Source organism: Gambusia affinis, linkage group LG24 (genome assembly GCF_019740435.1).
Source record: "Gambusia affinis linkage group LG24, SWU_Gaff_1.0, whole genome shotgun sequence".
Classification (NCBI taxonomy): domain Eukaryota; kingdom Metazoa; phylum Chordata; class Actinopteri; order Cyprinodontiformes; family Poeciliidae; genus Gambusia; species Gambusia affinis.
Genome location: NC_057891.1, coordinates 7,598,104 through 7,726,213, shown reverse-complemented (window position 1 = coordinate 7,726,213; position 128,110 = coordinate 7,598,104). Strand labels below are relative to the sequence as shown.

The 128,110-nt window shown below is 41.7% G+C and overlaps 8 protein-coding genes and 3 long non-coding RNA genes across 20 annotated transcripts; 3 read left to right on the top strand and 8 right to left on the bottom strand.

Annotated features, from left to right (window-relative positions):
* The first annotated feature begins 9,801 nt into the window (after nucleotides 1–9,801).
* On the top strand, nucleotides 9,802–20,973 carry mrpl39 (mitochondrial ribosomal protein L39). The gene is made up of 10 exons (XM_044109849.1): nucleotides 9,802–9,992; nucleotides 12,406–12,612; nucleotides 12,692–12,831; nucleotides 12,919–13,018; nucleotides 13,523–13,590; nucleotides 13,725–13,837; nucleotides 13,921–13,986; nucleotides 14,059–14,212; nucleotides 18,511–18,558; nucleotides 20,772–20,973. Exons 1-10 carry the CDS (start codon nucleotides 9,956–9,958, stop codon nucleotides 20,844–20,846), a joined length of 1,008 nt encoding a protein of 335 aa, XP_043965784.1. The 5' UTR covers nucleotides 9,802–9,955; the 3' UTR covers nucleotides 20,847–20,973.
* A 20-nt stretch (nucleotides 20,974–20,993) lies between these two features.
* jam2a (junctional adhesion molecule 2a) lies at nucleotides 20,994–40,810 on the top strand. Of its 4 annotated transcripts, none has more exons than XM_044109846.1 (13): nucleotides 20,994–21,129; nucleotides 21,206–21,571; nucleotides 22,966–23,345; nucleotides 33,832–33,897; nucleotides 34,056–34,166; nucleotides 35,417–35,566; nucleotides 35,639–35,826; nucleotides 35,993–36,095; nucleotides 36,167–36,274; nucleotides 36,384–36,396; nucleotides 38,636–38,707; nucleotides 39,884–39,917; nucleotides 40,002–40,810. In XM_044109846.1, exons 2-13 carry the CDS (start codon nucleotides 21,453–21,455, stop codon nucleotides 40,038–40,040), a joined length of 1,383 nt encoding a protein of 460 aa, XP_043965781.1. In that variant the 5' UTR covers nucleotides 20,994–21,129; nucleotides 21,206–21,452; the 3' UTR covers nucleotides 40,041–40,810. The 4 variants fall into 4 exon arrangements, with proteins under 4 accessions (XP_043965781.1, XP_043965780.1, XP_043965783.1 ...); XM_044109845.1 differs by having other exon boundaries at nucleotides 36,381–36,396; XM_044109848.1 differs by lacking the exon at nucleotides 38,636–38,707.
* On the bottom strand, nucleotides 36,405–39,916 carry LOC122827200. Its single transcript, XR_006369988.1, has 3 exons — nucleotides 38,919–39,916; nucleotides 38,761–38,825; nucleotides 36,405–38,687 (listed from the first exon to the last, which is right to left on the bottom strand). It is a non-coding gene; the product is annotated as an uncharacterized LOC122827200 (long non-coding RNA).
* Nucleotides 40,811–42,110: 1,300 nt separating the features above from the next.
* Nucleotides 42,111–44,524, bottom strand: atp5pf (ATP synthase peripheral stalk subunit F6). 2 transcript variants are annotated; one of them, XM_044109843.1, is made up of 4 exons: nucleotides 44,422–44,524; nucleotides 43,067–43,236; nucleotides 42,828–42,952; nucleotides 42,111–42,213 (listed from the first exon to the last, which is right to left on the bottom strand). In XM_044109843.1, exons 2-4 carry the CDS (start codon nucleotides 43,234–43,236, stop codon nucleotides 42,185–42,187), a joined length of 324 nt encoding a protein of 107 aa, XP_043965778.1. In that variant the 5' UTR covers nucleotides 44,422–44,524; the 3' UTR covers nucleotides 42,111–42,184. The 2 variants fall into 2 exon arrangements, with proteins under 2 accessions (XP_043965778.1, XP_043965779.1); XM_044109844.1 differs by lacking the exon at nucleotides 44,422–44,524 and adding an exon at nucleotides 43,431–43,578.
* A 382-nt stretch (nucleotides 44,525–44,906) lies between these two features.
* Nucleotides 44,907–71,624, bottom strand: appa (amyloid beta (A4) precursor protein a). 2 transcript variants are annotated; one of them, XM_044109841.1, is made up of 16 exons: nucleotides 71,407–71,624; nucleotides 58,397–58,564; nucleotides 56,525–56,654; nucleotides 56,279–56,391; nucleotides 55,983–56,173; nucleotides 54,913–55,226; nucleotides 54,599–54,766; nucleotides 52,566–52,699; nucleotides 51,920–51,994; nucleotides 51,669–51,827; nucleotides 51,419–51,547; nucleotides 50,725–50,824; nucleotides 49,821–50,027; nucleotides 48,751–48,842; nucleotides 47,897–48,043; nucleotides 44,907–47,134 (listed from the first exon to the last, which is right to left on the bottom strand). In XM_044109841.1, the coding sequence occupies exons 1-16, from the start codon at nucleotides 71,464–71,466 to the stop codon at nucleotides 47,033–47,035; spliced, it is 2,289 nt and encodes a 762-aa protein (XP_043965776.1). In that variant the 5' UTR covers nucleotides 71,467–71,624; the 3' UTR covers nucleotides 44,907–47,032. The 2 variants fall into 2 exon arrangements, with proteins under 2 accessions (XP_043965776.1, XP_043965777.1); XM_044109842.1 differs by lacking the exon at nucleotides 54,599–54,766 and having other exon boundaries at nucleotides 71,407–71,605.
* A 770-nt stretch (nucleotides 71,625–72,394) lies between these two features.
* Nucleotides 72,395–77,786, bottom strand: cyyr1 (cysteine/tyrosine-rich 1). Its single transcript, XM_044109840.1, has 4 exons — nucleotides 77,353–77,786; nucleotides 75,529–75,628; nucleotides 74,724–74,884; nucleotides 72,395–73,259 (listed from the first exon to the last, which is right to left on the bottom strand). The coding sequence occupies exons 1-4, from the start codon at nucleotides 77,429–77,431 to the stop codon at nucleotides 73,126–73,128; spliced, it is 474 nt and encodes a 157-aa protein (XP_043965775.1). The 5' UTR covers nucleotides 77,432–77,786; the 3' UTR covers nucleotides 72,395–73,125.
* A 502-nt stretch (nucleotides 77,787–78,288) lies between these two features.
* On the bottom strand, nucleotides 78,289–82,004 carry LOC122827193. Of its 2 annotated transcripts, XR_006369987.1 has the most exons (5): nucleotides 81,711–82,004; nucleotides 81,513–81,617; nucleotides 79,221–79,423; nucleotides 79,023–79,060; nucleotides 78,289–78,750 (listed from the first exon to the last, which is right to left on the bottom strand). It is a non-coding gene; the product is annotated as an uncharacterized LOC122827193 (long non-coding RNA). The 2 variants fall into 2 exon arrangements; XR_006369986.1 differs by lacking the exon at nucleotides 79,221–79,423.
* Nucleotides 82,005–82,721: 717 nt separating this feature from the next.
* adamts1 (ADAM metallopeptidase with thrombospondin type 1 motif, 1) lies at nucleotides 82,722–89,836 on the bottom strand. Of its 3 annotated transcripts, XM_044109838.1 has the most exons (10): nucleotides 89,492–89,836; nucleotides 88,482–88,683; nucleotides 87,095–87,302; nucleotides 85,833–86,173; nucleotides 85,612–85,744; nucleotides 85,057–85,514; nucleotides 84,764–84,950; nucleotides 84,490–84,668; nucleotides 84,218–84,393; nucleotides 82,722–84,106 (listed from the first exon to the last, which is right to left on the bottom strand). In XM_044109838.1, the coding sequence occupies exons 2-10, from the start codon at nucleotides 88,485–88,487 to the stop codon at nucleotides 83,365–83,367; spliced, it is 2,430 nt and encodes an 809-aa protein (XP_043965773.1). In that variant the 5' UTR covers nucleotides 88,488–88,683; nucleotides 89,492–89,836; the 3' UTR covers nucleotides 82,722–83,364. The 3 variants fall into 3 exon arrangements, with proteins under 3 accessions (XP_043965773.1, XP_043965772.1, XP_043965771.1); XM_044109837.1 differs by lacking the exons at nucleotides 88,482–88,683; nucleotides 89,492–89,836 and having other exon boundaries at nucleotides 82,722–83,195; nucleotides 83,356–84,106; nucleotides 87,095–88,441; XM_044109836.1 differs by lacking the exons at nucleotides 88,482–88,683; nucleotides 89,492–89,836 and having other exon boundaries at nucleotides 87,095–88,440.
* A 630-nt stretch (nucleotides 89,837–90,466) lies between these two features.
* LOC122827190 (A disintegrin and metalloproteinase with thrombospondin motifs 5) lies at nucleotides 90,467–108,176 on the bottom strand. 2 transcript variants are annotated; one of them, XM_044109835.1, is made up of 9 exons: nucleotides 105,932–108,176; nucleotides 98,304–98,436; nucleotides 97,688–97,855; nucleotides 96,543–96,826; nucleotides 95,215–95,401; nucleotides 94,963–95,138; nucleotides 94,370–94,545; nucleotides 93,839–94,259; nucleotides 93,605–93,753 (listed from the first exon to the last, which is right to left on the bottom strand). In XM_044109835.1, the coding sequence occupies exons 1-9, from the start codon at nucleotides 107,000–107,002 to the stop codon at nucleotides 93,739–93,741; spliced, it is 2,631 nt and encodes an 876-aa protein (XP_043965770.1). In that variant the 5' UTR covers nucleotides 107,003–108,176; the 3' UTR covers nucleotides 93,605–93,738. The 2 variants fall into 2 exon arrangements, with proteins under 2 accessions (XP_043965769.1, XP_043965770.1); XM_044109834.1 differs by having other exon boundaries at nucleotides 90,467–94,259; nucleotides 105,932–108,175.
* LOC122827191 lies at nucleotides 95,500–97,825 on the top strand. The gene is made up of 3 exons (XR_006369985.1): nucleotides 95,500–96,486; nucleotides 96,588–96,836; nucleotides 97,705–97,825. It is a non-coding gene; the product is annotated as an uncharacterized LOC122827191 (long non-coding RNA).
* A 1,045-nt stretch (nucleotides 108,177–109,221) lies between the features above and the next one.
* On the bottom strand, nucleotides 109,222–124,405 carry LOC122827188 (sodium- and chloride-dependent GABA transporter 2-like). The gene is made up of 15 exons (XM_044109833.1): nucleotides 123,925–124,405; nucleotides 121,880–122,124; nucleotides 121,665–121,799; nucleotides 120,325–120,465; nucleotides 120,156–120,246; nucleotides 119,933–120,065; nucleotides 118,972–119,106; nucleotides 118,777–118,880; nucleotides 118,361–118,485; nucleotides 117,354–117,466; nucleotides 117,122–117,259; nucleotides 116,792–116,894; nucleotides 114,866–114,966; nucleotides 113,029–113,199; nucleotides 109,222–112,943 (listed from the first exon to the last, which is right to left on the bottom strand). Exons 1-15 carry the CDS (start codon nucleotides 123,996–123,998, stop codon nucleotides 112,794–112,796), a joined length of 1,959 nt encoding a protein of 652 aa, XP_043965768.1. The 5' UTR covers nucleotides 123,999–124,405; the 3' UTR covers nucleotides 109,222–112,793.
* Between the last annotated feature and the right edge of the window lie 3,705 nt (nucleotides 124,406–128,110).

Genomic DNA, 128,110 nt, shown 5'->3' with positions numbered 1-128,110 from the left:
ATGTTTTATTTATTTTAGATAAAATGTCTTCCAATTTTAGTTAAATGTTAGAAGTTATTGTTTATTGATTTTTGAGAATGTGTTTTTGCATCATTTTAGTGTTGCCATGGCTGATACTGGTTTATTGTGATTTATGCTGCCGTTTGTTATTTTCTGTTTTTTTTTCTGCATTATTAATTTGGTACAAACTTTTTAAAGTACTTTAATAATCAGCTGATCTTATGGAATACACGTGATTTAACTAAAATTACTTCAAGGTGCATTGAGATGACATTTGTTGTGAATTGGCAATATATAAAATTGAACTTTCAAACTAAAAATTAGCCCCACCAATAAACAATATATAAAAAACACAAACCCCAACAACAATACAAGAAAGTTCAAAACCCTCAAAATAGATACCAAACATTTAAAACCCTCAAAATAGATGCCAAACATTTAAAACCCTCAAAATAGATGCCAAACATTTAAAATAGATACCAAAGGGTTAAAAGCTTAGTTTTAACGCTAATTCACAACAATGTTGTTGTCAAGGCATTTTATGAAAAGTCGTTTCATTTTAGTCAGATTACGATTGATCCAAACTAGGTTCACTTAATTATAAAGTACTTTAAAAAGTTTTACCAAACTAAACCCAGCAAATTGTACGGAGTCGTTACTAACGGCGTTCACTCTCCTCGATCAGCAGGGGGCGACAACAAATCGCTTGTGTTGAGTCGTTGACTTTGCAGCAGTCCCCAATCCAGAGCATGCATGTAGCGGCAGTGCAGCAGAACTTCACTCTCGGGCTCGGATGTCTTCCTCAAGAAACGCTGCAGGTATTTTGCAGCAGAGAGGTATGTAGAGTGTTTGAAAAGTGATGACTTCAGAGTTTGGGTTTGACCTTAAACTTGCGCCTGTCTTTTTGTCCTTCAGGAATTCTCCTGGATCATCTAGTTTGTCGTCCCGGATTTCGTCCTTCATCGGATCCCCATCATTGGACAGAAAAGGACCTCATCTCCTCCTCCCACCCCCTGCTGACGGATGACCTCAGTGACCCTACCATCGGGTTCAGCAGTTTTCCTCAAAAAATTTTGCAGGTATTTTGCTGCTGTTAAAGTTTGCATGTTTTTGAAAAGTGACAATTTCATTCTGAGTTAAGGGTTTGACCTTAAACCTTCACCTGTCTTGTTGTCGTTCAGGAATCCACCTTGATTGGCTGTTTTTTGTTTGGTTTTTTTCTCTCAGATTTTGCCCTTCATCGCCAGACAGAAGAAATAGCCGAACTTGAAACGCTTATCAAAACATCAGTTTATTTTATTTTTTTTCTGCCAAAAACTGGATCAGTCTTCAATCTGGTACTTTATAATTAATTATGTTTTATTTATTTTAGATAAAATGTCTTCCAATTTTAGTTAAATGTTAGAAGTTATTGTTTATTGATTTTTGAGAATGTGTTTTTGCATCATTTTAGTGTTGCCATGGCTGATACTGGTTTATTGTGATTTATGCTGCCGTTTGTTATTTTCTGTTTTTTTTTCTGCATTATTAATTTGGTACAAACTTTTTAAAGTACTTTAATAATCAGCTGATCTTATGGAATACACGTGATTTAACTAAAATTACTTCAAGGTGCATTGAGATGACATTTGTTGTGAATTGGCAATATATAAAATTGAACTTTCAAACTAAAAATTAGCCCCACCAATAAACAATATATAAAAAACACAAACCCCAACAACAATACAAGAAAGTTCAAAACCCTCAAAATAGATACCAAACATTTAAAACCCTCAAAATAGATGCCAAACATTTAAAACCCTCAAAATAGATGCCAAACATTTAAAATAGATACCAAAGGGTTAAAAGCTTAGTTTTAACGCTAATTCACAACAATGTTGTTGTCAAGGCATTTTATGAAAAGTCGTTTCATTTTAGTCAGATTACGATTGATCCAAACTAGGTTCACTTAATTATAAAGTAGTTTAAAAAGTTTTACCAAACTAAACCCAGCAAATTGTACGGAGTCGTTACTAACGGCGTTCACTCTCCTCGATCAGCAGGGGGCGACAGCAAATCGCTTGTGTTGAGTCGTTGACTTTGCAGCAGTCCCCAATACAGAGCATGCATGTAGCGGCAGTACAGCAGAACTTCACTCTCGGGCTCGGATGTCTTCCTCAAGAAACGCTGCAGGTATTTTGCAGCAGAGAGGTATGTAGAGTGTTTGAAAAGTGATGACTTCAGAGTTTGGGTTTGACCTTAAACTTGCGCCTGTCTTGTTGTCCTTCAGGAATTCTCCTGGATCATCTAGTTTGTCGTCCCGGATTTCGTCCTTCATCGGATCCCCATCATCGGACAGAAAAGGCCCTCATCTCCTCCTCCCACCCCCTGCTGACGGATGACCTCAGTGACCCTACCATCGGGTTCAGTAGTTTTCCTCAAAAAATGTTGCAGGTATTTTGCTGCTGTTAGTTTGCATGTTTTTGAAAAGTGACAATTTCATTCTGAGTTAAGGGTTTGACCTTAAACCTTCACCTGTCTTGTTGTCGTTCAGGAATCCACCTTGATTGGCTGTTTTTTTTTTTTGTTGTTTTTTTTTCCTCTCAGATTTTGCCCCTCATCGCCAGACAGAAGAAATAGCCGAACTTGAAACACTTATCAAAACAACATCAGTTTATTTTTATTTTTTCTACCAAAAACTGGATCATTCTTCAATCTGGTACTTTATAATTAATTATGTTTTATTTATTTTAGATAAAATGTCTTCCAATTTTAGTGTTAAATGTTAGAATTTATTGTTTATTGATTTTTGAGAATGTGTTTTTGCCTCATTTTAGTGTTGCCATGGCTTATACTGGTTTATTGTGATTTATGCTGCTGTTTGTCATTTTCTGTGTTTTTTCTGCATTATTTATTTCAGCGGCTTTTGTTTTCTCAGTTATTTTTCTTTCCACAAGAGCTACACCTGGTCTCCTGTTCTGATTAGCTGTGGTTGCTTCCTGGAGGAGGGCATCGGCTGACATGATGCTGCCATCACCTAACATTTCTCTCTCTCCTTTTCATTTCCATGAACATGGAAAGTTCTCCTGATCAGTTGACCTGTTGTTGTCTCTCTGCTCTGTCTTTCTTCACCTCCAGTCGGTCGTGTCAGATGGCTGCTGGTGCTGAGCCCGGTTCTGGTTCTGTTGAAGATTTCTTCCTGGTAGAGTGGAGTTCTGCTGCACTGCCGCTACATGCATGCTCTGTATTGGGGACTGCTGCAACGTCAACGACTCAACACAAGCGATTTGCTGTCGCCCCCTGCTGATCATGGAGAGTGAACACTGTTAGTAACGACTCCGTACAATTTGCTGGGTTTAGTTTGGTACAAACTTTTTAAAATACTTTAATAATCAGCTGAGCTTATGGATTACACGTGATTGGACTAAAATTACTTCAAAGTGCATTGAGATGACATTTGTTGTGAATTGGCAATATATAAAATTGAACTTTCAAACTAAAAATTAGCCCCTACAATAAACAATATATAAAAAACAAAAACCCCAACAACAATACAAGAAAGTTCAAAACCCTCAAAATAGATACCAAACATTTAAAACCCTCAAAATAGATGCCAAACATTTAAAACCCTCAAAATAGATGCCAAACATTCAAAATAGATATCAAAGGGTTAAAAGCTTAGTTTTAACGCTAATTCACAACAATGTTGTTGTCAAGGCATTTTATGAAAAGTCATTTCATTTTAGTCAGATTACGATTGATCCAAATTAGGTTCACTTAATTATAAAGTGCTTTAAAGAGTTTGTACCAAACTAAACCCAGCAAATTGTACGGAGTCGTTACTAACAGCGTTCACTCTCCCTGATCAGCAGGGGGCGACAGCAAATCGCTTGTTGAGTCGTTGACTTTGCAGCAGTCTCCAATCCAGACCATGCATCTAGCGGCAGTGCAGCAGAACTCAAGAAACGCTGCAGGTATTTTGCAGCAGAGAGGTATGTAGAGTGTTTGAAAAGTGATGACTTCAGAGTTTGGCTTTGACCTTAAACTTGCTCCTGTCTTGTTGTCCTTCAGGAATTCTCCTGGATCATCTAGTTTGTCGTCCCGGATTTCGTCCTTCATCGGATCCCCATCATTGGACAGAAAAGGCCCTCATCTCCTCCTCCCACCCCCTGCTGATGGATGACCTCAGTGACCCTACCATCGGGTTCAGCAGTTTTCCTCAAAATGTTGCAGGTATTTTGCTGCTGTTAAAGTTTGCGTGTTTTTGAAAAGTGACAATTTCCTTCTGAGTTAAGGGTTTGACCTTAAACCTTCACCTGTCTTGTTGTCGTTCAGGAATCCACCATGATTGGCTGCTTTTTGTTTGTGTTTTTCTCTCAGATTTTGCCCTTCATCGCCAGACAGAAGAAATAGCCGAACTTGAAACACTTATCAAAACATCAGTTTATCTTTTTCCTTTTCTTTCTACCAAAAACTGGATCAGTCTTCAATCTGGTACTTTATAATTAATTATGTTTTATTTATTTTAGATAAAATGTCTTCCAATTTTAGTTAAATGTTAGAAGTTATTGTTTATTGATTTTTTTAGAATGTGTTTTTGCATCATTTTAGTGTTGCCATGGTTTATACTGGTTTATTGTGATTTATGCTGCCGTTTGTCATTTTCTGTTTTTTTTCTGCATTATTTATTTCAGCGGCTTTTGTTTTCTCAGTGTTTTTCTTTCCACAGGAGCTACACCTGGTCTCCTGTTCTGATTAGCTGTGGTTGCTTCCTGGAGGAGGGCATTGGCTGACATGATGCTGCCATCACCCAACATTTCTCTCTCTCCTTTTCATTTCCATGATCAGTTGACCTGTTGTTGTCTCTCTGCTCTGTCTTTCTTCACCTCCAGTCGGTCGTGTCAGATGGCTGCTGGTGCTGAGCCCGGTTCTGGTTCTGTTGAAGATTTCTTCCTGGTAGAGTGGAGTTCTGCTGCACTGCTGCTACATTCATGCTCTGTATTGGGGACTGCTGCAACGTCAACGACTCAACACAAGCGATTTGCTGTCGCCCCCTGCTGATCATGGAGAGTGAACGCTGTTAGTAACGACTCCGTACAATTTGCTGGGTTTAGTTTGGTACAAACTTTTTAAAGTACTTTAATAATCAGCTGATCTTATGGATTACACGTGATTGGACTAAAATTACTTCAAAGTGCATTGAGATGACATTTGTTGTGAATTGGCAATATATAAAATTGAACTTTCAAACTAAAAATTAGCCCCACCAATAAACAATATATAAAAAACAAAAACCCCAACAACAATACAAGAAAGTTCAAAACCCTCCAAATAGATGCCAAACATTTAAAACCCTCAAAATAGATGCCAAACATTTAAAACCCTCCAAATAGATGGCAAACATTTAAAACCCTCCAAATAGATGGCAAACATTTAAAACCCTCCAAATAGATGCCAAAGGGTTTAAAGCTTAGTTATAACGCTAATTCACAACAATGTTGTTGTCGATGCATTTTATGAGTCATTTCATTTTAGTCAGATTACGATTGATCCAAATTAGGTTCACTTAATTATAAAGTACTTTAAAAAGTTTGTACCAAACCAAACCCAGCAAATTGTACGGAGTCGTTACTAACAGCGTTCACTCTCCCTGATCAGCAGGGGGCGACAGATAATCACTTGTGTTGAGTCGTTGACTTTGCAGCAGTCCCCAATACAGAGCATGCATGTAGCGGCAGTGCAGCAGAACTTCACTCTACCAGGAACCCGGCCGACGGGTAAAAGGGTAAGTTGCCTTTTCGTCGGTTTTGTGCGAAAATGAACCCGACCGACGGGTAAATGTTTAAAATCTAATGCAGGGACTACAAAAACTCCAGCGGCTGATGAAGGAGAAAAGTCCTCAAGTGACCCACCCACTACCCGACTGCTCCCGATGGAAAAGGCCTTCATTGCCCCCACCGCTGATGGATGACCTCGGTGACCCTATGATCGGGTTCAGCAGTTTTCCTCAAATGTTGCAGGTATTTTGCTGCTGTTAAAGTTTGCGTGTTATTGAAAATGACAATTTCATTCTGAGTTAAGGGTTTGACCTTAAACCTTCACCTGTCTTGTTGTCGTTCAGGAATCCACCTTGATTGGCTGTTTTTTTTTCTTCTCAGATTTTGCCCTTCATCGCCAGACAGAAGAAATAGCCGAACTTGAAACACTTATCAAAACAATATCAGTTTATTTATTTTTTTTCTTTCTACCAAAAACTGGATCATTCTTCAGTCTGGTACTTTATAATTAATTATGTTTTATTTATTTTAGATAAAATGTCTTCCAATTTTGGTGTTAAATGTTAGAATTTATTGTTTATTGATTTTTGAGAATGTGTTTTTGCATCATTTTAGTGTTTTGTAATTACGTTGTAATTAAGTGAACCTAATGAATTTATCATTTGGATCAATCGTAATCTGACTAGGAGTAACAGCATGTGAAGCCAACGGGAAACTGATGGGACGGAACAATTGGTTCACAACTCTTCAGTCAGTTCAATGTCTTAACTATAAACCTTTACTTTAATCTGTCTGTACAATCACTGGTGTAAAAAAAATTCCCATTTAAAATAACCCATAGCATCCTGAGGTTTGATGCCTGATCCTGTACCTCCGACTTTCTGTAACTTGACATTTCATAACCGAAACAGGCAGCAGACTGCTGATGTAAGAGCAGCTCTTCCACTGGGCTTGGCAGGTTTTCTATAGGAAACCCTGAAAGTTTTCCCAGGTGACTCTTCCTGATGAACTTGAAACTTTCTTGGCAATCTTTCTTAAGGGATGCTGCTGGTATTCTGCTGTTTATTTAAGTAATATTTAAAAGTGAGTTTTCGAAAAGTGCTGATTTCATTGTGAGTCGTTAAAGGGTTTGACCTAGAACCTGCACCTGTCCTGTTGTCGCCTTCCTGTCCTCAATTTCCATTTGCTTGATTTGTTTCTCTGTTTCTACCAAAAACTGGATGAATAAAGTCTTCAATCTGATGTTTTGTAAACAAAACAATTTTTTAAAAATAGGCTTAATTGAGACCATGGACTTCATAATTCCTTTTATTTTGTAGATTTTGTTTATTTATTTAGGATATTGTAGATGTCTTCCAGTTCCAATGTTAAATGTTCATTAGAATTTAAAGTTTAAGAATGAAGAGGACTTCTTCCCTTCGGTCTTCCACTCAGCAGCTTCTTTCTTTGTTGGATTTTTATTTTCCATCACAACAACATAACAAATGTAAAGGAAAATAATTTGTCAGAGTTTCTGTTTCTCCTTTTTATTTGTGTCTGAGCAGGGAGAGTTTCAACAGGTGTCCCACGGCAGCTCCCACGTAGCGACACACCGCCGATGGACGCTGGAAGAGAGGAGATGCAGCGAGCTTCTCCTGCTGGGCAGATCTGAGAGAAGAAAATGAGGATTTAACTATACCGTCCTGATAAGAAGCTGCTTTCTGACCCAGATGAACTTGTCCATCCAAGCCTGGTTCCCTTCATTGTTCCATCCATCCTGGTTCCCTTTCATCCCTGGGAATTATGTGACGATTTTGATTTCTTTACTGAGATGTTCTCACAGTTTTAAATAAAAATAAATAAAGCAGAAAATCCTTGGAGTTTGTCTTTAAATGTGGAAATTGTACATGAATATCTAATATCATGGCAGGCACCTATTCTACACAGGCACGCGCAGAGGTGGGAGCGAAGGGGGCTTGAGCCCCTGCCCTTTTTATCCTTGATGCCCCTAGTGCCCTTTTTGAGTTTTTTTTTTTTTTTAATTGTTTATTTTTTATTTTTAATCTGTATGTCAGAAGGCCTGTTTGTGCCCCTCAGCAATAATATTTAGCTAAATATAATAATTTAGTAAAAATAAACTTGTCTGGCTGCCTTCAGTTTAATGACTCTCAGAGCCTCCATGTTGTTCAGACTTCGGGTCCATGGTGAGGAGGAGGGGCCGGATCTGTGCCCTCTAACTATCAAATTATGGGCAAGAAAAACATGTATATTTATTCTATTCTTTTTATTTATTTTATTCTACCTTATTTTGTGAATAAAAACTGTTTCTATTTATATTTTTATAATCGTCTTTACAATAGTGGGACAAAACCCGCCTCACCCCTAAACATAGAAATGCTTCAGCTGCAGAGAAAACTTCTGACTTTAACTTCATCATTCTGCTAAAAGCCCAGTTCACTACAGGCAGTCCGAATCGGACCCACCGACAGATATAAAGAATATCTGTCTTTATATCAGACATCCTGATATAAGACACGGTACCAACTGTCACCGCGAGTCGAAACGCAGCTCAAAGCCCCGGTACCAGCCGGTAACACTCGGTATCAGCCGGTAACACTCGGTACCACTCGGTCTCTGTTCGATCTGCTTCTCCTTAACGTTTCTACCAGGCGGGTTGAAGCCGCTGCTGACGGGATCTGGGCTGGAGGTTCGCGGCTGTAAATAGAAGTTATTGCAGAACCTCAAGTGTTAAAGGAAGATTCGGCCCAGAGCATTTAGAGTTCATAAAATAAACATCAGAGAAAATATTGTAGAACCACAGCAAAAAGCCAAACATGCCACAATGAAATGAATCAAAATGTCTCCAAAGCATCGGCGGACTGACAGGGGCCACCGGGGGATTCCAGGTAGATTCCAGGTAGATTCCAGGTAGATTCCAGAGATGCGCATCGCAGCGGCTGTTCATGCAGAGTCGGCCCAAGGTAATATGGGGCCTTAGACAGGACCCATATTACAGGAATGTTTAAATATTAATAAGGTATGAATCTGTGAGAGGGAGACCAGGTTTATTGACCGAGTTTAAAATCAATCACTGATTATTGGTTATTTGCTGCGATGTATTTAAGAACAAAACCAATTCAAACACAAAGATTACACCATATTGTAGCCATGGTAACATAATCAAACTATCAAGATGATTCTTTAAACTTTTACAAAGTAAACGTCCTAATTAAATCCTAAATATACTTTTTCTTTCCTCAGCTGAATGCATTAAATAAAATGCAATAACAATGTCATTCTCTATAAATGATGCTACAGGTTTAGATCTATGGTCTTTGTTATAATTAAACAATTTCTAGGGGCCCCTGAGTGTCTGGAGGCCCCTGAATGGCCCCTACCAGCAGCTACTGAGTTTTCTTTGCCTTGATATTCCAGTATTATAATTCTAGGTCTCAGAGCTGCTAACATCAAACTATTATATAGAGTTAACCCCTTTGAGCTTCTTGGATCTATAAATTAGTCTGCAGCCAGATTGTTCTAGAGGTTAAATAGATATTATCAGGGCTTAATTAGTGAAATGGCAGCAATTTTGCTTATTTCACAACTTTATAACCAGAGACCTTCTCTCCTCTGGTCTGTTTAACAGCTACAGTCTCAGATCAACTCAGCCCTCCAGGACTGTCAGCAGCAGAAACAGAAACTTTATATCTGTTGGGGAAAATATAGACTAGATTTGCTTTGCATTTCCCTGCATGATGGCAATGATGTAGTAGGATCCAATTAGATTCTTGATTAATATGGGTTGTTGCTATGTTGTTGTACAGAGTTTTTGTTCAACGTGCCCCTTTTTTAAAATTGAGCCCCTGCCCCTCCATAGGTCTCTGCACGGCCCTGCAACGCTGGGTCCAAACCGACGGGCACACTTTGGCAGGCTCCAGTTAAATTTCTTAAGGAATTTTCTAGTTATTCATTAAGATTTTATTGTTTTGGCTCTAACAGTGACACCTGGTGTCAGTAAGTAGAGTTGCAGTTTAGTTCCTCTTTCACACGGAACGTTCAGTTTCCGTAACACAGCGGACATCAATATGTGGTGCACACGACTTATGCATGGCGTCCTTCAGCTATAAGTGCCTCTAGCTAGAAATTTCTTTTTTTCTTCATTCTTCTACAGTGTGTATTTGTAGCTGTTTTCTCTGTTAATTGTATTAATACTCGGAACAATGGCGACAAGGACCGCGTGCCAAGTTTTCAGGAGACGTAAGTAGTTGTTAGCATGATAGCATGCTTTAAAGGCTTGACACCGATAATTAGTAAATATGAAAGAATTATAGAAATCTCCGTCTAATATAGAACACAAAAACTACTGTTGACAAACAATGGTTTCGTTATTGCAGCATTGCCTATGGAATAAGTGATGCTATCTCATTAAAGTCGTCAGTTCTGTGGAGGACAAAGTTGTTATTAAATATAGAAATAAAAAAGCCATAGTATCATTATCATCATCATCATCATCATCATCATCAATCACTTTATTTTGGTAAATATTCCATATTAAACACAAGAAACAACAAAAGAAAAAAAGAAAAGAACAACAATAGACAAACCCACAGTTTACCATAAAAGGAATAGGCCGAAGCAAAGCTTATTCTTGCCTACCCTATTTTTTTACCTTACAACCTACCAGAATTTCTTCACAGTACAAATTCAGATTCAAGTACATAGTACATATATAGATCTACATAACAGCGTAAGATTTTATCATTTTACATTTTAAAGCTCTTTTAAAGTTCACCAAGAAAGGACATAACTTAAATTCATCATTCAATTCATTCCACAGTTTCACACCAATAACTGAAACACATCTAGACTTTATCTGACTTTTCTCTTTTGCACATTCAAATATAAACAAACCTCGCAAATTATATTTATTTTCTCTTAACTTAAATAATTTCTGAATACCAGAAGGAAGACTTTTATTCAATGCTTTTTACATTATTTTCAGTATTTTTGTATAAACAATATCTTCAAATTTTAATATTTTACTTTGAATAAAGAGTTTATCAGTTGGTTCACGGTATCCCACCTTATTTATAACCCTTATAGCTTTTTTTTTTTTGCAACTTAACTAATATATCAATAGTTGTTTTACTTGCATTTCCCCAGATTTCTGAGCAATAAGACAAATAAGGCATAACCAAAGAGGAATATATAACATGCAAGCCTTTAACATTTATTAAGTATTTTATTTTAAACAGTATTCCAATAGTTTTTGCAACTTTATTTCTAATATATCCTATGTTTATTATCTATGAATATTCCTAAAAAGTTTCTCATAAACTCTTTCGATTTCAACTCCATTTATGCATAACTTTACATTATTATAGTTCCGATTACTAGAGAAAACCATGAATTTAGTTTTTCCTTCATTTAACAATAACTTATTGTAATCAAACCATGTTTTCAACTCAGCTAACTCTTTTTCTACTGTTTTTATTATTTCATACATATTTTTCCAGAAAAAAGAAATTTGTATCGTCTGCAAACATTATAAACTTTAACAGACTGGATACTGCAAAAATATCGTTTAAATAAAGTATAAATAATTTAGGTCCTAGGACTGAGCCTTGAGGAAGACCACATTTTACCATGTCTGTCTGTGACTTAGTGTTGTTAATTTGTACATATTGTAATCTATTACCCAAGTAACTCTTTAACCACTGATATGCAACTCCCCGTAAGCAATACAGTTCACATTTACCCAATAGTCTTGTGTGGTCAATAGTATCAAAAGCCTTGCATAGGTCAATAAACACACCTATGGTATTAAGCTTCTGATCAACTGCTGCTGCAATGTGCTCCACAAACTCCATCACAGCGAAGGTTGTGGAGCAGTTGTACCTGAAGCCGTACTGGTGCTCGTTCAATATATTATGTTTATTGAGAAAGGAGTCCAGTCTTTTCATAAATAATTTTTCCAAAATTTTTGAAAATTGTGGTAGCAATGATATCGGCCTGTAATTTGTTAAATTGTTTGTTATAATTTGTAAAATAATTAATGTGCTAAATATTATATCCAAAAAATTCAAAATAAGAATGATCCCAATTTACCGGATTATACAGCGCGACAAAATATAATTAATCATTTTAAACAGTATTAAGTTATCACGATTATGTAATTTTTTTATGTCCCTTACAATCTCATTGTATTAATAATTAGGTTCCTATATTAAATTTTTTAAGTCTTGTAATTACTGTATTTATTTTTATACACATTTTTATTTACTGTCAAAATTATTTACATTTATTTTGCCTGTTTTTTTTTTAAACATGCACAAATATTTTTAAAGTTTTTCACATATTGCATATACATATAACAGAATACCTAAGATTCTGTAATATTAAACATAGAATATTTAATATAGGTATTCTAATGTAGGTATTCTAGAGCCGATTGTGAGGACATTGAAGGGACAATGATTCCAAACATGGCAGCAAATCTACAATAAAACAGCTTCAGGAGGGGAAAAAAAAACCTCCTGAAGTGTTTCAACAGTCTAGTTAAAGTCCAGATTTCTTAAAAAACAAATTGTATGCCATATATTTAATTGAAACCTCCTCATCTTCCCTTCTTCCTGTTTAAATCCTCTCCTTCGTCTCGTTCCACTCTCAGGGTTTTCATCCGCCGCAGCGGCTCTGCGTCCGTCACCCGCAGAGATACGCAGTCGCCGTAACACCGTGTTCTCCAGAGAGCAGGAAAGGCAGAGAGCTCTGTACCCCCGCATCGAGAAGATCGAGGTGTCCCTGAAGGGGCCTGGCCTGGACGGCACACTCCTGATCATGAACAAAGGCATGTCCACTCCGCTGAGCTGCGCCAGACGTACGTATAATAGGAGACACCAGACTCTGAAGCTAAGGGGGAAACAACCTGGGCTTAAATATTTATGCGGTTCCCCCAGATCTGACTGAGTACCATGTGAACAACTCGGCACTGGCGCTTGTGGACGGAGAGCTGTGGCCCCTCCACCAGCCCCTCACCGACTCCTGCACCCTCACTCTGCTCACGTTCAACGACAGCGACCCGACTCTCCTCAACGAGGTACATCAAAAACAGCAAAAACTCCATTTTTTTTCAGGGTTGGAATTCGGTGTGGTAAAGTTATTAATGTGTCTCTCTACCTTCCAGGCTTACTGGCGTTCCTGCTCCGCCCTACTTGGACAGGTCCTGGAGACGGCGTTTAAGGATGATTACACCGTAGAGCTGCTCAGCACACCGGAGATCCCAGGTAGAGGAAGACCCCCAGACAATGATTGACACTTTTCAGAAGGAGGATATGTAACAAAGGATCGTTACGAAACAAACTGCTTGTTTAGATGGTTCTGCATGAACGTTTGTGGAAGTTTAGTGGAAGGAAAAGAAATTGGGGCGAAGAAAAAGGTGCTGCCTTGAGAGAGTTGTAAACACAAAACCCAGGAAGGCAAAACAATACAGCAAAAATGCAAAATCCTAGAGAGTGTTTTGGTCTGGTTTCTAGAGCAAATATTTTAAGACACTAGGAATAGGAATTATTGACGTAAAACAAGCTCTTATATTTTGCTAAAAAGTTCCTTTTAAGTTAGTTTTGTCTTATTTCAAGTGTGTTAATAATTTTGCGTTGCAAACTACTCCAAAAATTAAAAAGAAAAAAAAGCTTTTCGTATTAAGAATGTTTTGGGGTTTTTTTATGGGTCAATATTCTTTTAGATTATGGAAATGATTTACATTTGGTTCTTTTGGTAACTTCCTGCAGTGACTTCAGGGGCGTTCTGCTGTGATGCCGTCCTTGACCCTCAGCTGGACTCCTGGACTCCATCGCCGGTAACTGAGATCAAAACGGAACCATTTTGAATCAGAAACAAGTTTCCTTTTTGTTTCTGTGAAACTTGGTACCGTTTGAGTTCACATCGCAGAAAACCAAGTATTTCGGGGTTGATGGGATTGTGTGCTCTCAGGAGTCTCTGCGTTCTCTGACCCGCGGGGCCCAGCAACTGATCCATCAGAACCTGGCCTGGGAGCCTCTGGAGGTGGCGCCCTCTGTGGCGCTGGAGGTTTTCTCACATAGCAGGTCCAGATTGACTCGGAACACGTCGAACTTACAACAACAACAAAAAAAAGTGTCTTCTCAGTTTCTGTCTTTTTGTGTCTCAGATGTAAACAGGAGGAAGTAGAACAGAAAGCATCAGACAGTCCTAAAGGAACAGTCATGCTCTATAGGTGATTATTATTATTTATTTATGTGGTTATTTAGTTTTCCTCAATTTGACCATCTGTCTGTATTTTCTTTAGATGTGGTGATCATGTGCTGCTGAGTGGGGGCCCTCTAGTGGCCAGAACAGGCCTGTGCTCCCAGTATGAGGTGACAGCTATGCACAGCCTGGGTCAGGGCCCCTGGGGTCACCACCGCAGAACACAGGGCCTCTCTCTGCCTCTGCAGCTACAGGTAGGCTAATATAAGCCCAGCAAATTTCTGCCCCTTTTAAGCTTTTAATTGCACTAACTGAACTTAATTTTTTACATTTTTATTTAAAAAAGTAGTTGGATGTGATTATAAATTCTTTACTATCCCACTAATTTGAATGAAAATAATTCTGTTAATGGAAGTTTTTTATTATGTAGAATTAAAACAAAATTAATTTTAGTTCATTTTATGGATCTTATTTATTTTATTGTTATTATTTTAAACTTTTGTTTAATTTAAAAAAATACTAAAAATATTTTTTTATTAGTTATTTACTGTCCTGTTAATGGAAGGGTTTTTTATATTTATCTCGAATAAAGCAACATTTTTAGTTCACTTTATAATTTTTTTTTTTTTTTACTATTTTTTTTATTTTTATTAATATTGAAAGGAGTTCATTTAATTAATACTGGCCATAAAAAACAATTGTTTTTGGCCCAGTTTACTGATATGTAAAATCTTGTTCCCTCTTTAGCCAGGAGGGGGTGCTGTTTGAAAGCTGTATTTAATGCATTAGGAGATTTGTGCCCCATATTAAATCGATGCATTCAAGATAAGATGAAGGAAAAAGCTCCACATCTCTAAACTGGATTAGATCTTCTCTTTTCTCTTGGTGTATAAATACAGCTCAGTGTTGTGGAGGATAAATCAAAATGTTATAAAAACTATGACATTAACCATTTTATCAGTGGTGTGTAAATGTTTTCCTCTGCACTGCTCTGTTGAACTGAACTGGTTCAGCAGTTTTTTTTTCCCCCAGTAGCCTGCTCAGCATCAGCAGCTTCAGCTGCAGTCACATTCTTCCTCAACAGTGTGGAAACATGTGCAGGTTTAGTGTTTTCCTGGTCTGGAGAAGGATGGACAAACGGAAAGCAGCAGGGATCTTTGTCCACCTCCATCTTGCCTCGAATTTCCCTCTAAGAAATTTTCACTCTACCAGCTTCTCTGATTTAACACTCATTTATAATATTTTGGTAACCACAAGTCATTAGTTATACTCATCATAATATATTTGGATTTAATATAGGTGATCTTCTGAAAAGAAAACAGGAACTGTTATTCCAATTATTTGAAACCTAAGTTACATTTGTTCATTCTTACAAAAGCATGCCTTTTGTATTGGGTCTTACTCAAAGTGCTTCTACTTCGTTCTGTAAATCTTTCATACTTGGAAATGAGGAGCGGTCTCAATTATTTTTCATAAATCTGTAGCCATTATGACCTTTTGTCCTTTTTTCCACCTTCATTCCATCCTTCCATCTTTCTTTCCATTGTCAGGAAAACAAAACTTGTCATTATTATATGGTTCGGTTTGTAAAATAGGATGTTTGTTTTTATTGTTTTCAAACAATTAAAGTAAAAACGGCTATGTATCAATCAATCAAACTTTATTTGTTTAGCACATTTCAGCAGCAAGGCATTTCAAAGTGCTTTACATCAAATCAAACACAAAAACACAATGCAACATAGAATCAACATTAAAAACACAACATCAAGTCAGACTCCGTCAACAAACCTGCAATTGATTACGTTTCAAATACAACTCTAAACAAGTGGGTTTTTAGTTGAGATTTAAAGGAAGTCAGTGTTTCAGCTGTTTTACAGTTTTCTGGAAGATAAATGCCGCTTCTCCTCGTTTGGTTCAGGTCAGAGTCCATCACTACTCCCAGGTTTCGGGCCTGATCGGTGATTTTTAGTTGTAATAACTGAAGCTGTGCACTGACTCTAGATCGTTCCTCTTTAGGTCCAAAAATAATAACTTCAGTTTTGTTTTTGTTCAGCTGGAGGACGTTTTGGCACATCCACAAATTTATCTGTTCTAAGCATCTGTTCAGTGATTGGATGGGTTCTGAGTCTCCTGGTGACATCGTAATGTAGAGCTGTGTATCATCTGCATAGTTATGGTGGCTAATATTATTTCCTGTTATAACCTGAGCCAGTGGGAGCATATAGATATTGAATAAGAGGGGTCCTAGGATTGAACCTTGGGGTACCCCACATGTGACCTTTGACCTCTTTGATGAGAAGTTTTCAATTGAAACAAAGAAATCCCTGTTCTTTATGTACGATTCAAACCAGTTAAGCACTGGACCGGAGAGTCCGACCCAGTCGATTCAGTAATATGTCATGGTCAACACTGAGGTCCAACAGAACCAGCACTGTGGTTCTCCCACAGTCCGTATTTATATGGATGTCATTGAACACTTTTACGAGGGCAGTTTCTGTGCTGTGGTGAGACCGGAAACCAGACTGGAAGGAGGCAAAGCGGTTGGTTATCGTTAGGAAGCTATTTAACTGTTTACACACAACTTTTTCAATAACTTTGCTGATGAATGGGAGGTTGGAGATCGGCCTGTAATTCTGCAGTAGTGATTTGTCTAGATTGTTCTTTTTTATCAGTGGGTTGATTACTGCTGTTTTCAAAGCCTGGGGGAAAACACCTGATTAGAGCGATGAGTTTACTATTTGGATCAGATCAATAGCAACAACAGGCAGAACTTTCTTAAAGAAATGTGAGGGTAGAACATCCAGACAGCAGGAACTGGAGCTTAATTGACTTATAATTTCCTCTAGGGTTTTATAATTAAGTAGTTGAAATTAGGTCATTTTTCCTGTATTTGTTTTGTTTGGGCACAGCGTTGGTACTGACTTTATAGTGGATGTGCAGATTAATCCTCTGATTTTTTGAATTTTCTCTGAAAAGAAACTGGAAAACTGGTTACAGGCGGCAATAGACTGAAATTCAGGTGGTAACGTCACAGGAGGGTTTGTGAGTCTGTCAACTGTTGCAAATAAAGCTCGAGCATTGTTAATGTTTTTGTTTATGACATCTGCAAAGAAGGCCTGTCTTGCATGTTTGAGTGTTAAATGATAGTAACGTAGTTTTTCTTTATAGATGTCATAATGAACGTGAAGTTGAGTTTTACGCCATTTTCGTTCTGCCCTTCGGCAGAGTTGTCTTGCAGATCTAACTGTTTGGTAAGAAGAAATCTCCATGGAGAAATGCACAGACACAACCTTCATTTTAATTGGGGCAATGGAATCAATGACATCTGAAACTTTCGACTGAAAATCATTTACCAACTTATCTACATCATTACAGCTTAAGGGTGAGGAAGAAGAGTAGATTTGATGAAATGTTTCTGCTGTGCTTTCAGTGAGAGAACGTTTTGTGATGGTTGCTGTTTGTCCAAGTGGATTAAAGGATAAAGAACTTTCAAAGATAACAGCGAAGTGATCCGACAGGGCGACATCAGTTACAGAGACATTGGAAATATTCACACCCTTACTGATAACCAGGTCCAGTGTGTGTCCTTGAGTGTGTGTTGCTTGTTTGACATGTTGTGTTCGACCAAAAGTCTCTAAGATATTAGAGCTTTTTAGTCCCTCTGTCTTGGGGGTTGTCAACATGAACGTTAAAATCACCAACAATTATTAAGCATTCATAATTAATACATACAAGAGATAGAAGTTCATTCAACTCAGTAAAGAAATTTTCCACATATGTTGGAGTTTTGTATAAAGTTAGTGTTAAAGTCCATTTGAGGCCTTTAATCTCAATTCCAAGATACTCGAAAGAGGTGAAGTGACCCAAAGAAATTTTACTACTATTTACTGTATTCTTAAATATTGAAGCCACGCCTCCTCCTTTTTTATGTTTTCTATTCTCACTTAAGAAACTGTAGTTAGGAGGCGCACTACGATTAATACGATCGGTTCATTATTGTCATTCAACCATGTTTCTGTCAGAAACATAACATCGATATTATGCTCAGTGATGAAATCATTGATTAATAGAGCTTTAGCACAGAGAGATCTGGTATTTAAAAGAGCTAATTTTAGTGACTTGGAGGCCAAACGTTCTTGAGTCTGAGGTTCCTTTAGGCAGTAGTGAGTTTCACTACATTTTATTGATTGTACATTATGTGTTTCCTTGTTTTAATCACCTAAAATCTGTTTTTGTACGTTTCCTTTTGTGTTGGTCAAAGGGAGTGTTTTTAGAGAGCGTGCTTCCACTTAGAGTTTTCTTGATGATCGTGTTTGTTTGCAAATATAAACAAATGTCTGCATAAAACAAGTATGTAGAGAAACATCCAGAACATCTAGAGAGAAGAAAAAAAAAACGTGGTTAATTTGCAATTAATCGCAAGTTAACAACGGACACAGAACAGTCGGCCGTTTCCACAGCGATGCGTCTCAGCATGCAGACGCAGGGATGTGAGCTCCGTGTTTGTGCACATGTGCCTGCATCATGTCACGTTTCCTCTTCCTTTCTGCAGGCTCATCACACAATCTGGAGGAGACTGAGGCAGCGGGCAGAGAAGCTGGTAAGGACAGTAAACATTTCGGTTCTCTACCTCACGCAGCCAGCTGACAGGAGCCTCTCAGCGTTTCAGGGCTTATTGGACGGGTGTCCAGACAACTGCCTGCCTCACGTTTTGCCAGCTCCCTAGCTGCAGCCAGAGGTTAGGATTTACCACTGCTATTTTTATTGCCTTCATTCTAATGCTGGCAACAACAACAAAAAAAAAGGCAGAGGAGATGCATGGTGGGCTGTAATCTTTCGGAAACAGCAGGTCCCATCATGCTGGTGCGAGCGCAGCATCAAAAACACAGGCGCTAACTGGAGATCCAAGGGAAGAAGTATTTTTAAACCTCTCCAAGTTCAGAGCTGCAAATGGGCGGAGATTTGGAGCGACGCAGAGGACAATCTGCTCTGTTTCCCTACACAGCCGGGAAAAGGATCAAACATTATGTCATTTGATTTCATCGTTTTCCAGGTCTGCATGAAAATGAACAAAAATAAGAGCATAGAAAAGCATTTGTTCCCTGCTGCACTGTCTAAATTCCCACCTTGCATCCTAACATCGTCAGGTCAATTCCTTCCTCACTTCTAGACTTCTCTCCTTCTTTGACTCCCTTTCCTTCCTTCCTTTAGATCTGTCCTTCCTTTATTTCTTTAAACTCTTCCTTCCTTCCCTGTCTTCCTTGAGTTCTATGTTTCTTGGTTCCATCCTTCCTTCTTTCCTCACACTTAGTTTGTTTCCGGTTTTGTATGTAAAGCTTTCTTACTGTCAGAATTTCCATCCTAAACTTCTGGCCCGGCTCGGTATCCTATATTTTAAACTTGAGTGTGAATCGTTAATTCAGGTCTGGAAAAGTCTCATGTCTACATGATGAACGCCTCGGCCGCCCTGCAGCAGAAGATTCTGCAAATGTAAAGTAGGCTAAGAGTTAATTTAGGATCCATGTTGGCAAAATATATTTTTTGCTGCAGCCTTTCTGGCACCAGTGATTGCGTAATTTAAAGGGGTAAAAGAAAAAAGAAAAGGTGTTCGTTTCTAGAAACTCTTAACCTGGCAGCTGATGACATTGTGTGCTGTGTGGCCTACATTTTCCTGAAATAAGACTTCTGTCAGCGCAGCCTGAGCGATGCAGGACGGTTTGCTCTTCCTTTTTGTAGTCTGCTGTGTTTTTAACACCTGAGTCTAATAGATGCAGCTCTTAGTGTGTGTGTGTGTGTGTGTGTGTGTGTGTATGCATGCAGAGGGCAGCGTCCTGATTGTCCTCTGGATCCCATATGGTGGCAAAGCCGATACGCCACCAGTTAGTTAGAAACTTCTGTCAAGGACATTTTTATTCCAGCGTATGAGGAGACAAATGATGAGAATTATATTTTATTGGCGAGTCATCCTTCAATTTTCACCAAAAAATAGTGATATCATTTAAAGACTGATGGGTAAAAAAAGGATTGATGTCTGTAATAATGAAGACATAACAAGTGCAACATTGATTGTTTAACAATTTCTAAAGCAGAAATAAATATTTTGATATTTTGGTTGAATAAATTGATTTTATATGATATATATATTTAAAATATATTACTTTACATTCTGATGTAATATATTTTACATTATACTACATTCTAATATAACGTAAAATAAACAATAAAGCATGCTGTCGCTCTGAGCACAAAGTGTAGAATTAGACTTTATGAATCTGGCACATTTTATCATTGATACTCAATCTTTAAGATTTTTTTCACTATTGGGGCCGGTACAGATATTAACATCAGATCGGTGCATCTCTACCTGCTTTAGTTAATAGGCGTGTTCTCTTGTCTTTCCCATTTTTTAAAATGTTTTTAAAGAAACACACACACGCCAATGAATCAGGAAGACAAATCTTCTGTTCTGCCGCACACAACACCGTCTTGTGTTCATCTCAGGGCCGTGCGGTCGTTGCTGTTGTTGTGTCGTGGAGGTCTGAGGCCTGGACGTGTCGCCCGCCAGTGCACAGAACAAGGCAGGGACGGCTGGAGAGCAGCAGAAGGCGTGGGCGGATGCGCTGCGTCAGCCGGCTGCAGGCAGCAGGGAGGCGCATCCCCCGTCTGCCTCCAGCTGGCGCTCCAAACGCCGCCGCCCACACCGCAAACAGGCATCACGACCCCGCGCCTGGACGTTTTGCCATTTGTACACCTTCGTGAATAAATGATGCATCCTTCTGTTTTTTTCTTCTTCTTCTTCTTTCACTTCTGCAGGTAGAAACAGGAGAGAAACATGAATGGACTCCACCCCCTTCTCCGGACTCGGCTCAGCCTCCAACAAGCCAGTGATCGCTCAACCACGTGTCATTTGTTCAAATGTCATTTGCACAAATCGGCTTCATTTTTGTGATCCTTGCGGCTGTAAACAAATGAGCCAAAGTAAATAAAGTGACATGTGTCTGCGTTTGCAACAAAGGCCGTGTGTGTGTGTGTGTGTGTGTACCCGCAGCTGTTGTGTGTATCAGTGGTCAGACAGGTGGCTCCTGACCCTCCCGAGTTTAACTGGAGCGCCTGAGCTGGTGTCTTTTGACTTGTTTTCGCCAGAAGTGCAGTGATGAATTAGACCCCAGAGGTGCGTCATCTTTGTTGGTGAAAATCCACTTCTGGTAAATCAGCGCGAAAAGTAATCATCCAACTCTATTCCACAGGACTCCCAACAGAAAGGCTCGCCTCAGCTGCTGGCGCCGATCAGGCCTCCCCGATCCAACGCCCCACCAAGAGACACACCCCGGGACATGTGCTGCACCAGCTGAGAAGCTGGAATGCCTCCATAATAATTCACTTATCCAGATATTAAACCATAAAGTCCTTTTCTAGAGTCAAAGAGCGAGTTTAGCAGCAGCAGGTTTTAGTTTAGCTTCATGTTGTGTTTTCTTCTGGTGACAAAGTGCGTGTATGTGTGTGTGTGTAGGAGCTTTTACGGGTTTGGACGGTGACGGCTGCGGTTTGACATCACGCCATCAGAAAGCGATCCGCGTGAGTGAAAGGGACAAACATTTAGGAGAAGATACTAAGTAAGCTGTAGTTTTTGTTGCAGTAGAGAAGAGACACATTTTCTAACTGGCCTTGGTTGTTTACTCTCTGTTCATATTTGGTTTATTAATAGTGTAGTTTCTCTGTTTTGCATCATTAAAAGGGGAAACTTTAATTTGAACAGTATTAAGACATAACTTTGACGCCGATTATAAAGTGACAAACGTTCCTAAAATGTAATTAAATTCAAAGATACGTTATGTATCCCAAAAGGGAATTAAATGTTGCAGTAACTTATATCATCAAAGTATCTTCTAAGAATCTTTCTGGATCGTTGCGCTGTGAGGTGGAAAAATCTCCAGTAGCAGTCAGCCTTGTGGCAAATCTGATTATACCTCTGGTTTAAGACTAGGTTTCCTGGCAACAATATTCCACAACAGCATGACGCCATCAGGCCTGAGTTTAGGCTGCGTAATTGGTGTCAAAGGTTTGCGTGGTGAAAATGTCCGTTTGTGCAGGTGCAATCTGTGAGATTCTAAAGTTTCCAGCGGTCATCACAGATCAACCTGCATTCCCCCCAAACATGAACAAAATGAATATAAATTAATGGCTGTTTGACCATTGATGACCTCTGGAAGCCTTTACAAAAAGGTAAGAGGTGGAGGTCATCTTTACTCACCATTAGTGCTAATCCACCTAATTTGCTTTTGCCGCTCCTCTTTAAATCCTTGCCCATCCTGAGATATTTTGAATCAACATTAAAGCCAACATATCTATGGATCTTAACGATTTTAAGTCGGACATCTTAAAATCTGTTATCTGTGTGTTTGATCATGCAGCTGGCCAACACAAAGTGATGAGGAACAAAAAGCAGGATTTTTATATATCTTATTTTAAATAAATGCTACAAGAAAGCTGCATTTAGCTACTGCAGGTGTTTTTGATTTGGACTTCTTGTGGAGTTAGAAATTTCCCTGGCCCTGTTGAAAGCCTGATGTTACCACCACTATGAACCGCTGTTTGGAATTTTACAATGTAGAAAATAAATACCAGAAAAACTAAACCCATATTCCTATCACTAACATTAACGTGGTGAAAAACGTCAAGGGATCTTTTTTTATTTTCATTTTTTTGTTCTTTGTGGATTTGTGGATTCCTTTTGTGTGTGTGTGTGTTTCTTTTTTTAACTGATCAAAAATACGACATTTGTGCAAATTAGAGTTGAACGAGTAGACTATTTTTATCCAACATTTAACCCACATCAAGTTCATGTGTGAAGATGGAGCACCCGTCGGTGCAGTGCGCGTCTTTGGACGCGGCGCTGCGCTCTAAGCGCTCCGCCGCTCTGCCCGCCTCCCCCCCTCTCTCTCTCTAGCTCTTTTTCTCTCTCCCTCTCTATCTCGCTCTCTCTCATCTCCACCTCAATCTCAATCAGCGCCGAACAGCACGGCACGAGAAAGAAAGAAAAAACCGGAACATTGATTCGCGTCCGAGACAGTGACCGATACCCGCCATTCCCTGCCCGACGTCTCCGCCGCCGGCACGCTGCGCCCCGCTCATCCCGCTGTAAAAGCAGCTCCCCGCCGGGGCAGTCCGGTCGCCTTCTCCCCCCACCCACCCTCGGTCCGGACGGCAGTTTATTCCCTGGATCCTGGATGAACGATCGGAGAGTTGTGAACAAGTGTGAGAAGAACGCCGAGGCTCCGCGATCTGCGTCCCCCGCGCCGTCCACGGAAGACGAGACTCAGCCAGAGTTGTGGACGACAATGGAGGGGACGTCCCTGTATCTTCCTATTGTTATTTTACTCATGCAATGTAAGTGGAAATCAGAAGTATACATGTAACGGGAGCGCTTGCTCTCTCAGCGGCCGAACCGATCCTAATGTTTATGGTGGTTTCATTGGCTGGATTAAGATAAACACTTAGCCAATTAGTTTAACGCTTTGGGGGTTAGGGTCCTATTTTTAAAGGTACTCGTCAGACTTTTTCAGAAAAATCAATCAAACTTGGTTTAGACACAGATTGTCACATTTCTAACGTGATGGTCAGATTTTGTTTGTTAAAATTTGTTCTGCTGCAAATTTATTTAAAATACTTTACTCTTTAAAAAAAACGAAGCTTTCAGGTGTACATGCATCTGGTGACATCACAAAAGGCACATTCGGCCGATCAGTACTTTACTTCTTTCTTTCTGTTTCTCTTTTTTAAATTTGTCAAAAATCTCCCTAAAAGGCGGTTGTGTTTATTCTGTACGGCTTGCACATTTACAGATGTAAAAATAATCAGTAAGATGAGCCCAATCCGACCAGTTAGCCCTACCGTGCACTCATTCACTCAATCGTCGCCAGCTGTTCAGTTGACTTGGGTGATGATGGAGAATATCCTTGGAAACCAGCCAGATGGACACAGGATTTTCTTTTCCAACACTTTTAAGTTCTTCAAGCTCGTTGTCGAAGACAAGCATCCATAACGGAGTCAGACTCGCAACTCAGACAGGCAACATGGAACCCTATCTCGACTCAGTCTTAACTCTACTACTTTATTTATGTACTTGTTTATTTTAAAGCTACCTTAACTAAATCCAACTGATTGGCTTGATTCTTGTCCCTCGTGTGACGTCATCAACCCTAGCTAAATTAGCAGTTTGTTCTTCAACGTGCCTTTTAAAAACCTGTGAAATCTTGAAGTAAAAATCTATATTTTGTCGCCTGACTGCGTTTGTATCGTCAGTGTGCATTAGTTAGTAAAGCAAAGATACGCCACTGGATTGTATCTTTAAATTATAACTGAAATATCAGCCTAGATTTTAAACGTTTGCTGCTTGGTGAGAGAGTGTGCTGTTTTATGAGAGCGCCAGGTTTGGCCCTGAACTTACTGGCACCCCAAGGTGTTGGCAAGAGAAGGGGCAGATGTTTTCATGAGGTCAGTGAAAAGCTACTTCAAACTACCGGTTTTCCTCAGAGCCTTCCCGGAGACAGGAAGGTTTGCAACGAGGCAGGTTGAGATAAAAATGTAATTTTAAACACAGAGGATAATCAGAATGCCTCCTGATTATCCTGTTTGAGAAACCGGGGTGACGTCCAGGGAGGAGGAAGTGCTTTGACTGATGCGAGGAGACAAGCGCGAGTGAGTGATGCACACTTTACTCCGTGTCGGTGACATTTCGCCACCTGTCAGGCCGCAGAGTTCAGAGCCGCAGGTTTTCGGCCTCGTCTTCTGCCGCACGGCCGAAACCGAGAGAGTACTGGGCGTGTCCCTGTAGCAAGAGAGCCACCATCCCAAATATCAATCTCTGTCTCCCACACATGGTGTGCCTGCCTGAGACAGCTGTTGCTCCCTGTGTTGAGCTCACACAGTCGGGCTTTGTTCAGGAGCGCACACACACACACACACATGCGTGAATGCGTAGAGTTCACGTCCTGTTTTTCTCTGCAGCCTTAAAACACGTGCCATCCACTTTATCTCCATCGTGCAGCCATGCAGGGTACTTCCTTTTGGTCTGTCTCCCTCCCTCTCTCATCTGTTCCCTCTTAATTTGAATAAGTGCCTTAATTATTACCGCGCCACGCTTCTGACCCTGGCTCTGGCCTGCCAGCGCCCAGCCTGGTCTTCATAACACCCAGTACCAACTCTCGTAACAGTAGTCGAAGAGCCAAGCTCGGAGTGTGCCGTCCTTCTATTTTCTGCTCGGCCAAGACGCGGCTGTCCCTCTGAGCTCATAAGCCGTCGCCGTGTTTGGTTCACGCTAATGCCACGCGCTCACAGTGCAGGAGCATTTTTAATTACCACAGAGGCCCCTGTTTGATGCTATATCGGTAAACCACCAGGGGCCTCCCGCTGCGACGCACACGCATAACTTATAAAGATCCGCCGAAACGACTTTGACTCGTTCTCGTTGGAAGAATCTGTTTGATCCAAGGTGACAAAAGACACTGGGGTTAGCGGGTAGCTTTATCTTTTCCTGTTTCCTGAACTCACCTCAGTTCTTCATGGGTCGTTTAGGATGCAAACAGTGGCCCCACCCTGACATGATGCTGCCGATTGGATCTGATTCACTAATGATATTTATAAAGATCAAATATAGATTATATCTGACCTGTGATCACTTAATGTCAAGTTCACTGACCAAGACCAAATAACGGACAGATTCCTCTGCAGCCAAGAGAAGTAGTCTGTCAACACCTCTACGGTTAAATCAAGGTTGTAAAGGTTGTCAGCATTCAAAGCAGGGTCTCTTTTCTCCCTGTTGTCCAAATGTGTCTGTGCAGGCATTTTGTCATTACTGCAATGTTTCCGTTTTTTCAGACACGCTCCTCAAAGGTGGCACCAGGCCTGCTCTCACATTGTACAACAAGACTTTCTCCTATTTCTCCTTCCTCCTGTCAGAGACCATTTCTTTCCCCTTCAGTCCCACTCGCTCTTTTATTCATGCTCCTGCAGGTCTTAAGTCCCCTGTCCCCCCTCCGCCTTCCTCCCTTCCTCCATTCAGTGCGACTCGCTCTCCTTCACTCCATTTGTATTCTATTCTTAGGGACGCTCATCTCTCCTTGATCGTTCATTCTTGTCCCCTTTTAATCTGATTGCATCTTTCCTCCTCATCTCGCCCCTCCTTTGGTGAGACGGCACTTCCCCGAGGGTGTCGAGGTACGTGGGCCAAAGTTACAATAATCCCGTTAAGTCGCCTCAAGTTAAAGCATGTTGGACCGAGGGGGAAAGAGACCATCCAGAGGGAACGTTGCAGAAAATTAGGAGCCTGGCCGATGAGCTGTTCCACATTTATGAAAGGCGTTCACAGGCTTTAAGATCCAACTGGCAGATAAGGTTTTTGACTGTGTACACTTGGAACGACAGCTGTTATCTGCTGTTTAGTTCCACTCTTCCTACCTTTTGGCACAACTTTCCCTGCTTTCTTTAGCATCGCCTCTCTCTGTGCAAGCAGCCTATTGTTCCCCAGCTTTGGCACAGAACAGAAAGAAAGGGACTGGGATCTCACAGGTTCAAGTCCTGGGAGCGGGCTGGTATAGGAAAAGGGAGTTCTCCTATATGAAGCAACAAGATTTTTCAATTTTCAAGCTTCCCTTAAGTTTAATGATAGTCTTAAAAGACAAAGTTGACAGGTTTCAGTTTGGTTGGCCCGTTCAGTAAAGTGCTGTACTTTGAATCTGGTGATTGTGAGTTCAAACTCCAAGCATAAAGTCTTTGTGTGAAAATGTTTAGATGTTCCAGGGTCAGGTGGAACCAGGATGCGAGGGGAGTGCTAGAATGTTTCAACTTTAAATTTCTTTCTAAACCGACACTGAAGATTTTCAACATCCTGAAAAGAGAAAGAGGCAACTACTCAGCACGTTGTTTGGCGTAAACGCTAAAGTAGAGAATCCAGAAAGAACGAAGATAATGTGTTTTTCACTCCATACGATCCAATTGTAAGGTTTTAAAATTTAACATGAAAAGCCTATGTTGTGGTATTTGTAGAAGTTTGATCACCAGCATTGTAGAGGGCTTGGTTGGCAAAGTGGTTAGAGTCTGCACTTTGGATACCTTGACACTGGGGTTCAAGGCCAGCTTATGGCATGGTTTTGAAATTTAACATGAAAAGCCAATTTATTTGTAGAAGACACTTGTTGCTGTACTTTTAGAAGTTCCGACTAAGAAGATTGGTGTGTGTGTGGCACACTGGATGAAGACTGTCCCTTGGTTCTGGTGGTGGCTGGTTGAAGACCAGCTTGAGGCATGGTTTTAAAATTTATCATGAAAGGACAATGTATTTGTAGAAGTTCGAGCGCCAGAATTGTCAAGAGTTTGGTTGGCACAGTGGTTAGAGTCTGTGCTTTGGATACCTTGACACTGGGGTTCAAGGCCTGCTCATGGCATGGTTTTAAAATTTAACATGAAAAGCAAATGTATTTGTAGAAGTTCCGACTAAACCGATTGTTGTGTGCTTGTGTGGCACACTGGATGAAGAATGTGTGGCACACTGGAAGAAGAATGTGTGTTGGTTCTGGTGGTGGCTGGTTCAAGACCAGCTTGAGGCATGGTTTTAAAATTTTGTGACCAAAATTTTCCACCAGCCCGGCTGGTGTCCACAAGACAGTCAGCTTGAGGCATGGTTTTGAAATGTTAAAATTTTGGGACCAAAATTTAAAAATTTAAAAAATCCACCAGCTCGGCAGGTGTCCACCAGCCCGGCAGGTGTCCACCAGACGGGCTGGGGGACAGTTGTTGAGGTACTTGTAGAAGTTCCGACTAAGCAGCTTGTCGTGTGCTGGTATGGCACACTGGATGAAAACTGTACCTTGGTTCTGGTGGTGGCTGGTTCAAGACCAGCTTGAGGCATGGTTTTAAAAATGTTAAAGACAGTTGTTGTGGTACTTGTAGAAGTTCAGACGAAAACAGGTTGGAGTGTGATCGTGTGGCGCACAGTGTGAAGACCGTGTTTGGGTTCTGGTGGTGGCTGGTTCAAGACCAGCTTGAGGCATGGTTTTAAAAATGTTAAAGACAGTTGTTGCGGTACTTGTAGAAGTTCCGACAAAAACAGGTTGGAGTGCGATCGTGTGGCGCACAGTGTGAAGTCAGTGCTTGGGTTCTGGTGGTGTCTGGTTCAAGGCCAGGTCCGGGCACGGTTTTAAAAGTGTGAAGCCTGCTTCGCGGTACTTGTAGAAGTTCCGACAAAAACAGGTTGGAGTGCGATCGTGTGGCGCACAGTGTGAAGACCGTGCTTGGGTTCTGGTGGTGGCTGGTTCAAGACCAGCTTGAGGCATGGTTTTAAAAATGTTAAAGACAGTTGTTGTGGTACTTGTAGAAGTTCCGACAAAAACAGGTTGGAGTGCGATCGTGTGGCGCACAGTGTGAAGACCGTGCTTGGGTTCTGGTGGTGTCTGGTTCAAGGCCAGCTTGAGGCATGGTTTTAAAAATGTTAAAGACAGTTGTTGCGGTACTTGTAGAAGTTCCGACGAAAAGGTTGTCGTGTGCTTGGTTGGCGCAGTGGTTTGAGTCTGTGCTTTGGATGCCTTGAGACTGGGTTCAAGTCCCGGTTGTGGCTCAATGTATCCAAAGCACAAACTGAAGACATTGTAACAACCAATGTGGCGGACAAGGAGAGGCACAGAGCAGTGTGGCGGACAAGGAGAGGTCAGAGCAGTGTGGCGGACAAGGAGAGGTCAGAGCAGTGTGGTGGACAAGGAGAGGTCAGAGCAGGGGAGGGTGGATAGGATAGGGAGGGAGGGCAGATAGGATAGGTAGGAGAGGACAGAGCAGGGTGGCGGACAAGGAGATGTCAGAGTGGCGGACAAGGAGAGGTCAGAGCAGGGGAGGGCAGATAGGATAGGGAGGGAGGGCAGATAGGATAGGTAGGAGAGGACAGAGCAGGGTGGCGGACAAGGAGATGTCAGAGCAGTGTGGCGGACAAGGAGAGGTCAGAGCAGGGAAGGGCGAATAGGATAGGGAGGGCAGATAGGATAGGTAGGAGAGGACAGAGTAGGGTGGCGGACAAGGAGATGTCAGAGCAGGGGTGGGAGGATAGGATAGGGAGGGCAGATAGGATAGGTAGGAGATGTCAGAGCAGGGTGGCGGACAAGGAGATGTCAGAGCAGGGGAGGGCAGATAGGATAGGGAGGGAGGGCAGATAGGATAGGTAGGAGAGGACAGAGCAGGGTGGCGGACAAGGAGATGTCAGAGCAGTGTGGCGGACAAGGAGAGGTCAGAGCAGGGAAGGGCGAATAGGATAGGGAGGGCAGATAGGAGATAGGAGAGGACAGAGTAGGGTGGTAAAAGAGGAGTGGTCAGAGCAGTGTGGGATAAGGACAGGTCAGACCAGGGGAGGGCAGATAGGAGAGGACAGGTACATGGGCAGTACATGTAGGGGAGGAGAGGGAAGAACAGGTAGGAGGGTAGGAGAGGAGACAGAGGACTAGTAGGGTAGGAGAGGAGAGGGAGGGTAGGTAGGGGAAGAGAGAGTGGACAGGGCTACTATAGATAAATCTTAATGTAAATTTTGTTTGTTTTCTATTCTTACTATTTTGAACATCATTTTAAAAAGGCAGCACAAACAAAAAACCTTCTACCTTTCCCCTGCTCTAACTCCCCATCCTGTCCTACCTATCCACCCTCTCCTACCTGGCCTACCTATCTATCCTCCCCTGCTTTGTCCTCTCCTTGTTCGCCATCCTGCTCCTTTTCTCTCCTACCTATCCTATCTGCCCTCCCCTGCCCTCTCCTTGTCCGCCACCCTGCTCTGTCCTCTCCTATCCTATCCACCCTCCTCTGCTCTATCCTCTCCTATCCTATCCACCCTCCTCTGCTCTATCCTCTCCTATCCTATCCACCCTCCCCTGCTCTATCCTCTCCTCTCCTATCCGCCCTCCCCTGCTCTATCCTCTACTCTCCTATCTGCCCTCCCCTGCTCTATCCTCTACTCTCCTATCTGCCCTCCCCTGCCCTCTCCTTGTCCGCCACGCTGCTCTGACATCTCCTTTTCCGCCAACCTGCTCTTCTACCTATCCTAGCTGCCCTCCCTCCCTATCCTATCCGCCCTCCCCTGCTCTATCCTCTCCTATCTGCCCTCCCCTGCTCTATCCTCTCCTATCCGCCCTCCCCTGCTCTATCCTCTCCTTGTCCGCCACGCTGCTCTGACATCTCCTTGTCCGCCACACTGCTCTGTCCTCTCCTTGTCCGCCACACTGCTCTGTCCTCTCCTACCTATCCTATCTGCCCTCCCTCCCTGTCCTATCCGCCCTCCCCTGCTCTGACCTCTCCTTGTCCGCCACCCTGCTCTGTCCTCTCCTACCTATCCTATCCACCCTCCCCTGCTCTGACCTCTCCTTGTCCGCCACACTGCTCTGACCTCTCCTTGTCCGCCACACTGCTCTGACCTCTCCTTGTCCGCCACATTGGTTGTTACAATGTCTTCAGTTTGTGCTTTGGATACATTGAGCCACAACTGGGACTTGAACCCAGTCTCAAGGCATCCAAAGCACAGACTTGAACCCAGTCTCAAGGCATCCAAAGCACAGACTCAAACCACTGCGCCAACCAAGCACACGACAACCTTTTCGTCGGAACTTCTACAAGTACCGCAACAACTGTCTTTAACATTTTTAAAACCATGCCCGGACCTGGCCTTGAACCAGCCACCACCAGAACCCAAGCACGGTCTTCACACTGTGCGCCACACGATCTCACTCCAACCTGTTTTCGTCGGAACTTCTACAAGTACCGCAAAGCAGGCTTCGCACTTTTAAAACCGTGTCCAAACCTGGCCTTGAACCAGCCACCACCAGAACCCAAGCACGGTCTTCACACTGTGCGCCACACGATCGCACTCCGACCTGTTTTCGTCGGAACTTCTACAAGTACCACAACAACTGTCTTTAACATTTTTAAAACCATGCCTCAAGCTGGTCTTGAACCAGCCACCACCAGAACCCAAGCACGGTCTTCACACTGTGCGCCACACGATCGCACTCCAACCTGTTTTCGTCGGAACTTCTACAAGTACCACAACAACTGTCTTTAACATTTTTAAAACCATGCCTCAAGCTGGTCTTGAACCAGCCACCACCAGAACCCAAGCACGGTCTTCACACTGTGCGCCACACGATCGCACTACAACCTGTTTTTGTCGGAACTTCTACAAGTACCACAACAACTGTCTTTAACATTTTTAAAACCATGCCTCAAGCTGGTCTTGAACCAGCCACCACCAGAACCCAAGCACGGTCTTCACACTGTGCGCCACACGATCGCACTCCAACCTGTTTTTGTCGGAACTTCTACAAGTACCGCGAAGCAGGCTTCACACTTTTAAAACAGTGCCCGGACCTGGCCTTGAACCAGACACCACCAGAACCCAAGCACTGACTTCACACTGTGCGCCACATGATCGCACTCCAACCTGTTTTCGTCGGAACTTCTACAAGTACCACAACAACTGTCTTTAACAATTTTAAAACCATGCCTCAAGCTGGTCTTGAACCAGCCACCACCAGAACCCAAGCACGGTCTTCACACTGTGCGCCACACGATCGCACTCCAACCTGTTTTTGTCGGAACTTCTACAAGTACCGCGAAGCAGGCTTCACACTTTTAAAACCGTGCCCGGACCTGGCCTTGAACCAGACACCACCAGAACCCAAGCACTGACTTCACACTGTGCGCCACACGATCGCACTCCAACCTGTATTTGTCCGAACTTCTACAAGTACTGCAACAACTGTCTTTAACATTTTTAAAACCATGCCTCAAGCTGGTCTTGAACCAGCCACCACCAGAACCCAAACACGGTCTTCACACTGTGTGCCACACGATCGCACTCCAACCTGTTCAAGCGCCAGGATTGTACACAATCCTGGCGCTTGAACGTCTACAAATACATTGGCTTATCGTATTAAATTTTAAAATGCCTCAACCTGGTCTTGAATCAGCCACCACCAAAACCGAGGCACAATCTTCTCCCAGTGTGCCAACCAAGCACTTGACAATCTTGGCGCTCGAACTTCTACAAATAAATTGGCTTCTCATGTTAAATTTTAAAACCATGCCATAAGCTGGCCTTGAAACCCATTGTCAAGGCATCCAAAGCACAGACTCAAACCACTGTGCCAACCAAGCACTCAACATCTCTGGTGATCAAACTTCTACAAATACCACAACATAGGCTTTTCGTGTTAAATTTTAAAACCTTGCACTTGGATCGGATGGAGTGATAAACACATTATCTTCGTTCTTTCTGGATTCTCTACTTAGGCATTTACGCCAAACAACGTGCTGAGTAGTTGCCTCTTTCTCTTTTCAGAATGTTGGAAATCTTCAGTGACGGTTTAGAAAGAAATTTAAAGTTGAAACATTCTAGCACTCCCCTCGCATCCTGTTTCCACCTGACCCTGGAACATCTAAACATTTTCACACAAAGACTTTATGCTTGGAGTTTGAACTCACAATCACCAGATTCAAAAAACTGAAACCTGTCAACTTTGTCTTTTAAAACTATCATAAAACTGAAGGGAAGCTTGAAAATTTAATAACCTTGTTGCTTCATATAGATTTAGTTGTCAGGAGAACTCCCTTTTCCTATACCAGCCCGCTCCCAAGATTTGAACCTGTGAGATCCCAGTCCCTTTCTTTCTGTTCTGTGCCAAAGCTGGGGAACAATAGGCTGCTTGCACAGAGAGATAACAGCTGTCTTTCCAAGTGTACACAGTCAAAAACCTTATCTGCCAGTTGGATCTTAAAGCCTGTGAACGCCTTTTATAAATGTGGAACAGCTCATCGGCCAGGCTCCTAATTTTCTGCAACGTTCCCTCTGGATGGTCTCTTTCACCCTCGGTCCAACATGCTTTAACAGCTTAACAGGACTACTAACTTAATAACTAAGTTACAAACCTTGTGGGAAGCCCTCTGCAATTCTGCACAAATAGCAGCACAACAGTGGAGCCAGCTCAGGAAGTCCTAGACTAACAGGAAACTGGTCTACTGAATAAAGGCCTCTTGCTTATTTATAAATTTAGATTTGTCATTTGAAAGAACAATGGTCGGAAAAAGCCTCCATTACTCACCAGGATAAAATTGCGTATTGGTCTTTTATCGTTCTGCACAGATGATATTACGGTATATTTTAGTAATATCACATTTTAACTACTTTTTAAGAATCAGCATGGTTCCAGCTGATTGGTCACCCCTTTAACCAACCAGTGGAAAATATCCAGCACCATTGACAGTCGTTCAGTCTCATATTTGGCCAATCACAGTTCAGTTTTCTTGGTCACTTTAGTGTTTCAGATTGTCCAACATTGTTGAAATTTCATTTTCTTCACTTTAGTTCAGTGGCAATGGGACGAACTAATAAAAACATGTTTTCATGTCACATTCCTTCCCATAATGAACCTTATGACCCCACGGGTTAATCTGATGACCTTTGTAGTACCTTCCTCCTCAGAAAACTTCACTTAGTGTAAATAATCTCGTTATGTTCTTTAGGAAACCAACAGGTGAAAAAATAAGCCTGGTTTGGGAGAAGATTTGACTATCAGTTAGCTTTTTGTACTGATATTAGTTTGTAGCATCCTGGTTTGTTTACCTTTGGATTTCTGGTCAGGTTTTGGTAAGAGCTTCGGGTTAAAGCTCTGATTTAACCCTCCTACCCCCCCATAAAAAACATCAGACCTGTTTGTATTTTGTTTTCTGAGATTGGTTGAATTTTCATTATTAATTTTTTAGTCCTGAATGTTGTTACAATAAACACTTAACTGTTAAACGTTAAGTTTGTTACCAGATGTTCTAACCGGGCCACTGTGTGTTCTTCTTCCAGGTTCCCCTTCGCTTCCCGTAACCGTGTCAACCAACAGGCCTAAGGTGGAGGTGGAGGAGTTCTCAGGTGAGGACGGGGGGGAAACAAGCAAAGAAAACGCCTCTGTCTGCTTTCTTCACGACAGTAAACCAGGCGGCTATAAATAGATCAGGCCATTAAAATGCTACTGATCCTTTGCCGCCGTGGAGGAGGCCTCTGATTGGTCACGCTCTCCCACCTTTCAGACGCAGAGCTGTCGTGCCTGTTCCACACGGAGAGAGACCCGAACCCGCGCATCGAGTGGAAGAAGAAGGCAAAAGAAGTCTCCTTCGTTTACTTCGACGGACGCTTCAGAGGTTTGTTGTACTCCCAGCTGCATCCCATCCATACATCAGATGAGCTGATTTAATCAAGTTTCATCCTCTAATTTGTTAAGATGCACCTGATTGATGAAGGTCAGTGGTGAGGTGGAAGGTTAATCTTTCATCTTTGAGGCTGAATTGTAATGAACACAAGCTCTCACCAGGCAGACCCTGTTAATGTCGTGGCTCCTGCTTCATTAAGGACGCATAAAAACCACACAGAGAGTGGCATTTCCTTTAATGGTGTCGTTCGCTTGATGGTACCTGTGGCAATTTCTTCCCTGATAAAGAACCAGCTAACACCAGCTTGTTATTCACTCGCTTGTGTTTTCAAGAGCAGAGGAAGCTTCTTCAGCTCTGAATGCTAAAACCATGACGACTTGGAGGACAGATGGAAGATCTGTCCTCCAAGACGATGCATCACACCAACTGATAAGTTGATTTGGGATAATTAATGCTAATTCACTCATCATTCCCAAATTTTCTGCTAATTTGACCAATCCCCTTAGCTTCCCGTTTCATGTAATGCTAACCTGTAGCATTTGGATTTTAAGTCCATGCTAACTTGAACATTAGATTCTTTTTCCTATTATTTGTACATCAACTCTTTGGGCACTTTAATTTAAAATCCCATCTTTTTTGGGAGGGAAGGTTTATGTGCAGCAGATTTAACTTTTTGTAAGATCAAGCTGAAAAAGGAGAATTTGTAGTTTTAGATTGCAACAATCACAAAAATCAACCTGCACCAATTAAAAGTAATTTGTGCAGCAAAGACGTTTCTGTAATTTTAAAGATCAAAGTTTACAGGTCATCAAAGTTGACTGCCATCAAATTAGCACGATTTTGCAAACTGTGGACTGGCCTCTTGACCCCTAATAACCTCTGTAAACACGTATAAAAATTTTTAAAATGACAGCAGCACAAATGTTTGACACCAATTTCATCATTTGATTTTTTTTTGACTCCCAGGCAGTTTGGTCCAAATCCTCCGTCCTGTTCTCAGTTTCATAACCTCTAGAACTGCAGCCTTGTCACTTCAGGTTTCAATTTTAGTTGGACGATTACGCTTTAGTTGGGATTCACCGAGAAAACATCCATCCATTTCACTTCACTTGTTTTTAGTTTATAACCAGCTCTGAGTAAGTTGACCGCAGCTGAATTTGTCACTGTGGGGAAAGAACAATCGGTGAGTCTTTCTCCAGCGACGCTCTCCGCCACTTGAGACCTTCCGACTTTCCTCCCAGGTCCCTTCGAAGGCCGAGCAACCATCGACGGGGCGACGGTGACCCTGCACAGAGTGACCCAGGAGGACGCCGGAGAGTACCGCTGCGAGATCAGCGCGTCCCTGGATACGGTCAGCCTGGGCGAGACCAATGTGACCCTCAACGTTTTGGGTACGGAAGAAACGTAAACCGTTTTTGGACACACCAAAGTTCTGGCTCACTCTTTCTCGCTTCGTCACCAAGTGCCCCCGCAAACCCCCACGTGCGAAGTCCCCGCCTCGGCCGTGACGGGCTCAGCCGTCCAGCTGCGCTGTCGGGACCAACAGAGCGTCCCGCCCGCCACGTACTCCTGGTTCAAGGACAACAAGCCAGTCAGCAAGCCCCGTCACACCAACGCGACCTACCTAATCAACTCCCACACGGGAATACTGGTGAGGCAGCATGCAGATTAGGGGAGAAACAGAAGGCAGCGCGGGCGTTTATGACCGTCTCCTTCAAAGCCGTATCTTATTAAACGGAGGTTAAAGACACTTTATCGTATGCAGGATTTGAAATATATATATATATATATATATTTTTTTTTTTTCTTTTCTGCAGGAGTTCAAAGCGGTCACCAAAGAGGACAGCGGTCGCTACAGCTGCCTGGCGTCCAACGGCGTGGGGTCGCCCAAAATGTGCGAGGCCAAGCACATGACCATAGGTGAGGTTGTTCTGTAACGGTCTCCGGTTGTTTCCCCCCTGACTGACGATCAAGTGTCTCTGGTTTTGTAGAGGACGTGAACATCACCGTCATCCTGGGGTCGGTGGTGGTGGTCTTCCTGCTGCTGGTGGTGTGTGGCTGCGGCGGGATGCTGTTACATCGTAACGGCTTGTTGACTCGTAGGTGTCTTCTCCGACAGCAAGATAAATGTTTTGGATTTATTAACATGATGTTGATTTGTAATTTTCTTCTTTTTTTTTTTCACCATGGCTACGGCTCATCTAGAAGGACACAGAGGGAGGTAAGAACTTTTCCTCATACATCACCTCAAAGTCTGGCATAAATACATTTCATTATTTACTTCTTGTATTTGAAGAAAATCTCAAACTGACAACTACTTACCAGTTAGTTTTCATGGAAAACCTGCAGAGATAATTATCTTCCTGTTCTAAACACAACAAAATGCTCCGTTTTGGACCCGACCAGAACCCGTCGGACGTTTCACCTTGACAAATAAACACATTTTTGTTAAGTGTAAAGAAAAGGATCAGATCTTGCAGTTTGACATTCACCGAACGGACCAGGACATCTTCATCGCTTTCTGGAAACAGACAAAAAGGAACAACACTAAATCATTTATCCGTAATACTTCGATGCGACTGCTGCTTCACCATTTTTAATACTCTTTTGGAAAATGAATCTAAAAGTTCAGAACACATGTTTCAGTACAGAAATGGGGATTATCTCCCTTCAATTTCTGCAGGATTAAAAAAACGTCTCTACCAAACAATCCACAGCAAATTCATCTCTCTTTCCTCTTGTGGTTAAATATGTTTACAGAAACAGAATTCAAACAAACAAATAAAAAAAAAAAAACAGAAAAGGCAGGATGTGACATTTTTATTAACATGATTCCACTAGGCTTTCATCTACTTTTAAAATATTGATAATTGTCCGGTCAAATCAGTGGATCCTGGACACAGAAGATGGAGCCGCTGCTACGATAGACATATACTTATAAATTATTCACTTTTAGTCTGAACTACTCATTATTGTAACGCCACGGAAACCGTTTTGTAGAAGATATCAACTTCCGTCCATGCATATCAGGTATAGATTAAAATATTAATGCTCCCCAAGCCTACTAATTCTATTCAAAACATCTTCAAAGTAAAATCTAATTTAACTCTGAGGTGAGGAATCCTTTTACTTGATCCACAAAATCTCTTTGAGGAAAAAGAATGCATCCAAAGAGTACAAAGATCAGGTTTGCACGATATGTATCCTTACATCTCACAAATGTCCTGGAGGCCGTGCAGCATGCACTGTGTGGAGAACCTGAAGAGAACAGAAATAAACCCTGGTTAAATCTACTTTTCTTTCCCATTAAATAAAAAAAAAAATCATCATAAAACAGACTGGAGAAATAAAATATCCATCATCTTCTTCGTCTTTGACGACTAAAGGCTTTAGGAGTGTTCACATCACAGTATTATGCTGCTAAGTCCACCAGGAACTAACTGCACAGGAAGACCGATGTCATTATCTGCCTACCAAAAGGTCAAACTCTTTGCTTTATTTAATCTGTCTCTATTGTTATCTTGGGATTACGTCGGTGGAATATCGCACTGAGCGGCCGACACGCACGCAATTACTCGCGGCGACACGAACAGCCAAAAGGTAGAAAGAACAGTGGTACAAAAAGTAAAAAAAAGAAAGGGGGCCACATCCAAACAGTTGTGGTCGCCTTCACTGCAAAATCACACAGAGATCATCTGAGTCGCTGGAGCTGCAGGATCTAATGTGTTCTGGTGTCTCTGTTCAGATAAGGAAACTACAAGGGAGAGTTCCTGTCTCCGTTAACTGAATAGGCTTAAGAGAGGTTTTGTGGAGTAATTAGAAATGGTAAATGTCTTACCTAAGCTCAACAGTATAGATACAGAACTCTACTCACAGCTAACTATTACTATTCTGAATGAATTTACATCTCATAACACTATTAACTGATTTTGTTTTTTCTTTTTCAACTATCTGCTTCTTAATATGCTCTCATCAGACCGACTACTAACTGTTTCAATCGTCTTACTAATAAATTTTAATGCATTGTAATGGTTTTGGCTTTCAGCGACTGAAAACTTCAAGCTCACTTTCTCAGATTTCTAAGAATAAAATATATAACTGGCTGATCACAAACTGCAATATGAAAGTTTAGTGAAAGGAAAACATTTTTGGGTTAAAATGAGAGAGGCAAACAAGCTCTTTGTACAAATACATGCAAAAGTAACCATGTTTTCCATCTGATGGACTTCCAGTGTGTTATGACTTCCAGAGAAACTGAATGTTGGGTTTTCATCACCAGTAGGCTGCAATCTTTAGTCTAGATGTAAAGATGCTAAAGATCGTAGTTGTTTGAACCCGACGGGCGCGTGAAGCCGCATCCCTGCACCTTTCCGTGAACGACTCGCCTCCAGACTCCCCGCATGGTGTGCAGTGCTACACGAGCCCGCTCTCGTTAAAGCCGCCAACCTGATACCCCGCAGGTCGTTTTGGATCTCCCAGTGTCACGGCGCGGCCCACATCAGCAGCCAAACCCTGCACAGAGCGGACGACACGTGAGTGAAACACGGGGACAAATTTACAGCCAGAAGAGTTTAAATCTCATTACCGGCACCGACTCCAGGAAACGGCTGAACGCGGCCGAGAAACGTCCTCCCCCTCTCCGTCTCTCCGCTGGGGAAATAAATCGTGGCCACGGCCGTTTTGTTTGGATTAAACCAACGAGATAAGGTGTTAATTACTTGCTGCTAAGCTGATTTCTTTTACTGTTGGAGTCGTTTCTTTGTTTCCCCTGGTCCTGCAAGCTTGCTGCATGTTGAACACACGGAAAGAGGCAGGAACATCCTGTAAAGGAAGAAAAATAACCTCCGTTCTCATCATTTCAGTCCAATGTGCAAGATGGAAATATCTAATTGTTTTCCCTAAGGTTCAGGAGAAACCTTAGCTTGGGGTCAAAATGTAAAACCAGACTCCCTCAAGCCTAAACAATCACCAAATCTGAATAATTCATCACATCAACTTTGGCATCTGTACATTATTAAATAACAAATGTAATATTTATAAAGCCAGGTAGAAATGTTAATGAGTCTACTAAAAAATTTACCTGCTTCATTAAAGTGAAAGTGTGCAGTGAATGTGACAGATTGACAAGATAATAGACATCTTTGTTTAAAACGGGGCAGTGTGTGAGACCTGTAGGGAGTCAGTATCTTACCTGGAATGGAAAGCCGTATTTAAAACCACATTTGTCCGTCATTTCCTGATTGTGTTTTATTCTCCCTTTGCTCAGACACTCCACGTGCGTCGCTATTGGAGATAAGGAAGAATTACCACGTATCCAAACTACATTTTTAAGAAATGTAAAACTTTCACCTCTGTGTCACTATGGTTACTTACAACTGGAATCATTTTAGACGCTGAAAACAGGTGTTTTCTCCAGGAGTTTTGTGAATACCAATAGATTTAACTGAAAACTTAACTTGTATGCAAAGTTGGAACATTTTTATGACTAAATAAAACTACTCTATTATCATAAACGAAGCATTACAAACAGAGAAGCGTTTGTTTGGAGGTACAAAACAGCAGCTTGTGCTTTTTATCTGTTAGGCTCTTCGTTGTGCTCCGTTAAATCTTGACTCAGAGGTGCCTTTCGCTCTGTTCCTTGTACGATGTATGTATGTGTGAGTCAGAAAGCAGCCGTCTGCTGTCCTCACGTTGGCTTTGTCTTTCAGGTCCAATGTCAACTACGTTCCCCCACCCCAAGAAGTAAGTGTCCTCCCCGTCTGCCGCTCCTCTTCTTCAGATTCTGATCACTCAGACATAAATTATTTTGCCTCTATCCCTCGTCAGCCCCAGGATTTCAAACACACTCAATCGTTCATGCTCTGAGAAGACGGCTCTCCTTCGACGGAGAATAAATCCTGTGATGAGGTGCCAACGATGGATTCAGATTTCTTTCCCCGCTGTTGATCTTCCAAGCATACACCAAACTCGATTCACGCTTCGTTTTGATTTTAATCTTTGCTTTTTGTGCTTTTCACTTTTGCCCATCAAAATCCTCTGCTCTTTGCTTAAAGCGGCGCTGTGGTACTCTGCCGCCCTCTGCTGGTTACATCTCGAAAGTGATCCTCTGACTTGACTTTTTTTTTTTTTTTTTAAACCAAAGACTGATGTTTAATTCAAGTGAATTTTATTTCCGTTTTAGAAACTGAATCTAAGGGGAATCTTCTGAAGCCATACTGAATTATTTCAGTTGTTTCCAGACAACTCAGACTTAAATACAACTTACCTCCAGTCAGTATTTTGTCTTCTGTCTCAGGCCCAAACACCATTAAAATCCCCATATCTTGATCTTAGTAAAACCAGGAGGAATAAGTTTGACTCGTTCAACTTGAGACCAACCCCCTTCCGTCCTGATGTGCCTGCATGGTCTTCTTTGATAAATGTATACATAAATTATCTACAGTAAACCTTGTGCCTTTTTAATTTCACAGTCATATCGATCTCGGGATCACGCTTTTTTGTAAACAAACTTGCCTTACTTTTCTGTATTTATATATATATATCTATTCTCGTGCCACTGTTTATCGAATGACGTGTGGATGACTGTACAGAGTTTTATTTGAATGAATCAATAAAAGTTTTTTCTTTTCTATTAAATATCTTTTTCTATCCTCTCTTCATTTCCCTGTACGTTCCCAGAGGCGTAAAATAATAAAGAGCACCAGCAGCTCAGAGAGCAAAACTATATATGAATCTTTCAAGTGATTCTAGATGAGCGTCGGACCTGCTGGTGCTTTTCATCTGGAGCCTCCTGAGATCGATCTCAAAGCGTGGCAGCGCCAGCCTAACATTTTAAGCAGCGGGTCGAATAAAAACAGCATTTCCGCTGCTATTTTAGGCTTCAAACAGTCATCCTGGAGAGACTTTAAATGCATCCCTGACCTTGTCATAATGTGGCACTCTCAAGACTAATTCAGAGTGACAGCCAATTTCTATCTAGGTCACCAGACATTTGGCTCACTGTAATTCAGTCAGTTTCAAATAATAAGAACTGCATTTCACTACAAATCGAGACCGAGACGTAATCCATACACTGAGTGGGAAATTAGAAGTAAATATCTAGGATCAGGTCATGAAATAAAACCGGAATTCGACATAAAACATTTAGAATGTTTTCCCAAGACTTTGCATTCACATTTCTGGGTCTCATCCAGGAATTTACTTTTTTCCTTTTTGTCACATTAAAAAACAACAAATGTCTTTGAGATATACGAACACAAAGCAATGGGTAATAGTGAAGTCTAAGGGAAATAGATGGTTTCAAATCTGAAAACATCTATTCTTTATGTAAGAATCTTTAGCAGATTCTTACATAAAGAAGAATCTGTTAAAGATTCTTCTTTAACAGATCTAACAGATTCTTACATAAAGCTCCTGTGTGTGATTTTATCTCAGTGTGAATCCAGCTGTTATGTAAACAAAACGAAGACCTAAGAACATGTGGAGATGTTAAAAACACAACATCCCCATGGAAACGGCAGCATTATGCTTTGGTTTCATATTTAAACAGAGCAACCATAAACATGCAGTCAGAGCTATGCTGAGATAATTCACATCACAAGAGCTGTAAGAATTAGAATGGCCTAGTCAAAGTCCAGTTGTAAATCCAAATGATAATCAGTGAAATCTGATATTCAGAGACTTTCCAAGCTCGTTTTAGCAAAAAATAAAATAAAATAAAATAAAACAGACGTAATTGAGAATAGACTGATTCAGGGGAAATGTCACACCTTTTACATTTTTATTTTTAACATAGAACACCAAACTTTCTGGTTAAACATTTCTAAACATTTATTTCTGATATTGTGATCTGAAAAAAACAAAAACAGCAAGTTTTTGATGGGTCCCAAAATGATTTACCATTAAAACAACTTGCGTAAAATAAAATCCAGATCCTCATTTTTCGCTCCAATCTTTTATTAAATACAACATATTTGAGACATGTAGGAGATTTACAACATGGACGTCCTTCACTTGGCGCCTTCATCAAGTTTTGGGTCTGTAGGGTTAAAAACAAACAAAAAAAAAAGGCATTAAACACCAGCTACAGCACAAACTGATTCTAAAAAGCAACAATGTAAGCCTGAAGCTGAGAGAGGAAAAAAAAAAAGCCTCCTGCATCTGAATCCAACACCAGTCATCTTCCTGTCACCATCTTTGCTATTTTTAGACGCGGACAAAGAAGAAAAATGACTGCGCGTCTCTTCAGAGGCATAAATATTCATGAAAGGTAAAGTGTGAAACAGCGTCTAAGCAAAGAAGGAAAAAAAAAAAAAAAGCCACGTCATAAAGAACTCGCTCCGCTGTCTCACAGAGGCTGCTGCTATTTTTATTAGCTGAAATTAATTGTTGGAATAAAATGCTGGCTGCTCCATATTTGCCCTCCAGAGACACAATGAAGCACTTTAGTTAATCAGAGAAATAAATCAAGGCTTCTTGGTGGAGGAACTTTGACTTGAACTTCCATACTTTAGCCATTTCATAAATAACTACGAGCTACGCCGCTCTGTCTGGGTTGGTCTGTCCTTCAGGAAGAGACGCAGACATCCTAGGTTCTGGGACTGATTTAAAAACTCTACATTTGCTGATCTGAGAAAAAAAAGAAGAACCAACCAGAGAATTTGAAGTCTGGAAACTTGTTGAGGTCTCCTCCTCCGTATAGCCTCTGCAGTTTGGTTACTTCCTCAGTCATGTTCTTCTGGTACTCGGGCCCCGCGTCCACAATGCCGCCGGAGGTCCTGGGGGAGCCGAGGCAACAGGACACCGTTACATGAGCTCAACTTCCAGCTCCTCATGCTACCACCGAGTGTTTGGGGTGAACAAGAACGGAAGAAAAACTAAAATCGACTGACTTGCTCTTGCCGCTATAGTCCCGGATCTTGTCCAGGAAGAGCTTCTGGATGGGGTCGAGCTCCTTGGCCTTGTTGAAGACCACCGCAGAGATGCCGATGTTCCTGCGCAGGGTGAGGCTCACGGCGGAGCGCAGCAGAGAGGACAGCTGGAACAGCCGATGCAGCGACATCTGGAGGAAACAGACCAAGCAAAATGTGGAGAACGAAACCTGAATCCTTGTGTTGCATTGCAAATCCAAAGGTAAAAGGGCAAGTTAAAACTAACTGTCGTACTTAATGAAAGAAGACACAAAATTAGGCAGAATAAGCTTTACTTAAATATATATGTATTTAAATAATCAGAATAAAAATAGAAATGTGTCACCTTTTCTTGAAAACAGACAAACTAAAGGCTTATCAAGTTCTTGCTTAACTGTAATCTGAATAAAGTGTGAGTGGTACCAATTTACACATGTTCAAACATCAACGACCTCTGTTGCTTGTAAGTTAAATAAACGGGCCTTCTTTAAGCCAGGTTTTAATAATAATTGAGAAAACCGCTAGCATGTAAAGCAGTGATCTGAAATCGCAGACTTCGAGGGTCAGAGTCCTAAACACCAACATTAAATGACTAAACTGCTTTCCTACCATACAGTAGGAAAGCTAGGACAGCACGCTAATGAGCAGATATTGGAACCAGGTGTGCTGAGGCAAAAAGACATCTAAAAGTTGCGTTAAGCCACCCTTCACGACTGGAGGGATATATCAGTTAATTGCACAAAAAAAACAGCAAAGGGAGTCACTTTAGAGCGCAGGGTGACCTTACAATGCCTGCTACTGCTTCATAATTAAAAACAGCTTTATAAAATGTGCAGACATTTTCCGTCATCTTTAAACAATGAAATAAGAAAATAAAATAAAAAGGAAATTAATATCTGGCCAGTGAAACAGAAATCAAAGGATAAATAGCGACCGGACGAGTTTAAATCAGGCAGTGATTATATGGAAGTAGCTGGAGCTAACGATAGTGTTAGCAACAGCTAGCTCCGACAAATTCAAGCCTAAAAACTCGGTGACCTGCATTACTTTAGCCATCTCTAACCACTCAACCACCAATACCAATAAGTTACAAATTCTCAAGTAACAACTAAACGTTTGTTAAATTGAAAAACAAAATGTCTTGCAGTCAAAGCTAAACATGCTAAAATGCTAAAGCAACGCCTTCTAAACTTATTTTAAATGTACTTTCAGCCACACAGCTGTTAATTGTACCGCTACAACCCTTAATTAAGTAGACACAGAACGCAAACAAGCCATATACAAGATAAAACCATGCATATTTTAATAGTAGTTTGAGAATCCAAAAAATAACTCACCTTGGGCTTGACACTCGGTTCAACAAATGTGGAGGACCGCGGTGGATTGTGGGAAGAAAATGGGCTTTAGGTGTCAATACTGCCTCCTATTGGCAGCGTTGAGCATCTTCAGATGACATTTTTTTATATATAAAGAGTTAGGTTTGGAAGTGATTAAAATTAATTAAACACGATTTATATAAATAATACATAGACATACATACATTTTGTATTATATTGTACATATTTTTACCTTGATTTAGTTGCAAAGCCAGATTCATAAGTTCACAGGCAACAACTAAATTCAAACCTCAAAAGTTGGTGGACTTTGATTGTGCCATTCCATCCGTGTCTCTTTAAAGTCCATCCTAATTTACAATTGGAATAAGATCATGCATGCCACCTTCTTTTAAAACATGTTAAATATTTAATTATACTTCCAGTTGTTTTGGTTTGGTCCACCCAACAGTGAACAGCAGATTTAAAGAAATAAAAGATGACACCGTTTTTATTTTTTATATGTACATTCAAAACTTTATTATGGAATACAGTGTAGAAAGCATTTTCTCCGTCAATGCAAATGGCCTGCACAATATTACATAGTGGGAAAAAAAACCCCAAACATATACCCCACAGAAAAAATAAAAAAAAATAAAATCCTGCTTCTTCTTCTACTACTCTATGGCGCACCCTCTGAAACCACAAACTCACCCAGCAGCATCCCTAAAATATACATTTCACTCGGTTGCTTCAGTCGTCATGGGATCTACGAACAAGTGTGAGAGGTTCCATGTACTTTACGCTCTCCTCCAACTTGGCTGTTGGTTCTCTGTGGTGAAAACAACTATATCTGTGTGTCAGCGTCTGAGCTGATGGCAGAGAGGCGAGCAGCAACGCCGGGAGGAAAAAGAAAAGGCGAGGAAGGGAGGGGAGGTGCAGTGGGAAGTGAAAAATCCATTATATACACAGACTGCCTGGTTATCCATCCAAAACTGCAAGTCATTTCCTCTCCTCTTCCTCCTCTTTTTCTACCTCTTAGCACTCCTGAAGCAAAACTAAAGGAATAATGAGACGGCATTGGCTTACAAATGGAGGAAAACGCGACTGAAAGGGTTCCTACACCGATTTCATAGTCATTTCCAGACTCTCCAGTATTTTGTTTCCACTTTAAAAAATATAAAATACACAAGTTCACAAGAACTCTATGATAAATATCCAACAGTGGGTGAGTGGAAAACATTGCATCTGCAAAAAATAAAAAAATAAAATAGACGAAAAACTGGGAGGATGGCAGAAAGGGTTAAGGTGTGGAAATAAAAATATTTTTCCGTCCTGACTGTGTAGGAACCATGGAAACCTTCCCAACCTGCTTCTCTCAACCATCGCACAAACAAGAACGAGAACATGATCAGGAGTAACTCCGCCGCAAAAAAAAAAATAAAAATAAAAAAATCAATATCACAGGTATTTTTGCTCTAATTCCTAAAAACTTTTCAGCACAATTTAGGAGCTTATTTTAAGTAAATAAGGCCTAAATATTGCTAAAGTACTAGTTATAAATGGAACAATCTGCCAGTTTTAATTGAATTAAACTCACTTCTTGCAGAAAACTTACTTGTAAATGTAGCAAGTAAAGAGAGCAAAAACACTTGGTAGGGTTTTGTTTTGGCAGCGTTCAGAACGCCGGTACACGCAGGGATTCTAGACGATATACTTTGACGGGTGAAAATCGACAGAGGTGAATCTCCTCCTGGACCTCCAGCCTCAGGAACAGGAGGAGCCCAGAACTTTTCACTTAAAAAAAAAATTAAAAATTAAGAAAAAGAGGAAAATTGAAATCACATGATATGAAAAAGCAGAACCCGTTCCTCTAGGTTTCTATATATTTTTCGTTCTCCTTCGGATGGTCACGTGATCACGATTGGATACTAAATGTACAATCTTGCTAGAATGACAATCTGAGTGAGGAAGGATCTCCAGAGAGAGCAGCGTCAAGATCCGGTTTTGTTTTTGTTTTTTTTGGTGTTTTTTTTTTTTTTCCTTACTCCAAATCCTGTTGTCATGCACACTACATAAACAGCTAAGACTTCAGCATTATTACTTCAGCAACATTACACGCAATAAAAAAAAAAAAGACTTTACATCAGTTGACTTTTTTTTTTTACCGTTTTCTATCTTTTTTCAAAAAAGAAAAGTGGAAACGACAAAGTAAAAACAGCTCCAACATTTACTACAGCCGTCGTCAACGGTGATCGCCGCGTTGTCCCTTCGGCGCCCGGGGCGGCTTCACACAGCCCAGCTGTTGCGTAGAAGGAGGGGAGGATGGAGGGAGGAGAAAGGAAAGAGAGGGGGACACTCACTTGTTCTCCAGGAGGATGAAACCGTTTTGTTTTTAGAGATGTGTCGCCCCGAAACCAAACGGAGAAAGTGTGCTTTTTTTTTTGCCCCCTCCCTCCCCTCCCCGCAGCAACTTCTACAATTTAATTTAATTAAACAAAAAAGAAAAGAGGAAAAAGGCGTCTTGCTGCAATAAAGTGAAGGAAGTGGTTTGAAACAGGAGGAGGGGATGGGGGAGGTGATGGTGTGTTTATGAGTGTGTGTGTTTATTTCTTCTTTTTTTAAATTTGTCGCCTCAGTTCTGCATCTGCTCAAAGAACTTGTAGGTGGGGTTCTCGTAGCCGTTCTGCTGCATCTTGGACAGGTGGCGCTCCTCGGGGGTGACGGCAGCATCCACCTGGAGGGGGTGGGAGGTTAACACGCGTCATGTGGCGGACGTCCATATGGGAGAGAAAACTGACGCGTTCTATCATTTCGGAGCCACTCGTCTCGAAGACAAATGAACAAAAACAAGTCGGTGATTCATGTTTTAAATCGGAGCGCTAATGAAATTTCAGGAAAGATGAATGCAACCAATTAGAAACGCGAAACCGGAAAATTAAACGTAGCAGAGGCATTAATCCGTTTGCTTTTTAAAGTTTTCCATTTAAAAAAAATAAAAAATGGTTTCTGAAGTGATAAAGGGCTGTTTCTAAGTTTTTTTATACATAGAAAATACTTGGAAAAATCTGGACGGGATTATCCAAATCCAGACGGTTTGATGACTGCTTGGAATCAGTGATTTCACAGAATGACGCAACAGACCTTCAGGGATTTTGTTTTGGAATTGAAACCAATGTAAAACCCGCTGGCAAAAGAAGCAAACATCCCCAAATAAGCTAAGAAAATACATTAATTTGAGTTCAAGTGTTGTATTTTGAGATGTTTAAAAAAATGTAAAAAAATATGCCTTTTATTTTTCCGGGGTTTGCATTTTTTCTGGCTTTTCCAGTCTACATAGGAACTGTTTACTAAACAGATTCTATATTTTCCATTTTTATCATCATCAGATTACAACAACATGCTTTATGTTCTGTTATTGGATAAAAATACATTGACATTTTACTTGTAATACTATACACACACACACACACACACACACACACATCGCGTTTCTCACCTCAATGACTCCATGGTGGATGGAAGTGTACTGCTTCTTCCTCAGCATCACCAGGGTGATGACGATCACCGTTGCTATGACCACGCCTCCCACCATGAGCCCGATTATGGCGCCCTTGTTGGAGCTGACGTCCTCGGCGAAGAAGACCTGCGGGAGGTCAAGGACAAACGGTGGTCAGGTTGCAAATGCAAGACTGGAATTAATTGAGCCGAGCGAGTTATTTGCAGCGCGTCTGATGTTTGTCGTTACATCTCTGGACATTAGGGTGAAATTGTGCTGCGGAGTTGGACAACCTGGAATGGAAAATTCATTTCCTTCCTGCAGCTGCCAGATGACTCCCACATAATGCACTACATGCATTCAGCAACAACAAAACAGGATTACAGCGATCTGTTATTTTCAGTATGTCTCCAGGAAGAAAGAAAATGGTTCTTTTTTTCTTTAAAGACAGCTTTATAAGAAAAATCCAACAGAAACCATAAAAATGACAGATAATCTAATAAAACGAGACTTCGCTCAGGCTGCTCCTGGTGCATGCATGAAAAGCGGCGTTAATAACATGCAGGGATTGTGGGATTACAGCCTTTAGGTGAGAGCAGTGAGGTGCGTGGATTTGAGCAGAGAACGGATTGAGGAGATTAAAGATGGAGAGCAGAAATGCTTCTACAATCTTCAGTGGAGCGGCTTCGGGGCAGAGCGGGGGAAAAAAACGTCGCCGCAGACGGCGGCAAAACTCCCACCGATCAGAGGCCAGTGGAGAAAGTGTGACGCAAGCATTACTACGGTTGTCGACTCGTTTCCGTGGCGACAACTTTGAGAGTTTACCAGGCGGACAAGGTGGAGGTGTGCTTTACCAGTTTCTGGTGGTGGACTTCATATTCGGTGCTCTGTCTGTCCTCGGTCTCCATCCGCATCTCGGGGACGGCGTCCATCTTCACTCCGGTCACTAGCGGGAAGAAACGCTACAATCTATTACATGTTTAATTTATTTCAAATTTCACCCCATCACTGAAGCTATTTTTCCCACAGTAACATTTCCTCATAAAAGACTGCTGGCAGGTTAATTAACCTTTTCAAAGGTCTCTTATTAAGAGTGGTGCTGCTCTTTGTCCTGATGGAGCAGAGAAACTAGACCCCATTAGACTACATCTATAATTAAATCAGTTTTTTTGATACGAGTTTGGTTTTATAGATAGCAACTATCCAGGTATAAAAAGGCTCTTATTACCACCAGAGGGTGCAGGAACACACAAGAAATCCTATCTGGGTTTCTTTGGACAAAAGACTGGTGCCAACATTATTGGTCTCATTGGTAAAAATGTGCAAAAAAAAAAAAACCTAGCACTTTCTCCCACAGACAGCCACGCCCCCTTGTGGGGGAAAGAAAATACTACAGTTAAAGGGAGTCGAAGCAACTTCCAGAGTGTTTGGGGCAATTATTGCATAAAAAATGTGACTTCAAGGTGGAAAGTTGAACCGTAATATAAGATCACTTCTGTTTGGTGGCTGCAAAGGTAATTAAAAAACACTTTCGACGACATAGTATAGTATGTCGTTTTTTGCACATTTTCGACGCCATAGTATAGTATGTCGTTTTTTGCACATTTTCGACGCCATAGTATAGTATGTCGTTTTTTGCACATTTTCGACGCCATAGTATAGTATGTCGTTTTTTGCACATTTTCGACGCCATAGTATAGTATGTCGTTTTTTTGCACATTTTTGACGCCATAGTATAGTATGTCATTGGGATTTTTTTTGTCGCCTTGTTTGCATTTTGGTAATAACCTATATTTAGTCTTTCACATCTTTACCAGCAAATCTGTGTTTTAAACTGTATCAATAACTGAGCTCAGGTTTTGCTTCAGTGTTTTTTTTAACCCAGTAGCAGTTTTATTAATTTATTTTTGTTTTAGATCAGCACCCTGGTTCTCTGTATTCTGCTGGTTGAAGCTCTCGGGGTGGATGAAGCCGACTCCTCCCAGGGTGTCCTCCTGGGGCAGCGGGTCAATCTGGCCATCTCCAAATTCCTGGTCGGGCATCAGGGCGTCGTTCCCGTAGCTCACCCTGGCGTCGGTCTGCAGGTTGGCCAACTGCTGGGCCATCTCGGCCTGCTCCCTCTGCAGGAGCTCTGCAAAATAAATACGTCTAATTTGTGCTCCGTTTGTCATTTATTCCGAAATAGACAGGCAGACTTTTAAATGGTATTCGTTTCATCTTTGGTGCGCTCCGCTGGGCAGCAGAGAATGTGACAGACACGCAGATGGTCGCATGAAACCTTGCGACTGCAGCGGTGAGAGGGAGAGGATTTATCTTTCCAGCGAACAGTTTCATTTGAGTCTGAACAGAAGAATTAGGCCAAACGGATCCAATGTCCTTATCGGTAGGGGGAGGAGAAAAAGAAAAAAAAACAAAAAAAAACAACATTTCTTCGGACTGGAATTCAGAGCATTTAATCTGTTACCCGTAACACAATCAAGGCATTGAGCTTTTCACAGTATCCGCCTCCCATTTACGTCAGCAGCCACAAAGAGTATAAGAGATTTATATCCAAAGCTGCAAGAAATGGTTTGGAATGATTAAAACGTTCGTGATTTTTTCTGCTGAAGCAGCCAAATCCAAAAATGTCTGTGTCTATGAAACTTTTTCTGGATTTGTAACGCCTTAAAAGAATAAAATTTATTTGCTGACAGATGTTTATTTCATCTGGATGTTATGACAGAACAACCCCAAGGAAACTGAAAAACTACAATATGGTTTGTGAAGAAGAACTCGCACTCCCCCCCACACGGTGGTGGCAGCAGGATGCTGTGGGAGTAAAAACTTACCAACTTGATCTTGGATGTCGTCGGCAACACCAGGGACTTTGTAGAGGAGGCCCAGAGACTGGTTCATACGTTCCTCAATTACACGCAGGTGAGTGAGCACCTGTAGCACAAACGTACAGGCAGACTGTGAGAAAGGGAACGATTTCCATTTTAAGATACAACAAAAACCAACAGAGTTTCTGCAGGTTTAACCAACTTCAATTTAAGACTTTAGGTCTATTATGACTTAAAACCAGTTTAGGACCAGTGTCTCCAGAGAAATGTACAAACTTCGTCCAGGTAACCAACAATAAACTTGCATTTAGCTAAATAAGTACTAAGTATCTTAGCTAGCAAGCTAAAATATCATATCTAACATACCCTTGTTAACTAGCTCAGCTGAGTACCACTAATTCCCTGTTAAACTCTTGCTAACTAGCTACTCTTGCTACCCAAGTTGGCCTCAACCGTCTTGAGTCACACGCAATGAAGATGTCAGAGTGTGACTCAAACTTTTGCCTGACAGAAAAGTCTCAAGAAAAGGACAAAAAAAACCCCAAAAAACAACTAAATATAGGAGATTAAATTGTCCTGTAAAGACAAAATTTAAGACCCATGATTAACAACGTTCTTTTTAAAATAAATTTAATATATTTCAATTTTAGATGGATGAATCTCAGACTTTTTAAGACAGAAGGAAGCAGTGTGTCTGTACCTGAGGTCTGATCTGAGCAGCCTTTTTGGGGTCCACCATGCGGATGTGTTCAAAGTGTTTAAGAGTGTGCTGCCTGTCCTTCTGCTCGGCGCGGACGTACTTCTTCAGCAGGCTGAAGACGTGACGGGGCTGTGAAAGACAATGAGGCGGCGAGAATTATTCATGCGGCGGGGAACCTTCAAAAGAAAACATCAGTGGAGGGGTTTTGATGTGAAATCCTCTGAAACGGAGAGCAGTCGGTGACGCTCACCCTGGGTGGGTCCTGCTGCAGAGCCGTCAGGTAGCTCTCCAGAGCCAGGCGGCGCCGGTCGTTGAGCAGAGCCTCCACCCGGGCCATGTGGGTCTCCACCAGCTGCTGGCGCTCGCTGGCCGCCTCCTGCTCCAGAGCCTCCACCTTCTCTTGGAAACGCTGCAGCGACACAAGAATCCCATCAGTACTGAGAAATGACTAAAACAACAAAAAAAAAAAAACATGGGTGGTTTAACCCACGCTGGTCTTACATGAATCACAGCTTTCTTGTCGGCACGTGGAAGATTCTTGGCTTCTCTCTCGGCCTCCTCCCACTCCCTCATCACCTGAGCGCAAACACAGGAAGGGAAACATTTATTAAGTCTGGCGAGCTGATTTTTATTTTCGACTGGTCCCGGCAGAACATCGCTCCACATATCACTGGTTTTCAGAGACGAAGTGCAGAGTTCTCTGTCCTTTTCAACAGATTTTCAAAATGCGTTGAAAACATCGCAGTGGATTTATGGAAGCCAAATAAAACTCGCTTAGAGTCGCTAATGTTACATTGCATTTCGGAAAAGACAACGTGTAGCTTTTGGACGCAAATTTATTTCAATTTTTGGGGTTTAAAACAATTTTTTTCTGCGAAAAATGATGCAGAGAAAACATATGGTTTCCAAACTAATTACCATAAAATAGATCCAAAAGAACATTACTGGTACTTTTAGTGTCATTCTATTCAATTACTCCATGAAAAAACCCCTGAAAACCCAGATTTACTGTTATAACTACATTTAAAAAGATGCCAGCTTCTCTACAGAATTCTGTTTTACAAACTGGAGCTGTCTCCAAGTGAAGGGAGGAGATTGAAGCAGAAATGCGTCAGTCGGTTTTCAAACACGTTGGTTTCTTTCTTGCCTGGGACATCCTCTCGCGGTGCTTCGCTTCCAGACTCTCCTTTGCTTTCTGGAAATGGGCGTGCTCGTTCTCGTCGGCGGGCGTCTCTAGGTAGTGGTCCACCGCGTCGGGGGAGCTGGGCTTTGCCGTGGGAACTGCAACACAATTTTAAAAAGTAGATAAATAAAAATAAAAGGGAAGGAGAGGAAAAGAAATCCCACTGGTGAGGAGATGTTTCACAGAGCAGCAGGAATGGGATCACAACGTCCAGAAAAGGGTTAATGAGGTTAGTGACAGCAGAGAAAAGAAAAAAAACAGTTGTGTAGCTGGAAGCCAGGACTTTCAAACAGTGTGTAAATGCATTAGATGAGCCATAATGCAGTGAAGAAAAGAGACAAAACCTCTTACAATCACATAACTTCACCCAGACCATGTTGGAGCTTTCCTGGCGAAACTCCTGACGGGAATTCATCTGGGAGTAAATCGGACGGCGTTACGGCGTTCAAAGTTTAATCAGAGGAAAGTTGATCATCCATCAAGCGCTGCGCGAGCGCAGGCGTGAAGGTCGCACATCATGTGAAATCGGTCACGTCTAACGAGCGTGTGACTGCACAAAAACACCAGAGGGACGTGACTCGCTGCCCCCAGCGCGGGGCTTTCTCCGCTTCAAATACTTTACAGAACCGTAAGTATGAATATGTTGTTGATGTATTGTATTGGGACAGACTGGTGCTAAGTGTAGACTTGAAAGTTGACCAAGTTCATAAAAATCTTAGAAAAACAATGCATCAATTATGCATCCCACTAAATCCTAATGAAACACTTTTAAGTCTATAGTTTAGACTTAAAATGTTGAGCAATTGAGTGCTTTTCTTTTCTTCCATTACCTGGACCAACACACAAAACAACTGCAAACAAACACCGACATGGCTTTTACGTTAACTGATCCAAGTGCATTACAGAATAAAACTTGTTGATTTATCACACATGCTAATTTGGCATTAGCATGTCGAACGCAGGTTCGGATTCTGACTCACTTTACACAAACAAGATCGAATTGTGAATTGAATGAATAAACCAGAGGAACCAGCAGCACAGCCTGCAAATGTCACGCACATAAAGGACGATGGGCGCTGAAGCGTGGCTTATTGCGAAAATAATGTCTGCCCGGGTTATTTCACAGCTCATATTGACGCGCTGGGCTAATGCACAGGAGACGGGCGCATTGTAAAAGGCGCTGTTAAGAGAAAAATGGAGGTTAAATGACGACAGCTGCAGGTTTTTAATGATTCAACCGTTGCATTGTGAAGATTTAAGCGTTTTGTATTTGACTGGTTATCTTTGGATTTACTGGGTTTTCAGATTAAGCTACAGGAAATTCTAGTTATCAGTATATTTTTAATAAAAAAACTACATTATAATCTCATATATTACAGTTTATTTTTATACAACGGGATGTTTTTTTCTAAGTAACTTTTGCCCTCTGGAACAATATTCTAGAAAATTTACACCTTCAATGTAATTATTATTTTTGTTAATGTGAAGCAGAATGCTTCACCCAGGAGTCTGCAGGAAAAGGTGAGAAAATTGAGTGCAAAACTAAATCTGACAAAAATTCTCTTATCCAGATCCAGACATCTGGAAAAGAGATGTCTGGATCGTCTAGTGGATTTGAAAAACTTCTAGAAAGTAGAAAAGTTTGGCATTTTAACAGGAGTGTGCAGAGTTTTTATCTCCACTACGAACGTGTTTCCATCCCTCCATAGTCACTTCTAAAGTAAGTGGAAATGTTCAAACACTCTGACTCGCTTGTAAAGAATTGCCCATGTAGCAACATTCACACTGGCAAAAAAGAGGAGGGAAAGTAGAGGAGGGGGGAGGAGCTTCGGATATAGAGGAATAATTACATGTTAGACAGGAACATACGTCTGGAGGCAAAAAACACACCAAGGAGGAAACCGGGGAGTTAGTTAGAGATCTGATTGGCTGGTTGAGGCTGGTTAAGGCTGGTTAAGTCTGGTTAAGGCTGGCTCGCTGCCGTGGGCAGGACTTACTGACGCTGCTGCAGACAGCCAGGCAGTACTCCTCTGAATCAAAGTTATTCCTGTTGCCTCCGCAGCCACCGTAGATAAACTGAACACAGCGGCCTTCCTGGCGGTCAAAGTACCAGCGGGGCAGCATAGCCCGGCATGGGCCAGTCTCAGCATTGGCCCAGCACACATCTTGGAGAACACACACACACACACACACACATTTATCATTTAGGCAAAATACGCCAATATGTACAGAAAAAATATGGTGGAGAAAAAGTGTGGGTCTGAACGCGACGGCTGAGTTTATGATTTTAAAAGTTTACACCCCGTCTTACCTTTGACAACTTCCTCCACAGACTCCGTGGTTGTGGTGGTGGTGGTCGTCATGGCGACGTTAGTGGTGGCCTCGTCGGCGTCGTCGAACGTGTCGATGATGACGCCACCGTCCTCATCATCGTCATCGTCATCCTCCTCGTCCACCGCCTCCTCGTCCTCCTCTCCGTCTCCGTCCTGGTCGTTGTCCAACTGATCATCCTCCTCCTCCTCTTCGTCGTCGTCACCCTCCTCCTCTGGCTTGTCCTCATCCTCCTCCACCACAGATGGTTTGGTTTCCTCTTGCTGCTCTGCTGGCTCCGGCTCACGCACCATGCTGAGAGACACAAGGGCATGAAGGAGGAACGCAAAGGACAGAGAGAAGACCAGGTTCACACACACACACACACACACACTGATCCTAAAACAGCTACACACTTCTACCAAGTCCACTTCCCAGAAATCTTCCCTGCTGCTGTATTCTGATACTCAAATTCATCATCAGTATGGTGGATACTGAACAAGGAATCTGGAAAAAAGGAAATGGGAAAGAAAGAAAGAGAGAAAGGAGGTAGGATGGAATGAAGGAAAGCATGATGGGAGGAAAGAGTAGAGGGAGGAAGAAGGGAGGGAAAAAAAGGGAGGGAAAAAGGAAAAGAAGGAGGAAAGGAGGAAGGAAGGTGAATGGAAAGGGAGTTGAAAGGAAAGAAGGAAAAGAGGAAGGAAGGAAGAAAGTTTGAAGGAAAGAACTCAAGAAGGAAGAAAGGAAAGAGGACAGGAAGGAAGGAGGAAAGAATAAAAGAAGGAAGAAATGATGGAAGAAAACCGTTTTGAAGGAAGGAAGTTGAATGGGAGGAAACTGAAACTAATTCAACACTCAACTCAGATTGTGTTTGAAGCCTGGCAAACATTTGTCAAATGATTTGAGGGAGCATAATTGAGGAAGTGAGGGAGGGTCATGGCAGCCGTTTCCTTTCAAGGATATAATATCCGTCCTTGTAGACAACAGAGTTTCCACAATGCCTCTGTCAGCATCAGTTTCTGGTGCGTCGCTTCACTATTCCCAGCAGCCTCAGCCCTAATCTGTGCCCACCTGTTGTCGGCGTAGTCCGTCTCCATGCCGCCCCACCAGACGTCAGAATCGTCGGCGTCCTGCTCTACCTTGTCCGCGCCCCTCTCCGCCACGCTGGGGCAGCAGACAAACTCCACTCCTCTGAAGCGGTCGATCCCACAGGGGAGCAGCATCCCGTAGTCATGGAGATTCATGGTGCGGTCTCCACAGTTCTGCACGGTCATGGACACGGAGCGGGTCGTAAATGGTGATAAATACGTCAAAGACAAGCGGTAGGGGGTAAAAAACAAAACAAACAAAAAAAAACACATCCTCACCTCCTTGGCTACGGTGTGCCAGTGCAGGTGGCTCTCGCATTTATCCATCCGCTCCTGGTGGAGGAATTTGCACTTGTCAGGAACCAGCAGGGCGTCGCTTACAAATTCTCCCACTGCAAACAGAACAGACTCAGAAAGCATACGGAAACTTTTCTTTTTTCTTTTTTTTTTTTTCCCCAAACAGAAAAAAACAAAAACCTGCCACTTTTGAAAACCTAAACAGCACAGAAAACCTGGTGGATTTACCCAGGCAGCGATAGGGCACCACTATGTGCATATGGCTGCGGCACTGGTTGCGTCCCTTCTTGCACCAGTTCTGGATGCTGACCGGCTGGTTGGCTTCCACCACGTTGGTGATCTGGAGTTCTGGATACACCTGTAGACAACATTACAGCCCACCTCTGTGATGATTAAAAGACAGGGTCATTTTCCCCTCCGTCATATTTTCTCCAGATCAACACAACATACTAGATCTGTGATTAATAGTGTATACTTTGAAGTGCACTGCATTACGTTGAGCGTCTTGGTTTGGTTTTCCTTCTTTGCCCAATCAACAAGATGCTTATATCCATGCAACTTCATTTTCCCAGGAAGAGTTGGCTTGTAATTAGAGTATTTTGGCAACCATGTCATCCAGAGAAATTTGGGATTTTGTTGGCAAGAAAAACAAACACCAAAATAATATCATATCATAAGGTGTAATCTTTCTAAAGAGCAGGATTTGTGTATTTCTCCAAAGTGAAATTCAAGCATTTTCAATGCAAGATTTCAAACTTTTCCAGTAGCACAGTTCTGAGATAAGAACAATACAAATGGACTAACAAGAATATGATAGAAATGATCACTGTTATAAATAGTCTGGTGATGATATTCTACATTCTAAAGCAGAGACTACAAAATCTCAAATATAACAAATGCTACGTTTTGAAATCTCTCTTTCACACACACCCTCTTCAGCTGATTGGTCCAAGAACAAAAGACTAATTTAACAGAAATCAAGCACTTTCCAAATCTAAAGAAATACCTCACTAAAATTCAAGCATTTCAGGATTTCAACATCCATACGAACCGTGAAGAAACGCTTTTTGAGCCTATTACTTTTATACCAACAAAAGTACTTTGTTCACTCGATGCCCACAATAGTTTTGATTTTCTCTCAATTTTGTTAAGTTGCTTTAAAACTCACCAAACAAAGCAAACCTGTGTCTAAAATTGCTCAGTGACTTTGTGTTGAGCTAAAACTTTCTCGTGGATGGATTCATTAACAGAGCTGCAGCCACTGATGTCATCAACTATTACAGTTTTCAATCACAGAGGAACATCAACTCGCTCAGAGCTTCTGTCTTTAGCGAGGTCTTTTTCCTAGAAGACATTTTTGATTTCTTTTTAATAAGTTATCTCAAAGGTCAGAGTTCCTGGGTTCTCTGGATTTCCCTTCAATAAAGCAACGGTTGAGGCCATTGTTGCCGTTAGCAATAGGGACACTGTTTTCCATTCCAACAGGAATTTCTCTGGGTTCCGGCCTTCAGCCTTTAGTTTTTTGGGGGTTTTTTTCTTCCACAAAGCCATTGACGACTACATTGCTGTATTATTCTCATTTCCATAGAGAGTAATATCAGTTCAGTGTTCTGGAGGCTGTGTCTTTCTTGGACAAAGCCACTGATGAATATATATTGTTGTGCTCAACTCTGTGTGTTCTCCATTTTATGTCTGTTTCATTCGCGTCTCCATCCTCGACGACAACACTGCTGATGTTGCTGTGGCTACAAACTTTGGAACAAAAAAGCCAATTCTTGCCTTTTTATTTAAATCAAACTCCGTCCTGTTCAATCACTTCCTCTTCTTAGAACACTGTTTACCAAATTGAATTTAATGACCGATTGAAAATTACATTGCTGTGGCATAAAATACCATGATTGAACCGACCTACTAGGACCTAACTTGTAACTTTTTTAACTGGACCACTTACAAGATATCTTGACACATAATATGCTGTGAATTAATGAAGAGATCACAAAGAAAATTGCACCGATAGCGTGTAAAAAAATTATTTTTACTCATCGAAAAGAAAAACCAAACCTCTCCTAAAGAGCGACTAAACCTTCGGAGACAATTTACCTCCTGGCAATACTCCAAGATGCCCTCTTTGGTACCGATGCAGCTCTTCCTGCCGGAGGGGTCGGGCTCCCACTTGCCGCTCTGCACGTTGATGTGCATGTTGAGTTTACCGCAAAACATCGCCACCTGGGGCTCGGCCAGCAGACCCATGGAAACGTCCGCGGGAACCTGAGGAAGAGCGTACATGGAAAATGTCATGAGATCTAAAATCTTGTGAGAAACTGAATGAGTGCTGGTATCTAAAACGCAACTGTAATGGGATTAAAATCTTCATATGGGGAAAGGAAAGGAATTGTGACGCGAGGATCATGATGGAGTTTCTTGCGTTTTCTTTTTCTTTGCAGCATTTTCAGTTTGGCAGTGAAGTTTGAAAATGAAAAACAAATATTGCTCGTGAAAATATGAACTTATTTTGGTCGGTTTTGGACTGAGGAATTGTCTGTGGAGGGCAAAAAACCCACCTTAGACACGACTGTAGTCGTTTCTCTGTTGGTTTACATCCCTGTGTGACGATTTGTACCGCTGCTTGTTTGAGCTACGACAGCCTGCCTACAAGCAAAAAGGGTTTTGTGCAGATTCTCCTCAGAGAGGAGGTGCAGACAAACCACTGAATGTCTGCATTGTACTGTCAAATGAGCTAGAACAAAATGGGAGGGAATATGGGAGGGTGGGGGGAAAAAGAGACAGAGACAGAGGGAGGAAGGAGAGGGACTGTTGCCATTGTATGCTCCCTAATCTTGTTAATGGTTTGAAGGCCCTGGCAGGCAAACAAATGTTGTTTTGTGAGATGGATAGCATATTTTCCCCTGCAGACTTGATTCTCTCCCAGCAGCCATGAGCATAGAGTCCCTTCACTGAATTGAAAAAAAAAAAGAAAAAAGAAAGAAACACTCAAACGCCTGAATCGATCCAGCAGCACTGTACCTGGTGTGTCAGTGCCAAGATTAACTTCATTGTACCGCTTTTATGCACGTCGTATTTACACAGCTGGCATCATCCGAGGGTGACGGCACTTTCGGGAGATGTTCTCCGTTTGCCAGATTGCAACCAAAGAAAACGAGTAAAGCAGAACAGAAAGCTGGTCAGGTACACAAACACGGAACGAATGCTAAAGAAAACAGCATCTGCAAAGCAACTGCGTCCTACGGCAAGGCAATGAGCGGAGAGCTGGGAAGATGGTCAATATCAATTTTATTGCTCAGAAGCAACAAATTGATTGGACCCTAACTGTTTTACACTATTTCACAAAATACTTCTTTTTTTTTTCTTCGGCCCCATCTTGCAAAAAGTGAAAACGGCTAATGAATATATCGACACTGTGCCACAATGCAAGACAGTCAGCATAACAAGCATTTCTACTTTTCTTAGATAGAAAGCTACAGTTTGAATCCATCTATACAATCGGATTAATCGGATTTTTCGCTCGTGTATGAATTAGACGTTTGTCTCAAAGCGCCTTGAGATGATGGTTACCATGAGCTGAATGAAGAGAAAAGGAGTGCCAAGAGACGCATGCGTCCGTTTTGGTTGGATTTACCTACACTGCCTTGCGTTACGTCCACTTCCTGTTTTTGGAGCGGCCTCCGGTCTGCATGACATTCATGTATACATTCGGACCTTACCAGAGTTAACTTCAACTGAACAGAGGCATAGCTTTGTAGGCCGACTAGTTTGCCTCTTTGGTCTGCATCAGAGTTTGATTGCCCAAACAAACAAAACCAGGGTTGGATTAAAGCGGACAAACTTGACCCGAATTGCATTGAGTGCAATTAGTAGGACTAAAAATACAGTAAACTTCTAGACATTAAGAAAAGCCGGGCGCATTTATGGCAGACCTGAATTAATATAATCTCGTCATTACACACAATTCATTCATTTAGAGCAGTCAGATACAGACTTACCGGCATACTGTAGGTCAAGGGTTCGTATTTCAGCTACAGGTCAACATAAGCTGCATGCTGAAGAAAATCCCTCACAAACACACTAGGGTGTAAAATCCCCCATTGGCCACAACCCTTCTCCTTTCACACAAACGATAATTTAAGACTGGCGGCCATTACTCTCGACACGGAGCCATCTGCACCACCACAAGATTATTTGGAAATCTGTCGCTATGTCGTTCACAGATCCCCACCATCTGTGAGGTTGTGACGCCAACAGATACACACTACGTTTTACTCATTGATAAGAAAAGCCAAACTGGTGGCTTAAAAAATATTACCTAAAAATAGAGAGCAGTTAATTAAGACAGTCCGAAGGGTCTACGGTGTTATTCTGACCTCATTACGAGTGCTTGACACACCTGGCCACACTTTGTCTCTGCTCTGAGGTATATGTAGGTAAATCAGTACATGGCAAGCTGCTTGCCGACATTAAAATTCTTGGTCATCCTCATTTGGATGGCAAATCGAATCCACACCTATCAGAATCTTCTGGCCCTTTGCCTCTCGATCTCTCTTCTGTCAAAGGAGGAGAGGAGAAACAAGGGGATGGTAAAGCGGTCAAGCCTATAAATCACAGGCCTGCTACGATGGGGAAAAAGACAAGAGTAGAGCGCACAACAGAAAACAATGGCTACAATAGCAATAGACAGGGAGAGATTGGAGAACAGATGAGGTGGACAATAAGCCCTTGGGATCAGGAATGAGGCCGTCGACTTCTCACAGCAGAGATTTCTGTCATCGGAATATAAAAACATGTCTGATAAAAAAAAAGCCAAAGATAATAACAGGGTGAGAAACTTGATTGTTTGAATCTTGAGGCAAATCAATGAAGAACAGATGGACTCTGATGGCAGGCAGACAAATGCCAAACCACATCAGCAGCAAAGCTTTGTGTGTCATAAACCAAGACACCAGTCACATCCCACCCACCCCCATTCTGTCGTTATTTTATCTCAGCTCTGGCTCAAAGTCTGCCAGCCTGACAGTCGGCCGTCCTGCAGAGAAGGGAGCAGTAATCTGGGCGCTGTGGATTAGGACTGCAGTCAGCTCAGGAGAAATATCCCGGTTCGCTCCCAATCTGGCATGATACCCGTCCCGTTACCTGACTCTGAATAAATCAGGGTGGAGAAGGCCAATGTTGCGAGACAATGACCTCACGAAGATAGTGCGAATAAATTTTAGATGCATAATACGGAGCATTCAAAAATAATGCATTCCAGCTTGCTGACATTTCCATTATTCTCATCAGGGAATGGATTGGATACTGGGAAGACACTTTTGATCAAAATAGCTCAATGAACATGCATTTACCAGGTTTGATGCAGACTTGTTTGGATTTGGGCCTGGACTATGACAAGGCCACTGACACTTAATATGCTTTCTACTCCAGCTCTGATTGTAGGTTTAGGGCTAAAGGAAAGCATCCCCAATCATGTTCCTATCATCTTGCATGCAGATGTTGTGTTGTGTTCTGACTTCATAAGATCTCCATAATGTTCACACACAAACGTGTGAACATTTTTTCAAGGTGCTGTACAGCCGATAGCCTCATTAAACTACACAACAACACAAAATTGTAGTCAAATCTCATTTTGGAAGATTTATTTGTACATCATAGATAAAAGGAAACCCCAAAGAAACAATCGAATCATGTAAAACAATAACAATCAAGTTTAGCTTAATAAACTGATTAAAGTGAGATCTACTTGTGCAATTTGCTGGAGTGGTTTCGTCCGCACGGCTTTATAATGAGAACACCACGCTCGGTGCATGAAACATCTATGCAATTTCATTAGAAGTGACTTCAATCACATTGTGGATCTCTGTCAGGATTCATGACCCAAATCCCACTCAAATGAGTCTTAAATACATGGAACATGATGTTATGCAACAGCTGGAACACCAAGTCTTTATTGTTGTTTTTAGTTGTCCTGCGTGCTTATGACCTCAACATCGACTAACAAGAAGTACAATTTAATGTGATGAATGCAACTTCCTGCCTCTTCCCTCCTCCTCCTCTTTCTCAGCTTCATGCTAATTGTCCAAACATTCCCATCTGAAAGTCATTGCCTGAAGCCTTGCATAACATGCGCTGCCTTGTGCAAGTGAAAACGCTTATGGCTGCAGTCGGTAACGCGATCAGCAGCTCGAAAAACCAGAGATGGGTTTCTAAATGGGGGAGTCAGAAATAAAGAAATGTTACAACACAAGCAAGCCAAAAGCAAATAAATCTATTTTTACACACCCCTTTGCAGCCATGTAGACTGGCAAAACTGTTTAATGTATTCTTGTGCAATCTTTGAAGTGTCCCCGATGGGCGCTGGTCCTGCAGCGCTATTAATTGCATAGTCTTATCTGAGTGGCCCAGGACTGCTGTAGGGAGCCGGGTAGGGGTGATGGCGGCTGGAGGGAGGGATAAACAGAGTGTGTGTGGGCGGGGTGTCTTTAAGCAGCGATCATTCCACTGGGGAGACTCCCCGGAGAGCAAAAACCTGACACACAAATTTCTCTGTGGCCCACACGTCTTTTATAGAAATCGGCGGCCGACGCGACAGGGCCGACCGTTAACGAGACGAGGCGGCATTGTCCAGGCCGGGATGTGACTCTAATGCACAATCAGTACACAGAGCAGACAGAAGATGGATCCCTTTGGTAAACATTGAGCATTCATGATGGGACAGGGTTGTTATGGGGTGTAGCACGAGTACTCTGCTTTCTTTGTCTTTTTTTTTTTTTTTTTGATTTATTAATCAATTGTTTATGGCGTTAGCAGGACTGGCGGTGAGGCGGCTGATGCATCACTTTGCTAATATGTTGACTTTCCTTGAGAGGATGCATAACAGCAGAGTTAATTAGAACAAGTGGGATCTAAATGGACAGGACCAAACCACGAAATTCACAAACACTTCAGGGTGTTGCTCAGAAACCTCCATCCTTGACTGGACCACTATCAAATGTGTGTGTGATACTTGGGAAGCTTATCTTGTGGGAAGATTTTTCAGATGATTTCCCTCATCCTCACTGTAGGCTGGACGGTTTAGTTACAGGCTAGGTGTTGAGAGAAAAATATTTATCAAATATTTGGTGGGACGAGGGGATTGCTTTGGTTCTACTTTTACATACAGAGACGTATAAGTTTCAGATCAAGAAACGCAGATTTCACCATGACCAGCCAGGCGTTTCTTTAAATCGATATTTCTCAAACCATCTGCGAGACGTATTGATCTAGCCACTTATTCAGTCTTTAGCAGGTCAAACAGACATGATGAAAGGTTTCCTCAACCGCTCCCGATTGCCTCTCTTCATATTCCGCTCCACATCTTCAAAAGTTTTCATCAAAGTTCAATTGAAGAATGATCTCCATTTATATTTAATGCGATTAAGCTTCGTCCTGAGGGATTCCAGTGGAATAAGCGTCTTAGGCCAATCTGTTCTAATCTGATTAGAAGTGTGTAAAGAATCACATTTGGAACTACTGGACATCTAAAAACGTCTAGACAAAAAACAAAGAGGGACTCTTTGGTGTCCTTAATTATACTCGGCATGGATACACGTTCTGCTCCAGGGACCTGCCTGTTATAACCTCCCAGAGTCATCAGCGTAACAACCTGAGGCAACACCATTATCCAACTCACCTGGGAGGCAATTTCATCATGTGGGTAGTTTGCTTTGGAGACGGATCTGGGTTACCTGTGTTTGTGGATGTCATGTGGGTTTTTACAGGCCTTAAATGAAGGTTAAGTGTAATAGTTGAATCATTCTGCCAAGTAGTTCAATTGTCGTTATCGAACGCAAAATTACTTCAACGATACCACAGTTATCACTTTTTCACGTTACCATTTGAGGTGCCCAAAATGTGTTTTGCAAAGTTTCTTCAATTATCAAGATACAGACTTTTTAAAGGCTACCTGTAAGAAACTGGGCCATGATTTGTTTTTGTTTTCTTTTTACAGTTAATTTTAAAATGTAATAGTTTGCTCTATGTGTACATATATGTGCCCTGTGTATAGAACAAGACACTGTAAATACACATACACTCTTTAGCGGTGGTAGACACCACTAGCTAAAAGGTTAGTTCTGCTAAAGCACTGCACCAGGGTAAAAAAAAAAAGAAGAGAGAACCGAGGAAAGGAAATGAAACTGTGGAATAAACAGTCTTCACCCACTTCAAAATAAGAGATCACCAAATCTTTAACACGGATTAGATAATGGAACAAGTTACCAAAAGCGCTAAATGACAAATTAACTCTTTTGGTGCATTAGCAGAAGGGTGCCCACCACTGCTCTCTACCTTTCCCATGAATAGCCAAATCATCTAGGTTAGATTGGTTCAATCGAGACCTTTCCATGAGGGACTTTCCACACACAGCAGCTTCCTCTAACAATCCACACACACACATTTGATTTGTTTTTCATCATTTCTATTTGTAGCACAAACGGCGGATGTCCACCTCCATCCGGAAAACCAAACAGGAAATGGATCTACAAACTGTAGGACACAGTCAAGATTCCTATTCCACTTTCTTGAACTAATCTTAACAGCGCAGATAAATAAAGCTCAACCTTTAAGAACATGTCTCGCCTTTTTACAATTCAATCACAATTTTCTAAAATTTAAGTATTTCAGCTGAGAGGATTAAAAATGTAAAGTGACCATTATTTATTTCAACAGATGCGGATTTCCATATATGAAAACATTGCTTTTGAAGGAATATGATGATGAGGAGAAAAGGGTGAGAGAAGTAACAAGAACCAAGATTGAGCGGCCTAATTATAGTCCAGTCACCTGGGGATGGCCACGGTGCTATAGCAACACTGAAAACCTGGGATGAGTGGAGAAAAGGGAGGAGAAGCACGTAATGATTACATCACTTCTTCTAGCAAAGGAATACACACTCGAGTGAATACTTAAGAGAAATAGGAAGTGAGGTTTTGAAAAAGATTATGTATGCTTATTAAAAAAAATATTTAATGTCTTAATAAAACTCAGAGTGAGAAATTGCTTTCTGTGGACCAACAGATTTCAACTGAATTAAAATGACAATTCAAAATCAGGATTGAACAAAATTCCAAATATGTATTTTTTTTTTTAATTATGAATCAAGTTGAAACAATATTTCATTTTTTATATTCTTAACCTTTTGGCTTTGAACATCTTTAGCTTCAGAAGCAGGTGTCACACAAGATCTGACCTTATTGCTAAAAAAACATGCCTTCTTTGACCTTTGCCCTATGAGTTGTAGGTCTCAATCAAGTGGTGTTCAACCTGTGGACCCAGTGCCATCTATGACTCTTGAGTCCCTTTCTTGTGGCACATTAAAACAAAAAAGCTGCAGATGAGCAATATTTCTACATTTACATTGCATTTTTAGAAGTTAACGGTTTTGTTTTTATAAATATCTGCACAGAATTCCTACTACAAAAGTATTCAAATGCAACAAGGATTTTCTCTGTCATTTATTGCTATTTAGCTGTGAACAACACAGAGTTGAAAGGCCTCCTTGTCATTCCCCATAATCTGACCACATTCCTCTAGCGTAGCAATGCAGGGAGCTGCAATTATTATGAATTAGTCTCATTAACACATAAAACATCTTCCATTACACACCAACAGCTTGAGATCAAATCCACGTTTTCAACATGACTTGATCAGCCTTGGATCTGAACAGAAGGCCGGTTCCACGGAGAATAACTCGTCTGTTACTGCAACACGCAGCACAATGGTGCTCTGTCGGTGGCGACTGCGGATCTGATGCCTCGGTGAGCAGAGGGAGGTAAACGCTTTCATATGGAGGCTTTGTGAGTGAATAACGCGTGCGTCCTTGATGATACGCTGAAGGCTAGATGTATTCTGCGTCTGCACAGGTCAGGCGGGCTTGGTTCTCGACGTATTACTCCGATTGTGAACCAAGAGCTGCTTGCTCAGCAGCTGTGAAGGAAAAAGAGAGACTTCACGGTGAACTCCTGATACGTGCAGATGGAAACAACCGCTGCATGACGATGAGCATTTCTGGGCTGAGGGGATTTCATCAACCGTACGAAGAGGAAGTGGAGAAGACTTCCGAGGAAGAAAGTAGATGTTTGACCTTTATAAAATGGAAGTAAACCTCAACATCGGAATTTAAAAGTCATCTCTGCAAACTAAGAGATGATTGAAAAAGTCAGCAATTAAAAACTAGCGCAGCATCAAAACACACATAATAGTCTAAAGAACAAAATCAGACGAACTGCACCTTTTCAGGCTATCTATCATCAAATTAACTCTAGTGTTTAGTCTCCGTTTCATTGAGAGAGCATGTGGCAGAGCACAAAACAGGCCTTTGAGTGACCAGCTGGCCTGGAACCTGCAAAATCAGCACTGCTGGATTCCTAACATGCTTTCAAAGTGGGGAGACCACAAACACCCGGCGAACAATGTCAACTCACACCGATGAGATTCACAACCAAGGAACAGACTTTATGGATGGACAGATCTACAGGAATGCATGCTCATCCGCCTCGTCCTGGTTACCATGACAACAGAAACGAGAGCCACATTTGGACCAAGGCTGACTAACAAGTTAGCCAAAATGTGGCCTCAGAGGATAGGTTTTGGATGCCTGACCTTCCTGACAATCGTGTGCTTCCTGGAGCGGGAAACTGAAACGCATTAGAGAATTGCTGTTTCAAACCTGATTTTAAAGGCTCTCAATGACTAAGTGTCAATTTGCTTTCATCTTCACACATTGCCACTTCGTTTCCAATACTTACCCATCGCACATCAGTTTATTTCTCTCAATGATTTTGACAGCGTTGCTACAGAATTCATCCAAAATGCCTAAACATTCAAATTTAACCTTCAATTCTATATTATTACATAAAAATATGCTAGTACAAACATCTTCATTTATCAAGGTTTTTGATCGCCAATCAGCTCTGATTAAATGCGAGACATTGTAATGCCTGATCAAACCGGAATTAATCTGAGTGGACAAATGTTCTTATAGCAAACAATGGTTACAGAAAAACAATTCAAATCTTTAGTTGTTAAAAAGGGAACAAAATGGTTCCAAGGTGAGGATGTAGTGACAGGAGGACAGAAAGAAATATGTGTTCGATATAAAACCGGATAAATAATGAATATGGTCAAATAACCGCAAGAAATTCACTTTGAGGTCAATTACTGAAGTCCACCATGTTCTTTTCTTATACAAAAAGCAAAAAAAATAAAAAAGATTCAGTTGGGCCCTACGACACCGGTTCAAAGAAATAAATCTGCCATCTTCAAAGCGCTAAACACTATGTTCATGGCAGCTAGCAGAGCAGAGCACACAGTTTAAAAATGGCACAGATGACAGGGATCCAGCAGGGAGAGCAACATTTGTCCAACCTGACCATATGGCGCATACTGACATAACAAGGTTGTTTCAGAGCCAAGATCAAAACGTATTCTATGTTAAACCAATCAGTGACAATCAAATATAATAACTGCTCAGCAACAATTATTTCATGTTTTCATTTTTCTGTTGCACAATCAACTGAAAACTTTTTTTAAAAAAAGGCGAAGCAAAAATTTATGAAGCTAATTTTTCGTAACTCAGAGAAAAATGTTGGCCATTGTTTCCTCAGGTTTTCTTCCTAATTCTTTCCCTCATTAGAGATTAATTCAATACACACACACACAAAAAATCTTCACATTTTAAAACATGTTACTCGTGTTTTTTTTAGCCTCCCTGTCTGGCTAAAGGTAGAGAAATTTAAAGAAGAGCAGCAAAAGCAAATGAGGTAGCTTAGCAATGCTTCTCAGGAACAAAGCTGAATATTCTCATCTATAAACCACACTACTGTGGAATGTAGCAATAGTGTCTTGAATCAGAGGCCTTGTCAGATTTATTGCAACACTGACTACTACTGGAGAGTCTTCTCTTAAGCAGTAAAAAAACCCAAAACATCCACATTTCAGAACCTTGGAAAGGGTTCCATTAGCCCACAACAAGAATAAAAACAAAAGGTAAGAAATTGTTGGCGCTAACGAATTAATAAATAGTAAAAAAAAAATTTTTTTCTAAACATTACAGTTTTCTCTTTGACAACTAAACCTTGAGAAAATAAAGACCTTCCCTATGCTTACCAGGTAATTTTACCCGTTTGTGTGAGATCTCACATTAGCACTGGGTGTTGCGTTTCATTCTAAAAAGAGTACTGAACCATAAGCAAAGCTCAAACTCATTCCCTAAAAGCAGTCAAAAGGTTTCCTTTAAAGATATATTTCAAACACACCGGCAAGCAAAGGTTTCAGCCGCTAAACGAGACACGTTGTTGTCGACTGGATTCCTCCTTAGACCTAAAACTGCAGCGTGAGCAGCAGAGAAGGTGCCAGAGTGGGAAACACGGGCAGCGGCAGCAGCCATAATGGCATTAGGACCGTCTAATAAGAGGAGAAGTCTGCTCCGCCCCAGGCTGAAAGACTGCAGTACGTACACAAACAGACTGTGCACCCATCCAAGAGGCATTTCCCAAACCCTTATAAAAACACAAAGGCTGGCATCCAGCTCCCACGCTTCGCAGCACAGCCTCCCTGCGCAGGAAAAGCTGTTTCCTTCAGTTGTGTGTTTAGCGGAGGGTGTTGGTGTGTGTTTGGGCGGCCCGATCACGAAGGCAAGGATCAAGCCCCGACAACTTGCAACATGTCCTTTCAACTGAATCTCGTTCAAATTAATTCTCGGCATTTGGGAGGCTAGTCAGACTGCATGGCTGAAGTTGCGAATGTAAATACTGGATTTCAGAACGCTCCGTCCATCTGCAATGACCTCAGAAATGTACTAAGAACAAAGCAAAAGATGAATCCTACTCATGCCAAACCCACTGAAGCCTGAGAGGAGGAAACATGAGATCAGTGTCCCAATTTCACTGCAGTCAAACATGGGTCAAAATGGCAAAAAACTGCTACAAGTGTACAAGACTTTAAATGACAAATACAGGCATGTATAAGCTTTAATGCAGTTTAATTCAGCTTTATATTGCCATGACAGACAAATGACTTTTTAAGGAACCGTGCAAAAAAAGATTTATTTACAGAAACAGCCATTCAATTAAGTCTGATCCTATAGAGTCAATTCACATTCCTACAAATTCTCTTCCAGCTATAAACCATGAATGGCAACAACCAGACATGACCACAGAGAACAGTGAACTCTGGCTGCCGCTGAACCACAATTGCGAATTCATTATCGTACTATACATTTACGGTTATTAAAAAGTGGAGTTTTTGCAACCAAATGGGCAATTGTGGCTGCAATGTTTTGTAATAAATAAATGACGCAGCTATGCATATTTTAGGTGGATGTTCGACAAGGCATTATGCCAACTTTCTATGATCAATAAAAGTCGCCCTAAAATTTCAGATGAGCATTAAACATCGGCTGCTCTCAAAAGTAAAATAGGGCTTAAGAAATTTGTTGATTTTAAATTCATTCTCGTAGCTATAACTAATTGTTTCTTTGCTTTTATTGTTCTTAAAAACTGTGAAGAATTACAAAAATATTTAATTGACTAGGAGCTGTACATTAAACATTAAAATAATCACAAAACAAAATGCAAAAAGCAGTTGAACTGTACATCTTCTTCAGTGACAGTTTGCTGTATCCAATGTGCACAAAGGAGCATTATCATAGATCCTTCCTATCTACAGTTGTTAGACTATAACCATAATTGCTTCCACACAAGGTGCAGGTTACATCAAAATCTGTAAACAGTTTGTGTCTTAATTTCAGTCGTTTACTATACATTGAAAAAGAATGTTATTGCTGTTTTAAGGCACACTAATAGCTGTCTCTGTTTGAGCTTTAAACTATGTATAGATTTTTAAAAATTAAATGTTTGTTATTCAGAAAAGAAAATGGAAATAGGTTTCGTCTACTCTTTTGACCAAAATGTTTGGGGGTGGGGAGGTGAAAGTATAAGCAGTGATTTATTTAGAAACAAGTCCGTGGGGAAAATACGCTGCAATGTTAAATATAAGTTCAAATCGAATAAACCTAAAAATAATGGGGGAGAAAGGCGTGAATGAAAGGGAACGTGATGTTTAACTCTCCTGTTGGCTTTCCAGCTTCCCGACCCTCCATAAATGGTGCAGTGCACCGCCGCCATCTTACCTCTCCATTCTCTCACCGTGTAACTGAAACGTGACGAGGGGCGTCAGTAATGTTTGTTTCCCAAATTAACAGTCCTTTTTACGACCTCGCCTCTTTAAATCAGAACAGAATTACACGAAAAGGCTTCAAGAATAGACAGCTAGACACATAAACCTGCTCCCATAACTACAAACACACCCACTCTAAAAATATGAGCCCTCGGGATATGGAAAAATGAGACAATACGCGTTTATCCGCTATGGATATTTCGTCCAATAAGCACAAAACGTAGATTTTATGTCTTCAACGTGTCTTTTTATGTTCTCTGCGTTAATGATTGTAGCATACGCGACTCGTCTGTATAATTTTAAATCACAGTAATGTAAGGGAACTGCTTAAAGCACAAAAACAACAAAGTGGGGAGCATATTTTCCGCTGTAACACAAACGGAACGGGGGGGGGGTTGACGTACGACTTTGACGGGTAAAAACGTCACAAAACAACGACACAATGCTGTTTTATATTTTATGTTATACAACGATTTTTCTATGAACAACAATTACAGTAACGGATGGTGAAATTCCCGTTAATGTTCCTCTTTCGACATCCTTAAAAACCCACCAACCAAAAACGTTCCACACTTCCGGTTATACCTTCACCATAAAGCAATAGACATTGTTTAAGAAAACCGTACAACAATAGAGTACATAAAGGACAGGCTATATTTAATTCCATAATCCCACTATATTTCCTGGTGAATCCGAGATTAAGTGTAATCAACTTTATTTTTTCACTTCCAAACGCATTCGGCTTTAATTGTAAAAGGCACAACCATTCCGCTTCCGGTCTTATCCATAGCTAACTCGTGTTAGCTTGTCTGAAATGGCAGCAAAACAATATGCTCGGGGGGAAAAAAATTACTCCAATGTCCCTTTTTAAGACCAATATTCCTTACCTCCACAGCCATGGCCGAGGCCACCACAGCGAGCAGCAGTAAAGCCACTCGGTCTCCCATGTCGTTTTGTGAAAGCAACGCTCCTGAAGGCAGCGTTTGTATCCTAACTAGTGTAACGTTTGAGTCGGTGTGCTCTCTGCCGGTGACTCCCGCTGTCTGATGGTGAGCGATCCTGAAGCTGCACAGCTGCTCGGAATCGGATCACCTGACCGCAGCCGGCTGGGATTAACTCAACCTCCCATACTCACAATATTATCACTCTAACCTTCTTTTTTCCCCTTTAATTCGTGAACATTCCCACAGGAAAAAAATATCAGATTCTACCTTTTAATTTTCACACTAAAATAAAGGTTTTATTAATATCTTTAAGGTACTACTCATCAATCGTGTCAACACAATTGATTTGAGATTTACCACATACAAAACATAATGTAATGAGGTTTTTCCCTTTTTGCTTAGCAATTTTGTTGCAATTATTATACAGTAATGATCCAACAAAACAAATCTTCAGTGCCTCTTGTGACATCACATAAGGCAAATAAAAGAACTCTTTAAAAGTGATCATATATTTGGGGTTTAAAATGTATCTAAGTAATAACTCTACGGTCTGTAGACATATCAGCCGATTTGTTTGCCGTCTTTGTACATTTTGGTGATTTTTTTCCCCCCCCCTTTAATGGATCTAAATAGAGGAAGTGCCTGCACATTTAAAAACTAAACCAGAACTAACAACCTTCTCAATCGCAGAGCTGCTGTTTGAGCCAAAGAATACATTAAGTATTTATTCTTTTCCCATAAGCTCAAAAGCAGATGCATTCTTTTCCTCTGAAATGCTACCTGTTTATTTAATAGGTATTAGAACTCTAGTGTGGGAACCCATACTTCATTACTCAACTGTGTCTTTAATGTCAATCTATATGGGAATAAAGCAAAAACACACCACAGGGTATTATATTTAGGTGAATAACTTGAGACTGGATTCTGCATCTGTATTCAAAAACATATCTTTAATTTACAACACAGACACTGACACAGTAGAGAAACAGTTATTGACCTGACATTTATAATGATGAAGTCCCATCAATTCACAGTTCAAGCACAGTGAAGTCACTTTGACATCCCCCGACATTATTTAAAATGCGATAAAAAAATGTCAGTATATTACAACAGTCCAGTTTTGAGCTGCCTATGGTTTACAGTCAGCATTTTTATTATAATGGATTAAGTCAAGTCTTTCAGTTTAACACAAAGCAGGTCCAGATCTGATATAACAATAAAAAAATAATCATAGTTTCAAATAAAAGTGGAGCAAAATAGCTCCAAGGATGGGGGAAAAAAAAAGAAGTTATCGCTGACAATTCCTTCCCACTCGTGATGATGGGGAAAAGAAAAAACATGGTCTTCACCTTCATCTAAGTGTAGCCAGTACCTTTGATGTGCACAAACGGGGGCAGAGAGTGCAGGTCAGAACAGTTAAGCTGCCAACAAGTTAAGTCTTTCAGACGTGATGAGACATGTGTGCGTTTCCAATCTTGACCCACATTTTCTCTCAGATGGTTCTCTTCCCACCAGAGGTTCTGCTTCAAAGCAGCGGCAGTGCATTAAAGCTGAGCGTTAGGGGGTGGCGGGGGGTGGTATTCTGACAATTTTAGTTTGGTGAACCCGAAGAACGAGTGTCCATTTGTGGTCCAGCCAGCGTGCGATCTGCATGGCGAGGACTCACTTGCGGGTGAAGCCGGGGTAAGGAGGCGGCGGAGAGTAGTTGGCTTGTTGAGGCTGGGCTGGGGTGTAGGGTGGGGGTCGTAATGATGGTGGGTACATCTCATAGTTGTAGCTGTAAGGAGGCGGAGGACCTGGGTTATAGGGAAAAAAACAAAAACAAACAAAAACCTAAAGTTAAAACTACATGACATAGATTGATATTTCTTCAAGGTTTAACATGAATCAGGCCCACAACATTTTAATGACACTCTTGCACCATCTAGTGGTAGAATTACAGAATTGCACTTTGACAGAAGTTGATGGGAAGAGTTGGGAAAATAAATTGAGAAGTTTTTGCTGAGCTGGTCTCCCATCAAAATAAGTGAAAATAAAAAAATCTTATCTGTTAATTTATAATGACAATGATAAAGTCCAAACTTTGCCAAGAAAAACTTAATGGTTATGGGACTGATTTTGTTCCATAAATCACCAGAAAGTTGTCCTTGATCACCCAAAATGCAAGATTAAATATCTAGAAAAAAGAATGTTTAAAAATCAACTACATCAGGGAAAATTTCTATTTGAAAATCATAAAAATAATGACTTTACTCTAGTTTTAACATAAAAAAGTGAAAGATTTCGATTGTATTTGTCATCATAGGTTAGCATCTAATTTAGATATCCATTTTAACATTTGCTAGTAAATAAACGTTAAATGGTTTGTTTATGCGTTATGTGTTCTTTTAATCCCTCTTCCTTTACTTTCCTCTAAATCCCCGTGTATAAATACTCTAGAAATAAACTCGCCTTGCCTCTTCTTCTTGACATGCTGACGGTGTCAAATAGCAGCTTTAAGACGCTCACGCTGCGATCTTTGAGCAACTGAACCAGGGGAACTAACACCACCGTGTCAAAACACAATGACTTCCATCACTATTCCTGCACACGCTGCATAGTCATTCATACTGCATCCGGTCAAGCGGTGCCTTCGTGAAACGCGATCGGCGATGTAGGGCAGCGCGAAAAAGCAGCTCAGCTACCGTCGCATGAAGGGGAAACACAGGTGTGAATGAAACACTATGAATAAATGATGAGGAAGAGGAGAGAAAATAGCAACACAAAGGACGAGGAGTGTCACAGAACACCGGCTCTGCTGCACGATAACATGCGTTTATTTAAAAGAAAAAAAATATATTAAAGAAAACTTCCACCTTCAAGCACACTTTTTATGTTTTACTACTTTGTTTCTTTTTGGCTTTGAGTTCAAGTCTGAAGCATTTTTAAAAGATTTTAAAGCAATTTTCTATGCTTTTTCTATTCTTAAAATAATTGAAAAATACTTTTAAATACCTTGTAAAAGGTGCTAAACCACAGCGCTTTGTTATGTTTGTTCAATAATAGTAAACATCAAACTCTTGCTTTTCATAATTGCACCCTTTTTTCAGGTAATAAACATTTAACTACTTGTTAGGTAATAAATTAACCTTTAAAAAAGTACTTGAACATCATAAAAGTGCCTCTTTTTACTAAACAACCAGGCTTCAAAAGAGTTTGAAAAAGTCAGTAACTGTTTACGGTGTGGTGCCGGAGTCTTGTGGCCAAATACGGCGACCCACCTGGGTATCCCTGGGTAACAGTGTTGATGTAGGAGGTGCTGAAAACTCCGACCCGTGCTCCGCGTCCGTTCTTCACGCACATGCACACGCACAGGAACAGGGCCGCCACCGCCCCCATCAGAAACACCACGCCGAACACTATGCCGGAGATGGCAGTGCCTCTGGAACACACACACATACATGCAATGAGCCATCCAGACGTACGAAGGGTTTTCATCGACTCTCCCTCCTCTCTGCCATCACTTCTCCGGTGCTGCCATGGAGATGTGCCGCCTCATCTGATCCAACTCAGCTGTGAGGTGTGTGCAAATCGTGCGACAAGAACATGTGCGCTCGCTGCAGAGGAGTCTGCGAACTGGCACTCGGAAAAATAGAAAAGGGCTCATTAGCAGGTTTGTAGTTAGTCAGCCAAGTCTGTCCTCTTTTGCTCCGATTGCAGAAAAGTTGGTCTCCCCTCAGTTGAATCATCCAACCACCAAAGTGTCCGAATTAAAATATGTCTTCTTTTTTTTTTTTTTAAATCAAAACCAATTTCTGACCAGTCAGTATGCATGAAGAAACAGTTTGCACCTACTTTACATTTTGGAGTGTCCAGGAAAGGCTAAAAGCACAAATTATTCAATGGCCAGACATGTAAGAGGTTTCAGCAGCCGCCTCAACTAGGTGTCCTACCTGCAAATTACAAGCTTTAAAGTAAGTTACAGTTCATTGAAAAACTCCACCAAAAAGAAGCGCAAGAAAGCAAATGAGTTTACAAAAAGACAAACTAGTCCTCCAGCGACATTTCCCCGGCGTGTTTGCTTACGAGAGGACGTCCCCGACGTAGGCGTAGTAGGAGCAGCAGAAAGGCGGCGAGCCTTCACAGCAGTACTCTGTGCAGCCTTCGCAGTGCGCCTCGCTACCACCTGCAAACACACGGCCATGTTCTTATTAGCACTCTCTTCTCAGGTGTAAATAAATAAATTTTAAAAAAAGCTCACCTCGACATAATAGTGATGGGCATGAGGACAGACGGCGGAGACCACCACACAAAGCCAAATCATTGTTGCTGTCCTTTTTTTAAATTCCTCCTGAATCCTCAGACTACCAATACAAATAAATGTGCAAATCTTCCCCGTGAAAGCCTAGAGCTATTTCCATAGAGTTGAGTCATGATCTTTGCGTTGCTTGATTCAGCAGGCTGGTTGTGCTGAGCAGAACCCATTACATGCTCACTAAAATTGTTCAAATAATACAAAATTGTCCACAGGAAAAGAAAACGAAATAGCAGCAAGACTGGATTTGCTCATCTTAATTGTGCAACGAGGCAGCGAAAAGCTGCCCTCGTTGCAAACCTGCTGGATAAAAAGCTGGAGGCTGGTGTGCCGGATGAGGCCGTGACACACATATCTAATGATGACATCAGAAATGGATGTGGAGCGCTGTTGGGCGCAAGATTTACCCTTTGCTTTGACATTTCACAAGCTCAAAGCTTGGAGAAAAAAGATTATAGGCAAAACTTGACAAACTGCAACATAAAGTGGAGGACAAAGCAGAAAGGTATTAGGAAAAGAAACAATACTGCAGCTGTGTTTGATTTAAAAAGTAATAAAAAAAAAGAAAAAGAAAAACTGTGATTTTGATGAAGAATTTCAGGACTGGCCCTATAACCAAGCCAAAAATTACCATGGTAACGTCAGAAGAGCTGAAGATATTACAGCTCAGGAGGGAGAAGAGGCACAACTAGTCATGGTCTCATCTCTAATCCATGGTGGGGGCAGCATCATGCTGTGGGGATGCAGGAATGCCACCAAAGTTGGTCAAATGAATGGATCCATACACGCATATCTCACGATCTAAAACGCCAAGAAGTTGACGGGTTATGAATGCTTCACTGGAAAGGTGGTACGGTTCGCTTCATGGATGGACGTCACTGTGCAGAAAACAAGCAGCACACCCGTGTGTGTGTGTGTGTGTGTGTCTGCGTACACGTGCGTCTTTGCTCAGGGATTTGCTTTGTCTCAGCAATCACTCAAGCTGGAATGATGGGTGCCTGGAGGCAAATATGCACGTTTCAAAAGCCAGAAGTTCAAACACAGGTGGGAAAAACTAGTAGAAAGGAAGCAGATTTTATTTTATTTTTTGGGGGAGGGGAGGTGATGAAGGGGGGAGTAGTGGACTGAAAGAGGAAATCAAATGCCCATTTACAATGAGTCACAGTTTTTAAAAGTTTTAATCAGAGGAAGGTTATTCTGATTTCCTCCGAGCTGCTCATGTTGGTGACCCACACTCCCTAAACGCTTCCCACTGGCAGACTCCAGGGGACATCTGTCTGGGTGGTCCACTAGAAGGTCCTGGCTCCTGTCTCTCCACACGCTGGGAGACAATAGGGGCACCATGTCCTTCAGTCCCCTCCTCTCTTTCCCCGCCTGCTGTTTTCTCTCCCTCTCTCCACACCATCAGCTTGTCCTCTGAACCCACCAGAGCTCAAGTTTCCTGCAGTTTTTGAAGGTGCCACGCTGTTGTAAATATCCCTACTTCTTGTACGAGCAGGGATGTATGAGACAGACGATAAATCCGAGAAGGACCTAATTAATGATTGAGGTGGCAAAAATCGTACCAAAAAAATTGACTTAAAAGTTAGACTTACCAGTGAATAAACCAAGCAGCAGAGAGTTCCTCAGAAATTTAAGCGCCTCCGTTCTCCATCTCCTCCAGAGGTTTTCCATGATCTCCTCCCGCTGTGAGCCGTCCTGTTTTCCAACTAGCTGACAGTAGTTTAAAGGGTCAAAACCGCTTGTCTTCTCTCAAAGAAGTAACACTTTTGGCATGTTTCACTCGAGCAGTATAGTCAAAGTTTGGATTTTTCCTTTTCTCCTTCTGACTTCTCTTCCTCTTTGTGAAGCAAAGCTCGTGGTTTGTTCTCCCCCCACGTGTGGACGCCTTTCCCGACCCCACACCTCCGGCAGACTGAAAGGTTTTATCCCCCACCTTTCCTCCCACCGTTTGCTCACTGTCCCCCTGCTGAGTTTACCCCGCGGAGAGGCAGGAGGGAAGTCAGACACAAGGTGAGAAACCTCTTCCGGAAACGGGTTTCAAAATAAAATAGAAGAACTCTGTGAGGCAAATGTTGTTTTTTTCATGCTTTTATTTTTGGTTTAATTCCCACACTTAAATGTTTAACACTATCATATAACCTGAGTATATACGGAAAGGGAGAAAAAGTTTTCCAAACCAATCTGGAGCTTACTTGCTGACTTTAGCTAGATTTGCTACTTTTGTTAAGTCAGATTTTCGGATGTAGTTTCACTAACATCCAGCCCTTCCACCACAGAATTCATAATAATAATTTTTTTTATTAGAACCTATCTGACAACATGAAGTAGGCCAAATTATTCCTAAAATAACAATTGAGAAAAAAAGTCATTAAGTGTTAAAATTTTTTTATTATCTGCCATTAAGATAATCTGGATTTGGACAATTTGCTGTACTAGTTAATAAGAATAATTTGTGCTTTCCACTATTAGTGTGTGACCTTAACAGTTCGAGAAACAAGACATTTTGGCCCTTTGATGGTGATTCTATGCTTTTATTTTAGATATAAAAAGGGAAAAACAATAAAATTACAATCGAGTGATTTCAATCATTTAGTTCAAATAAAAGATTGAAGCTAACAAGTACAAACACATGTCTCCCAGCGATAGCTTTTATTTCCCTTTTTGGTGGTTTTATTTTGAAGACATCCGCTTCGTCCCCTCTTTTCCCTCGTGGCAGATTACTCCTTGATATACTAAAAGTAAACCGGTGTGTTTCTTGGCACGTGCACGCCTGCGTGCGTGGACGCGCTTCCACATCACGACATCTGGCGAGATAAAAGCAGAATCAAATTGTAACCAACCCAAGGCCACACAATGGCCCGTTTAATCACAACACGACTGCACGACATCCAGCTTTCCCCCTCTTGTTAAGTTCGCACTTATCTCTTAAAGTGCGGCTCGCGGGGCCATTTGCGGCTCTCTGGTTGCTTTTGTGCGGTCCTCTTGAGGGGCTGTTGAAGTAGACGCATACACGTTTTGGGACAATACAATAAAAATTAAAGTCTTTAATATAATACAGTTTGGTGCAGGAAGTTTCTCATTCATTAACCTGGTTTATAAATGCCTAGCATTTAGATATTAGCATTTTTGTGGTTGTAGGTTACATTTCTGGATTTAGGCGTTTACAGTTTAGAGACAATGCACTAAAAGCATCCCTTATAACATAATGCTGTCAGCACCATTTTTCACAGAGGGCGTATTGGGTTCAAAATGTTACCATTACCTTTTATTTGTGGCTGTTTTCTCCCCTCCAATCTTGAACTGTTTTAAGATAAAAAGACAACAGAAGTAAGCTTAAAAAAACAGTTGTAAAATGATGAGTTCCTTAAGAGGGGAATAAAAAGCAATCCAAAGCATCCTGCTGAATGGTTTTACACATCACCATGCATTTAAAAAAATAAAATAAAAGGTAATATTTCACCTTCAAAGCTGGAGGCCATGGTGCATTCACATTTAGAAGGGAAAAGTTCATCACATTTTCTCTAATTTAAACAAAACTTTTACAGGCAAAACCATGGGGTGGCAAAAGGATGAGGGTAATTTGGCTCTCGGAAATGCCACCCACGTGGAGGAGTGATGATTCATAATGCCTTCCAGATGCTGCTTTCAAGTTGTAATAAAGTGCTGCGAGAGACATGTAAAAACAAGCAGGTTCAACTCAGCATGCAGCATTTTCAGCTCGAGCACTAAAAAAAGTGACATTTTCTATCATTGCCTTAAAAAAAAGGTTTTCATAAGGCTTCAATTTTTTCAAATTTTGTTACATTGCTAAAATGGATTTTGGTATACTTACTTATACTGTACAAATAAGCGAACTGGTCTTAATTTTCTGTGACGAAACAGAAAATTATCCATAATTACCCAGTGAAAGTGTGTTTTTCAATCATTTCTGTAGTGAAAGTTTAAATATCAAGAGGGAGGTCAGCATTCACACCTTTTGAGATAACAGTCAAAGTTGAACTCAGTTGCATATATTTTCCCACGATACTTGACATACTGATTGGAGTCTACCTGTGGTAGATGTAGAAAATTAAACCTGATCTGGTCTAGATTTAATCTAGAAGAAGGTCTTAGCAGGCTAAATATTTTTGGATTTTGTGAGCTATTAATACTGCAGGAGATTTCCTGTTAAAGGAGAGTTGTCGATGACGATGCAAGTGACTGTCCACTGTCGCTACATGCTAATTCAAGATGATTCAAAATGAGATTTGTCCCATTTGTTTGATTTGTGTGGATATTTAAATGAAACCATACATAACTATTATAAAATATGTCCATAATGTAGTGAAATACAGTACACACCAAAAGTTTGGACACACAGTTGTGCCCAAACTTTTGATCTGTACTGTATATAGTGAAAATCTACTTTCTAGTGGCGGTGAATATTTCGACACGGAAAAAACATGTTAAGTCTGACACACTCAGTGACACATTATGCCACATCACAGATTAGTATGATGACCAGTCTTCATAAACACCATTAATTAGAGGATAATGATTTCCTTTGTGTGGCAGAGCGGAAGATGGTCTTCCATATAGAGCCACAGGAAGTTCAATGTGGGCTAGGATTGTGGCGCTTTCTAATATTTACCAGCAGGAGAGACGCTTGCAAGTGGGGAAATTTACCAAACAATTTTTAAGCAAGGTATGGGTGCAATCAAAACAATGGGTCTTCGCAGTGCTTTGCTGCTCGGGCCTAATTAAAGAGCACTTTATCGAAATAAATCCCAGGGTAGTTTCCCCCCTAACCGTAACCCTTATTTTTATACTGCGTCTCACATGGTTTTGCTTCAGAAAATTGCTGGTGTAGAGCAGCTAGACTCAGGGACCGCTTGATTGCTGAATCGAAAATAACTTCTACTTTGATTAAAGCAATTTGGATGCGGAGGGAAGGTAAGTCACTTTCTCAAAAGGTCCAGTTCACTGAGGTTGATGTCACCTTGTTGAGTGGGCTTGCACGTCTCGAGCCTTGTTTTACATCAGGAGGGGTGACGTAATTCAGAGCAATCTCACAATCAAGAAAAGCCTCATTGTGATCCAACGCCGTAAGGGAAATGAAAAAAATCCCCAGAGCTCTAATATCAGATTAAAGCTGTGAGGTAAGTGATTACTTTAAACAGTCCAGTCAATATGTATTCTAAAACATTAAAACACAATCATCTCAATAAGTTAGAATACTTTCAATCAATTTTTTGTATATTAGGCAGTGGTGGATGGGTGCCAAGTCCTGATGGAAAATGAAGTTAACATCTCCATGAAGCTTGTCAGCAGAAAGCAACATGAAGTGCTCTAAAATTTTCCAGATAAAATAGTTGCATTGACCGTGGACTTCAGGAATCACAGTGGAAAAACACCAGCAGATGACATGGCAACAAAAACTCTGAAAAACTGGAAACTTTACTCCAGACTTCAAAGAACCTGGATTCGTGTTCTCTGACTCTTGAATGAACTTTGATTCAGTCATCTCAAGACGGTACAGTTTCACATAACTAGATCATAACATAACTTTCAGTATTTAAAATAAGTAAAAAAAAAAAAAAAGCCTAATTGTGTAAAGTGTAAGTTTCACTATAGTTTTTTACTGAGATGCACTTCAAGCCTACCAAGGTGTAGGTCATAAGAATCAATAGTTTTTTGTTGCCCTCTAGTGGCGTACAGAAAATTGACATGCAAAAATTTTAATAAAAAATAATATTAAATAAAGATATCCTACTGAAAAATGGGCGCATATTCCTCTGTCATTAAGCTTTGGAGATCTTGCTTCTCAGCATCCTTGTTTGCTACATTTACAGTTTCCTGGCCAGCATTCAGAGAATCTCTTAATAGGTTCAAAGTTAAAAGAAAAAAAAAACAGTAAAGAAGGGTTTTGGAGATGGAGAATATTAAAAGATTATAAAAGACACTTTCTCACTGGTTTGCAGATTCTTATAAACTCTTGGGAGAGGCTCTGGTGGTTTTGGAGTGGTTGGAGATCCATGTGGAAAGGTAGATTGTGCCATTGGGAGAGGCGGGGCCCTGCTTTGAAACCAACCATTATAGGGAGGACATGTAGGTGGTGGGAAGCTTGACCAAATTAGAGGATCTGCTGGGGCACAGAAGTGACATTGAGTAAATAAATGTGTCAAATGTGCTTCCAGGAAGCTTTTAACTACTGTGACACAGGGTCAACGCTCAGGAACTGAACGGCCTCAGGCAGCTTCTTGCGTCCAGGCCATCCTGACGAGCTTGATGAGAAGCAGGTGTGTGCCAGCTGTAATCTGCTAAGCCCCGCCCTCTAAGAGATAAAACGTAGGATCTACAAAGGACTATTTTTTTAATTAATCTTACAGATTCTTTTAATGCTCCTTTGCTCTCCTTGAATTGAATATAAATTTTTTCAGTGACCTTTAAGAAGAAAAACCTTTACAAGTACAGGTCTCTGAAAATCGTATCCTAATGACTGGAAACTGGGCTGGAAAAACATTTCATTCATCAGATGATGTTCTTGAGGTAGCCCAGACATGACCCAAGACAAACCACTCTTGAACAATTCAAAGTGATGCTTTATTCATGAATCTAGGACCAAATATATATATTTATAAAACAGTATAAATACTCTATATAGTCTACATCCTTCTGTAATCTTAGTTGCAATAAAAAATAGTATTTTTTTAACAAGGCAAATGATTATATTTAACAGGCTGTACAAAAATAAATAATGTTTGTATATTCTATACAAAAAAAAGGAACAAATGAAACACAAAGCCTTCGCAGAAGGCAAGAGAGACTTCCTTATGAAGTAGTAACAGGAGACAAGTCCCTCTTTAAGTCTCCCAACAGACATGTACACACACGCACACACACACCCCCACACACACGCACACACACCCCCACACACATTCACACTCTCCTCTTTGGTCTTTTGAGCCCCCCCTCATTAGAGGTTGTGTACATGAAGGCAAGATATGGCTAAAAGACAGTTCTGAGGCATTTTGAGAAACTGGGTAACATGATGTGCCAAAAAAACAACAACACAAAAAAGAAACAATTGAAGTGCTTCAGGATTCTGATAAATAAATGTGGACATAGGTTTGAACATAAACACTATGAGCTATCTTGTTTTCCATACCTGATGGGGTGAGCAAGTAGATGAGCAATTCTTCTTTATATACATAATATAGCACCCCCTCTGCATCCCCTACACTACATCTTACTGGTTTGTCCAGCCCAGCTTGGAGAAACATTATATAAATGCATAAAAATATTTTGACACACAAACACTCTCATGCTAACACTCTGAGTGCGGTAGCAGCATGCTCTTTCCTGCTAAATTAAGGGAAGATGTGCCACTGCTGACAGGATAGGAGTAAAGATGTGGTCAGCCTTTGCCGCTGCCACGTTTGTTCAATATTCGGCCCTTGGATGGAGAGAGAGAGAATGAGTGAATATTGGTAGTCACAATCACAACAATAGCAGATTTATGTGTAACTTTGGTTGTAAACATTCATCAACTTCTTTAGGTTGTCTAAGGGAATATCTGTCTTTTTGTAGCAGAATGGAAGGAGTTAAGATCATACATGCAGTCATTAGCAGGCCCTCTGATTGCACATTTCCAGCAGGGGCCGCGGACGGTCTTTGGGGTCACAGCTGTCAAGGGCTAACGTGTGTCCATCATGCCCAATGCAGCGCAGCGGACGTTTGCGGAAGCCCCGACCGCAGGTCTTGGAGCATTCTGACCATTGGCCTGAAAGCCAGGAGGGACACAGGTGGGAGGCGCAGGACCGTGAGACCAAAGGTCGAAGCTCCTCGGGGCATTCTCTTGATGTTCGTCCCTGTGGGTCCAAGCATACAACTTCTCTTTGTTGCAGACCTCCTCCACATGTCTGAGAACATGGACCCCATTCCCTCAGAGTCCACTCGGCTCCACCAAACTCCCGGATGGCATTAATTGATGGGCGGTGGCCTCCGTTGTTGCTAGAGGTGGAAGCAGCATTGTTGGGTCTAGGGGCAAAGTAGCTGTACTTAACTCGTGGCCTTGGGGCGTCACCTACAGACAACACCTGGATGTTGATGGGCTCTGGAAGTGGGGCAAAGCTTCGGAGACGCTCTAGGTTGGCAGAAGAACCACTGTATCTCAATAATGCCCCTTGGAGGGTGAGATCAGTCTCCATGGTCATTAGTTTATAATCGCCATTTAACAGGTATGTCCCATCCAGTCGGCGCACTGCCAGATAGCTGTTATCTTGACGGCCATTGCCTGGAGAACGCTGTTTAACATCCAGGTGAGTGGCACCAGCGGGAATAGTTACAACATCCTGATAGCCAGGCCTGGAACAGAGATAGATAGAGGCAAAACTTAGAGATTAAAACAATTTGATAAATTTGTAATACTTGTATAAAGTTAAGATCTAATGCCTTGAAGATTTGGTATATGCTTACCTGGAATGCTCCAGAGAGCCTGACACTTTCTTGCAGGAAGATCCGTCCCCACCACAAACACCACACTTATCAAAGCGCCGGTTAGAGCCAATGATACGATCACACCCAGCCTTGACACACTGGCCTTGGACGCAAACTGAGGTGGAATCTGGGCTGCAGGGTGTTCCATCAGCCACCTGGGGTCAGCAAAGGGATAAGAAGTTTATAACAAAAATCTTACTGAATATGATACTTGGGACAGATGGTAACATAACCTTGTATTATTAGTTTACCTTAGGTTTGAGGACGAAAAAGTATCCAGTCCCCTTTGCCCGACACACCAGTTTGCAGCGGTCTTTTGGTGAAACTCCAGCATACTTGGGCACCCACTCAACACCGTCGCCTGAACCCAGCGACAATTGAGCCGACATATCGTTGTGGGCCAGACACTGTTCCTCACGAAACGACAAGCCTGAGTAGCAGAAGCACAAACATCAGATTTATTTCTTCCCTAACAAATAAGCCACTTCAGTCACTTGTGTCTCTGTGGCAGTCCAAATTTCTTACCGTTGGTGTCTGGGCAGACTTCAGTGTTGCAAGAACGATACTGGATCCTCTTGCCTTCACAATATTTCCCTCCATTCTTCGGTAAGGGATTGTCACAAGAGCGGAAAGAATACTGCACCCCGCCTCCACAGGTTCGAGAACAATCCCCCCAGGGACCCCAGACACCCCAGCCACCATTAACCGGAGTCTAGAAGGAATATACAGCAGGACATTTAGAGAAGGCCAGACTCGGTTGACATATTCAACAAAGCGAAAAGTTATGAGGAGCAGCGCATGTGGGCATTTTGTCTTACCTGATGTTCAGCAGCCTGAGTCTTATTGAGACATCGTCCAGCCAGGCAGTAACTCTCATGCCCACAAGATGTCCCATCAGCCCAGGGGAAGTTCTTGGTCTGGCACACCACCCAACCATTGGATGTGGTCACAGTGCACCACAGAGCTGCACACGTGGTGCTTAAATCCGGGCAGTGCTGGGAGTCCTCCCCAAAAGTGAGGCGACACTGTTGATCAGCGCTGTACACTGTTCCTGGCAGAGGCTGAGGGAGTGGCTGAGCCTTGACTGGCTTATCCAGCAAGCACTGTCCGTGGCCATTGTCCAGAAAGCTGGTGATCATAAGGGCAGAGCAGGGAGACCACGGCTGCCTCTGGTCCAGATTGGACAGGGTGGAAGCCATCATGTGGGAGCTCCAGTGGGCACCATTGACCCCTGAGCAAAGCTGGGCATCATCATGAGGCATATTGAAGACATGACCTAAGAAATATATATCAATTTAAACTGTTAGCACCTGTATTATGAATGTGGACATAACTATATAATGTTTGAAACATTTTTTTCATTATTCACTCACCCAGTTCATGAGCCACTGTAAATGCTGCCTGCAGCCCATCATCCTCAATGATGGAGCAGCTTCTCTCAGGGTCACACACTGTGCCAACATCTGCCATCCCCAAAGTATCACAAGAATGGGCACCACAGAGATCCTAAAGAGGGAGACAAGAGAACATTAATGTTGATGTGAAGACTACAGGTTATTTCTTCTCTCCTTTAATCATCTCTAATTGAACTTACCATTCTGGTGAAGAGTATGGCTGTGTCGTAGTGCTCTGGGTGGCGGTCACTTGGAGGGTTGTGCTGCCTCTGCCACTGACAGAAGTTGCGAAGGGTCATAGCAGCATTGGTTGACACCTGAGGGCCTCGCTCCTCTTCGTACACCACCAGCAGCTTCACCACAGCCAGGCTGATGGAGTTGTGGATGCTGGGATGGTGGTACAGCCGGGACGCCACTGCCATGATGGTAAGAAGGTACGGCTTGAGCCCCGCACCATGGAACTCGGCCATGGACTGGTCAGCCACCAGCATGATCTCCAAGTATCGCGGGGTGGAAACAAAGCGCCTCGTCCTCCGGTTGGCTGAGGGGAGACACATGAGAGATCAGACTAAACAGACATATGATAAAAAAAAAAAAAAAAAAAAATCATTTTCAATGATTTATTGAGTCCGACAGACTTTTAGAAACTGTTGTACAAGTTGAAAAAGTATGTTATGCTTTAGATTTTTCTTTTTCTTTAATAATCAGCCTGGCTTCTGTGACTCACACCTCACACCACCGATGGCTCCTCCTTCTTGGCGGTCTAAAAAAAACTGACCTTTTAGTGTGGAAAAATTATGCTAGTGAGAAAGGGGAGAAAATCCTTTCAGGAAAATAAACTCAGATGGTGCGAGTTGTACCAGGGGGTGAGTTCACACTCTCAGCTATGTTGGCGGGGCTGCACCCAACCTCCACCTCCCCTCCCCTTCTCTATGCTACTCCTCCTCCCACCTTCACTGCCTCTCTATGGAGCTCCAAGTTAACCAATCAGTCTGAACAACAGAGGAGGCACTACGTTTTCGTCTCACTATCTTTCACAAAATATTTGAATGAATAATGAATAACTTTAAAATTATGGACTTGGTGTTTTTTTTTCTTTGAAACAAAAAATAGATTCACTATATAGAAAGAAAATATACTTTAATTAAACGTATTTCTTTCAAATTTCATTAGATTTTAAAATTTCTCTTAATTGACATTTTGGCACTTTTGGCATTCCAGACCATCTACTCGCCTGTAAACTGACAGATGGATGAGTTTATGCAAAATGCTGCGCAAACTCGGCACAGAACATCCTCAACTTTTTTTTAAAAAACATAAAAAATTAGTTTTGCTTTATTATATTACACAATCTAAAGAAAACGTTCGTGGTCTTTTCTTCTATGTTGCGGTATTAGTTTCATTCTAACAAAAGTGAGCAATAGTGCGTAATATGCACTCCATCTTAGGTTGCAATTATTACCTGTCTGGTCCGCGTTAGGGGCTCCGTGACCAGCCTCCTGTTCCAGATTGCTTGGCACCCTCTCCTCGTCCTCGCTGACCCCGCACTTGGAGCTGCCTTCCTCAGCCAAAGTTGCGCGGCTTCTCCTGCGGACCATGTGCGCACCCTCCTCCTCTCTCCCCCGGAGGAACTCGCTGGAGTTCAGCGGCTGGATAAAGTACTCCTCCCCCTGGAAGTAGAATCCTCCAGTGAGTCCGTGGCACAGGTTGAGCGCGGCGGCGGAGCGCTTCTCTCCGTTCACAGTGCCTGAGAAGAAGCAGCCCGGCTCGGCGGCGCCCTCGGCTTCCCGGACCGGTGCGGACTCGGGGCTGCCCACGACGTGGAAGACGAACCCCGGCGCCAGGAAAGTCTGATCGGGCTCCAGCTGCAAGACCAGCTGCTTCCCAAAAGCGTCCAAGCGGTACAGCCTGGTCTGCGCCTCCTTCTCCTCCTCCTCTGCGGACAGAGTCCGCCACGGTTCGCTCCCGCTCTCCGACTGGTCCAATCTGACCGGCACCACGGTGCTCTCCTCCCAGGCGCAGCGGACTGCGCCGACGCACAAAATGACGATTAAACCAATAGAAACGCGTGGAAACCACATCATGCAGCCGTGAAATCCAACAAGTGGAGAGTTTAGGATTTATTAAAGAAAAATAATAATAATAATAAAGTCTCTACAGTGAAAATCAGTAAAATCCTTTAAATAGGCTTTATTTCCACTATGAGTTTCCACAAAACAAAACAAACAAAAAAACCCCACGAATTCCAGTGCAATTAAAGTTACGAGCAGGCTTGACTCTTAGAAGAAAAGTCCTGGAGAACAGCAGTAAATTCCAACAGATCGCTTTCTCTCTCGCTCTTTTCCCCCTTCCAGATGTTTCTGGTTCTGGTTTTGAGTTCGGGAAAAAGGGTCTGCTCTGTTCTCCTGTCTTGCAGTCAGATGAGGAGCCGGTCCCTCCTATTTATTGCATCCCAGCTGGGCCGAGACCACCCCCTTTCCTAAGCGCTCTTTGATTTGGGAGAAAGGGCCAAACCCGTGCGTAAGGAGAACGCACCAGCGACCTGGAGCGCTGCCATGACAATCAATCACTGCGGAGGACGGGGAATCTTTTCTGTTTCTTCTTCTTCTTTTAGAAGAGTTACACCCAGTACATATTTCTAACATATTAGAATTGAATTCAACTTTCAAATTTGCTTTAACGGGTTAGATTGAACTATCCTGACATTTATATCTCAACAGGTATTTTTATTTTTATTTTTTAATTTATTTTTAGTAAATCTAAGCTGAAGTGACAGACAGTGTGCGGCTGATGTACAACTGGAGAGGAAAAAAGGTCGGTCTGCCCGGGTCTTCCCAAACCATAGTCACCTTCATCGTGCCAAGCCGGCTGCGGTGCGCCTTGACCCGCTTCCAGCGGCTCCGCTCCGAGGGGAGAGGGAGCGCAACGGGGCCGCTGAGGTCTTAAGGTGGAACGGCTTCTCCACCGGGCTGGATCCGCGCTCCAGGGAAATGAGGCGAACCCCCCCGCCGTCCTGGTGTCATCCCCCGCCCGCTCTTACCTCTCCAACCTCTATAACAGACAGGAAGAGTTTAAGCTTGGATTTTTAATAAAATAGCCAGAAAAGAACAGATGTTCCAAAATATTTTTTTTACTCACGCAAACGTATTTTATTAAATTTTTTAAAAAAAACCCCAAAACGAAAAAGAAATTCATATTTTAAATTGAATAAACCACTAAAAAAGGGGTTTCTGTGTATCACACAAGCAAATATTTAGGTTCAATAAACAGATTGAACTTCGAGGCTTATGTGACAGTCAGAATTTTACACTTTGACACACAAAAACAGAAATCACTGATAAGGTTTAAGGCCGGAACTCCACAGTCCACCTTCAAGGCCTCTGCTCTTAAAAGAGACATAGTGTAATTCAGAAATCTTCCAGTAGATGGCAGAAACCCCTTTGGAAAGCCCTGACGACTCTTGTAAATGCTTTTCATGACGTTTCGAAGGTTTGACCAACAGGTGGCGCCTTTGTATCTCTATTAAAACTCTTTATTTACGACGGACTGACCACATGGGGGCAGTCTATCTATGTTGTTTCTGATGCTGGGCTTTTCAAATACCAATTTAATTTGCTCTTATTTACAGCTTATCAGATAAAACAAATATGTTTGATGTATAGAATTACGATTCTTATTTTTTGCCTTTTTTTTGTTGTTGAAATTATGCATGTTAAAGGATCTAAGTCATCCCAGGCGAATTTTGTAGAAAATAAACACATTTCTGGAGAAGTTTGTGCAGGAACAACCCACAATGACACTTTGAATTTTACAGACCCCTCGGAAATCCCCAAACCTCTTATTTATAATTGTGACTGACCTTTCCTCCGCTGTAGGTCTTGGAGTTCAGATATGGAGCTTATCAGCAGCTGCTATCACCAAAGTCTTGCGGCGGGTCTGCATCCAATTGAGATTGTTTTTCTTTTAACCTCAGCCACTTTAGGATTTTAGTAGCAGCGACTGATAGCTTAGCCTATTTGCCGCATTCATTTAACTTCACATGTATAAACTTCGCAACATTCAGGTCCTCTGCGAAAGTACTTTAGGTCCCATTTTCCTTCCTGTGTGCAAAACAATGACCTCCTTCCTGGACGTTTTTGCAAATCACCTAGACCTAGCCATATTTCTCATAACTGTGGTGTTCTGTCTCAAGAATATCTGTGTAGCAAAGGAAGTCCCTGATTGGCTGCATCAGGTGCGCGGAGACCACACCTAGTAATTAAAAGCAGGTTTGAATTGAGTAATTGGTCTAAAACAAATGTTAAATATATATAAAAAAATATTTAAGTGATTCCTAGTTCCTGCTGATTTTTTGCACACCATAAGTCAGTTTTATATTTCCTTCATATTTTTTATTGCTTAAAGGACAGGAGGAATTCCTCCATGGCACTGATTTTGACACTGTCTTCAGTCAGAGGCTTTTCAGAGTTAACATAATACAAACTGCTACAGGAGATCCTTTATGTCTACAACTCTTTGAGGAACCTTGAATAGTACGAGTTACAACATTTAAGTTAAATTGCAGATTTTTTAAAATTTCCACCTATATGGGAACACTTCAGAGGATGAGAAATGGCAGCAGCTCACAAAAACCACATCTACAGTCATTAGCTTGTAAACCAGTGTTAAATGACACGGACACAAAGGTGTTTAAATATATAGATTTTTATATACATTTATTCATATGGATGGCTAGAAAAGAAAACACTATATTCTTACATAGGATTGTTTCAGCACAGTCATATTCCTAAAGTTAAATAGTAATTTGATACAAAATTACTACAATAAATAAAACTCATCTCATTGTTTCTTTATTCACACAGAGCAGTTGTACAAACAATAAATTACAAGTTCAGTGCTGTGTTTCTGGCGGTCTGCAACAGGCGTCCTCCCCCGGCCCCCGACTGGAGGAGTAGTGTTGTGTTGTCAGTCAAAAATACTGCATGTATGTGTACATTTCTGCTAAATATATCTATATGCTTTAATATTTAAGTGTATGCAAACAATCTATTTATTGTACAAACATGTACTTTGTCAATCTGCAAAGTGTGAGGCCTTTCGGTTGCACGCTGACCCTGGGTCTTGTTTGAAATATTTCACTCCTGTTGGTTGCATGGTTGCTCAATGGATGTAGCACAATGACAGGAAGGTGTTTAAATCCAGAATATATTCAGCTTTAATCTGCCTTGTTCAACATGAGAGCTGAGGTAATGTTGTCAGGAATATTGTTCTTTTTTTTCTTTCCCCCACAAATGAAAGGTCTCATAATAGTACAGTGCTTTAAAAACGTTTTCGTCACCTTGCAGGTTTCCTCTATATTTGCTGAAAAAAACTAACCTTAATGTTAGACAAAGATAATCCAAGTAAACTCAAAATACAGAGTCTTTGAAGATCTTTATGCCTACTTCTTGTTGCCTGACAGGTGCTGTTAACACAATGATTCAGTAGATCAGTTCAGTCTAACTAACCATAACCCAGACCTGAGGAGTGCAGAATCGGTAGACTGAGACAACATGGAGTAGATTAAAAAATCGAAAGGAAAAACAGCATATTGTAGCAGAACTTTGTGCCAAAATGACGTTTTGGTTGACATTCAAATTTGTGAGACAATAGAACAGAACCCGAAGACATCTGCATGGAGACAAATACGTTTTCCTGGTACTATATAATGTCTTGAAAACAAGAGGATGCATCTTTTCCTGAATTACCAGAATGAAGGTAATAATGTCACACAGATATGTTGAGGATTGTCAGAAGAGGGTATTCCTCTTCTTTGATATAGAGCATATTGTCCTAATATCAATGTATTTTATTTTCTTAAAGCAAAAGTTCAAAAATACACTTTTTAAAATTTATTATTATTATATATTTTTTTTTCAGAAGTAGCTGAGACGAGTGATACTATAGTCTTAGTGTAGCATTAAAAATGAAATGGGAGAAAGTTAACAGAAGACAATGACAGTTTTGGAATACTACACTAAACCAAAGCAAAAAAAAAAAAAAGCATGAAGGAAAATAAAAAAGTTTTCAAATTCCAGAGTTGTATAATGTCAGAAAAAACGTTGAGTTTACAATCAATTTGATGGCTTTTTCATTACATAATATATTCTTTAACTTTGTAAAAGTGATTCGTTAATAAGTGTTTTCTGAAATATTTTCTCTTAGATGTAAAATAAACATTTTCCTTAACTGTCCCATTTTGCTTTTATTCTTTTAGTTGTTAAGTGTTTTCATATAAAGATAATCACTAAAAATCTCCAATGTATAATTTATTGTTATTGTATGTTGTTTTCTGGGGATTTAATAAATTTTTCATTTATTGTGTTTACAACAGATTAAATAAAAATAGAAGCACATCTAAGTTAGATACAGCATTCTATAAAGTAGTCTTTGGAAAATGACCATAAATCACTGGTTGTCAAAACAGGGAACAAAACATTCCTTAGTTGTGGCCACAAACTATCCTGATGGAGTAGCTCCTTTTTTATTTTATCAAAACAAGTTGGCATGTAAAAATGACAAAATGAAAAGTATGAAATAGCAGAGAGTAGAAACAATCTGCGCTGATGAAGCTAGTATAGTTGTAAAAAAAAAATACAGAATCTGCTAAAAGGCTACATTATCATCTCTCTTCCTTGTCTTTGCAAGTTTCCAGGGCAAACATTGTCATATCAGAGTTTTCCGTTAACCTGATAAACACACAAAAATATAACAACAAAATCCAGTTTCCATGAAAGAAAGCTCAGGAAACGATCGAAGGCTGTTCAAAACAGTCAAGGTATGACATTAGCAAATGTGCTAGCTCAGGTTGTTCACTGTGTCGTTTTTCAGTGATGATTATCAAAGTTGGTAGGACCAATACTTCTGTCTTTACTTCTGAACCTTCAACCCACTTTCAAAGAGGAGGGGGAAACATTTAAGAAATGTACTTGATGGCGTCCGAAAACACTTTCCACCCAAACTGAATGAAACAAGAAAAGCAAATGAGTGACGATGAAATTGGCTTACTGCTGTTAATGGAGGTAGTTAGAGCTAAGTTGGTGAGTACGTGTGAAGTGGGGTACTCTAACCACTTTTGGACTGCCGCCTTGATGTGTGTAAGCAAACACCAGGATGGTGGTGATCTGCCTCTGATTGGCTTGTGTGTATTCATGAGAATGTCTTTTTCTACCCGGCTAAGACGCATTTGCAGTTGTTGGAGTTCTAAAGTATGACTACCAGAACTGTATTTAGGCGATCAATCAGAAGACAGAAAACCCCCATTAATAGCAAGTAATTTATAATTAGTGGCGTAGTTGTTGCTTAGCCACACCTTGCCACAAATATGGATGATTATCCAGTGAGAGGGTTTTCAATCACTCTTCCAGTAGATTATAAATTAAGAAATGTTCAGTAATTCGGAATCCGAGCTGAGAGAAAAGGAATGTCGAGTGCTTCCCACTGTTGGGGCTATTGTCTTGGACAAACTCCGGACAAGAGACAAAGCAGTGCGAGCTGACTGACAACAGCACTTGGAAGCATAAAAAGACACTCATGCCATAAGAAGACAAGGCTCACTAAACCTCCAAGGTTTGGAGGTTAAAGTAAAGACAACCAGTTATTGTCCATGTGGAAACTACATGCAACTCGAGTCCTTAGCTATGCCAGGGCTATGCCGGGTTGAAACTTCTCTGTTGAGCTCATGTTCTGCATAGCTAGAAGGATTCCAGGTCATTGCTACATCAAATATAGTCCATTTGTACATTTTTCCAGTCTTCTAGTGTCTGATCCCGGCTTTTTCTCCATCAACATTCACAATCCCCTTTAAGACTCCAGATCTTAAATTTGCTCGAACAAAGTTCCTACATCCAACACTTCAGATCTATTTAGATCTATAGACTAAAATGTCTCTCTATATCCGTCCTTTCCAGCTGCTTCAGCATTTCTTCACCAAACAGTGTTTGAAGGCGGAGGGCCGGGTGCTCAGAACGCAGCCCTTGGACAGCTTGCCATCCTGGTCCTTGCACTGCACCGTCCGGCTCTGCCAGCCGGTATCACAAGTCCTGGAGCAAGTCATCCAAGGTCCCGTTACCCACTTGGGACCTGGAAGAGGGGTTGAAGAAACAGAAGCTGTAGTTGGCCTTAGCAGTAAAGCAGCAGGCGTAGAGGAGACAGTAGTGGTGCTAACCGTGGTGGACCGCGTTGTGGTAGACGTTGTGGTGGTGCTCTGCAAAGGGGTCAACTTGGAGTTCAGATGCTGCTGTGGGGCTGTCCACCTCGGCATGTAGTAACTATAACGGACATCGAGGGGCTTTTTCGAATCTGTGGCTAGAATCTGAACCACCAAAGCTTCTTTGAGAGCCCCGGGGCCCATGCTGTGGAGCCACTCGTCATGATGAGTCCACCCGCTGTAGTTGAGTAAAGAACCGTTGAGCGGGATGATGGTCTCTGAGGTGGAGATCATGAACTTGCCATTTAGGAGGTACTCGCTGCCGGGTCGGCGGAGGGCGAGGTAGGCGGTGAAACGGGTTTGGTCCTTGGCCATGTGCTGACGGACCTTGATGTGCGTGGACCCTGCGGGGATCTTCACGATATCAGTGTAGCCTTTGCTGTTTGTCAGGAGAAAAGTCAGAGGACATAACATGACTGGCTGCAACTGAAGAGACCGAACAAGTTAATAACAAATCCAAATAGCCAGGATCGTCTCTCCAAGTCTCACCTCTTCTTGGTGAAGTTCCCAACGACCCGTATGCATCCCATGCTGTCGCCTCCACATATGCCGCATTTGTCGAACTGGAGCTTGGAGCCGATGATGCCGTCGCAGCCCGTGCGAATGCATTTCCCTTTCACGCACACCGAACTGCTGTGAGGACGACACTCAGTCCCATCTGCTACCTGAATGCAGGAAGCCAAACCATCAATATCATCTTCTATGCAACATCTGGGCATAGAACTCCAACTAAATGATTAATTGATTATTCTCCTGATTATTTGGACTGTTAATTGATTAATCAAATGAAAAAAACGTGGCATTTCTGCCTTATTTATGTAATATTAAAAGTATAATATGTAAATAAACAAATGTTTCAGTTCCTTTTTTGAATAAGAAAATAAGTATTTAATTGCCTAAAATCCAATAGCAGCATTCCTTAAGTGAACAGTTGATCATCTGTTGCAAAGATGCTTCTGTAGCTAAAAAAATATTTCTTACATCAACATAAAGTTGAAAAGACTTAATTAGGTGATGGTTATTTTAATTGATCACAATTAATCAATGTATTTTTTCAGTGCTAGCTGTGTAGCTTATTTTACCCGTTGAGAGAACACCACATAGTAGCCTGTCCCTTTTGCTCTGCATGTCAGCTTGCACACATCCTTAGGGAGAATCCCTGCATACTTCGGCACCCACTCGACAAAGGTCTTCACCCCTTTGGGGTCCGTCTGGGGGCCGTTGCGGACTTCACACTGTTCTTGACGGAAACTCTTACCTGCAGAAACAAAACGCTTGTGTTAACCGCCTGACCTCTTCCAGTTTCTCAGTCTTTCCTGTGCTGTTTTGCTCACTTGAGGGCGGGCACGGCGGGAAGACGTTACAAGTCCGATAGATGGCTCTCTTTCCTATGCAGTAGCGGCCGTTGTTTCGTGGCGCCGGGTTGTTGCACAGGCGCTGGGCAAACTGCACTCCGCCCCCGCAGGTCCTAGAGCATGCACCCCACGGGCCCCAAGAACTCCAGCTGCCGTGGTTGGACGTCTGGGAAGCCAAACGAGGGGAGGCGGAGGAGACAAAATGAAGCAGATGAAGGAAAACAATTAGTGCTTCTAAGAGATATTGGATGCTGTCAGCCAAGGGGAAGCTGGCGAGAGATCTGTGATAAGTAGAAATGCATCCTTCACTGGTGTTTAAGAAGGAGTCTGCCATCATGTGATGATAACCAACGTCTGGTGACAGACACATGGTCCGCCAGAGGATTGCCAGAATCAAATTCTCCACATAATTCCACTTGTTTATGAGTCATTAGTGAGGAGCGGATGAGTAATATTTAGCACTTCATCAGCTCTTTTCTAAATAAGCTTTTCCATATTTTTTGCATCGCCTTGCAAAAAATATGACTATCCCTTTAACTTTTTGACATTTTGTCTCCTCATAATCATAAATTCAATGTATTTTTAGTGGTATTTTATCTCATAGACCAGCAAAAAAAGTCATATATATAATTGCAAAGTTGAGGTTTTTCTTGTTTTTACAAGTAAAAATCAGAAAATTGTGACATATGTTTGCATCCATTCATTCTGAGTCAACACTTTGAATACTTTTTGCTGCAGTTAAGACACGTATTTCCATTACAAAGGCGCACACAGAAGGAAATATAGCTGGATTAAAGAATCTGAGCTCTAGGACATTGGGAGCATTGGGAACATTGGGAGGTTTATGCTGGTAGGAGGCGACCAAAAAAAGCCAGTCACCACTTGGGCTGCATCCACGCATGCAGCCGTCTGCCAAGGACCAAATTACGCTCGTCATACATCATGTGACACAAACACATAAAAGAATCTTATCTTTCATCCCTTTTCTAAACATCTTAATCCCTTCTGACTTCCTCAATCATTTTCTCTCCCTCCTGACAGCCGGCCGGGAACAGATTTGGTGTCCCTACAGTTAAACTTTATTTTGATGTGTATGAATAAGGCCAGAGTTGAAGTCGCATAAATAAGGAAGACCACACAGTGAAGGCAGACAAAGAATCTTTCCCAAAGAGAGCCTCTGGGTACTGTGTGTTTATCTGTGTTTATTGCTATTCCGGAAGCAATTTGACTCCTACTAACAACTGTGGAAAGGTGAGCTATTAAAAGAAACCTATTTTTGACCGCGTGTCTGTTTCGCTTCCCCTCACCGAATAGTGCTTCTTTCGGGTTTTGTCCACACACTTTCCCTGCAGGCAGATGCGCCCCTTCCCGCACGGCGTCCCCTCCACAGCCGGAAGCTTCTTGGTCAGACACACCATCTGTCCCTGGCGGATCACGGCGCACCACAGGCGGGAGCAAACGTCCATGCCCGGGCAGACCGTGTACTCGAGGCCGAAGGCCAGGCGGCACTGTCGGACGGCGTCGTAGCTCTGGCCTGGGAGTTCCTCCGGGCCGAGGAGGGGCTGACGAGGGGAGTCCAGGAGACACTCGGCTGTTGAAGCGTAGGAAACAAAATTGGTGATTTATTTCAGTCTACTCAGGCATTGTGTAGAAAAGCTTTAAAACCCTGCATAAAATATTCAGCAAACCGGAGCTTGAAGCTCTTCAAAAACAGAAAATCTTAAGGATTTTTGGTCAACTTTTCTGTGCAGATATCTTAGGACATTTTAATAAGACAAAACTAACTATACAAGCAGTTTTTCAGCAGGATATAGGAGCTTGTTTTAAGTAAATAATTCCTTAATATTGATGAAAAAGCAGTTGCAGTATTTCAGTCAGAACTGTAATTTTTATTTAACTTTTTTATCAACATTAATGAGTTATTGACTTAAAACACGCTCCTATGTCTTGCTGAAAAGTGACTTTTTAGTAACTCTTTTTTTCCAAGTGTGCTGAGATATTAAAAGACCACAAAAAAATACTAAGTGTGATTTTGTGTTTTTCCTCTGCATTATGGTAATTTACAGATCTCTGCCTGCATAATCCTAATAAACTTGGCCTGTGATACTTTAGACTCAATAAAAGCCCTGCAGCTGCTGCAACAGATACTGCCAAGCCTGAAATTATAGTGTCGGCTCTTGAATTATGCCAAAAGCCCTGGAACTGCAGTGCAAAGCGTCAGCAGCAATACTTTATCGCTGTCATGAATGAAACTACTGGATGAAACTGGAACGCGAAGCATGAATCACTTTTCATCTCTGGCTGCACTGCAGCTACAGTCACTGAAAAGGTTTACAGAAATGTAAATAATGTCTGCTGATTGACGTTGCAGCTCTGAGAGATTTTGATCAGAACTGAAATGATCGCGGATTGTGCTGTGTCGTTATCCTCCCACGTTTTCCTCCCGACTCACCATTCCCGTCGTCGAAGAAGTCGGTGATGGTGGACGAGGTGCAGCGGCTCCAGGGCTTGGAGGCGTCGATGGAGGTGAGAATGGACGACATGAGCTGCTTGTGACTGTTGACCCCAAAGCGTTCCTCGCAGAACTTCGAATCATCGTGGGACAATCCCAGCAGGTGACCTGAATCCCCAGATAGAGACGACGCAGAGTGAGCTACATGACGTGCAACTTCAAATAAAAAATCCTACTGCAGATGACAGGATGCTGGAAGATGGCCAAAAATATCTCTGATCTGACCAAATAAAAATAACACTCCTAAAAGTGTTTGTGGTAATAATAATAACAATAACAATAAACCCCACATTCCGATACGGGTTGGGAGCGTCATGTTGAGGTGTTTTTGTTCCACATCAAACCGTGCGGCACTTAATTCCAGTAATGTGAGGAATGTCAGGTCGTGTCTTGAATACGCCAGTGCACCACGCAGAACGAATCCGAAAAGAAAACATCAGCAAGCGTTCGCGTTGCAGAGTGCATGACGTGATTTTAAGCCGCCAGAAGGAAGAGCTGACAGATGAGTTCGCATGCCCCGGCGTGACCCTGGTCGTCCTTCGTGTTTTGTGCTTACCTATCTCGTGAGCGACGGTGAATGCGGCGTGAAGGCCGTCGTCCTCGATGACGGCGCAGCTTCTCTCTGGAGAGCAGATTGTGCCGACGTCCGCCATGCCCAGGGTGTCGCAAGAGTGGTGGCCGCACAGGTCCTGGACAAAGGAAGTGATGCACATCTAAATCACTGCTTAAATTGGAAAAAGCAGCATAACACCTGGAATTGCTATTGTGAAACAAGATAATCACATTTAGACTTTTCAGAAGCTTTTGGATGAGAGAAAGGCGTTGGTATAGTAAAAACAGAAAGTGAGCGGATGGATAATGATGACACAAGAAAAACTGACATTATTTAATGAGAATATGTTAAATGAGTGTGTGTCAGTTAGCAGTGACATAGGTAAAGGATGGAGTGAGCATTCTCCTGCGGTGGCTATAACAGATAGCATGAGTGAAAGGCAAGAGCTCACAATGGGAAACTCCAGGCGTTGTTTGTGAGCATAAAGTTTATCAGGTCAGAAAATGCTTCTGTTCCAGGTATTTTTGCCGTTAATGACAACTGTCAGTACAAAAATCCACTCATTGTGTTAAAACAACAATTCCTCTAAGCGTTCCTTATGTGTGGAAAAGTGAGACCTGCACAAACGACTCAGTATGATGAGTCATCTTGATATCTGAATGTCACAAGGCTAAGTCGACTACTGAGTCCTGGTTTATGAATGTGTGAGTGTTGGTGTGTGATTGGCTGAATATGGCACTATTGTGCTCATTAATCTCACGCTGGGGAAATTCAAATGTGAAAACTGAGTCTATTTACCTGCTGATTTACACAGTTGTTGTGAGGTATTGTGCTGATGCATGCCTGTGCACATCAGAGTGTGTGTCGATCTGAATGCTGGTTCGAACTGAAGTTTTGACAAAGGTAATCATCAAACACTGTGGTAAATCATAACGCAGATTCTGCTTAGATCACACTGCTTTTAAATCTCAGTGCAGGGTGCCGGTCTGTTAGGTCTCTACTCCCTCCTGACTTCTCTCCCATTTACTAACTAAATTACCATAGAAATATTCACTCTAAGTGAATATTTTCCATGACTACTCTTGTGCTTTGTGGCCACTGTGCAAAACACTGATCCCTTATAAAAAGTATCGTCACTTTTAGGAAAGTTTAAACTTCTGTTCTTGGCTTCTTCTTTGTAGAAATCTTGTGATTTTGGCAAAGAAAAAGAACGCAGCTATTGTAAACTACAAGCCTGTTTTATGAGTTTCCATAAATCCCGTCCCTCTAAAGTGTGCTTCCCCTCCAAGGAGTCAACTTTCTCTCACCCCCTCAGTAACCACCTTCACTAAGTACCGATGTTGTAGAGGGGACTTCGACGCCAGTTTCCCTGCATGTGCCTTGAAGCGAGAATCTATTCCTGCTTTGATTCCCACACATGTCCATGCAGACGAGGCCTCAGCCTGGACGGCCTGGCCTCGATGAGAGCAGAGATCAATTTACTAATCGAGTGCCTGCGTGCGCACGCTCACACACACACACACACACACACACACACACACCCATGCGCGCGCTCACACACACACATGCGCACACACAACAGTTCGAAGTGTACATTTAGACTAGGGCTGTGCATGGATGCATGAAGACAAAAGTCTGTATGAGTGAACATTAGAACATAAACGCACACACACGTCCCGGGGAGAAGATGAATCGTCATGTTAAGCGGTGCTGACAGGCCTGCTGGGTCGTGTGTGTGAGGCTCTGTGGGGAGGGTGTTTACCCGTTCCGGTCCGATCCATTTGGAACAAACTCCCTTGTGTTTTTGCATTCTCACACATGACTGACTGGGTGGGACACTCAAATGCACCACTTATGATAACTACATTTAAGTGGATGGGCGCATTCTTACAAATAATACTGAGAATGCAAAATCGCTGATGCTCACAACTCATACACACTCATTAAAGCGAACAGGAAGCTTCTGCTGGCTGACTGCTGGATACATGAGGAGCAAACAAAGGCTGATTCTGACTGAATGGACGGCTGCCGAGAGCCGAACGGAGCAGAAGTTTCATCTGACTTGTCTGTGCGCAGACAGGCATGAAGAGCTGCTGCACTTAAAATCAGAAAGTCGGTGGATGTCGAGAAAAGATTAACTGCTTTTCTTTTCCCGTTTGTCTTCCTACCAATGTCTTTTTATTCATTCATCCATCCCCTCTCTGGATCGGTTTCAGGCACACCTGGATATATGCTGGGGAAACAGTGTAAAAGGAAACGTGCGGGCAAAAAAAATTGGGGATCTCCTGCTAAATAGCGACATGTGAATAATACCTGAATTAACCTCAAACCACATGTCAGCTTGTCTAATTCCCTCCTCTGCCAAGACTTGGCAGAGACTTGCTTTTTTATCCTGAGGGCTCTGAAGAAGAAAAAGAAAAGAGAGAGGGCGCGAGAGAAACAAAAATAAGTTCAGGTATCAGACGCCGGGGATGGAGGGGGAAAGACGGAGTGGTGCCGGAAATTAAAGCAAAGAACAGAGAGAACAAGGGGTTACAGTAATATTGGCAGAAACAACATGGGAACAGGTGGACGCTGGCTCACAAAGGTCAGGGCCTTGATCCCAGCTGTGCTTGTGTGTGTGAGGTATGAGACCACTTGAAATCTAAGCCAGCGCTGGTGTTAGGCAAACTGAGCCACACACACACACACACACACGCACACACACACAGTTCCTCTCAGAGGGGATTTAGCTCACTCTAATATCCACTGCCAAATTATTCCAGCAAACCCTATGAAGATACAGCCTAATAGGTGATTCAGTTCATTTTCACATTCAGGTGTCGTCTTATTTGGTCCAAATTTACATCAAATTCTGTTTCAATTTATGCGACAGTAGCTTTAAAAGCTAAAGCTGCCTTTTAACAAAAACAAAACCTGGCCTAAATGATTTTTTAAGCCAAAACAGAAGGATTGATATTTGTATGGCATTGGTATTATGTGCTTGTTAGCATAATGACATTAATGCTATCTAGGAACACCACAGTTTACCGATGGGCTTTCTAGCAAGAGTTTAGACAGAGTGCATCCAAGTGATGCTAGCTTTAGTATGTAAAGTTACACACCTGGGAATATTGACTTATGTAGAAAACTTACAAAATTTTTCCCAATATGGTTTTTGCCACATTTAAATTCTCAAAGCACGTATCAGACAAAGATGATAAGTTGTTGGTGCCTTTTTTTGGAGGGGTTTAAGTTAGCCGCGGTAAAGTGAAGTAATTTGAATCAACGTATAGAATCAGGAATCATGATTCTTCAATAACTTGAATCAGGAGAATAGTAGAAGTCAGAGTGCATGTTGCTGAAGGTTTTTTGCATGAACACGTGAACTTGTCAAAAGTTGGCGCTCAAAGGAAATTTTCAACCTTGACTGTGAACAGGAATGGGGTACATCTCACTTATGCATTTCAGTTTGAGGACTATTTGTTGTTCCAGGACAAATCAAGATCCCTGGCCAGTTGCATATTGTCGACAGCCGAAGAGTTCAGGCTGTGGGTATAGGATCCAGGAGCCGTCTGCAGGATGTCGACATGTGCCAGACGAAGTAAAGCATGTGTGAAATCTCAAGGGCATTTAAAACAAACAGAAGGACTGACTGCGACGGGGGCAGAAGGCTGGGAAATGTACACTGCAATGTACAGACACACAGGGAGGAGACTGGAAATGACAACAGAGTGGAAGGGAAAGACATTGGACTGGTACTGATGGTGTCTTTATTAACATAGTTTAATCTCTTTAAATCACACAAAAGCTAAAGTTACTGTGACTTAAATGATTGATCAGTTTTTCTTGATATCGTGTTTGATTAAACTGTACAGAATAAAGAGAGTTGTAGATTCGTCTTCCAGCAGGATGACACCAAAACAGCTAAAATAGGGGACCTAGTCTTACGAAGCATTTTTGGCAAAACCAGAAAATTAATGTTCCCAGATGCTCTCTGTCCAATCTGATCAAGCTTGAGCTATTTTGCAAAGAGGAATGGCCAAAATGCCAATCCCTGGATGACAGAAATGAAGTAAATCCTCAAAATCCATACAAACACTTTAGGGTTTGTAGACAAATGTGGGGCTTTGTCTGCCACCCAAGCTCAAAGCAGTGCAACCATGCGTAACGTTCAATGTTCCCACTTACACAGAAACACTCTCTAGCATGTCCCCAGTGTCCTCAATGTACCCGTTGTCTTGTTTCGGTGCTGGCATGTGTGGAACTGGGTGACACTGTCGTACGGGTCAGCTCTCTGGGAGCACTGGGTCTTGGAGTAATTAGACGCAACCACAAAGAGGCGTGTTCCCTCCAACCTTGTGCCACTTGAGGCCTGCCAATGTGGGAACAAAGGCCTGGTCTGACTCCGCAGTCAAGATAGGATCCACTTCAGAGCAGAAAATTAGAGCCTGTTTTAGAGCTGCTCCAAAGTTTCATAAAAAAGAACTTACTTTACACTATTTGAGCTTATTTCATACCATCGACAATCTAAAATGTTTCCTCATTTTCGTTCAGCTTATTTTCCCCAGAAAATCCTTAACATACATTTCTATTTTTAAATACACCAAACTTGCCCTATTTTCCAACTCAAATGCTGGAAAACAGGAAGCAAATTATGTTTTTTTTTTGGCTGGCACTCTGTCAGTGGAAACACTAATGGGCGTAAACGGTTTTCTGCGACTCCTAACATTTTGTGATCTCTTCTGCTCTCGTGAAAAAAAGTGAATTGTGGTGTGGAAACTTGTGCAAGTGTGGCTCCTGAGAGGAATGTGGCTAACACGGACATGTTTTACAACTTTCTGTCACAGTTTAATGACGATACAGAAATATGGGTGGAAACAAATCACTGCAGACAAGTGAATTGCAGAGGAATGCAGCTTTAAAATTCCGCTTTCACTTATTCGTCAGGAGCTGCATGGCATGCCTTTCTACTTGTTGAAATTGTTGACAAAGTAACCAGAACTGATCCAGATAATAGCCTTTAATAGCCAAAGAGTTTAAAGGTTAAAGTGAGTTTGCCTCAAAGGCGGAGTATTAAGGGTTTCTTTTACAAGATGACAAGATTTAAAAGCTGTTTTTTCCCCCCAGCAGGTCTTCAACAGATATAAACAAACAAACTAACTATTTATTGCTGATACTGGGCAGAGATCTGATTTTTGACTTCAGAATTGCCGGAGTTCCTTCGAAAAGGTATCAGAAACATCTCTTAGGGTTTTTTTCCCCTAAAATTGACATGATGGCATCAAGCAACTCTGCAGGTTTCTCGATTGCCTATAAACTCCCATTCCACCGAATCAAAAAGTTGCTCTGTTGGGTGGAGATCTGGTCACTGTTGAAGCCATTAGCATACAAGAAACTCATGGTCTTGTTCAAGAAAACAGTTTGAGTTTATTTCAATTCATAGGTAAATTTAGTCATGAGTATTTCCAAAAAGTACCGTTCACTGCTTTTCTTGGGATATTTTGTGAGACTTTCCTGTCCACTTTGGTTACTGGTGTCTGGATCGCCGTTTTCGTGAAGTGCCAAACACAAACATCCGACGATTACACCTCTCTCTCCTTTGGCTCTCATTAACCCTCACTCAGGTGCAGTGGCAATAGGCTTACTGAGGAGTCACGAGGTGCTTGGCATGCAGAAACTGTGCCATGCATGCCAGCCGGCTGACCTCTGGAATGCATTACCAGCTGCCTTGCCAAAGCACGGCTGTGACAGTGAGACACGAGTTCAGGAGAGCCAAGGCAACACCAGTTTTTTTGCTCTATGACAAGACTTTGCATGGCTTGGACACACCACAGTCCAAGGCGAGCATTCTGACAAGTAAACCAGAGGTAACCACCATGAAGCCACACCCAGAGAGATGAAGAATGCCTGCAGATTTGCTGCTGCCCTGCGGCTTTTGGACCTGGCAGTTAAACGAGGGCCGAATGGAGGAGGGTAGAGAAAAGGATGGTGAAAGAAAGGTTATGCGAGTGTGGTCTCCGTAACTGTACGGCCTCCAGGAGGGAGGATGTGTTTGTTTTTCTGACAGCCGGTCCAATCTGTAACTCCTGGACTCAGCTGACAGACGCTGCAAAAAGCAGAGGGGAAAATATGTCCAAGCTGGAGTGATGAGCGACAGAACTGGGAGGAGTGGGGTGGGTGAGTAAGAGACTATACGACGAGCAAACACAATCAAGTTTCAGCGGAAGTATTGGAAGTATTTCTGTAATGCAACCAGCAGCTGATTGGAAGAATCTATCCAGGGAAGAATGTACGGCGGTGGTGTGAACGCGCCTTAGATTACGCATACTCCGAGGCTGTCAAGGGACTGGGAGGGGGAGGATGAAGACAGAGGAGCTCGCCTAGAAAAACACCAGGCGCAGAAAATAGTTTTTTTTTTGTTGCATTTTTTTAAAACGTTTTTAGAGTTGCATATGCACAATTCAGCAAAAAGGACGTGTGGAGGGAAAGTGTACAAGGGCAAGAAACATCACCAATCATTGAAAAATGATTCATATACATCATAATTTAAACAAAGTTGGACATAGTTGCTTAAATGTGCTAGCAGTGCATTACATACTCAATTAAATGCGTACAATTGAAATTCTTCAGGCACAGTTTTTTCCCATTATATCTTAAAATCATACAGGATCATTTAATGTTTGTTTCTTTAAATGTTTCAGTTCTGCAGTGCACATTGAAATATATTTAGCTACTATGATAACTCATAGTCCCTAATATCTGATTGGTTAACCCAACTTCTGACCAATTACAGTGGACCACTACTTATTTTTGAGTTCAGTCCTCAGGAATTCACCTATTGACTGTTTTTTCCTGTGAAACTTATTCACAGAAAATGAAGACTTTTTTGATAGATATTTGTTGAAAATGCAGCGTGAGAACCTGAAATACTTGGACACAATTCATTTGCAACGTTCATATTGATTGGCTGTCCCCAAGAGCAGAAACAAGGAAGAGTGTTAGCTACATTAGCCAATATTTGTGGATTTCAGCTACATGTGGGCGTTTGTGGTCCCTAAGTCATTTAGTAATTTGAATTAAATTGTGACATGTTTGTGTTTCCATACATGTACATGTACTTGTCAATGTTATTTATTATAAGTCACTAGGGTGACATATAATAAATCAGTCCCACTGATATCAGGCAAACTGTCAAAATAAAAACAATGACACTTCATTTCATTCTGTTTCACCCAAAGTTTCTCTCTCTCTGTGGAGAAATGGTCACAAACATCACAATTTTTGTAACTTACCATCAGCAGCTTGAAAATTAGGAGAGTAAATTACAAAGTGAATCCATCTTCCTCTCCAGTGACATCTACTGTTCACAATGATAACTACAGTGAGTGTAAGAAGCCTGCTACCTGCTGAAGGCTAAGCTTAAACTGACATATTTAATATGTTGCTGCACACGACCTCGAAACATTTACTGGCTTTCTGTTTCCGCATTTAATTATGTATTTGTTTCCAATTCAATTTATGTGACAGTCAGATGCAATGGTGATGCCGTTTTACGCAATTGTCATAACAGGATGGCGCAAAGCTTCTCCTAAAGTGGAACAATCAGGTGGTCGTGCGTAAAAGGTGCGGGGCTGGAGGAGTTTGTTTACCTGCCTGGTGAAGAGGATGGCTGCGTCGTGGTGATGCTGGTGGTCGTCATCTAGCGGGTTCTGCTGGTTCTGCCACTTGCAGAAGCTCTTGAGCGTCGCCGCCGCGTTCTTGGTCACCTCCAGCCCCTTCTCGTTCTCCGAGACCGTGATGACCTTTACCACGGACAGCCGGATGGGGTTCTCGATGCTGGCGTGTCCGTACAACTTGGACGCGATGGATGCCAGTGTGAGCAAGTAGTGGTTCAAGTCCCTGCCATACTTCTTGGTCATGGAGTCGTCCGCCACCAGGAGCAGCTCCACGTGCCTGGCGCGGGACACCGACCTCTTGCGCCGCGCGCCGGGCTCTTTGGCGAGGCGGCTCCACCATCTCCTCCCTCGCTCGCCGTGCCCCTCTTCTCCGTCCCGTCTCTCCTTCCCGCGACCTCGGTGCCGCCGTCTTTCCGCCGCATCCCTGCGCCCTCTCTTCCCGTCTCGCGTGCCGCAGCTCTCGCGCCCCTCGCTCAGAGCCTCGAAGCTGAAGCTTTCGCGCGTGAACACGTGGAGCGCGCTCTCCGCATCCCGGTCGTGCAGTGCGCGCGTATCGTGCTCGTGTCCCTTCGCCCGGATGATGGGAGTGATGGTGTAGCGCGAGTGGTTGACGGCGAAGAAACCCTCCAGGCCTCCGCCGCAGAGGCTGAGGACGGCGAGAGACTCCGGGTTGGAGTCCACCGTCCCGCGGTACGCGCACTCCCGCTGCTGAGGCGCGGGACTCTGTCCCATCATCGCGAGCGCATACTGAGGGCTGAAGTGATGCGACAGCACCGACTCATCCCGCTCCATGTCCAGCTGAAAGCGCCTCCCATCCAGGTACACCAGGTAGCCCACCTTCCCTCCACCGTTGTAAATCCGATCGATGGTCCGCACCACCCCGTCCGTCCTCCGGGCAGGTGTGTGCAGCGAGCCGCTCGCAGGTGGAAGATAGAACCCCTGGAAGGTAGACACCCCAGCTCCAAACTCCACGACGCACAGCAGTTGCAGCAGCAGCCGAAACCAGAGCATGCCCCCGGTCAGAGCGCCAAGGAGCCGCGGCATTGTTCACTCCAACCCGAAAAACATTTAGATCTCCGCTAAAACATCCCCGCCGTGGCTGAAAGGGACAACTTTAGGTGGCTGCTGTTGTCCATGCGTAAAGCGCATCCTCCTCTCTCCGTGTCCGGATCCCCCGTGCACAAGGCGCACAGCAGTGACCAACAGGCAAGAAAACAAAACCATTGAAGAAGAAGTGGGAAAAGGAGAGGAAAACAGAGCGGTGGAAAGGAACTCTGCGCAGCTTGGAAGAGGACTAAGCTGAACTTGGGAGAACAAAAACACAAAGTTTGCTCTTAATAGGACTCGGAGAGGAAAAGTCCTGCCCCCTTTTGCGCTCAATCACCACTCCTCCACCCCCACCTCCTATACTCTCTGTCTCCCTCTCTTCTTCAAATCAGAGTAAAATCAAGTGGTGGAGGAGAGAAACCTGAACAATGCCTACTTTGGAGTGTTGGTAGTGTTTGCAAAAGCACTAAATTCCACATTGTTGCTCTTGCAGCTGGAATGTAAACATCAGCCCAACAGGACCTGCATCAACTTCTGTAATCCCTCCATTAAACACCAGCATGCTACTTTTCCACTTTGAATCCTTTAATAATTGAAGTCTAACTCAGTTTAGCTGGAGAGTTTCAACAAATGTCAGGGGAAATAGATAATTTATGACCATTCCCAAAGAAGAAAGTCATGGAGTTCACCATTTCCATGCCAGACATTTCATTGTGTGGTTGTGTAAAAGCTGTTAGTTTGCATACGCTACGTGCTGCATGACTCTAGTTGGGGGAGAAAATGACTCTGCAGGTGTGTGTCTGCGTCTGGAGCTGCCATGATTATTTATTGGAGTTCCCCAGCTGCCCCTGTGGGATGTCATGTAGAAGTTCGACAGAACTGAAGTCACCATTGAAGTCATGCACAAACATCCTCCCAGAGGGCTGCTGGCAGGGAAGGCGTGTTTTTAAAGTTTCATGCTCAGCTGCTGAGTCACAAAAAAGTTTTGATTTTTTAGTGTTTGCCACGAGGACTGTACAGAACTTCTATCCATTTATTGTCTTTCACCTATCTGAGATCAAGTGGCAGAGGTCAGAGGTCCATGAAGGAAACTCAGATGCCTCCCCAGTGATACCCTGTAGCTTATTCTGGGGGATGCCAAGATGTTTCCAGATCAGAAAGGATGTATAGTCTATCCTACAGGTTCTGGATCTGACTCAGCTTTTTCTTCTAGTGAAACGTATTCTAAGAGCATCCAGATATCCAAAGCACCTTCAGCAACTCTTTAAAAACTGGATAAGCAGTGTCTCTGGTTCCTTCATTCAAGGAACCTTCTTCTCCATTTGTGAGGCATAACGTATATCTTCCACTATGTTTAATCACAAAGCCTGTCAGACTCAAATATCACTGTTTGTACCTAAGGTCTTCTAAGACTCTCAGCAAACCCTAATGAGCAAGAGGAAAGACAGAGGGGCATGCTAAGGCCTTAAGGCTCAGCCACCCAAAGAGAAATACCTTCCCTCAGGAACCTTTTTGTTTGGTCTTGATCCACAAGGCACAAGAACACACAGCAAGGTTTAAAAAGGTGCAGTTTCAATAAAACAAGTTTTCTTTGACATGCAAGAGAAAACGTCAAAGGTTTTTGAGCAGTACAAACACTTCATACACATTGAAAGTGTGCAAAGCCCACTCATCTTTAGAAATAGGGTTGTCTTACAGACTGTTACCTCAACAGAGGTAACCAGCCATTATGTGCCCCCAATCCTTCCCCAACCAATCACTTGATGTGGAATTTGATATGGGATCTTACGTTTCAAATTTGCTACGTCAAGGGGTGAGAGGCCGTGTCTGCTGTCCTCTAAGCTCTTAATCCGAAGCATTCTGGATGACTGATCGGCAGCGTGGGCAGTGTGGATGGAGAAGAGAGTGGGAGGGCGGTGGAAAAGTCTTGGCTCTCCTCATTAATCCACATTCTGTAGAACACAGTCCTGTCTCTTTTTTTCCCTTTAGAACCTTCCCCTAAAAACTTCATATGGAGATGGGAGGGTGCTCAAGTGATGGAGGCACTTAAGTTCATGACCCCATGTTATAAAATCCTCGCTGTTCTCCTGACGACAGACACTAAGATGGATCCAATATCAAGTTGAACTTGGTGCCCATATCACCCTCCTGTTATGCAACGTATCTCCCACCCCCACTGCCCGTCTCCATTTTCTTTCAACCACCACCCTCCCCCTCCCACAGACTGCTTCTCCTTTACAGCAAACTGCCAAGTGCACTATCTGAGGTGGTGAGATACCCCTAAGCTCACTGGAGGTGTCATACCTCTGGAAGGAGGCAGACTCTGCTTCTCAAGCTGTGATGGAAAATGATGCAGATGGAAACAAAGTGGCACCAAGCTTGAGCAGAAATTAACTATCCCACAGCATCTTTTCAAAGCCCCACTAACACAACACACGGCTCTGGTTCTCTCTGTCTCTCTCCTCTTTGAATCTCACATGCTAATCCTCCCATCATCTGAAAGGGAGACGCATCTATGCCAAGGCATCCATATGGACGTAAACCACCCCCGTTTATCCACACACACACACACACACACACACACAGAAGGAAAAAAATCACCAGAGTCACACGTGGGAAGCTGGCTGCACTATGATGTTGCAAACCAAAACAAGTTGGGTGTGTGTGTGAACGTGCCGAGCCACGTGCGCGCAGGGACCGGCCCACTTCCATGGCGACTGAGCAGAGAGGGAATCCAATACGGCTAATTGACAGGCTGAGCCGTTTATGTAACCGCCGGGTTCTGTCGGCTTGAAGCTGCCACCCTTCGCTTCCTCTCTGGTCTCCATGACACCCTCCGCTTCCTTTGCCCACACGCGCTGCTTCCTCTCCATCCCGTCGTGGACGCCCAAATGAACAATTCCCATCAGGACGAGGAGTCTTGGTTTGCAAGGTGCACTCCCAGCATCTTTTACATCTGTCGCCGTGGTGACGGTGTGACTGGACCACAAGTACATCATGTCTCAACACCGGCACGTCCACTTTCACACAACTTGACACTCGTCTGGAAACAAACAGGCACAATGGACCCTTTTCTCCACATTCAGTATATATATTGATTCAGAAGAGAACAAAAGAGGCACAGCTGTAAAGTCATGCTGACAAGTTGATGAGTCGATGCAAAGGCTTAAAGCACATAAAAATTTGGTTAGAAAGACAGATCTTTCTAAGTTTGCTTACAGGTTCTCTTACATGTTTAAAACATCAAACCTGGTCATGAAATGCTTCTTTTCCACTTGATTTCAGAGATGTAAACAAGCTATCCTAGTGTACAGTACATTTTGTCCCGGACTTACAGAACAGGAGGCTGATCTCCAGACCCATAGTGAATTATTATAGCATGTCTGACTGTGTAAACCTACACACATTTACATGAGAAATAACATCAACAAAAAACCCCCCAAACAAACAAAAAAAAAACAGACATTAAAGTACAGAACAGAAATATGAAATAGTTTCAGTAATTCTTTATGTTTACATTATCATTCTGTCACATACAGTGTCTCTCAAAAGTGTACGCAACCCTGTTGGACTGCTGTGTATTTCAAACATTTTCAATTTATATTGTGTTATATATCCTGAGCAGTTAAAGACAAATCTAATAAGGGAAAAAAATAAAATATATTTAAAAGCTGAAATAGCCTCGGTGGATAAATTTGCACCTTCTTGAAGCAGCTTTTTAGCTTTTTTAGCTTTTTAGCTAAAGTCAACGTTTTCAGAAATAACACAAAGGTTCAAAATGACACCAAACAACGTTTTAAGCACATCACCAGAGAAAAACACCATACTAATGGCTTGGAATAACCTAAGCAGAGTCCAGATATATATTCCACAGAAAATCGCATAATTTGATATATTTGGAATCTGAAACTGAATCAAAAGGTGTTCCTACAAAGTTGAAATACTTTCAGTGTGTGCACACTTATGCAACCAGGTGGGAAAATGTTAGTTTTTGTATTTTCCCTGTACCAGATTTGTTTTGTCGGTTAAATTGAGGACAAATTTGAAGTTTTGTGTGCATAGTTTTAAAATGATTTCTAATGGTTTCATTTTCTTGTCACACTGTTGAGAGACACTGCCATTGATAAAAGAAATATTCTTACACTGATGTTGACTTTGAAGGCTTAGAAGAACGTTTGTTAAAAAAAAAAAAAAAAACCCACAACAATATGTTTTCAGAATTTATAGGATTTAAGTGTGAAGTTTTAGGAGGGAAAGTTAAATATTCTCAAAAATGTATGCAGTATAATTTAACAGGAAAACATTACTTACTTCAGCAAAGTATAAAAACTATAAAATTACTTGAAATTAGTTTGAGATTAACTTACCTTTGATTTTTGAGTCTTGTACTGTGCAACATTTGTTTTTTTCTTAAAAAACAAAAAAAATTTCAATTGAAAATTTTGTAAAAACAATAAAACTGTAAAAATAAAAGAAGAACCACATCTCTGGACATTAGGTCTAGAGCTCTAGAGAATATACCATTTAAAAAAAAATAAACATTTTAAAATTTAATCTTGAGGATTGCAAACTGTGCAAACTTCACTCTTGGAAGATTTATGCTAATAATTATAGGCATGTTCAAGTTGTAACTTTACTCCTTCCTTCATCCTTACAATTGGTTTTTTTAAGCCTCCTTATCACTGAAACATACAGGCAAACATCTTAAAAAAAACAATCATAACAAAAAAAAAAAAACTTAAACATTTGGTGAAGACATTAAAAAATATTGTTTTTTTTTTTTTGTTCTTTGAAGCAGCAGTAGTTTTTTAAAAACTAATTTAAACAAGGTTTGCAGAGACCTTCAAAGAAGGTATACTCTATTATGATATGTTCTCTCAGCAGCTTTTTAATTTGAAGTGTTGACTTGTTTGACCAATTGTTCATTTTAATCTTACAAATAAGCAGGAAAGCATTTCAGCAACACTTGTTTCATTTTTATCAATATGACTACATTTCCCAGCTTATATTCTGTTTATTATTGCTTACAACAGTTGAAACAAATGTACTGAAGTTTTTACTCTGGAGAAACCCACTAAATAATCATCTATGCCGTTTCTAAAGAAATAACGGAAACGCAAAACTAACGCAAACTAGAGCAGGTTTCAGTCAGATCTGCTGTTGTTAAGGTGTTCACAGCAAGCTCAAGAGCTTGGCAGCAAAAGTGGCATTTAGTGGATGCAACTCAAGTATTAACTCCACTTGGTTTGGATGAGAAATTCAAGAAATCTCCAGATAAATCATCTGACATCACATGTCTGACTCATGGAGTCATTTCAGCAGACATGCTAACACTCTCTGAGTCTCTCATAGAGAGTATAGTGTAGCTGAGGACTATGTGCTGCTGCCAAACAAAGGGAACGTCTCTAGAGGTTGTTGTTGTTGTTACATGGTCCTCAAATACAGCGACTAAACTGTAAAATTAGATGTTAGCAGGTACAGAGACAAAAACGGTTAAGATTCAGGAGTGTGTGCTGTTTTTGTATGGAAATGAGCAACTCTGGTGGGCAGGAACAGGAACCGTGGCTGATCTGAACGGCCAATCAAGTTTTATCCCAGTTTAGGGTTGGATGCTCTGATAATTCTTCCAAACTGTTGACTCTGGTGGTAAATGTTATAATTCTCTGGTAAATTATAACATTTCTCCTTCAACATTTTTTGAAATAAAGTCTTCTGTTGTCATCGGCTGTTCTATTGGGCACACCTGATTGGCTGAGCAGCATACAGTGCCACAAAGCGTTCGTTATCGTCATGTCTTCTTTTCTGGGAGGAGCTCTATAATTTGCTGCTTCCCGCTGAGAGGCGCCACGGGGCTGTAGGTCAGCGGCGAGCCGTTGGTGAAGAGGTGCTGGAAGGCCATAGACGAGTTCTCAGCAGGGGTGCAAAGGCGATGGAACCGCTAAGGAGTTGAAAAAGTTCCGGTTAGAAAGATAAAAACCCCCATCTTTCCTGTGAAGTGTTGAGTGATCGTCGAGAAAAATCACCTGCGACAGGGTTCCTGGAGTGGTGACCAGCGAATACACAGCCCAGATGGGGAGCAGGGAAACTGAGGAGAGGGTCAGGGTCCAGCCGAGCGTGGTGGCCCAGACCGGAGCCACCAGTCCTTTCCCCAGGCTCAGCGGAGACCAACGCACCAGGGAGAAAATAAAGGTAGCCTGAGAGAAGATGGAGGGAGATGAGTCTTTGATGTCACCACTCTATTCCAATATTTAAGTTATGATTTGGATTCTGCTGAGGAAGGGGTGAAAAGATAAGGACTAAACTGTAAAAAGACACCAAATAACATCAATATGTGGATCTTGTTAGTAGCAAAAAAACTCTGGATATTTTTTCATTTTTTAGATGCGTCTTGATGCAAACTATTCCACGCCCATGGACATAAACAGCTAAAACAAGTTTCTCGACCACTTGATAAGAATAAATGTCAAGTTAGCATGCTAACCTACATCTAAAAGCTGATAAAGTTTTAAAAAGGCATTAATGTTGTAATCTGGTGGAAAAACACCACAGAAGCCGTAAATATGCCCTGCAGCTAAAATGTTTTAACATTATTTTAACAGCTAATGATAATTTTCATCTCTTCGATAATCTGTGGCCACATTTTAACTCTATTTGTTGCCTCCTGATCTGCTCCTTTCTGACCAGTTTAGTTCCTTATACTTTCAAGAATAATGTAGATAAGTAATAATAATTTCCAATTTGTTCAGATTTTCTGAAGACTGCATTTAGTGCCCCTTCCATTTATTGTGGTTCTGATCCCTGTCACAATCTTGGTTTTGAGCCAAAAAAACAAAACAATTAATTGAGGATAGAGCAGCATCTGGGAAGTTGATTAGGTATGAAGTGATGCTACCAACTGATATAAAACTGATCAGTAATTACGATGTCCTAAAAATATGGATTCATTTAAAAAAATATTATGCGCCGCAGTTGGACGATGAGCTCACGCTCGTTCTCCAGACAAACCTCCAACAACAACAGATGGATTCCTTTGTTGGAATGCAGCGCAGCGCTACTCCTCAGTCACTTCCACAACAACAGACGGCAGCAACCAGGCGGGATTTTTCCCATTTTTACAAGGCTGCGCCCAACTACCTTGAATAATGGCTTTTTTTCCCCCTGACAGCAACTACTGGAGGAATGTTGTAAACTTGGCACTGATCTGTGATGCAGTGGAGGCCGTCCAGATAACGGAGAACTGTATGGAAACTGGTCAATCTGGCTTCTAGCAGGGTGTTAATGTCAGAATTCAAGAGTTCACAAGACTTAAATTTCAAGAGTGCTCAATTAATTTTCCCATTTTAAGTAAAACTACTAAAAAACACTGAATTTATTGAAGATATTTTTGGAGAGGCACTTTAAATACCTAACCTATAACTAGATGAATGTTTGGACACATAGTCTGAGAATGGAGAGTTTTGATGGGAGCAACGGTTTACTGGATGTTTCAATGAATGTCTGGATAAATGTTTGAATGGATGATTGGACTGATGGACAAGGGTTAAAAGATGGAAAAATATACATTTTGCACAGTCAGATAGGAAATAGAGTCTGGTAACACAAAAGGTTTTCCATTTCCACAGTTTTCCAAGCTGGAAATCTATAAAATGGAATTGGAAAGACGTGGAATTCTGCTCAAGCCACAAATAAACCACAAATTGTTGCTGTTGCATATCTTTTTTCAGCCTCCTCATCATAATTTTCTGCATAAAGAGTTTTTCCTTGTTTCTCTACCACATAGAAGTCCAGATATTTTGGTGGGCCTTCAAGGTTCTGACTGAGGTTTTAGGTCCAGTTTGCCAACAGGCAGAGGTTACTCACAGTGCACACGGCTGGAGTCAGGTACTTCCAGCACAGCTTGAAGAAAGGCAGGGGGCTGTAGCCCGTCATATCTCTGATGTTGCCACTGAACCGCTCGGCTCCTGACGAACAACAACAACACAGTAACGACAAAAGGAGTTTAGATTCTGCTGTTTTTTACTTGGCGGCAGAGAAAGCAAGAAAAAGACAAGTTTATTCTGCAGTTGAACCTTTTTATTCTTGCTATAGTTTCACCTGTACAAAGCCATCCACTCCTTGACTATATGTTAAGTAGATTCCCACAGTGGTAAAAGAGCTGAGAGTCCTCAACAAACGCTGTCGACTCAATTGCTGGGAAAGCGATAAAACTTGCGTGGCTTAATCAAACAAAAACACACAATGTCAAAGGACTCGGCCTATTTCTGATCCCCCGCAACAACAATGTATCGCTTTTCTCCAAAAGCTGTAAAATTAAATGCTGAACATTAACTGGGCTGAGCTAATTGTGAACATAGAACTTTCTCTCATCTCTCGTTTAGGTTGACAGCGTCTCGTGCCGCTTTAGGAGACCAATTTCTGTCCGAGATAGGGGCTCCTTGGAGCCGCTGGTCTGAGACTGACAGGGGCCCAGGGGCAGATTTAGGGCCCAGAGGAGACAGGCAGACAGGGGGATCTGGCCAGGAGCCAGCCTCCTGACACCAGAGGAAGACTGCAGCCAGATTAATATACCGGCTCCTGACTGGAAGTGGAATGTAGGAGGAGAGGAGGCGGACAGCTTCTATCAGAACCGACTGCATTCATCAATGAAAGCATTTTAATATAATTCTGACAAAAATTTAACTGGGAGGGGGAAAATTTATTAAAGTTAAACAAGAGAGGAATAGATACGTTAAATAAGATAAGAAAAAATGAAGAGTAGGAAGGAAAACAGCTCAGTATGGAAAAAAGTTATTAAATAAATCACTCCTTATTTATAGTGCACTGCAGCTGTATTTACACTCCTGAGATTTTAAAGGACACAACACAAAGTAGCAGATGAAGTAAATGATACACAGTTTTCAACATTATGAAAACCTGAAAAGTGTGGTGTACACATGCAGTCAGCGGATAAATACTTTGGATGCAAGTCTTCAGCTTTGCACATTTAGACACTCAGTTTCTGCAGGTTTCACCAACTCAAACTTGAGCCTTTTTGAAATTTTAGATCTACATCATGGCAGAAATTTACAAAAACAAAACTGCATATTTTAAATAGAAGTAGTGCTTAGATGTTTTGCACATAATGAACATAGCATCCAAGGGGTGACAACAGAGACAAGCCAGAGGCAGAGACTAATGTCAACCAGTCACCTGGTGATAAATCTAAGCTTACCCATGGTGGATGTAAAAATGCTAGCTAGCTAGCAAATGTATGCTAGCAGGTAGTTAGCAGAAACAGAAAGCAATGAAGATTTTTCAAACTTTTACCAGATATAAAAGTCCCATGAGAAAAATAAACTACACAGAATAGAGTTGAAATGGCCCTGCAACAGCAAAATGTAAGATTAAAATGTTAAAGCCCAACTCACTTTTTTAAAAATATTTAAGATATTCTGAGACCTTAATTTTAGATACATGAATTTAAAGCTTTTTAAGGATGTGCAAAAATCTTGGCCCTAGCATTTTTACCCATGTTCAACTACAAAGTTTCTCAAGACTTCCCAATAGAAGTCTGGACATTGCTCTGGACATTGACTAGGACACTAGCACTTCACTGGATCTCTGGCTGTATTTTTACGTTTTGTCCTGTCTTTCACTCCATGATTCCGCCACAATGCTTCACCATGAAAATGCCGAGGTAACAAGGGGTAATATTACATCATACAATGTCGGCCAGAAAGGTAACATTGGCCGACATTGTACCCTGACTTGAATGTTACAAGCGGTGCAGAAGAGCTGGATTCGTACCGTAGACCCAGCCAACAGCCAGAGACTGGAAGATGGAGAGAAGCAGCAAGCTGGCTCCACTGCAGGAGAAGTGGTCATAGATCTGGAACACATAGAGACCACCCTATCCGAGGTGGAAACATGTGGAGAGGACAGAGAGAAAACAACAACAAAAATCACTCCTTTGGTCCATGTTTTGGAAAAGAACAGCTAACAGAAAGCATGGGCGTCTTGTTTTTGTAGCTCTTATTTTGCAGAAATCAGACTTTTTATAGAAAATGACCTCCCAGTATTCATGAATTTCAATAAACTCACTGAGGTCATGTAACATCATAGTCACATAAAACTCACCGGCGTGACCATGACCAGCCCAACCAGGAAGCACACCACGCACACAAACAGCAGCAGCAGCTCTCTGCGGTATCCGCGCCGGATCACGTGGGGATACAGGTCCGTCACCGAAGTCATGAGAGCCTCCAGGCTCACGAACTGGATCCCAGAGGAGAGGAAAATGTTTGTGTGTGTGAGCTGACAGGTACACGCTCCGCTGACGTCACATTATGAGATGAAAGAGAGCGTCTACCTGCGTGTCGAGACCCAGCATGATGATCATGAGGAAGAAGCAGACGGCCCAGAGCTGAGGAACGGGCATCATGGCGACGGCTCTCGGGTAGGCGATGAAGGCAAGACCGGGTCCTGTCAGAACACACCATAAAAAGGCATTAACGGGGTTGCTTTTGTTGTTACTGCTGCAATTTTTACCATTAAGAGGTTTATAATAATGTCAATCATCATGAATCTTCTTAAACATCAGAAAGCCCCCAAATAACTTACACTTGAAGTCATTAGGAAATGATGTCAGTTTTGCAAATGTTGCTCCAAAACAAAAATTACCCATTGTTTTCAGTTTCAACAAGTCAACTTCCTAAACCTATTCTTAAATACTGAATGATATAAGTAGTATTTTTGGGATTTTAACCCTTCATGTGTGAGTACGTTCACACAGCTCCGCTTTTTATCAACGTTCTATAAAATACTAAAATAACTTCAGTAAAAACATTTGATTATTGGTATTAAGTCTTCAAATGTATAATTAATTGCAAGTAACAATGACTTTGATGCACTATTATCTTTGCATTGTCAGATTAAAAAAATAAATCCTCACAAATAAAGTCCTAAAAACAGAAAATGTCACAAAATTTGCTGCATATTATTACTAATATAATCCAAGTCAGTCCTTTCAAACGACATCGCCTTGAAATATTCAAATATTATTTATACTTTAGCACATTACATTCCTTTTCTGTATAAAGAAAAAGAAAAAACCTGCTAAAACAAGCAAATAAAAAGGCTTAACTTTCGCTGCTTGCTTCGAATGAAGTGTGTTAGTTATTTTTATTAAATGTAAAAAGGAAGCATTAGTTTTCAAGAGTTTAGCTTCATTCTGCCTATTTGGATTCAACTAAATAAGAAGACGACGCTAAATTTAAAAACCAAATCGTGCAAAAAGTCCACAGAACTTCTTCAGAGTTCAAAAGGATCAGATGACGACATGTTAAACTCTCTGTGCCTCTGACAGCCAGCTTTCACCTGACTGAGCCACGGCGCCTATGTCAACGCCTTGTTCTTCAGCCATGAAGCCCAGAACCGAGAAGATGGCGAAACCGGCCAGGAAGCTGGTGGTGCTGTTCAGGAGGCACAGCATGAAGGAGTCCCTGGGAACAAACAAGGAATATGATGCAACGCCCCATGATTTAGAACAGAAACAATTTGGTTTTGCAAAACAAGAGATGGATCTGGAGACTGGAGGCGTTCAGGGCAGAGTGTGTGTGGGAAAGTGAGACTGTGGGAAACATGGCAGTGAGGGATTTTCTTTGAGGTGTGGCTGTGTCGGAGTGTTTTCTCTGCCCATTCCTGCCATTCCTTCTGGAAGCCATCTGACCGGTGGGAGCTAACATCTTACATTTCAGTGCGTGGGTGAGCATGTGTGTGTGTGTGAGTCTCACTTATAGCAGTCATTGTTGTATTTGTTGTAACTTCCCAAGGCTGTGAGACTTCCCAAGCAGATTCCATAAGAGAAAAATATCTGGGTACCAGCATCCATCCATACCTAGAGAGAGAAGAAGAAGAGGAGGGAATAAATGGATAGAATTAAATACAATGTCTTATAAATCTGTACAATGTGAGGGGTGTTTGTGCACCTGGGGGTCAGCCAGGCGGGTGATGTTGGGTTTGAGGTAGTAAATGATGCCCTGGGTCGCTCCAGGCAGCGTGGCACCGCGTACCAGCAGCACAAGCAGCATGACGTATGGGAAAGTGGCCGTCAGGTACACCACCTGAAAGACACGCAAACGCCACATCAACCCATCTTTATTCACTTCTTCAGCTGGAATAGATATAGAAAATTAAATAAAAGTACTCAATAGGAGAAAAACAAAACAAATCTGGACATCTTGCGAGGACTCCTGAGCAATGCGTGCTGAAAATGCAGCAATGCGGCTGCGTTCAGTTTTGGAGGCTGGTTCCCAGGCTTAACTGGAGTAGAAGGTGATTGACCCAGTAATTAGAGAGCTTTGGGGTACAAGGTGTAATTGTGTCCAACTAAATATGAGTGTTCTGGCTTGGCAGACAAAACCAGCAGCTTACAAAAAGCAGAAAGACGCAACAAAACACTCATCATAGCTCAGGCACTTTCCGGGAGATTTACTCTTCTATTTTGAATCATTGTTGTTTCCAGGCTGTCTTTTGTTTCAGATGGTCTCACATTTTCCTCATGGATGTAACACTTCTGTTATTTGAAAAAGTTTTTCCATTGCAGTTCTATGGATTACACTAATTTCGATAATTGACGTGTTTCAATTAGGTCAATTTACTTTCCGTTTCTCCAGTATGCACAAATTTATGGTCAATGGAAGTGCAGCTAGTGAGAATAAAAAACATGTGTTGCCTTATAAAGAAGATATAAATATCTGGTTTCAACTGGATATACTTTGTTTCATAACAGACTGAAAAATGAACAAACAGTTTGTACCGGGTTAGTGAACTGAATCCTTTCAGTTTTAACTCTGTTACATTTTGACTTCAGCACAATCATTTCATGAACGCTTGCCTGTATTTACGAGAGCTGTATGTGCAAAGCAATGTTATCAGATTGCTGCTGACCTTTCCAGTGGACTTCACGCCCTTCCAGACACAAAAGTAGCAGACGAGCCAGACGACGGCCAGACACAGAGCCAGCTTCCAGCTGACCGGACCCAGCTCATCTAAAGTTCCTGACAGGCGGAGCACTTCCCGTCTGGAACACACGCAAACCAGAGACGAGGATGGCATCAATCCGAGACATTGACTATACCTGTAAACAGCAAGCCGGCTTTTCTACACTTACTCCCAGAACTCCATGACCGGGGAGGTGGCATTCACAGGCAAGCTGCTCACGTTTGCAGTCTGATTGTATTCATCGAACAAGAAGCATGCGTCTGCAAAAGTACCAACACGTCCACCTTTAAAACGTCTACAAAACCGCTTCACTGGCAGCGTGTGACGCCATCACCGACCCGTGTTCCACGTGTTATTGCAGTGCGACCACGGCAGCTCGGCCTGGAAGCTGTAGACCAGGTAGAAGAGGGCCCAGGCCAGGATGACGATGTAGTAGACGCAGCCGTGCAGAATCATCACCTGGCTAGCGTAGCCGAGACCTGCAGGGACACGACAGGAAGCTTACATCACTTCCAAGTCGCTTGGGTTTCAGATGAAAGCGTCTTTTTTATTTATTTATTTATTTGTTTATTTTTTACTGCAACTCTCAAGCTTGCAGCCCACACTTCGCGTATCTTCATTAGGAATGAAGGATCTGATGATCTTGAGTGGGTTACAGACAGAAGGCTGATTGTCTGGATAAAGAGCTTGTTTGTTGAGTCTGCTAATGAAATTCAGTCCTTTCATCTGCTACTGAAAAGTGCGGATGAGAGAGAAACGCACACTGACGAGAACAAATCTCTTTGTTCCGGGAGTTGACATAAGGCAAGCAAAGTTTGCAATTTTCTCTCCGAGGTGCAAAAAGCACACAAAGGATAGAAAAAAACAATCTTTTTTAAGCAATGACCCAACACAAAATAGCTTGCTTTTTATGTTCTGTACAAATAAAAATCTGAAAGATCAGCATGCATTTGTATTTGTCTTTTCTCTAACACACAAAAACATGGTTCAATGTTTGAACTCTTCCAAATCTGTGCCTAAAGTCAAGGTTACCATCCTCTCTTCCCTTCCCTGTGTTTGCGATGTGGAGCTAGACATTCACATACAGCTGAGGATTTATTTTTTATCTCCCAATTTCCTGCTCAGATAAGTTTGTTTTATATCGTCTAGAGCTTCTCAGGGGCTAACAGCTTAAAAGAAGAGAAGATGTAGCAGCAAAATAAAATGCATGGAATGAAAACAAGACAAATAAGCAGAATTAATGAGGGATAAAGGAGATTTTAGACAGCTGATAGTTTCTCTTTAGTAGCTTAAAAAGCATTTATTTGATTTCACGCTTGCGAGGGCCCGATATTCAGAATGATTGAAATCAAACAAATCCAGAAAGATATATAAAAAAAGATAAAAACATGTTTTATTTCATGAATATTGTGAAGACTGCTGCACAAAAGTTACACAGATTACTGTATTTAAGTACATTAACTGAAAGCTTAGTGGAAGGAAAAAAGTGTGGTAGGAAAAGGTGAAAAAGCAAAACAGACAAATGCAGATGAGTTGAAGCTGTTATTGAAGCAACCTGGCTGACTGCCTCCATGCCACACCGCATTCATGCAGTTATTCATGCAAAAAAAGCACTTTTGATTCCAAACACAAACAGGAAATGCAAAATAGAAGACTGATGACTTAAAAATAGGATCACCTCCAAATAAGGGGCAAATGGTCCTCCAGGCGCTCACCCCTCCCAAGCTGGTGAACTGCCCCAGAGAGGTCTCCAGGAGGAACAGGGGGACGCCACACAGCACCAGGAACAGCAGGTAGGGGACAAAAAACACACCTACACACAAACAAGACGTTACAGAAATCTGTGAATCAAAAAAACGGGAAATGCAAAAAAAAAATCGTTTTTCTCTTCACCTCCTCCGTTTTTATAGCAGAGGTAGGGAAACCTCCAGACATTGCCCAGCCCGATGATTTGCCCGGCTACCGCCAGGAGGAACTCGGCCTTGCTGGCCCACTGGCCCCGGGCCTGCAGGCCGTCGCTCAGGGCTTCTTTCCTCCTGGGGAGGCCGGCGGGGAGGAACTTTATCGGCGGCTGGTCCGCCGGCTGCGAGAGAGGCTGGTCGGCCATCACCGGTTCTGGCAGGGACACACACACACCCCTGAGGCGGGAAGAAAACAAAACAAATAAGCAGAATTAATTACGGAGACGAGCACATCTTGTAGCTAACGCAGTCAGAAGAAACATTTTGACACCTAAAGGAACAAGAAGAGCCAGAAGAACTCACATTGTAGCGGCTGAGCAAGAGAAAGTAAAAGCTGGGAGGAATTCTGACTGTTGATTCGGCTGCTTTTCTTATCTGAGCCGTGTGAGTCCCAAGGACAACTCCTGTGGGTGTGTGTCCTTTATCAGACGTCTGCAGGACATCAAATGCCTAAATTTGTCTCATTCATCGCAAAGAATAAATGCTGCTTTTGTAAACGGAAATGTTTCAAGCATGTGCCTAAGAATGCTAATTTTTGTTTATAAAGTCTTTTATTTATGATTTTTACCCATATTTTAATCCAAACCTGAAGAAAAGCTATATTTTTATATAATATTTGGGACTCTATCTGTTTATTATTGTGATACATTAGTATTGTTAATGCTCTCATTGTTATCTTTTGCCGGTTTTCCGTTTGCAATTTTTAGCTTAAAACATACAGAGTCTTGCCAAAATAATCATATCTGTAGAACCTTTTCACATTTTCATAATAATGCTTTATTTTATTTTGATTTCATACAGCAGACCAGAGGCAGAGGGAAAAGCGTACATGGTTTAATTTTTTTTATTCTTGACACATAGGAATCTGAAAAGTGTGGTGAGCATTTGTATTCAGATCCATGTGGGTCAATACTTTTGCAAAAGCAGTTCTGGATGCTTGGAAATTAAGATTTTTGCCAATTCTTCTGGGCAAAAGAGCTCAGTTAAATCAATGTTCAAGCACTGGTAGATTTTAATTTGGAATTAAAGCTTTAGGACTTTGACTAGGCCATTTAATTACAAGGATATGGATATGTCTGGATCTAAATCACACCATCACAGCTCTGGCAGCATGTTTAAGATTGCAGTAACTGCTATATTCACTGTATATGATAAAAGACTGCTTCTCATATTATTTTGACATACTGGTTAAACATAATCACAGATTTTAGCTTCTTGTATTTAGCTCCAGCCATTCCTATTAATTTTAACCAGCTTCTCTTTTCCTGCTGAAGAGTTCCCACAGAATGATGCTATGGCTACATTTTTACCGTTATGTTTGTTTTCACTCACTTTTTTTAAAAAAAGTCTCAAGAGTTTAAGCATTTTTTTGCACGTTTTTCTTCCCTTACAACTCTGCTGTTACTTATATTTTTCAACAATCGTTGTCTTTGTAACACAACGTAAAATGTGAAGACGTTGAAGAGCTCTTCATGCTTTTGACATTTTATTTTGATGTAAAGCGTCTTAAACTGCTTGTGCCACTTTTTATCTGTAAAGTCCAGTGTTTGTTGAAGGATGCTGCACTGAGAATCAGATGTTTGTGTAAATTTCGCATATTTTCCGGTGACCTCTGTTCGTTTTCCATCCTAGTCGCTCGGTTACAAACCATGTGATCAAATAACGCTGATGTAACAAGTCCTAGCCACCTTTCATAACTCTAATTTTACTATCCACAGTTGTGCGCTCAAATTCACACAATAATGAGGTTGTGAGCATTGCTCGAGGGTCACGCCACCTCTACAGTATGAAATCAAAAGTTATACACGTCATGTAACAGAGTCGGTGCAGGACTGTGCAGCAAAGGCGTGTTGGAGGCTGGGGATGCTCCTCCAAATCCCGCCTCACGCTATAGACCGAAGAGCCTCCACGTTAGTTTTCGCTCTGGAAGCGGCATGAAAAGACAAAATGTAGACAACTGGACATGACAGCGCCTACCTCTGCGTTTCCGGTGGTTCTTCACAGCTCGGACACCCCCCTGCGCGCGCGATTAAATGGTCTATTCCGGGCATGGGCTTCAGCAGCGACTAGGAACCAAATTTACACCCTTGACTGTGTGTTTCAGAGTCCATTCGGAAGACCGGCAATCTAAACAGGTTACAAAATGTACCGCGCGGCATCATGGGTATTGAGTTTCTCTATTCCCCGTACCGTCTCATTGTTACAAAACTTCAGAGATGCAGCCCTTGATGACGACCTTGTCTCTATTTGTTGTTGCTTCCGCAACCTGCGCAGCAACTTGTCATAGGGGATACTTTTTCCTCTATGTTACTTCTTAATACGAGTCCTCCTTCCTGTTCTGTGTATAATCAGGCAGAAGTGTGATAAAACTGAAGCAAAACGCGTAAAAAGGCGTTTTTTTGTGGCATAATAAACGAACAAGAGCGATATAAGGCTTCCCGATTCGCTACAGATCGTTTGTATGGAGGACCGAAAGTGATTAAAAACAAAAGCAGAAATATATAAAGGGTCAAATAAATCAACCAGTACATTTAAAATTACAAATTAATTAAAAAATAAAAATATGCTTTATGTTTTATAATTTAATTTACCATTTTTTTCTGTTTCGTCCTATCAACTTGTATCTTTAAAGTACACAATGTAAATATTACTGCTTTTAAAATGCATAATTTCTCTCTATTTTAAAAGTTTCATGGCATTTTTTTTAACACAAATGTGTTTTATTTCCATGTGTTCTTTTGACATTTTTTGTCACCCATTTTTATTTTACTGTATGAGTTTCTGTTTTATTATGCAAATGAGGAGACAGGAGGGGTCCCACTGCTTCAACTTCTGCCTATTGGTTGCATAGCAGGACACAATATAGCTCAAATCAACAAAGATATGTAAAATCAGTTTCAGGGCGCTGAAGCTTAGCCAGTGTATTTGGAAAAACAAAAACAACAACAACAGAAAACATTTTGTCATAATTTGGGAGACGTTGAAGTTTTTTTGGTTTTCTTTCCATACGTTGGGTTCTCCTCTACTTTCAGCACAACATTAATTTAATTTTTGAGAAACACAAACTTGTACAAAGCTCAACAAACACCACAGCAAAAATAGGTAAATCTTAAATGGTAAATTACTCAAACTAGTGCGACCCTATTTGTAAAAGCAGCCTAACTGGTTGTGTCTCTCTTGGCGTCAAACACTGCGGTTTTGAGAAGATTGGCAATAAGTGTCTCACTGTAGAAAAAGTATTTTTTTGTTTTCTGCCACATTGTAAAGTTTTTTTAGGATCTTGTTTGGAACTGAGTCTGTAGAGCTGGTGTACTTCAGCTATAAGCATTTTTAATGGACTGTGTCATCACCTGTACCCAATCAGCAGAGCCTTTATAGCTTCAGTAACACAATGCAGTCTCTTGCTAACAGCCTGCTCTATGGACTTCATTCAAAAAATCACATTCCATTGCTTGGACATATTAGGCAACATTGTCTGCAGTATAAATCACAAGCAAGAGTAAAAGAGGTTGTACTGTAACCTGCGCATACGAGCAGTCATGCATGTTAGGGCTCCAGTTTCGAGAACAACACAGTGATCTCAAGAAAAAAGTAACTCATTTGTTTGTGCAATCTGAAATTAATTATAGTCTTCATTATTTCTGAGAACCATAACCTTGATAAACTATTAGCCCTTCCGGTACTGGCGACCAGTAAGTTCTGCTTTTTAAATCACTCTTCATTGTTATTTTGACTGATAAGACCTGTTGGTTCTTACAGCACTCATAATTTTTGTGTATAACTTGTTTTACAGTACATTAGAAGATGTTACACTTTCCAACAAAAACTGATTTTATCCAAAAGAGTTTGCACTATGGAGAACTCAGCCACACTCACATGGATTAACAGACACCCTTCAGCTTATTTGTAATAATTTTACAACATTGAACGCAGCATTTGAAAATTTGTATTTTGTTTTTGCTCATGCAAAATTGGTAAAGTTACCATGCAAATAAACACCATGTATCACATACTGTATAGTGATATCAGTTGTGACATGAACACCACCACTTGAAAAGTTAAGAAAGTAATTAAAACCAAAGGTTAAAGCAGCCTTATGCATTTGAAAACCATTAGATTAATCTTTCTGCAGAATATATTCTGGATTAATTACATGTGTTCTCCATGAGCTTAGCTGTTCTTTTCATGTGATTGATTTAAAACACAGCTTATTAAAACAAGATTATTAAAATACAAAAGAGCAAGATAATGCTTGTTGAGTTGAAAACAAGTCACCTGCATAACCCTTCATAAATATTCCTCAAGTCATAAAGGGGGAACTTGACTTTTAACTCAACTTAACCTATTGTTCTTGTCAAAAGAGTTTTTATAGGTCATAAAGACAGGACATCTATTTCTGTCTGTTTGCAGGTTATCTTTATGGTTTTGGTGATACGTGTTAAAGATAAGCTGAATGCTGTTAAAAATGTCAAAGGTGGTTATTAAAACCAGGATGTCTGATCTTTAACTCATATCTTGATCCACTTTTTAAAGCCAAATAAAAAAACCTGCATCAAAAACAGACACTTTAGAGGCATAAGAAGAAAAATATAATTTCCTCTACATCCTAAACTTTAAGATGTGAAAGAGCCTCAAAATAGCCAAATCTGAAGCTGTCTCCCCCCAACCCCAAAAAATAAAATTAAATAGACTTTTTTATATTGATTACAACTTTACAGCTAAAAAATTTCAGCACTAAAGCACTAAATCGAGCTACAGAAAAAAGACTTCTGCATTGTGGAAAGAAACTTCCACGTACACCTCAAGTCTGCAATTAACTAGCAATACAAATTTATGTCAGATTATTTCAGGATCGGTCATTAGTTGGAAACTTTGCACAAAGGAAGCCAAGATGCTAAAGGTCACGAGCCAGGAAGCGGTAAAAAGTCTTAACAATACACGAATTCCTCAACTACAAGTGTGCTCTCCATACGCAGCCTCTCCACATTCAAATGCCTGAATTCCCGGGGGTTAAATAACTCCCCGGCACCAGGAGTCCTTTAATACAGCCTCTGTTGTTCTGCCTTGACAAGCCTCTGTAAAGGCCCCGCCATGGCATGTAACTCAGACAAAGTGCAGCCATGCACACTTTCTAAGTGCTTTAGGGATAGTTTTATAGGTGCCTTGTACTAAGGGCACTGGGTCACTGATATACAGTCAGAGGTGTTGAGAAACTCTGTTGCTCTTTGCAATCTGCTGCTTTGCAAAAACGCTTGAGTTATTACTTCCGAGTTTAGAGAGAGATGCAAAATCAGTCATGATCATGTAAGAGACATTGAGCAGAAGGATGACCACGGTCGAATTTTGTCATTGTCAAGATGCGACTGCGATGATTTTTTTTCCTGTTTTGCAAAAGTTGCGGTTGTTAATCTGTGCTGATTGGATCATTTTGTTTTGGGTTTGGATTTTCATCTTGCTGAAAAACCCAAGAATAATCACTGAAGTCTGAAATATGATGCCTTTGGAAGAGTAAACGGTCCCACAGTACCACAGCGCCTCCACCATACCATACAGTGTGTGTGTGTTAAGGACTGCTGCTTGTTTGAGGGTCCATTGCTATGGATCCATGTCTACAGCATGTGTGCTGCTGCAACAGAATCAATGCAAGACGGAAAAATTTCATCAACATCCCAATAATAACACTGTTAATCTCATGCTATATTAAAAGATAAAGATTCACTTATCTCAGTAGACGAGATCCTGAAAGTGAAACTTTCAACTTGACCTAGTTCTTGAATCATCTAGCTAACATTTATCTGGCAGCTTTGAGGCACTCTTTGCATTAACTTTTTAATTCCCATGCAATTGGTTGACTCCTAAATATTAACAAGGACTAAAAAGAGATGGTTATGTAACGTCAAAATCAAGACATACAGCCCTAATATGAGAATACTGAACTGCACACACTTTATCCCAGTAATGAAGTACTATTCAAATCAGAAGAGGATCCACATTATAAATTAAATAAGGTAGAAAAAAAATAAAAAATTGGTATAATGTTTTAGTTGTGATCGAGGAATATAAATGAGTGTGTATGAGGTCAGAGATGGTTTGAAAAGCAGGTGTCAGGTTTGCCATATCTTCTGGTTTAGCAGCTACAGACAAGATACCCAACACCTTCCAA

Coding starts and splice junctions, on each gene's coding strand:
- mrpl39 (XM_044109849.1), top strand. CDS start 9,956: ATGGCGACAAGGACCGCGTGCCAAGTTTTCAGGAGAC. Junction 12,832..12,918: donor ACCCGACTCTCCTCAACGAG/GTACATCAAAAA, acceptor TCTACCTTCCAG/GCTTACTGGCGTTCCTGCTC. Junction 13,019..13,522: donor CAGCACACCGGAGATCCCAG/GTAGAGGAAGAC, acceptor AACTTCCTGCAG/TGACTTCAGGGGCGTTCTGC.
- jam2a (XM_044109845.1), top strand. CDS start 21,453: ATGTGTGTGTGTGTAGGAGCTTTTACGGGTTTGGACGGTGACGGCTGC. Junction 33,898..34,055: donor GGAGGTGGAGGAGTTCTCAG/GTGAGGACGGGG, acceptor CCCACCTTTCAG/ACGCAGAGCTGTCGTGCCTG. Junction 38,708..39,883: donor CTGCACAGAGCGGACGACAC/GTGAGTGAAACA, acceptor TTTGTCTTTCAG/GTCCAATGTCAACTACGTTC.
- atp5pf (XM_044109843.1), bottom strand. CDS start 43,236: ATGTCGCTGCATCGGCTGTTCCAGCTGTCCTCTCTGCTGCGCTCCGCC. Junction 42,953..43,066: donor GACTATAGCGGCAAGAGCAA/GTCAGTCGATTT, acceptor CGGCTCCCCCAG/GACCTCCGGCGGCATTGTGG. Junction 42,214..42,827: donor TCCAGACTTCAAATTCTCTG/GTTGGTTCTTCT, acceptor TTAACCCTACAG/ACCCAAAACTTGATGAAGGC.
- appa (XM_044109841.1), bottom strand. CDS start 71,466: ATGGGAGACCGAGTGGCTTTACTGCTGCTCGCTGTGGTGGCCTCGGCC. Junction 56,655..58,396: donor TCTTGGAGTATTGCCAGGAG/GTAAATTGTCTC, acceptor TGTTGTCTACAG/GTGTATCCAGAACTCCAGAT. Junction 51,828..51,919: donor ACAAGAAAGCTGTGATTCAT/GTAAGACCAGCG, acceptor GTGTCGCTGCAG/CGTTTCCAAGAGAAGGTGGA.
- cyyr1 (XM_044109840.1), bottom strand. CDS start 77,431: ATGGAAAACCTCTGGAGGAGATGGAGAACGGAGGCGCTTAAATTTCTG. Junction 75,629..77,352: donor GCTGCTTGGTTTATTCACTG/GTAAGTCTAACT, acceptor GTGTGTTTGCAG/GTGGTAGCGAGGCGCACTGC. Junction 74,885..75,528: donor TACGTCGGGGACGTCCTCTC/GTAAGCAAACAC, acceptor TGTGTGTTCCAG/AGGCACTGCCATCTCCGGCA.
- adamts1 (XM_044109837.1), bottom strand. CDS start 87,716: ATGATGTGGTTTCCACGCGTTTCTATTGGTTTAATCGTCATTTTGTGC. Junction 84,394..84,489: donor TTTTCGTCCTCAAACCTAAG/GTAAACTAATAA, acceptor TGCTGACCCCAG/GTGGCTGATGGAACACCCTG. Junction 84,107..84,217: donor GGCTCTCTGGAGCATTCCAG/GTAAGCATATAC, acceptor TCTCTGTTCCAG/GCCTGGCTATCAGGATGTTG.
- LOC122827190 (XM_044109834.1), bottom strand. CDS start 107,002: ATGCCGCGGCTCCTTGGCGCTCTGACCGGGGGCATGCTCTGGTTTCGG. Junction 96,827..97,687: donor CTTCTTCGACGACGGGAATG/GTGAGTCGGGAG, acceptor ACGCTTCAACAG/CCGAGTGTCTCCTGGACTCC. Junction 95,139..95,214: donor CCCGCCGTGCCCGCCCTCAA/GTGAGCAAAACA, acceptor TTGTTTCTGCAG/GTAAGAGTTTCCGTCAAGAA.
- LOC122827188 (XM_044109833.1), bottom strand. CDS start 123,998: ATGCCCGGAATAGACCATTTAATCGCGCGCGCAGGGGGGTGTCCGAGC. Junction 122,125..123,924: donor GAACCACCGGAAACGCAGAG/GTAGGCGCTGTC, acceptor TTCCCGCCTCAG/GGGTGTGTGTGTGTCCCTGC. Junction 120,066..120,155: donor CCGGTCATGGAGTTCTGGGA/GTAAGTGTAGAA, acceptor CGTGTGTTCCAG/ACGGGAAGTGCTCCGCCTGT.